General features: G+C 45.6%; 4 protein-coding genes and 1 long non-coding RNA gene across 18 annotated transcripts in view; 4 read left to right on the plus strand and 1 right to left on the minus strand.

Moving 5' to 3' along the window:
- Positions 1 to 12,113: 12,113 nt before the first annotated feature.
- ZNF185 (zinc finger protein 185 with LIM domain) lies at positions 12,114 to 76,628 on the plus strand. Of its 13 annotated transcripts, none has more exons than XM_047844158.1 (24): positions 12,114 to 12,295; positions 26,091 to 26,169; positions 26,333 to 26,456; positions 26,882 to 26,947; positions 29,129 to 29,167; positions 29,274 to 29,351; positions 29,854 to 29,943; positions 30,737 to 30,823; positions 31,936 to 32,019; positions 32,266 to 32,307; positions 33,728 to 33,811; positions 34,281 to 34,370; positions 39,904 to 39,990; positions 43,023 to 43,124; positions 44,185 to 44,283; positions 47,157 to 47,246; positions 52,662 to 52,877; positions 63,870 to 64,085; positions 66,926 to 67,036; positions 68,089 to 68,169; positions 70,600 to 70,671; positions 72,295 to 72,397; positions 73,286 to 73,384; positions 74,324 to 76,628. In XM_047844158.1, exons 2-23 carry the CDS (start codon positions 26,136 to 26,138, stop codon positions 73,382 to 73,384), a joined length of 2,094 nt encoding a protein of 697 aa, XP_047700114.1. In that variant the 5' UTR covers positions 12,114 to 12,295; positions 26,091 to 26,135; the 3' UTR covers positions 74,324 to 76,628. The 13 variants fall into 13 exon arrangements, with proteins under 13 accessions (XP_047700114.1, XP_047700116.1, XP_047700117.1 ...); XM_047844160.1 differs by having other exon boundaries at positions 63,888 to 64,085; XM_047844161.1 differs by having other exon boundaries at positions 52,680 to 52,877.
- A 14,096-nt stretch (positions 76,629 to 90,724) lies between these two features.
- On the plus strand, positions 90,725 to 92,394 carry LOC125157091 (paraneoplastic antigen Ma6E-like). The gene is made up of 4 exons (XM_047843308.1): positions 90,725 to 90,802; positions 90,942 to 91,544; positions 91,639 to 91,887; positions 91,999 to 92,394. Exons 1-4 carry the CDS (start codon positions 90,725 to 90,727, stop codon positions 92,392 to 92,394), a joined length of 1,326 nt encoding a protein of 441 aa, XP_047699264.1.
- A 243-nt stretch (positions 92,395 to 92,637) lies between these two features.
- On the plus strand, positions 92,638 to 95,160 carry LOC125157658 (paraneoplastic antigen Ma6F-like). Its single transcript, XM_047844596.1, has 2 exons — positions 92,638 to 93,625; positions 94,624 to 95,160. Exons 1-2 carry the CDS (start codon positions 92,789 to 92,791, stop codon positions 94,813 to 94,815), a joined length of 1,029 nt encoding a protein of 342 aa, XP_047700552.1. The 5' UTR covers positions 92,638 to 92,788; the 3' UTR covers positions 94,816 to 95,160.
- A 30,687-nt stretch (positions 95,161 to 125,847) lies between these two features.
- LOC125156880 (uncharacterized) lies at positions 125,848 to 129,492 on the minus strand. Its single transcript, XR_007148827.1, has 3 exons — positions 129,355 to 129,492; positions 127,882 to 128,015; positions 125,848 to 126,613 (listed from the first exon to the last, which is right to left on the minus strand). It is a non-coding gene; the product is annotated as an uncharacterized LOC125156880 (long non-coding RNA).
- A 12,033-nt stretch (positions 129,493 to 141,525) lies between these two features.
- Positions 141,526 to 142,990, plus strand: part of PNMA3 (PNMA family member 3) — a 2,899-nt gene continuing 1,434 nt past the window's right edge. For both annotated transcript variants that reach the window (XM_047844317.1, XM_047844316.1), the window contains exons 1-2: positions 141,526 to 141,726; positions 142,010 to 142,990. The exon at positions 142,010 to 142,990 is cut by the window's right edge. In XM_047844317.1, coding sequence (XP_047700273.1) covers positions 142,117 to 142,990 — 874 coding nt within the window. In that variant the 5' untranslated portion in view covers positions 141,526 to 141,726; positions 142,010 to 142,116. The remainder of the gene's footprint in view (positions 141,727 to 142,009) is intronic.

The raw sequence follows: 142,990 nt of genomic DNA on the forward strand, positions 1-142,990 counted from the left end.
TTCCATTGTCCCAACACTTGCTGAGTACTTAGTGTGTGCTAAGCCTCATGCCTGTTAGGAAGAGGCAGGAGAGGAATGGGGGCCAGTTTCTGTCTTCTGGAACTTGTGAGCTGTGGGGGAGACAAAGGAAAATGAATGATGACCACATGATACACTCCACGAAGAGACTGAGCTAGCTACATGTGTTGATGTGGTAGTCACTCAGAGCTCAGAGGGGCTGCTGTGAAGAGGAAGCATCTCTCCTTCTGGTGCCTTTCGAGAAACTACAACTGTACGCAGTCCCATTGTACATCCAGTTCATGCTGTGTGAAGTCTTTGTTTTAGATCAAATTAATTCTTTCTCAGTTGGGGGAGATTTCTGATTCTAGCATCCAAGTGTGTCATAGATGACTTCACATTCATCATCTCTACAACCTTCTGATTTTGTAGAATTTATTTCTTCCTACCTCTGATCTTTATAGACTTAAAAGTGCTTTGTTAGAGACACTGACTTTCATTATTGGAGCTTGCCCGCCTCTGACAGTCAGCTCCTTGGCTGTGTTAATGGTTTCTCTCTGTGCCCTCTGGGGGGCTGGCCTCTCCTTCCACCACAGAGGGTGCGGGAGCCCACAGGCACAGGCTTTATGGGGGTGACACATTGCTTTTGGCTCAAGGCACCACCCAGAAGCAGGAGGAACTCTTTCTTGGGCAACCCAATGACTGGCCTTGGCTCCAAAGCTTGAAAGCTCCCTGGCCAGAGGAGGTCTGGCACAACTTAAGTGGGTTCCTTGTGAAGTCTCTGGAGCCTCAGCACAGCTAGGTGGGCCGGGCTGGCCTGGCAACAGCAGGGGCTGGCAGGGCTGGCTTGGGTGTTAAGAATAACTCTCTTTTCTTTTTTGTTTTTATTAGTGTGTTTTTTTTTATTATGAAAGTAATACACTGTCATAAAAATCAAAGAGTACGGAATGGAATAAAGAGAAAACTCAAAGTACCTTCCCACTCAGCCCACACAAACCCATTGCCTAGAAGCAGCCATTCTGACCAGTTTCATGTGAAACCTTCCAGATACTTTCTATTATATACAAACATAAATATCATGTATTTTTTCAAAATCACTCTTTTAAAGAAAAAGGAGATATGCACACTTAAAAAGAATTGACATTACAGAAAATTTTAAAAAAGAAAGTACAGGTAACCCTGAATACATCTCCTAAAGATAACAAGTATTAACATTATCCAAGGTGTTTCTCAATTCCTTTGAACAATTTTACAGAAATGAAATCACACTGTACATGCTGTCATGTATCTTAGGTAAACTTCTTTTCCCCTCTTGTTTAACAATATATTATAGGCATTTTCCATATCCATAACTAGAGACCTATAATCATCATCCTCATCACTCACATAGTATCCTGTTGTAAATTTTGAAAGTACCTATTGATGGAAACCTAGATTGTTACCAGTTTTTAAATGTCATAAACAACGTTACAATGAGTATACTTGTACTTATGTCCCCCACCCCATATCCCATGTATTTGCCACCTGAAGATAAATACAACTCAAAACCACAATGAGCTAACATTTTGTATGTACTATGTTGTTAATACAACAGGTCTGACAACATCAAGGGTTGGCAGGGATGTGGATCACTGGGAACTCTCAAGCAGTACTGAAAGGAATAGGAATCAGTGTTCTGTTGTCAGACAGAACACTCATGAATCCTATGACCCAGCATTTCCACTCCTGGGTATAATATACCCTAGAGCTATGGATCTCCGAGTGTAATTTCTGCACTAGTAACATCAGCATCACCTGGCATCTTCTTAGAAATTCGGATGGATTCCAAACCAAATCAAGAACTCTGGGGATGAGGTCCAGCACTCTGGGTTTTAATAACCCCTCCAGAGGATTCTGATATTCACCAAAGTTTGAGAACTGCTCATCTGCGGAATCTCTTGCCTGTGTGATTAGATGTATAAGGGAATTTTCAGAGCCATGTTGTTCCTAACAACAAAACAACTATAAACTCACCAAATGGTAGAGATGGGGAGAAGTGGCCAGATTTCTGCATCTATTGGGAAGGTGGGGCTGAAGGATTTCCTAATGGATTAGATGTAAGGAGTGAGAGAAAGTGAGGAGTCAAAGATCACACCAAGGTTTTCAGCCCAAGCCACTGGAAGGATAGTGTGACCACCAACTTTGTAGGGACAGCTATGGGAAGAATGAGTCTGGAAGAAAAGGCTGATAAGGAGTTTGGTTTGGACACCAAATACAATGCCTAATAGATATACAAGTGGAGATATTGAATAGGTCTTGTGATACAGGAATCTGGAATTCAGGGGAAAGGCCTGAGTTGGAGATGAAAATATGGGATTCATCAGCCTTCATATGGTATTTAAAGACATGAGAGTTCTGGGTTATTCCAAAGTTAAGTTAGACAGGGTAGGAGTGAAGAGAAGAGGTCAAAGGAAACTTAAAAGGAGCTGGTAAGGTCTAAGGGAAGCCAGGAGAGTAAGGTGTCCTGGAAGCCAGGAGAAAACTGTTTCCAGAAGGAATGTTTCCTATGTCAAAAGCTGCTGACATATCTGGTAAAATGAGAACTAGAAACTGACCGTTCAATTTAGCAACATGGAAAGCAGTGGTAGTTTTGATAAGAACCATCTCTGTGGAATGAGATAGAACAGGGAGTGTGGAGGGTTCTCTCCAGGATTGTTACTGAGAAGGGGAGAAGGGCAATAAATGGAGAACAGCTAAAGAGAAAGATGTGATCAAGAAAAAACTTTTTGGGGCGCCTGGGTGGCTCAGTTGCTTAAGCGTCCAACTTTGATTTAGGTCATGATTTTGTGGTTTCCAAGTTCAAGGCCCACATTGGGCTCTTTGCTGTCGGTGCCAAGGCCTGAGGCCCACTTTGGATCCTCTGTCTCCCTCTCTGTCTGCCCTTTCCCCGCTAGCACTCTCTGTCTCTGTCTCAAAAATAAACATTTAACAAAAGAAAAAACTTTTTTATGGTGGGAAAAATTATAACACACTTGCATGTTGATCAGAATGATCGAACCAAGAGGAAATAATTGATGACCCAAGAGAAAGGGCAAAATGTTAGTGGGATGTTCCTGAGTAAGTGGCAGGAGATGGGATCAAGAGCACAAGTAGAGACATTGGTCGTTCATCCCAAGCCAGGACAGGTCATCCTGAGTACCAGGACTCAGGACAAAAGGCTTAGACAATGATGCTGGCTAGTGGGTACATGTTTACCTGCATCACATTTTATATAATTTACATATATACCATTATGTGTGTGTGTATGTGTGTGTATGTGTGTGTGTGTATATATATATATATATATATATATATATATATATATTAAAGGGAATTTTTAAATGTTGGTATTGCTGGGTCAAAGGGAGTTTTCCTCTTTCATTTTGTTATATATTTCTAGATGACCCTTCCAGAAATGTTACAACAATTAATACTCTCACCCCTAGGATACCCATTTTCACTTTTCCATATCTGAGAGAGGGATAGGAATTTCTGACTACATTTACATTTCCTTCATATGTTAATGAACTTCTTTTGTGAATTGTTTGTTCCCTTCTTTGCTGCCTATTTTCCTATTTGCTTGCTTTGAAAGGAGCCCTTTTTTATTTTAGGATGATTAAGACTTTCCCTGTCATATGTGGTGCAAATAGCAAATAACTCTTCCTCGTTTGTCATTTGTCTAATGACAGTTACAGTGGGTTTTGCCATGCAGAAGTTTTCAATTTCTCTGTCTTTTATTTTATGATTTCTGGTTTTCATGACATACTTAGAAAGACAGTCCACACCCCAAGATTCCTTCTAGTACTTTTATGGTTTCAATTTTTTTACATTAAATTTCTGAGCCATCTGGAGTTTATTTCAGTGTGGAGTGTGAGGTAGGAAATCCAGCTTGTTTTTCCAAATGGCCAGTTGTTCCAATATCATCTATTGAATGATACACCTTTAATCCGCTGATATGAAATGCCACCTTGATCATACACACTGCATTTGAAATGAGCCTTTATCCTTTCCTTCATTTATTTGGCAAATATTTTTTGTGTACCCACTCAGGCACTGTACCAAGTGCTTGGGTGAGTGGGTAAGCATGAGATGTGTTTCTTACTGTATCCAGGAGGAAGGAAGGAGTGAGACAGGAGACAGTGACTTTGCAGAGTAGTGAGTGCTGGGGCAGAAGGGCAGCCCAGGAAGAGATACTTAACTGGGTCTTGGAGTGGGAGAGGGAAAGAGTAGTATCAAATGGCACCCCAGTTTCCAGTTTGGACACCTGGGTGAATGGAGTTACCTTATCACTCAGACCGAGAGCATAGAGGATCATGGCTCTGGCTGACTTGTGGTCAGTACATGCAGCAGGGCAAGACTGGAAGCTAGGAGACGTTGGTGAGGTGAATGAAGACACTGGCTAGGACTAGCCTGGTCGTGGCAGTAGAAGTGGTTAGAAGTGCTCAGGATCTGGGTATATTTAGAAAGTAGAGCAGCAATCAGGACTTATTGATTGGTTACATGTGGAGATGAGGGAAGAAAGAAAAATCAATTTAGCCTTTGACTTGCACATCTGGGAGGTGCCACTGATGGAGATTAGGGAGACCTAGAGAAGAGAGATTTGGATGGGATGGAGTTTTGTTTGGACATGTTTAGCTTGAGTGGACCTTTATACATTGAAAGGGAGGAAAAAGATTTCCTGAACCCTCTTAGGGTCTTTGGTTGGGTCTTAAAACTAGACTGACAGAGACAGATTAACAAGAGAGAAGCATACACATTTATTTAATATAAGTTTTATGTGATATGGGAGCCCTCTAAGGAAATGAAGACCTGAAAAAATGGTTAAACCTGAGTGTTTTCATGCTAGGTTTGGTGAAAAGTGGAGAGTTGTGAAAAGATATGACAGGGTAAAGAGTTTGAGCTAAGTGTAATAAACTAGGGGGAACTTAAAGCCTGTTTGTTCAGATACTTCTTGGCATTTCCCTCCCCCTTGGATGTTCTTTTCCTAAGAGTATAGGGAGAGCACTTCTTACATGAGGGTCTTATGATCTGCTGTGGGGGGAGGGGCGGAGCAGAGGGAAGGTCGGAAACCTTCCTGCTTATGCTGTTTTGTCAAACTCCTTCATCTTAAAATATTCAATATACCATGGTACCATGTTTTGGTGTAGCATGTCCTAAAGCCCATCAATAGCCATATGGTGATTTCATTGAGCATCTCTCTATATAACAAGCTCTATTCTTAGTACTGTCCATATAACCTTTACAATGAGGCAGATGCTGGTATTCTTACCTCTGTTGTACAGGTGAGAAGTGGAAACCCAGAGAGGACAAGTAACTTGCCCAAGGTCACACTGCTATTTATTGGCACAGCCAGGATTTTCACCCAGACAGTCCATTTCCAGAGGCTGTGCTCCTAACCTTCAACACCTCCAGATAAGTAGGGTGTCATAGAGACCAAGAGAAGCATGTTTTTCTATAATTAAGGAGTGATCAACTATGGTTAAGAGGTTAATAAGTAAGGGCAGAGATGTGACCACTGGGCTTGGCAACATGGAGATCATTTGTAACCTTGACAACACTTTAGTGAGTGTTAGGGTTGAAATCCTAACGGAAATGGGTTTATGAAGAATGGGGGAAGAAGTAGAGATAGTGAGTCTAGATACCTCTTTCATAGAGTTTTGCTCAGTAGAGCAGCAGAGAAATGGGACACTAACTGGAGGTGGGAGTGGGTTAAGTGAAATTCTTCTTTTATTTTGTTAATGTTGATGGGAATGCTCCAAATGATGCAAAATAGAAAGGGATAATTACTAAGAAGGGAGTTCTTGTGAATGTGAGAAGGGGTAGGATCCAGAAATTTATATTGATACTATTTTGCATAGTTCTGTGACCTGTGCCAGTACTATCATTGCCTTGGGGCAGGCATGAAGAAAACAGATGTTTGGATTTGTCCAGATTTGATGCCATGTCAGGTGGAGGTGACAGACAGTGCAATAAAGGAGATTCAGATGTTGACAAGAGAGTTGTTGAAGTGATGGGCCATTGTCTCTAAGCTGCATAGGGCGAGAAGTGAACAGAGAAAAGGGTTAACGGATGGGAGGAAAGTAGAGGAGCAAATGCGTGGGAAGTCCCCATGACCTGGAAAAATAGTTGTTGCTATCTTTCATAGAAGGTCAATGAACAAGCCTGCTAGAAAAGAGGAGGTAGGGGTCAAAACGTGTAAGGGCTGCAGTGAGATTCCAGAGGTGACAGGATGCAGACTGCCTGTTGGAAGAGGAGGTTGCAGTGGAATTGACAGGATCTTCAGAGATGTCAGGGTCAAAGACCTGGGAGGCCTGAAGGGTGGTGGCAAATGGTCTACAGGCATGGATGCTGAAGTCACACACTTATTATTCCACCTCCCAGTCACTTTCTCACATCCATATGATCTGGGTGGAAAAGCAGGATGAGCCAGATACAAAGACTTGCCTGAATGTTGGATGGTGTATTAAGCAGTTGGCCTGAGCTGCCGAAGAGGAAAGGTTTTCAACCAAGGGCAAACTAGTCTATCCAGAGATAGATGGGATATGGTAGAAGGAAGAGGCTTACAGAGAGGAGCTGCAGGAGGACTTGTCAGTTAAGGATGAAATGGAGAGTTTCCCTCTAAGGAGAATTGGAGAAGATAGAGTGACACTGTCCAGTAGAACTTTCTGCCATGATGGAAACATTATCTATACAGGATCTGCTAACCACATGGGGCTATTGAGCACTTGAAATCTGGCTATTGTGACTGAGGAGCTGAATTTTCAATTTTATCTAATTGCAATTAATTAAATTTAAATAGCCACATGCAGCCAGTGGCAACTGTACTGGCTAGTAGAGCTCTACAGAAATGTGCTGGTTAGGGAGCTGCAGTCCTCAACATCACAGCTGGGCAGCCTGGGGAGGAAGGGAAGGGTGCAGGACACATTGCCAGTGAGCCTAAAAGCAATTGGTCAAGGTACAGGTATAGGTTACTGGAGCCAAGTGGAATGGACAGGGAACAGGTGTGCCCCACATCCTGGCTTTTCTGATCCCTTGTGATGAGAGCTAGACCCTTCCCTCCATGCTCACAAGATGTGAGTTTCCGCCAAAGGGGACTTTGGCCGACAGCTCCCTGGTCCCGCTCAGATGGATGAAGAGGCAGCCTCTGAACTGTTCCTTCCAATCTCTCAAAGGCTGTTTCCCTTGAGGAGCTTAAGGCAGCTAAGCACCAAGGAAAGTTTCCAGAGACTAATAGAGAAGCATACATCCTACAAAAAGTGAGTCACAGTAACCTGGTTCTCCAGTGTAAAAGAGTCTCAGGGATCCACTGCATTTCCCCTTCCCAGGTGGGCATTTCCCAAGTGCAAGGGCAATGCTTAGCTAAAAAGAACAAATCAGAAACTCTTGGAGCTGGACAGACCCTCAGGTTGCTATAGCCTCATCTCTACTGGCTAGTGGTTTAGCCAGGCCAGGCTTAGCAGGGTCCCTGAGTGAGAGGTCCCACCCTTGCCAGACAGATCTAACTATTACAAAGTCAGTTTTCCCTTGCAGCCTGTATCCCCCTGCCAGGTCTTCCACCTCAGGGTGCTAGTCAGGTCAGAGGCAGTTACACACACCCCAACACTCTGGCCTTCCTGTTTTTTGAGCAGGTGGTAGCTTCCACACCTTGTCTCTTCTGGGCCAGTCCTCACAGTGCACAGTGGGAATCAATCTTTCAAGAGGGTTCTGGGAGTCTGAGCTGCTTCTCTCACCACCCCACCACCCCCACCACCCCACCCTCACCCCCCCACCCCCCGCCACACAGGGCATCCAGGGGGCAGGGCTTGGGACTAACTTGGGGGAGGGACTCCCAGCACGGCCAGACAGCTTCCAGATTCCCCTGTCACTGAGACCCTCAGCGTGGCCCTTTGCCCGGAGTGGCTGAGCTCAGGGATGAGGGGGCGCTGGGCAGGGAGCCCACTGTCTCCTCCTCATGACTTCCCTTCCTCCTCCTCCCAGGAGCCTCCTTGCCGGCCAACTGTACTAAAACTCCGGAAAACCATGGCGGGGAGGTTTTCCAATTAGAACATTCTTTTTCCGATCTGTGGATGATTCTTAAAGCAGCAAAAATCCATTCTTCAGGGCATGTGGGGATTTATCTGCCAGCGAGGCCTTGGCTTAGCTTGTGCACTCGTGCTCTGGAGGCCTGACCTGGGGCTGCTTCAGAGCCAGAGACAAGAGACAGTCTGCATTTTGGGGCATCAGGTCACACAGGCCAGAACCAATGGCAGAGTGTTTCGTGAAGTTATTCAAAATGGTAGATTCAAAAAGCAGTGGAGAGTCCAGGCTGCAGGGATGGGAGATGTCAACATGACCTGGGGAGGCCCGCCTGCGTGACCTGACCTCCCTGATCCCAGGGAGGCCACTGTCCACAGAGCAAGAAATCCCAAGGCGTGGATTTCGCTCCTTGGAGCTGCACTGGTCTGCCATTCCCATCAGACTGGGAACTGCTCCAAGCCAGGACTGGGTCTGACTGGTCTCTAAGTGGGTGGAGGGTGTGGCAGTGTGGTGGGGAACAGGAGGCCCAAAGGGGGCACTTGGTGAGTGAGAGTATATATTTGTGCCAGGTAAATGGACCAGTCCCTTAGCTTGGAGTACAGGCTCAGGGCAGGGTGGGGGCCCCCCAAAGGCAAGACTGGGCAGGTAGGGTCTCATCCCATGTGCTGACAGATTGGACCAGCTCCCAGCAACCTGGAGAGCAGGTTACAGACTCAGAGGTCTGGCCCTGCAAGTTCAGAGCTCCATAGGGGCCACTGGGGGTGCAACCATGCCTGGGGACCCCTGCCCTGAGTGGACCCACCCTGCTTGGAGCCAGCAGAGTCACCCAGCAAGTGAAAACTGGTTGAAGAGCTTAGGAGGATGAGGCAGCAGGGTGAGCCCTGGAAGGAGGGAGGGAAGAAGCGGATTAGGGTGCAGACAGGAGCCCAGCCCTCCAGACATGTGAACCTGAGCACCCTAGCTGGGCAGGGGCTCCATCCAGAGTAACTGGAGACCTGGTTTTCATCCTAGCTCTCCCTCAGACTGGTTGTGTGGCCTCAGCTAGATGCCATACCTGTCTGGGCCCATTTCCCCATTTGTACAATGGCAGAGTTTGGGTCAGTGCTTTGTCTCCAGTGGTCTTCAATATGAGGACACTCTTACCTGGGTTGGCTTTGAGGCCTGACAGCTTTCAGAACCCCACCCATTATCTCCCTCCCTAACCTGGGAACTCTTCAGAGCACTGCTGGCCAGTTCTTTCCAAACAGCCACTTATCCCCCTACTCATCTGCTTACTTCAACCTGGTCTCCCAGAGAATCTGTCTTCTTGCCTACTCATGAGCTGTGGACTCCCTTCCCCTTCGGGGGGGGGGGGTTGTCACCTGCCCACTCCTGCCTCTACCTTCCAGGCCTTTTGTCTACCCAAACAGCCCAGCCTGGCCCCACCATGAGGCTCACCTTAGTTAGAGACTTGAGCAGAGAATAGAGAGGGACAGGGCCAAGCTCAGGCCAGGCAGGGGTAGAGCCAAGTCTGGGGGCAGCCAACAGTCACTAAAATCTTGACCTCCAAGTTCTAGGCCAAGGCAAAGTTTGTGAATGAGCCAATGTTGTGGTTGAGAATGGGCAGAAGGTCACCACCAAGGGGACATCTTGTGCAGGGGTCAGTGGTATGAAAGCACTTGGTGTGTCTGGGCCCAGGTGCCTGAGAACAAGGAGTCAAAGAAGAGGCTGATGAAGTTGGCAGGGACCTTGAAGTCTGGCTGAGGTGGCTGGGGGTGGCCCTGGTAGGAGTGGGGGTTTCTGTTGGGACAGTGAACAGGTGGGCAAGGCAGGGCAGGGTAGGGCAAAGCAGTTACCATTCGAGTCAAACCCGTTTTAGGTGAGATCAGCTGCAGGGCCTGGCAGCCTGGGAGGGAGGGAGGAGTTGAAGAAAGGCTGGTCTCTTAGGCTGACACTGTCATGGCATATCTGGCCTGGGCAAGGGCTGAATCACCTGGGACATGGGAAGAGCTTGAGGCTCCAGGGAAGCCCAACCCAGGGCAGCCTTCACTGACTGGTCATTGGTGGCTTTGGACCCCAGTCTTGTGTTCTGTAGCTGACCCACCCACACTTAAGGCTCTGGAGCAAGCTTTCCCCTTCCCACTGGAGGCTTTGGGAGGCAAGTACCACCTTCTTCTTCACCCTTATATCTAACCCATCACTGTGCCCTCTACATCTGAAGTTTCTTGAAAGGAAAGGGGATGTGATACACCCTAGGTCATATAGTGAGTATATTTAGGAGCTAGGAGGCCAAGCCAAATCCATGGCCACCAGCAACCCAAGCAGAGGATGGGAAGGCATTAGATACTGGCCACCAGAGTGGAAGCAGAAAAATGCTGGTTGGCAAGAGACAGATGAACTGAAGTGACTTTATATACAATCCCCCCATCCCCACTCCCTATACACATAGTCACATAGACACAGGGTCACTTCCTCCCTACTTGATAAAGCCCAGGAAGAGAATAATGAGAATTATTTCTAGAGTCTCAATCACCCCTCAATTCCCTCCTTCTGCAAATCCCCTCCAACCCCTTGTGCTTGTCTTTGTGTCCCAGCGATGACTCAGATGTGGCCCTGCCCTCTTGGAGCTCACCATGTAGAATAATAGAGGTGATGGCCACTATGCTAGAACTATGTCATCAGAGGGAACTGGGGGAGCACACAGAAGGAGGCAATCTACTTGCCTGGGTGGCACATGCAGTCAGAGAAGGATCTACAGCCACTTGAGTGAAGGTTTGGAGAACGACTAAGACAAGGGGACAAAGGACATTGTAGGGAGTCTGAGTGCCAGGAGCAAATACCCCAAGGAGATAGGACTTGTGATATTCAGAAGGCAGAAGCAGGGGAGTGTGGCTGGATGTGCAGAGAGAGGTTGGTGCCACAAATTCTTGGGGCCCCTTAAAGTTTGGCTTTTATCCTGAGAGCAACGGGAAGCCATCAAAGAGTTGCACGCATATAAACTATTAAACTGACTTGTGTGTGGAGACAGGGTGGGAAGAAAGGCAAAACCAGAGGCAGGGAAACCAGCAAGGAGGCTGGTCCTATAGCCCAGGCCTGCACTAGGGTGGTGGCAGTGGGCGTGGACAGAAGTCTATGGATTGGAAGGCCATTTGGGACATAGACTTGACAGAGCTTGATGAAGGAGGAACTGTTGGTCCATCCTTTTGATCCCATCATCTGATAGGCCAACTTTTAGCCAACCCTATGCCGTCTGTTCGACGGCAGTTAAGTTCCTCACATAAGAGGCATTCCCTGGACCCACAGGCAGGGTTGGGGCTTCTTTTGAAGCTCCCTCCTTCCTAGTCCCCAACCCAGTGCCTTGCACATAGCAAGTACTCAGTAAGCATGATTCAATGACACAAGTACTCAAAAAGCACAAATGAATGACACTTATCAAACTGCACTGGTCCTAGGGGTCTGGATGTGTCACCTGTGAGGTGGCCCGGCTTGCTGACAAGGTGCTCCCAGCATGGCCTTCCAGGGTGAGAACTTCTCTAGTGTTGCCGGTGAGCCAGGCTCCCTCACTTTCTTCTTCTTCCCAGCCTCTGGGATTTCCTGTATGATCTCAGCCTCTGGCCCCCTTCCCCCCCTCCCCGCCCCTGTCTGGGATCTTCATCTGTAAAATGGATCTAGGAACAGTAGTTCTCGACAGAATTAACCCAAAGCATCTGTGGAAGTCATTGGCCTTGAACCGGGGCCAGATCGCGTCGGGTGTGGGCAGGGGCGCAAGTAGGCAGCCGGGGCGTTCATGTGGCGGAGACCTCCCGGTCCGGAGCTGGGAGCCCAAAGGAATTTGCCTGGAAGTTTTCCACCGTGGCAGAGCCTTCTGGAGCTTGCTCTGTGCTCGCCTCGGGGTGCCCCGGCCTTGATTTCTCCAGTAGCCCCGAGGGGCGGGGCTGGGAAGGAGCGGGAGGGCCGAGGACACTGGCGGGAGAATGTGCGGAATGTGCCAGGCGCATCTACCTACCCCAAGAGAGGGCAGAGGAAGGGGGCCGGCCGAGGGGAGGGGCGAGGGGCGAGGCACTGGGCGCCGGTGAAAACCTGTTTGTTCTCCTGCGGGTGGAGCCCAGTCCGCGCCTCCTCGCTGCCCTGCACGCTCTTCGCTGCACCAGGCTCCCGCCGTCCCACAACCGCCGCCCCGGGCCCGGCCTGGCCTGGCCCGGTTGGGCGCTGTCCACCGGAGGGAGCCCGCGCCCCGTGTCCGCCCGCTCCTCGGCCCACCCCGCGAGCCGGGCACCTGTGCCAGGTAGGGCTGTCGAGTCGCCGTTGGCGCGGCCCGGTGGAGAGGCAACGGGGTGGGGGTGGGGGACGCCCCGCCCATACCCAGTCAGGTGGCGGGGACAGCTCAGGGCCTCAGTTCCCCCTTCCATGATCCTCACCCGCTCCAAGCATTCCTCCTGGGCTTCCACCAAGGAGGCAATGAACTTGGTTTTCTGGTTTTCCCTGTAAGCAAAGAGAGTAAACTAGAGAGGCAGAGAAGGCTGGCCTGGTCCCTCTATTCTCACCCTTTCTGGAAAAATGATTTGATTGTTAGTGAATGGCCTGGGGCCAAGGTGCTGTAAGAGTTGACTGCAAGCAAAGGAATCAGGGCATCTCAGATCAGCTAGTTCACCCTGTGTCCATTTTATAGATAAGAACACTGAGACCCAGAGGCTGGCTCACCCTGGAGCCCAGAGCAGGGGGCTCGAGGATTGCTTGTGATGAGCATGTGCTGGGCACAGGGCAGTCTCCTGCAGGGCTACCAGAAAGGTAGCTGCCCAGACAGAAGGCGCCGAATCAAGTGTCACTGAGTGTTATCAACAGGATCTGCAGCAAATGGGCTCTGTGGCTGAATTGTTTGGATGGGGGTAGGGGAGCCAAGAGCCTTGTCCTCTTTGGAAAGGTAGAGTGATACCTGGCCTCAGGAAGACTGAATGCTCAGCATCTCTGTCTGCTCTGCTACTTCCGAGCTTGGGGGCATTTGGGCAGCTCCATCAGTCCAAGGGGTAACACACCAGGCCTCCTCCCACCCAAGGCTGTTGGGGGTTCAGATGAGGTCAGTGTGAGCGGGCCTGGGCTCTGGAACATCTGAGATGTGGTAGGAATTGTGTTCTCACTGAGCTGTTTGCACTTAGATTTGACACTGTAGATGGCAAAGCATCTCAGGATCACACTCTGTGAACCCTGAGAGAGACATGCCCTCACACCCCATCAAGCAGTAGAGCCAGTCTTGCTTTGGTCTCATGGCCCTTTAGATTTCTGGTCATGGTACCTGGCTGGGGACTGGAAGCAGGGTCCCATGAGCTGGGTCCCACCCAGCATGCCTGGTGCTCTTTGTGTTTCTGCCTAGGCAGTGGGGAAAGGCTCTGCATTCCTGCTCCTTCCTCACCAGCTCACATAATACTGGGCAAGTCTGGGAGAAAGGGGAAGCAGGAGATGTACCTACCTTCCCAGGGTCTCCACTGCCTCATCTGAAAAATCAGGGGCAGCCCAGAGGCCAGCTCAAAGGCCCTGGTTGCCGCTTAGAAGCAACTAGCTAGGACATAGATGTACAGACCAGGGGCCAGCTTGCTGGCTGGTCTTGGTGCCTGTGCTATTTGTTTCATTACCCCTGGGCCATAGGATGGGAAGGAGAAGACCCACCTCACTTTCCCTACCCACTTCCATCAATTATCAGCCCCAGCCCTTGTGCCTTCCTGGCCTGGACTTCAGATGCCCTGGCCTGCCTGGAGTCCCTATACTCAACTATTGTAAGCTGATGGAAGGTACACAGAGCAGCACACAGCAGGTGCTTCACATCTGTTCATTTCCACTCTTTGGACATCACAAGTCAGTGACAGAGGTACCCCATTTCCATACTGGGTGCTGCAGCTTTGAGTAGCATAAACACAAGGGGCCATGGGAGCCTGGAGCAGGGGAGCAGCCCTCACTGGGAGTATCAGGGAAGGCTTCCTGGAAGAGGAGGGCTTGGAAGTAAGGGAAGGAGCTTGGCAGCTGCCAGGGCAAGGCCTATATATCCACTGGGGCTGCATGAGTCTAGCCTCCCCCGTGTTCCTGAAAGACCAAAGCCAGTTCTTCCTAAGCCCCTATATGTTCTACCCAGAGCTGGACAGTGGGGGCCTGGAGGGAAATCACAGGCAGGCTTTGCCCCAAGGAGTGACAGGCTAGCTGGGGAGATGGACAGCCACTCAGTAGGGAGCAACGACCAGCATCGAATTTGTCCACCTCACTTCCTTCTCAACTAGAGTCCAGATTTCAGCCACTGAAGACAGTGACCCCAGGGGTGGCTAGTGTTTCACCTCAGCTTCCCTCAGCATGCCTGGTGCTCTTTGTGTTTCTGCCTAGTGCCCATGTAGCCTCCTGAGATCTAGCAGGGCAGATAGGCATCAGCAGCTAGTCCCTGAACTGTCCTCAGTTACATGGCAAGAAAAATCCCAAATCTGACTCAATGTACTCTGGAAGCTGGAAGCCTGCCTTCTTCCTTTCCCACTCAGCCTCCACGGGTGACTGATCCCTTTGGTCTGGATCTTGCTTCAAGCCACAGCCCATAAGGTGCCAGCTTATGCATAACACCAGCTTTCTTTCTGCTTGCTGAGTCCTGAGGCTGCCCCACTGCCAGGCCCTCCTGGCATGGGACAGAATCATGGCTGGAGAAGGGAGAGCCATTTTCCATGGCTTCAGAGCTGTGAGCAGCAACCCACATGGTGCCCCAGGCCTTTGGCTCCTGTGATTAGGATCCATCAGGGACTCTGTATTCATTTCCACTGTGTCTGCAGAGAGCTGGCTGATGCCAGGACAGGGGCAGTGCACCTAGGGGACCCACATGCCTGAGAGTGATGTTCAGGAGAGGTCGGCATCATTGCTTCTGAGGGTCAGCAAGCTGGCAGGAGACTGATGAAGTGGAGCAGAGAGATGAACAGTAGTAGAGTGTGTGATGTACCAGGGAGGTGTCTTTACAGCCTAGTGGTAAGAGAGAAGCTGAGAGGTCAGATTGGGTTCAAACCCCAGCTCAGCCACCATCTAGTTGTGCAAACCTGAGCAGACCACACAACCTCCAGAGGCCTCGGTTTTGTCACCTGTACAGAAGGGAGGCTGAAGCCAGGAACACCTGCTTCACAGTGTCCTCCTCCAGCGACTGTGATGGCCAGGGCTGAGGGTGGGCCCAGCTTGGGAGGAATGTGGGTTCCGCATCTAAAGAAAAATGATTTAAAAATCACTACCAGTCTGTACCAGTGAGGCATATGGTGTCTACCCACAGTTAAATATTTGCCACAAAACATTTAATTCTTTTTTTTTAAATTTTTTTTTCAACGTTTATTTATTTTTGGGACAGAGAGAGACAGAGCATGAACGGGGGAGGGGCAGAGAGAGAGGGAGACACAGAATCGGAAACAGGCTCCAGGCTCTGAGCCATCAGCCCAGAGCCTGACGCAGGGCTCGAACTCACGAACCGCGAGATCGTGACCTGGCTGAAGTCGGACGCTTAACTGACTGCTCCACCCAGGCGCCCCGTCACAAAACATTTAATTCTTAAATTCACTTCTGGATGCCTACTAAAATCTGATTTGCTTCCTTTTTTCTAATAATGTCTACTGTTTTCATTTTTAACTGTTTATCTTGGATTGATTTAAAACGCACAGAAAAGTTGTGAGAATGATACAAAGAACTCCCTCAAAGTCTCATCTGGATTCCCTGCTGTTAACTTTTCTGATAATTTTCGTTAGGAAGGGGGAAGTTGACATGGGAGCACTTGTGTGACAGTAATGTTCATTGAGGAGCGGCCATGGAGGGGTCAGGGAGTGGACAGGGCTCGCATCAGTTCTTTTTTCCAAAAGGGAAACTGAGGCACAGAGAGGTACCCACTCAAGACTCACTTGAGGATTAAGAATGGAGCCAGGTTACTTTGTCTCACAGATAATGTATGTGTTTGGTGAGTGTTTTCTGATTACTTGCCTGTGTTGGGCACTGGGGCACAGCAGTGAATGAGAACTGAGAAGGGTAGGGGAAGGAAAGCAGAAGGGACAGGTATGGGTGGAGAAGGGGCTGAAAAATGAAAGTCAAGAGGCCCTATGGATGTCATTGTCAAACTCTAATGTGGGGAGTCAGGAACTTACAGCTTAAGCGCATGTCCCAGGGGTTTTGTATTCTAGAGGGACCTAGAGGCCACTTTCAGAACCACTGTCTAGGTTTTTCCTGTGGGGAGTGTGCTCATTTCCAACTGCAAGAGGAAACCAAGAACTGGAGCCACTGGTGGTAGCGGTGGAGGTAGCTGTGGAGCTCTGTGGCCATGCCCTGGGTCAGGGAGGAGACCTGGCCTCTGGGACCAGTGGTGGGCAGGCCTCATGCTGCTGCAGGCTGTTGCTGGTGGTCCTGACCTTTACCCTGTAGTCTGGTTCCTGTGATAATTGGCTCAGCACACCATTTTCTGATGACTAGGTCAGTTTTCCAGAGAGCTTGATGTGGCAAGGGTTCCAATCATAAGAATGAGTGAAAATGCTTACACCAGGCAGTGCCTGGTTTAGACTAAAAACAAAACAAAACAAAACAAAACAAAACCCCAGGATTTGTCTCACCACTTCTGCCCGGTGAGCTCCCACTTATTCTTTCATTCTTTTGGGACGGCCTGAGCCAAGGGCACTTCCTTGGGAAATGCAGCACTCTGGCAGTGCCCTAGAAGGGCTGCTATAGGCTCCTGTCCGTCTGTCTGTCTGCCCAGTACCCAGCCTGGCTGTCAGGTCTCCATAAATGCTTGTTGAATAAATGAAAGTGTGGCCTTAGGCAAATTCTTTCTCCTGAGTCTCCATATTCTTATAAAAAAAATGGGGACAGTGATAATAGGTAAGGGTGGAGCTCAGGACACTCTGGGTCCGGGGTGGACAGGAAGGGGAGAAAGTAGCTGGGAGGAGGCCTGTCCAAGCTCGGCTGGGGTGGGAGGTATTGTTGGGTGGGGAGAGGGGGCTCATTTCTCTTTTCCTCTTGAGCTTTACTCACAATCACCTGTAACTAGGACAAAAGGAATTCTTTGGCCAGTGTTAGTCAGGGGCAAGTGGGGGAGCGGGGACTTGTGTGTCACCAGGCCTGCTTTGGCAAAGGCTGAATAGGTGGCAACATTGAGGATACAGGGGTATTCTTGAGGAGGGAGTTGGTTAAGGTGGGGGGTGGGATCTATGACCCCTGAATCCCTTTCAACCCCTTTGGCTGTCTGTGTGCTGATGGGGATAGCATCTCTGCCCTACTGGGATGAGCTTAAGACCACCTTGGTTCTTAGGTCCAGGGGGTGAGGAACCAAGCCAGCCCAGGCCTTGAAGGAGAGCTCCCAGGGTTCCTCTGGGCCTCTTCTCATGCTACAGCATGAGAGGTAGAGGCCCTGGAAACAGTGGGAATAATTCATATAGATGGCTCTGGCAAGGGGCTCTGTTTGGGGTAAGGGTTCATGGGCCCTGCTATCCCCATCGTTTTAACCCTGCCCAGACCCCTGGCCTCCACAAAGTATCTCAGAGGACCCTGCCAAGAAGCCCTTGCTGGTCCCTGAGGCCAAGCTACCTCTGAAATGGACCAGTCACCCCAAGCAGTCACTTGTATCCAGCCTGTGGAAAACTAGAAAGTGGGCACAGGACAGCCAGAAGGAATCCTGGCTCCTCAAGAGTGACAGGCAGCCATGGCTCCCTTTACCCCCTTGGGGCTTGAACTCTACACTGCCTCTGAAGAGAGTTGGCCTGTGTCAGACCCTCAGATAGCTGCCTTCCAGGGCCCTCCAGCACTGACGCCAAGAAGTCTAGATTCTGGGATGTTGGGGGTGGGCTGAGGGAAGGTGAAATTCCAGACTTTCATGTAGAACTCATTTACCTGTAAAGCACATTTACAAATACTACCCCCCCCCCAGGCATTCTTTTTCCATATTACATTTTTCCCTCTGTAATCCAAATCTCCTCCAGCTCTTTTTTCCACGTGGTGCACCTCCTTCCTTCTGCCTCATTAGCCTCCACATGGGAGTCCCTAGGACTGGAGCATCACATGCAGGTCAAGGTGCTCTGCTCCACTGGGGCTCCTGGGAGCTGTGTGCTGAGTAGCAGACTGGGGGTCTCTGACATGACCCAGCTGCTCTGCCATCACTCTGGCAGGCCTCTGAAGGGCCCCTTCCAGGAGGAAAGCAACCTGTCTGCTGATCGTCCTCTTGCCAGATGCTGAGACTGGGAATCAGGATGTCCTCAGTCATGAGACCTGGCCACAGGAGACCGCTTCATAACACATTTGATCATTCTAGCACTTGGCTGCCTGAGTATTGGCCTGGGTCCAAACCTAGACATTAGGCCAAATGCCTTCAGAAAAGACTGGGTGAGGGCACCCAAGCTGGGGGTGGAGGTCACACTCTCTGACTTTTGGCATCCCCAGCTCTTTCACACTCCATGCTATATCCTGCCTGTGGCCTCACTCCATTCATCTCTTTGTCCAGGCCTTTCTCAGCCTGGCATGTGGAGTGCATGCCAGCCCATTCTTGCACTTCCTGCTGCAGCCTCCTGGGAGAGCCTGTCCCATGGCCTGCCCAGTGTCTTAGGCATTTGTCCTCCAGGGGATGTTGCAGAGGGAGGACAGGACAGGGAGGGAAGCTCTCTGAAAACAGCACTGCATGGGGTCCCATGGACTTGCTGATGAGCAGACGGGCTGCACTGAGACGCATGCCTTCCTCCTATGACTAGGGACTTCATCTTCACCCAGAGAGAGTAAGTGACATGTCCAGTGACGTGTTTTGACAGAACTAGGACTTGGACCCCTTGTCTAGTGCTCTTTTATTTGTACCCGAGTTTGAACAGACATCACAGATGTGTGGCTTCTTGGCCTTGGCCAAGTCCTCCACATCTCTAGCAGCATGAGTGTGCCTCTCCCATGAAATGACAGATAATGAGCCCAGCTGGCTTGGCTCTACAGCTATCTGAACAAGCATGGTCTCCTACCCCCTTCTTGCTTCTGTTTCTGGTGCTTAGAGGGAAAAGGTAAGAGGCAGAGTCCTCTAGCAGGCAGGCTTGACTACCTTGGTGTTACCCTTCCCCTGGTAACCCAGACCACCCCAATCCTAGTATAGTTCATTACCCTGAAGGGGCTTAATAGGGGCCTCTCATGGGTATTTATGCACAAGGGAGGACTCTAATCTTGAAGCTCAAAGGCACTTGCTTGGAACACACCCAAAGAGGACCTAGATGTGCATTCCAGAAGGTGGATCTAAGGCACAGGGTCTTTTCTTTGAGACTTTCTCTCCATCCTGGGACCACTGATGGCTCTGTGTTCAAAGGGAGTGTTTACAGTGAGAATGAACAAGAGCCTCATCCCCATGGTCAGAATCCCCCATTACCAGTTGGGCCAGAAGGGAGGTATGGAGGGATTCTGGCCAGTAGAACTAGAGCCTTGGTGTTGTAGAGCCCAACTTAGGCTGTTATAGTAAGGCAAGAAGGAACAGGTATGACAGCTGGAGTCATCCTTGCAGGCTGTGTCTTTCCACTGTTTAGTCATTGATACCCTCACCCAATGATGGGGAGCCAAGGTCCCATGCAAAAAAGGAGTGTCCTTCCTGTCAGTCCAGCTGTCTTCTCTGAGACCGCTTGACAGTGCCCAGTGGAAGGATCAGAAGTGGTTGGATTTACTCATCTTAGAAACAAGTTGTTGAGAGACAAGGGACTTTTCATTACTTCACCTCTTCCCTCATGACCCAGATAGGAGCACTTATGTTTTTGCTGAAGTGATTCTGGGGCTCTGCCTCGATTAGGGCTCCCTGCTTTGGAGTCCCATGAAAATGCTCACAGACAGGGGCGCCTGGGTGGCTCAGTCAGTTAAGTGGCTGACTTCAGCTTAGATCATGATTTCATGGTTCATGAGTTCGAGCCCCACATCGGGCTCTGTGCTGACAGCTCAGAACCTGGAGCCTGCTTCGGATTCTGTGTCTCCCTCTCTCTCTCTGTCCCTCCCCACTCATACTCTGTCTCTCTCTCAAAAATAAACATTTTTTAAAAATTGTTTTTAAAAAATGCTCACAGACAAACCTTTACTCAAACGTGGCCTGAGGTTGGCCCAGCAACTGGCCCATGCACCGGGCAGCCCAAGGCCTTGTAGCCTTCATGTATATGTCACTTACCACATCCATAGTTTGTCACTGGGCTTGGCCACATGGGCCATGCTTGGGGTTGTGTCTTCTTGTCCTGTCCCACTGGCTTCCTCAGCCAACTCCTGACTCACACCTAAGGGGTCAATCCAGAGTTGAGCTGCAGGCTCAGGTTCCAAAAGACACAACTGCATGTGATCCCTGCTGGACGGGGATGGGGTCCACAGAAAGTTGGTACACATAGGGAAACACAGCCAGGCTCCCTCTCAGCCTTCTGGGTGCACATTGTCAAAACTCACCTCTGGGTAGAAGTCCCACCTCTTACTCTTCTGTCTGTGGTGTGCCCACTCATGATTGCTCACTGTGGCCAGCGCCCAGCACACACACATTCAGACAAGTCCCAACACCTGTGTCCTTTGGCTGCAGCTCCTTGGTGTGCAAAGCTAAGAGTGTTTTGTTCCTTTTCCCTCCCAGTTTGCCTTGGAGATCCTTGCCTGGCATTCAGCATTCCCTCATTCCCCAGGTACCCACTAGTTCAACTTGTCTCTTTTCACACAAGCCCTTGGTACAAAGATCCCAGGCCAGGGTCACTGGGGCTGGGGTGGGCCCATGGGATAGATGTCCAGGCTGTTTGTGTTCACAGGCCTAGCCACTTCACCTGCTCATTGGTGTTCACCCAGTTGTCTGTAAGAAGCCAGCTTGTCCCAACTGTGATGGGGGAGGTGAGGAAGGGCATTTCAGTCCTGAGGCAGGTTAGCATGAGGGCAGCAGCAGCACCAGACTGAGAACTCCAGGATGGGTGGCACTCAGGGGCTGGAGACAGCCACAAGGGCAGATGCCTGTCCAGGTCCAGCCTGCTGTGGTGTCTGCCTGAGGTGGACTCTGCCCCTATTCCTTCTTCCTCTCCTATGGTTTCCTTTTCCTTCCAGGTTATTGGGAAATGCAGACATTTTTAGTGCAGTGTGACCGAGAATGGGATTAGCCAAGGGGCTGTGGGACTTGATGGCTCCTCTGGGACATGCTTCCTGGGCTGAGGCTCTAGGCCATTTGGCAAAGAGGTAGCTGCAAGGGCAAAGAAACAGAAGCCTGCTTGAGAAAAAGGGTGTGCACAACATGGAGAGTCAACCTGGGTGGCAATTCTAGAAAATTTTCTCTGAATTAGTCTTCTCATCTTGGAGGCAGAGCACGTCCTTGTGGGGCAGAGGCTCTTCTCCTGCTGCTTCTCTCTCCATCTCTGTCTCCTCATGCATCAGCCAAGCATTTGCGTCACTGTCTTCCAACTCCCTGGCTCCCTCCCTCCTGCTAATCTGCCTGCATCAGCTCCAACTCCACCCCCTGACCACACCAGGCTTGCTATGGCCTGGGGAAAACAGGCTCCTTGCACTCCCTCATTGGCTCTTTCCTTCTCTCTATCCAATCAGGGCCAGAGGCCCCTTCCCTGGGAGGTTGCTGGAAAGCCTTGAGAGGCTTCAGCAGTTGGGAGGAACGTGCATTCAGAGACCATCTGCATCAGGAGTGCCTGTCCCCATCTCCCCCCAGTCATCCTTGCTAAGGATGCTCCCCCCTGCCTACCCCAAGAGGCATCTGCAGGCTAATGGAAGAAGGAGGAATAAGGGTATGAAGGGCAAGGAGGGTGGGCTGGGCACCCATTTAGTGTCTGAGGTGGCCTGGCCTGCTCAGGAGGACTTAGACTTGGTCCTGAGCTGCCATGGGACAGGCTGGTGTAGTCTGGGTATATACCCTTGTTTGGACTTGGCACAAGGAGTTACCCTATGAAGGATAGCTAGGGTGGAAAGTGGCTGATAAGCCACCTGTTCCTTTGGTGGTCTAGGCCAGGCCCCTAAGCAGGGCAATATGACCATTCCTAAGGTACCAAAAGATTTCCTATCAAGGTAGAAACAGGAGCTGTACTACTGAAAGTGTACACAGAGAGGCTATCCAAACTAGAAATGCACTCACACGGGCCATTTGGAAGATGAAGACACCCACCAACATCATGACACCTAAACTATGGGATGGAAAAGAACTGGTACCAAATTCTAGTCAGTGACACATGCTGTGGCTTGGGAATATCCTGTCAGGAGGAGACCCAGCGAGCAAGTCCATGGGCTTGGTGGCTTGGCGCCACTTTACAGATGAGATTGAGGTCCAGGCAGTGGGACAGTGTCACAGCCATGTGAAGCCACTTAGGGATGAGGAGCAAAGATATCAGCTGTCAATCCAGGTGGCCCTTCCTGATGTGCCAGGGAGGCCTAGGAGGCTGTGCAAGAAACCCAAGTGCCCCAAGGAAGAGTAAGACTAGAAGTAAGGTGGGAGATACCCCCCAAAATGCATACCTGTTCTCCCTCCCACCCAAGCTGTGTGCAGAGAAGACCCAGGATCCTGGAGGAGGCTGTGTGTGTGCCTACGGGCAGCAAGGCTCTGCTCAGAGCAGCCCAGAGGGACCCTAGAGGCACAGGGCACCTTCCCCAGGATGTCTACCCCAGAGGAAGGAGAGAATTCCCCATGCATCCATTGGCTCTCCTCACTTCCCAGTCCTTCCTTGGCACTTTTCACCTTGCGTCAACTTTGGAGATCCATCATTACCTATCCAAGCAGCCTCAGCTCCCATTTCATTTGGTTAAATGACTGCTTGTTTAGTCTTTTAAGTAAATAGCACCATCCTACACATCTTTTTGTTTAAAAGCTTTCTTTCACTTAATGATATATGGAAACCATACACATGAAACTTGTCAAATTACATCATATATCCATATCATTTGTAATAAGTGCATAGTATTTGCTGGAATCATGTATCATAGTATGTTTAAATATCACTGTTGGGAATTTACATTATTGCCTAATTTTCGCCATTATACTCAACACTGGGACACCACCCCTCTTGTATACTTTGTTCTGCTTACTCATTTGTCTCCATAGGAGAGATTGCTGTGAGGGGAGCTTCTGGACCAATGGTCTTACCCTCTCAAGGCTTTCAAAACATATAGAGATTTGTCTTCTGAAAAGATGAGTCCATTGATCTGCCCACCAACAGTATGTGAGTGCTGCCTGGGAAACATACTCCTGAGTGGTCTGCATCCCATTCTTCAGAGCTGTTCCTGTCTCTAGTGAGGGTTTTCCCAGCTGTCCATTGATTGGGGATGAAGGGGATGGTGGGTCTGAGAAGAGACTTGGGTCCAAGGAGAGGTGGCAATGTATGGTTAGTCAAAAGCATGGCTCCTGCCAGCCTTCAGTGCAGAAAATTAGTGCAGGGTATGTGTTGGGTGTGTAAGGGGATGCTTCAGTTTTGTTCTTGCTGAGGCTGGTAGAGGGAGCAGGTCTTGTCTGGGAAGACTTTGATCAACAGTACCAAGGCATGCAGGTCAGATGAGGGGAGAGTCCCCAGGAGCAGGAGCAGGCAAGACAGGTGGGCCCCTGAGGTAGAGGCAGGGCTTAGCTCAGCAGGAGGAGTTGAATGGCATCCCAGTTGGGAGGAACCAGCATAAGCAAAGGCATGAGAATTACTGTGGTAGGGCCACCTTCTACGGATGTTGAAGTACATGGTCTTCTTGGAGCACAGTGTCAACATTGAAGGTCATTTGTGAGAAAAGTAACTGGGTCTGGACACTGGAGAGTTTGCCCCAGGCTTAGAGACAATGGACAGCCAGCAGAAGCTGAGTGAAAAGTGAGGGCTGATGTGGGCCAAGCTGCTGGAATGAGGCACAGATGAAGCAGGTGCAGGGAGAGGAGGGACCAGTGAAGTGGAGGGAAAAGCCAACTCTGTAGCTGGGACATTGATTCATACCTCATGTGTCCATTTGTCTGGCTGGGGCACATCACTTTAAAGGCTCCTTGTTCCAAAGAGCTGCCTTCTTCAAGCCCATGGGAAGACTCTACTTCTTGACTATTTCAGATTTACTGTCCCATCAAAAGGGGACATTTGACTTCTGAGATGTAGCATCAGCCCTGCTCTTTGCCTGGTGAGGTGGGGCATAAGCCTTGAGTCTTCTGACTGGGGTCTTAGTTGTGTGGATGGGACCAAAGGCAACTCCACCCTCCCTTGCTGTGGGCTCTTACATGTATCCTTGCCCCTTTGGCCAGGGAGTTCCCAGTGGTCCCTCTGCCTCTGTCATTCTGCATGTGTGTGAGTCTATCCTGATTTTGGAGGTGGCTTATTTGGTTCTGATTTGGCAGGAAACTTCTAGGCAATGTGGTCAACAGGTTTGTCAAGAGGAAACTGATGAATTCCTGAAGGAACTTAAACACTCAGCAGTAGGAGGCCCTGAGCTGAGGCCCAGAGGTGAGGTACTGGCCCAAGGTCTCACAGTCAGTCAGCAGCACCAGGAGACTGAGGGGCCAAGATCCTAGGTAGCAAGTGTGTCTGTGTGTCCTGCCCGGTGGGGCTACTCCATGGGCTGCTGGGATGGGACAGTTGGATGTATGTGGTCTAAAGATTGCTTATGGAATGAGTTCTGCTCAATATAACTCTGATGTGGCAGCCTTGGTGGAGGGGCTGAACAGCGGGGCTGCCATTTGCTGTGATGAAGTGCCATTCCTGGCACGCATCAGGCTTGAGCCTCCTGGGCTGCTCATTCAGTGCAATTTATGGGAAAGCCAGCTCTTGCTAACATGGCAAATTTGGTTTGATCTTGGCCCCTGCCTTAGCCATTTTAGTGTGCCCTTGACCTCTAAAGAAACATGTCCGGGCCTTGCCAGCTGGCAGCGGGGGGGTGGGGGGGTGGGCAGCGGGTAATAGGCTCCTAAGGGAGAGGCTGCTCTGCCTCAGGACTATGCCAGCATGGCCAGGGCCCCTCATTCCCATCATGTCCACTTGCCGGAACCTCTAGTAATTCTATTGAGGCCCACAGGGCTAGTTGTGGCAGGCCAGAGCTGGGATTAGACCCACGATATGGGCCTTCCATCTGCCTTTAGCATTGGGCCATTCCCAGCCTGGACAGTTGGCTTCCTCACCCCAGCCTCTTCTGAGACAAACATCTTCACAGTGCTGTGAGGCTCTGGAGGTCACTGTGGTCCACCTTTCACTGGCTACAGGAGGGAAACACATGGCTAAAGGGCAGAGAAAAGACAAGGAAGGAGAGCAGGGCAAGAATAGAGAGAGGAAGAGAAAGCAGAGCACAACAGCAATTCCTTACCAGATCCCAACCCTCACCTGGTCCCTGAGCACTACTAGAAGTTGGCAGGGGGGCCCTGGGCTTTCCCCACTGGAGATGAAGCAAACCCGTGAGCAACACAGGGCTGCACACTCTCAGGCTTGGTGGTTTTGATTGAGGACAGCTGACAGTCCCCTGTCCCAGTGAAGACAGGTTGAAACTCAATTGCTCCTTGGCTCCTGTCCAACTGCCCTGCGATCTTTGCTGTGCCCAGGTGGTGCCAGGCATTTTCAAGAACATTGGTGCATTCTGCCTTCATGGCAGTCCTGAAGGGTAGAGTTTTTAAAATTCCATGTTACAAATGAGGACAGTGAGGCAGACTGGACACATTAGCTGACCTGCCAAAGGTCTGTCAGACAGCTACTAAAGAGTGAGAAAGATAATCCAACCCCAAAGGAACTGGTCTCCCAGCCCCCACCCTTCCTTTAGTCCTTCTTTCTGAGCCCACTAGTGCCAGCCCTCAGGAAGCCTACCCTGTGGAGGTTCCACTGCTTCCCCTCTCTCCCCTACACTCATCTGGGCCTGGAATCTGGCCATCAGAACTCTCTAGGGGGGTTGTGGTTTGCCCTTATAAGCCATCTGTTGAATATACAGCTCCATAGCAGCCCATTCCCCATGTGAGCAGCTCTGGGCAGACAGGTGGTTTTACTATCAGACAATGACAGGTCCAGTGTGTGCTCACTCCCTGGCCTCTGCCCACCACCCAAACTCCAACAACTCTTGCCTCCTTATACCCAAAGGGCAGTCAGGGACCACATGATGACCTGCAAGCCATTATAAATGCATGAAGTGACAAGCCATGTGCTTGCCTTTGTCCTCAGGAGCCCTGTTGAATCAACTGAGAAGGGATCTGCAGAGCAAGCGCCATGAGTATCTCAGCTCTTGGAGGCAGCACCAAAGGTGAGGACTGCACTCCCTCTTCTCCCAGGCTTGGTGTGTGGCCTGCCCTGCAAGGGCCACAAGCACGGCAGCAGAGAGCAGCATATTGGGAAGACTGGCAGGGAGGCATCAGTGTCCTGGGGCTGGGTTCCCCTTCTGAGGCTGCCTGGCCTTGCCCCTCCAGGGAAACCACTACTACCAGGTGAGGAGGAACGCAATAATGTCCTCAAGCAGATGAAGGTTCGGACCACGCTGAAGGGGGACAAGAGCTGGATCACCAAGCAGGATGAATCAGAGGGCCACACCCTGTAAGTCCAGGAGGCTAGGAGGCCAGCAACAATGAGGTGGGGTAGGGCTGTAATCCACAAAGGCCCGTCGATGCCTGGGGATCCTGAGGGACTTCCACCATTCAGACTTCAGTGGGGACATGTGGCCACAGGCAAGCTGGGGAGGGCAGAGCACGGGAAAGCAATCCAGTTGAAGGCAAGACTCAACCAAAGTTACAAGGTGGGAAAGCCCTTGATGCCGAGTGGGCATGTACATACTTGCCTGTGGAATGTGGAGAAAGGCCAGGGAAGGAGAAGGTGAGATGGGAATGGTGAGCCAAGTTCTTGTGGTGCATGCACTTCACCCCACCTCACCTGCTTTGGGGCTCAGCAGACAGCCTCTAAGATGGAGGCTGCAAGGTGGCTGATGGCAGAGAGCCACTCTTTCAGGATCCCTTTTTCTCCAGAGAGCTGCCTCCTGGTCGGAGTCGAGCCACATCCTTTTCATCAGCTGGGGAAGTCCCGAAGACCAGGTAAGAGGTGATGCCTGGTGGCCAGTGAGTGGGCCTCATGCCGCAGTCTTCAGGGGATAAGGAGGAGCCCAAACTCAAAATAGATGTTAGGGTCTGCAGTGAATCATTTCAAATCCACAGGAGAGACAGGCTTTTCTACTCTGCTTCCTCTTGGGAAAGGGAGTGCAGGTGTCACTGGGTTCAGATCCCTGGCCTTGCTGTGTGACCTTGAGGCTGGCTACCTAATGGGCCTCCATGGTTCCAGCTGCCTAGTGGACATTGGGAAGTCTCTGTAAAGGGTGAGACAACATATCTGAGGTGATTTACACAGTGTTGAGAGTCACACATGACTCTCTTGTAGGTAGCCCTGATTGCTGAGTGCACTGCGGAACCAAAGAACTGCCCACAGTTTGATTTACAGCCTTTGCATAGCTCTCTGGGGTGCACAGGTGAATTTTAGGAAGGAATCAGGGTGTCAAGGAGATGGACACATTTGTTCCAATGGTCTCCCAAATTCATGATGACATATTCTGACATGTGGCCAAAGGGAACAGCCCATCCCGTCTGCATTTTGAAGACTTTTGCCTATCGGTGTCTAGGGGTGCTCCAAAGCACTGCCAAGTCAGTGAGTGGTGGGAATGCAAACCTCAGGCTTTAGTCTTGCTACAGTTCACTGGCAGTTGGCAGTGAAGGCAGTGCCAGGATCTTTCTCAGGTGGTGATAGAGGCAGTGGCAGCAGCTTGAAGGGAGGGATCCAAGTTCACTGCTAAGTCTCTGGGGCTGCCTCTAACAACTATGGACTTGCCCATCACCACCCCTCCCTGACTCGGCATCCAGTACCAGCCAGGTCCTGTGCTCTCTCCTTGGGGAACTAACATCTTAGCAGGGAACACAGGCATGGACCAAATAGAGAGGTGAACATAAAAGAGAGAATTATGGATTGTGATTATTGCAGTTGGCAAAGTTGGTGAAGGCCTGAGGATGGTTTAAAGACAGTCTACTCACTAGGGGGCTAGTTTACTTTGGGTGGTATGGTTCTCACCCTGGGCTTCTGTTTGGGGCTATGTTTAGAAAGCACATCCCAGGGCACTGTGACTCAGGGCCTAGAGCAGGGATACCTGGAAGTCTACATAAACTTCGGCTCTCCTTTTCTCTTGGGGAAAGAAGTGGATCCAAGGGACAGCCAGTGATCATGGCCTAGCCTCCCCAAGCCAAAAATGTTTGTGTGGCTAGATGGGGGGAAATGGCCTTTCTTTCTCAGGCCCCACCCCAAGTGTGCTTGCAAATTTGTCACCTGCAGGCTGCTGTCTCTATTAAGGACAGGGTCTGCCATGATGGAGAACACTGTGGCTCTGTGCTGCCCTTCTCACCTGCTTGTGTGGGGTTCCCTTAGACCCACTTTCCCTGTTCTCCAGCCCTTAAGCTACTGTCTTCCTAGAAAGAAAGGCCATCTGCTGAATCCTTGTCTCCTGCCCCTGCACCCCAAACTCACAGCTCTTTGCTGCCTACCACTACTGGCCCTCTGAACCCGCTCAGTTGCTCCCAAGCAGGAGACACCCAGCATGTGCAGTCTGTTTTCCAGCCATGCCCTCCAGTCCCAAACTTTCATCAAGTCTGTGATGTGGGCATCTCAGGAGCTGGAGGAGAGAGGCCCCAAAGGAACAGGAAGGGTGGGGAAGCTGCCTTTGGTTCTACCCCTTGGTCCCTCATGAGCCTTCCCAAAGGAGGCTGTGTGGTTAGGTCCGGGACCCTGGGCTCTCCCTGCCATGCCTCAACCCCAGGCCTCTGACCATGCAGCCTCCAGTTGTGAGAGTAGAGAGTGGGAGCACTGTCATCAATCCCAGAAGACTTCTTGTTCAGGGGAGTGCTGGGTCCTGGAAGGTGAGAGAAAAACTTGAGTTTGGAGGAGACCCCTCTGCGGCAAATGTTTAGCCATGGAACACATCTTCCTGGGCACTTACTGTGATCCAGGGCCATCCTGGGCTGGTCCCAGTACTTTTCCTGGGGAGCATGAGGGAGCAGAATAGGAAGCCTGGCTTTGGGTGAAGGGGTAGCTGGCTCTCTTGAGAAATGGCCAGCCACTCTTGTTCCCCTCATTCTGACCACACTGGGGCATCCACCAGCCAATCCACTTTGCTGGCATTGGGTGCAGGGGAAATAGGGCGTCTTTGCTTCACCTCATACCTTCTTTTCCCTCGGCAGGCCTCCTAGCACAAGGGCTCCCACTGGCTATATCATCCGGTAGGTAACCATAGGACCCTGCCTGCCTCCACATGCCTGCACACCACTGCTCCCTGGATTCTCACAGGGGAGCTCACAGGGCTACTTCTTCTGGGCTTTCTTATAGGGGAGTGTTCACCAAGCCCATAGACAGCTCGTGTCAGCCACAGCGGCAGTTCCCCAAGGCCAATGGAGATCCAAAAAGGTGTGTGTCCTTGGGGTGAGGGCCTAGGCCAAGCACCAGGCATGAGGGCCTAGGTCAGGCTTATGGCAGAGAGATTACTCTATCTGTCACGGGTGGGGAGGGGTGGTGGATGGTAGCTCTCCTGTGTAGGGCAGGGCCCTGGAGAGTAGTGCTGGGACACAAAGCCCCAGGTGGATGTATGACCCAGATTGGGCAGTCCTGTTTCCCAGCAGCTGTGTGCTTTACTTTACCTTCTTCCCAGAAGGCTGAAGTGGCATGTCATCAAAGCGCCTTGGTGTCAGGTTGAACCTGCGCTCCATCATAAAGGCAGGGTCAAGGGGCCTGGGTCAACCTATGGCAGGAGGGCTGCCCTGCTCAGGGTGGCACAGATGGGATGGGTGTGTGGCAGGGCTGAAAGAAAAGAAGAAAGGCCACCAGCCACATTCCTGCTGGGGCATGTAGACAAAATTAGAAGCAAGAGGGGGCTTGGGAGTGGGCACATGGAAACTCCTTTCCTCTCCAGTGCTGCTGGTCTGCTGAGAGCAGCTCCCAGTGGGCTTCCTCGGCCCTCCTCCTCCGGCTATAAGATGACCACTGAGGATTACAAGAAGCTGTAAGTATGCAATGGCAGACCCAGTTCAGTTCACTCCTTCAAGGACAAGCCCAAACAGCAGGCCTGACATTCCTACCAGTTGCCACTATGACCTGGAGCACATTGCTCTTCTGATCTGTGGTGAAGCAGGGGCTCTAAGAAGCTTATAGAAGGGGCCAGTGAGTCTGGAGGAAGGGTCATGGGTCATATCTCTGGGGCTGATGTTGGCTGACTCTGTTTCCTGGACATGCCTCTGCACCCCTCTGGGGTGTAGGCTGGGCCGCGCTGGGGCCTGATGATCCTGAGCATGATGATAGCCCTGGCAGCCAAGTAACTGGCATTTTGTGCTGAAATCTGAACTGCTTCTTGGATATAAATCTTTGGGGCTCCCCTTCTGGCCCCTATCAAATATGCCCCCCACTATGTGGCCAAGGAGGGGGTTTCTGGACAGAAGTGTGGGTTGAATCTGCAGTTCCCAAGGGCCCCACATCTTTATATTGCTTTATATCCCTTGTCACAACCATCCAGTGACATGGACCAGGTAGGAAATCTTTCTGGAGAAGGGGAGAGGCTTGAACTGGGTCTTGGAGGACAGTTAAGGTTGGAATAAGGAGAGAGGAGAGGGCTGGCTCTTGAGGAGGAAGAAGTGACATGAGCAAAGACTCAGAGGCAGCAATGCCAACATGTGCTATTATTGTTGTAAGTCAGGAAGCCAAACTGCTGAGGGTGGCAGCCTGTGACAGGGAACAGAGGCAGAGATGGGGGAGGAGGGGCCACAACCAACAGCATCCTCACACCCTCTCCCCTCCCCCAGGGCACCCTACAATGTCAGACGCAGCTCAGCATCAGGGGATGCTGAAGAGGAGGAGGTTCTCTTCTCATCTGATGAGCAGAAACGGAGGTAATGGTGCCCGCTGCGCATCCCACAGTCAGGGCAGGGGCCCAAGTTTCTGTGGACCAGTAATATAGGAATGGTGCCAGTTGCAGTGACAAAATGCACAACATGTACAATATCAGTGCTGGCTTGTTTGCTGGAGGAGTGGCTTCCAGCAACAGGTGTCATTCATTGAATCCCAGAACCACCCACTCAGTGTTGGGCCAGCTCAGGGGACCCTTTATGAAACTTTCATGGAACAGAACCTAGGTAATGAGGGCTGGGGGAAGCCTCCCCTGGGTGCACAGAGTGTACAGAGGGAGGTGCTTCAGGACTTTATATCAATTTGCTAAAAAGGGTCCTGAGCAAATTGAACCAAAATCGGCCATCCTCCTAGGAGGAGCCCTCTGTGTGTATGCCGTGTGTGCTGTGTGGATGCTGTGTATGCTTTATGCTGGGCAGGGCCCGCATGGCTGGGTGGCAGAGCTACACTCTGGAAGTGCCAGTGCCCCTCACCTCAAAATGAGGCTCAGGTACTTGGGCAGCAGCTAGGCTCTGAGGAAGTAACTGCCCCCCCCCACCCCAGGCTGAGCCTGCCCCCACTGCCAGTGTCTGTTGGGCCCTCTGCGCCTTAAGAAACACAGCAAAGCTCCTGTGCTGAAGGTCTGGCAGATGGACAATCCTACGGCCAGAGTCTGCAGTGACAGTGGTCCCTGGGCCTGGGAGGTACAAGGGAAGAGCCAGAAGTTCAGGAGCCAGGCTGCTGAGCATTGACTGCCCACTTTGCCATCAGCTAAGTGTTTGGTCTCACACAAGTCACTAAAGTTTCCCATGCCTCAGTTTCTTCATCTGTAAATTGTGGGTGATACTAGCACCTACTTTCCTAAGTTGTAAGGACTCAATGAGCCAGTATGGATTTGCAGCATGCAGCACAGGGCCAGGCCCACAATCTATGCTTGATAAATGTGGGCTGCATGGTCTCTGTTTCCTTTGAATAGTTCTGGGAGCAGGCGCTAATTTGGCTTTGTGCACTTGCTTCCCTGGGGTGGCCCTGAGCCATCCTGGGTAGCTGCTGGGCTATGCTGGCAGAGTGAGTCCTGCCTTATGCCATTAGATACTTTCTCTCTGTGTCACCGCAGGTCAGAGGCTGCAAGCAGTGTGGTGAGGAAGACAGCCTCCCGGGAGCACTCCTACGTTCTGTCAGCAGCCAAGAAGAGCACCAGGTGAGTTACATGACAGGAGACACAGCAGGGCCTGGCTTCTGGGCCAGCTCAGCTACCAACTGGCTCCCCTCCTTTCCTCCTGGCTAGACCTTCCAGGATTATCAGATGCTCTTCTGGCTCCAGCCATCAGGGCTAATAAGGTACTGGGAGTGAGAGAGAGGCCCAGGACCCTATAAAGCAAAGTGGTCATGATGTCACTTGTCCATGAGTTCTGTCCAACACATTGCCTTTCTGCTTCCTTTGCAGCAGCCCTGCCCAGGAGATGCAGGCTCCGTTCATTGCAAAGAGGTAAATGTCAGCAAGGGAATCTTTGCAAGCCTCTTGCTGGCTGCAGAGAAGGCCTCCTGCCAGCAGAGGTGGAGTATGATCACCATGGAAAGCAGGTGCAGAGTGGGAAGGGGCCTCTGTCCCTGAGCAAGGGAAGTTGTGAGGGCCTAGTGGCTTTGGTCTGGAGGCCAGATGAGCAAGTAGGTGGGTATGGTGGCACTTGTGGCCTCAGCAGGCAGTTCTGTGTAGGCAAGATCTGGCTGACAGAACGTAGCTTGTGGCTATTTGCTAACAGGGCTAGGCCCCTAATCCCCAATAGAGCCTTAGTGTTTCCAAGGGCTTCTGGGGTTTGAAGCAAAAGTAGCTACCAGGCTAAAAAGGAGTTGTTCCCCTGCCCTCCCTCCCACTCTACCAGGGACAGGCTGGACAATGCCTCAGCAGGAAGGATTACTGGGCTGGGGTCCAGAGGCTTATCATTGGGAGCCTCTGCCTGGCCAGGCCCTTGGAAGTGACCATAACATTGGAGATGGGCCCTAAAGGGTGAACAGAATTCAATACGAAATTATCAGGACATTAGGACACTCCAGTTGAGTGAGAGAGGAGTGTCCCCATCAGTTGAGACAGAATATCTTCTGGGAGAGAATATTTGGGGAGTATAGGGAAGAGACTTCCAGAAAGTTAAATTTTAGGGACATTCCATGAGGTAAACAAGGAAAGCATCCATGACAAGGTTGCATAGTGAGCTGAAGACTGGAATACAGTCAGGAAAGGGTGATGGCAGCATAAAGGAAGTGACAGATAATGATGTGCTTTTACTGGCTGTATTAGGTTGCCAGGGCTGGTATAAGAAAGTACCACAAACTGGGTGGCAAAGACCCGAGAAATGTACTGTCTCCTGTTCTGGAGGCTTTAAGTCCAAGATCCAGGTGTCAGCAGGATTGGTTCCTTTTGGAGGCTGTGAAAGAGAAACTGTCTCTGGCTTCTCTCCCAGCTTCTGGTGGCAGCAGGCAACCCTTGACAATCCTTGGCTTGTAGACACATCACTCCAGTCTCTGCCTCTATTGTCCTATGACCTTTTGTCTGTGTGTCTGTGTCCAAATTTCCCTCTTCTTATAAGGACACTGGTCATTGGATTTAGAGCTCACCCTGTTCCAGTGTGACCCGATCTTATGTTGACTATATCTGCGAAGACCTTATTTCCAAATAAGGTCACACTCACAAGTTCCAGGCAGACATGGATTTTGAAGGGATACTATTCAACCTGATATGCTGTCCTTTATCTCAAACTGGAGTTGCTGAGCCTCCAGGCTGGGCCACCTCATGGCCATAGACAGCACAGAAGGAAATCATGTCCTTTAGGAACAGCAAGCTGTAGGGCGGCTGAGCAGGCCACAGGTGCCCTGGGGACAAGTGGTGCATCTGTTTCTCATCTTGCCTAAAGGGTTGAGGTGGTGGATGAGGACAGGCCTTCTGAGAAGAGCCAGGACCCACCTGCTCTAGGAAGATCCTCTCCTGGCTCGAGCAGGTAATCAATTACTCATCTCTGTCTGGGGCTGGTGGCTTCCAGGCTTGCCTGCCACTGTTACTGCAGAACCTCTGCTAGGTCATCTCCTTGCAAAGCCTCAGGGTCAGTGTCCCCATGTGCTCAGTGTCAAGACAGGGCACAGAAATCAATAAGAGCTTTTTGGCTGGATGTCCTAGGGCTAAAAGGAGCAAAACAGCCTGACCTCCAGGGAGAGAGTACATCACTCTTGTCTTTTTAATGTTATCTGTGTCATCTTATCCCACTTGTGGCCATAGCATCCTAGGAAAAAGTACTAGCCATAGGGTTTGAGAGGGCCTACCATCAGAGTGCTAGCCCTGCCATTCTTGGGCTTGTTAATAGCTCTATTGTAAATTGTCCAAGTTCAGCCTGCCAGCTATGTCCTCTGTCCTCTGCTGGGGAAGGAGGCTCTACAGCCCCCAGCCCCACTCACAGCTGCCTTCTTTGCCAGTGTGGATGGAGACAGAGCCAAAGTGTCTCAGGGGATTTGGATTGAGCACATGCTGACTCTGCCCAGCCCTGCCAGGAGCTGGGAGCCCAGGTGGGTGCCATGAGCTGGCTTTGGCCTGTAAGCTGGTCAGATGGGACAGCCTGGGACTGGGGTGAGAGGGCAGGGGGGCAGACTGAGTGCTGGTAATCTCACTACAGACGGGGTCCGGATTTGGTCTGATTTCTGAGCCCTGAGTGTCTGGGCAAATAATGGTGCTCTCTTGTCTGCAGATGAAGAGAAATCAATACCTCCTTGTACTTTTCAGTGAATCAAGATAAGTCCTGTTCAGAGCACCACTTCCCTGTTGTTGCTGCTGTTTAAAGCTCCTGCCAGGACTGGGAGCTTTGTCCAAATCCAAGTCTGCTAAGTGGTATGCCTCCATGGCACCCTTGGAAGACTCTGAAACCAGAGGGGCAGAGCACCTTTGTCTACAGGTCACTTTTAGGGACCCCAGGGTATTTTCCAGCTCTTGTAATGCCACTGCAAGCCCCTACTTTCCTCCCCAGTTCAAGTCCCACAAAAATTTGTATGTGACCATGGTCCCTCAGGACTCCCTCCTCTGTTCCAGGAGGGAGATAGGGCCACCTGCCATAGCATAGACTGGTGGAGAGCAAGGCTGCAGACCTTCTTTCCTAGAGGGAGCCAGGAGTGTGAGGCCATCCTGAGGCCATGGCTCCAGCAGCACCACTGCCCCTCTTCTTCACTGCCTCCATGTCGTGATTCTCCCTGTTTGTCTAAACTTTTGTCCATTAGAATTTTTATTTATTTTTTTCAAGTTGATTTATTTTGAGAGAGACAGAGACATTGTAAGTGGGGGAGGGGCAGAGAAAGAGAGGGAGAGAGAGAATCCCAAGCAGGCTCTGAGCCATCAGCACAGAGCCTGAAGCAGGGCTGGAACTCACAAAACCCTGAGATCATGACCTAAGCTGAAATCAAGAGTCGGACACTTAACCGACTGAGCCATCCAGGTGCCCCTGTCGGTGAGAACTTTTAAACAAGTGGAAATATTTCAGAGCTCTTCACAAGGCAGCACTGATGGGACTTGGGGATTGATGGGACATAGAGGCTGTCTTAGTTTGCTAGGGCAACTGTAACCACAGATGGGGTGACTCAAACAACTGAAATGTATTGTCTCACAGTTCTAGAGGCTGGAAGTCTGAGATTTAAGTGTCAGCAGGGTTGGTTCTTTCTGAGGGCTGGGAGGGAGGCCTCTCCTCGATTTGTAGATGGCCACCTTTCCCAGTGTGTCCTCACATGCTCTTCCATGTGTGTGTGTCTGTGTTCTAATCTCCTCTTCTTATAAGGACATCAGTCATGTTAGATTAGGGGCCCACCCTACCTGAGTATAACCTCATCTTAACTAATTCCATCTGTAGCGACCCTATTTCCAAATAAATGTACCATGAGGTACCAGGGTTAGGACTGCAACATATGAATTTGGAGGGGACATAATTCAGCCCCAAACAGTGCACATCTCTGATTTCTCCTTGTCTTTTGTGCAGAAAAAGAAGAGCAGTGAATGGTTTCAGATGCTTTTTAAAAGAGAACTTAGGAGAATTAGGTTGTGCTGTATTATGTATTTGAGAGGCATTTTGACATATCTTTTGGGTGTTTAATACCCTTCATCTGCTGTCATAGCAGGGTGGCTATAGTGGTTTGTTAGGGCAGCAGTAAGAAAGTACCCCAAACTGGTGATTCAAACAACAGAAATATACTGCCTCACAGTTGTGAAGGCCAAAAGTCCGAGATCAATCTTGCCTGTGAGGCCCCAGGAAACAGAATTGGGACCAGATTACAGAAAGTTCTAGATACCAGAGATGTTTCATAATGGGGAAGCCTCCAATAGGAAGGAAAGAGTTCTCATCAGAAGTGTGCAACAGGGGCTGGTCAGGGAGGCTTACTTTGATACTTCTCATAGTGCTTCTTCCCTCAGATTGTGCAGTCACAAAATATCTGGAACCCTGCCAGGCAGCTTCCAGGTGAGCCACTGCCTGGTCCTGGGTGGCCTTCTTTTCTGACTCCACTGTACCAGACAGGTCTTGCACTGGTCAGGTCAGGCAACCACCATCAGTTCCCCATACCCAGCCTCTCTCTGCCTGGTTATCTGAGAACTCCAGGCTAGATTGTGCCCTTGAAGAAGTGCAGCTCCATGGGGAGCAGTGACTCAACCAAACTCTGGGTGCTGTACTAACTCAGAAAAAGCTGGTTTATGGCAGAGTGGGGCAGGAAAATATCACAGCCTTGTTTCCAGGTATGGCTCTGAAGAGGCTGCCTCTTCCCCAAATCTGTCCTTGCAATATCCTCCTTGGCTCAAGTCTGATGTAACTTCCTCATCTCACCCAGCAGGCCAACCAGGAGTAAAACCCTTGTCTTAGGTGCCAAACCCTTCAGGGACTTCAGGGAGGGCTGAAAGTTTGGAATAGGAATGCACCACAAGAACACCTACAGGCTGTGTCCTCCGGGCTGTCCAGCTGTCATTTCCCTTCCATCAGATGCCGGACCTGCCTGGCATCTCAAAGGTCCCTCAGCTCCAAGTGCTTATATCTGAATTACTTGTCTCTACCATCACTCCCACCCCCTGCTCAACAGTGGAGGGGGCCTTCCCTCCATGCACCCCAAAACTTGTTTTCTTGGGTTCATCTTGTTTTTAACCCTCTCATTGTGGGACAACTCCTATATACCTTCTGGACTGAACTTATTCAGATACCCTCTTCCAGAGAAACTGGTATGCGCAAAGGCCCCCAGGCCTGGTTGCTGTCCCTGTCACAGCACTGGTCAAGCTTCCTTGGCTTTCTGCCTCATTCGACCATGGTGAGGCCTGCAGGCTGTGCCCCAGCATGCTGTCTGACAGAGTAAGCTGGAGAGCACTGAGTAAAAGCACAGGTTTTGGCACAAGGCAAACCCTGGCATTGCCTTATACTGGCCTTGTGCAAGCCACTTTACCTCTCTATGCCTCAGTTTCCTCATGTATACAATAGTGAGTAGTGATACCTACCTCCTGAGGCCTTCTCAAATACTAAAAGGGGTAATACATATGAAATCCTTGGCACAGTGCCTGGGTGCTCCCAGTTATAGGCTTGCTGATTTGCAGGGCAAATGAAGAGACCAATATCGCCATCTTGTGGGCCTCTGAGGGAAATGCGGTTGTGGGTGCGGAGAAGGAGGTACTCCCACAGGCAGCTGGGTCCACACTGGAAGAGTGCTCCCGGTCTCCATCGGCTCTCAGCCTAGCTGACAATTTAAGATTGGACTAGAGCCATCTGTGGTTGAAGGTCTGGTGAGAGGGGCTGGTGGGCTGCTGCAGAAGAGACACCGGAAGGCCCCTGTATGAGTTTGCTGGAGCTGCTGTCACAAGTTAACACAAACTCGGTGGAAAAAACATCAGAAATGTGTCTTCTCACACCTGGAGGCCAGAAGTCCTAAATCAAGGTGTCAGCAGGGCTATATGTTCCTTTCAAATGGTCTGGGGGAGGATTTGTTCCAGGTCTTTCTCTTAGCTTCTGGTATTGCTGGCAATCCTTGGCAGCTCTCAGTTTGTAGATGTATCACTCCAGTCTCTGCCCCTGTCTTCACATGGCCATACTCCTTCTGTGTGTCTGTGTACAAATGCCCCCTTTGTATAAGGACACCAGTCACACTGGATTAGGACACTCTCCTCCAGTATGAGTTTATCTTAAGTTTATTGTATCTGCAATGGCCCTATTTCCAAATAAGGGCACATTCATAGATACCAGGGGTTAGGACTCCAGTATATCTTTTAAGGGGACACAGTGCAACTCATAACAGCCCCTCTGGAAGAGGTGCCACTTGAGCTGGGTCTTCAAGAAGGGATTGCTAAACGGGGTGACAAAAAAGGAAGAAGGCATTGAGGGAGAGGTGCCAGCTTGGGCAGGTTGGGGTGACACTTTGTTCCTATTTCCTCTGCCACATAACCAGAAACACCAGTGAGGAAGTATGTTTTACTTGCTTGTGATGTCCCCAAGTGGGGTGTGTCCTGGCCAGGTGCTTTATGCTGTCATCATTGCTATCATGGGAGGAGACATGCACAGATCAGAGCTGCCCCTGTGCACCAGACCCCCTGTCCCTGGAAGCCCTTCCATTTCCCCCTGTCATCTCTAATGTGCGACCTCTCAGCCAAATCCCAGGAAGGACATACACAGGCAGACCACTGACCCGATCCTCTATGGCCTCCTAGTTTAGCTTGGAGCCGGACATCAGGATCAACTCCAAGGTGACTTTCCAAGGAGAGCAGCCAAGTCACACCAGCTCACCCAAGGTGAAGACTACCTGTTTCTCTGCCTTCACCCTGGCCCCTCCTTCCCTGTCATGGACCCAAAGGGGCCTTTCTAAAGTGCCAGTCTGATCATGTGAAGCTCTTCACCCCCCACTTTAAGCCCATTCCATGGCATCCCTTTGCCACACCAGATCTGGTTTCATCATTTAAGGCCCCTGCCAGCCTCCATCTCTTCCTCTCCCACCTGCCTCCAGCTGGCCCCCAGCGAGGCCACATCTCCATGAAACTTCTCAGGTGCCCTTGGGGCTGAATTTGTGCACAGTCTTACACTTTAGTAGAGTCAGGACCCATGCTACTCTGTCCCTGTTTTGCCCCCCCCATACACACTAGGCTGGGGGCTTCACCTGGCCTGGGACTCACCCCCATCTATAACCCAGGACCCAACCCAGTGTCCACAGGCAACTGAAGAAAGGAGGGAGTGGCTGTAAGTGGTTTGGGTCTTAAAGGATGGCTTAGGCCTTACTTTGTGGACCTAGAAAGGTATGGTCTTGAGTGAAGAGTACTCCCACAAAGCCAGAGAGCTCTAGATTGCCTCTGGCTCTGGCCATCACCATGGCCCAAGCCTGCTGGGGGTCAGGTCCTGCAGTGGAATCAGACTTGGCAGGATGTATGTGGTCAGCTGTGGGCCAGGCTCTGAGCACGGGAATCCTCAAAGGGAATCCTCAAAGGGAATCCTCAGCATCCTCTGAGTGCTGAGAATGTCTGATTCTCTGTGGACTCCAGTTCACAGGCAACTGGTCACTTTCCTTCATCCCCCAAGTCTCTGATATCCTACTCCCACTGGGTCTCCAACTTTGGCCTGTAGGTTTCCTGATTATCTTGTTTGTCATCAGTCCCCATCAGCCTATATACCCAGAATTCTCACTGGCTTCACAAATAGCCACTTTGGGCATTCCAGTGGAACCATAGCCAGGGCTCATCTCTGCAAGTGGGTGACAGAATCATGACAGCAGCTACAGACAGGGCATTGGGGCTGGGCAGTCCCATTTCCATCCAGAATCCACTTGCTATGCTTAAAGGGGGCTGGGCTCAAGAGTGGGAGACTGGTAAAGGGGTGTTTCACTCTCCTTCCTCTGCGACCTGGAGGTCAGTGGGTCAAGCTCAGCTGTAGCACCAAGAAAGCTAAAGGCCAAAGAGGAGACAAGAGAAAAAAAAGACAATGGTTCTGGGTGTTCCACTGCATTACCCAGGAGGCCTCTGAAGGAGAATGCCCTTGGACCCCTGGCACAGATGGGAAAATGGGGAGGCTTTCCTTACCAGCAACTCCATGGCTATCTTTCTTGGCTGCAGTACAAGAGGTGAGGAAGTTGTCCACCTGCAGATCACGACACCTGGGGCAAGACTCCGCCTGATGACCCCAGACCTGGAAGGAATGAGGTATGGGGGCCCTGCTGGGCTCCTTCCACACCATTTTAGAGATGGGATAAGCAAGGAAGGGATGCAAATGATTAGGCCCAGGGGCTGGTTGGTAAGAGACATGGTCAACCTAGGTTCTCTGCCTCCATTCATGCTTTCACCCCACACCTCTTTAGGGGCAAGTACTTGGTTCATGTGAGGCAAACCTGGCCCTGGCAAGCCAGAGGTGACTGTCCCCTGGCCAGAGATGCTGACCATCTGCCTGGTAGGGGAGGCAGATGCAGACACCAGCAAGCTGTGAGGGCTCAGCCCTGCCAAGCACTGAGAACAAGACAGGACAGCTGTGCTGGGTTGAGACATGGGCTCTGCAAAGCCCCCTGAAGCCGCTGGGGCAGTTGCTCTGCTTGTGTGACAGGACTATTGGGAACAGGGTAGGGTCACCAGGTCAGCCTTGACAGCTCATGATGCCACCACACCTGGTTCTGGGGAGGGTGAGGGACAGGAGGACTACAAGGAGCACAGAGGGCCCAGCCCCTGCCTCAAGATAGGAGGCAGAGAGCCATGCAATAGGCAGACAGGATGGGGGATGGATTGCTAGGAGCTGGGGCGGGGACAAGGGGAGATCTGAGCATGGAAGGGCCAATTCTCTTTGGAGGGACAAGTAGTGGGAGGGATCCTGCAGCACTCTCTCTCCTACTCATTTAGCTATTCACTCAACTAACATTTACTGAGCCCCTGATGCACACCTGACCCCTGTGCCAGGGCCTAGAAGGCAGCTGTGAAGCAGCCAGACTGAGACTCTTCCTCATGAATCCCAGAGTCTGGGGAGGGAGGCCAGAGTGTATGCCCACTGGAGCAGTAGGAGCTCCAAAGGGGCCTCTCACTAGCATAAGGGTGGGTTGGTTAGGGAAGGCTTCCTGGAGGAAGTGTCATCCAAGATGAGTCCTGATGGATCTCTAGGTACCTTTACTCTCCTCTTTGGCGCCTTCTTCTTCACACTCCCACCCCAGTCTGGCACTGAGTCCTACCCATTCTATTTTAGAGATATTTCCTATTCTTATTCTCCTATTGCCCCATCCCTAGACCCTCCACATCTCTACCTGGGTGAGATTTCTAAAAGGCAGAAGTAGTCATTCCAGCCCCCTGGGAAAACCCTGCAATGCCCCCCACCCTGATTGGGCTCTGCAGCCTGAACTCAGTACTCCTCGTATACCCCTCCCTCCTTGGGCCCTTGTCTCCAGCCTCCCAGGTCTCCATGTGGTGCCTATGCACAGTTGTCCACTCCTGGATCAATATTCCCTAAGAACTCTGAGAGCCTGGAGGGCAGGGGCTGCAGCTAAATGTTCATTACATTCCCTCTGGCCCAGAACAGAAATGTGAGAGTGTTTATTGCTGGAATGATTGAGGATCATCCAGTGTGACAACATCTTTAATAAGGTAACATTGGAAGCTGCTTCACTGATTTTCCTAAGGTGACAAGTCTTTGAGAAACAGGGTCCAAGTAACCCCAAGAGATGCAGGAGGAAGCCAGGCTGCCTCCAGTGAAGATCCCTGCTGTGCCTCCTGTCTCCAGAACCCACAAGGCTTCTGGTACTTTGTCTGGGAGTGGCAAAGCTACAACCATTGAAATCCCATGGGGGTGCTCCTCTCCCACTTTCCAGAGAATCAATTTGGGGAAAGAAGAAAGAGAGAAAGCTAGAATTCACCAAGCCCTGCCCTGCCTCAACAGCCTAGCAGGTATCCTCATGCATGATGCAGATGCAGTCACTATGTCTATTTTACAGATGAGGAAACTGAGACCCTGAATGGTCAAGTAACTTGCTCAAGGTTACATGGCCAAGAGCAGGCAGATCCAGGACTCCACTCAGGCTGCCTGACTCCCACTCTGCACCTTTTGCTCCATAACTCACCACACTACTGAGGACCAGGGGCAAGGGACAAGGAGGGGTGATATAAATACTTAGTATTTTTAAATGAATATATAATGAGTTTACTTGTGGGCAACCAAATACAAATTGCTGGGAGGCATTTGAGGGTTTGTAGTTGAGGTTTGGGAGAGAGGTCAGGGTTCAAGAAATTTACATGTTATATGCAGACAGATGAAAGCTGAAATAATGGGATTCAAAGTCAGTGTTTACATGAATTACAATATCAAGGGAATTGAGAGAGGGGCTAGCAGGCTGGGCACAGAGCCCAGTGTGGAGGTGGCAGCTGCCTGGTCATCCCCCCAACGGCAGCTGGGAATGGCAGTCAATTCTAGCCATGTCGAGGGTGAGCTGACCGAGGGACAGTCTGAAAGGCATTGGAGGTATGGGTCAGGAGCACAGAGATGTGCAAACATGTGAAAGTCATTGGTTTGAGGGTAGCAGTTGATGTCAAGGAGGAGGAGGTGGGCAAAGAGGTGGAGCATGCAGATGGAAAGGAATGCTGATAACACCAACATTAAGGGGCAGAAGAGGAGGGAATGGTGAAGGAGACTGGGAAGGTATGGCAAGAGAGGTAGGAGATGGTGTCACAGTCATGACAGATGAATTGGGGAAAGAAGACAGGAGTGGCCCACTGGGTCAGTGGTCCTGAATGGTGATAATGAAAGGAGTGTATCCATTGCGTTGGACACCATGAGGCTCCCCGATGACCTCAGAGAGAACATAGGGAGGTTGAATTAGCAGCTTAGGAGAAGTATCAACACCATGGAGGATTATAGTACAGAACTCTGAAATCAGACTGGGTTCAAATCCTAGCTCTTCCCCTTGGGAACCTTGGGGCAAGTTGCTTGGGCTGTCTGTGCTCCCATTCACTCATCTAGAAAGTAGGCAGGGATAAATATAGTGCCCATATCCTGGGGTTTATGTGGAGGGTTAATGCATGCAAAATCATGAGAATGGAGTCTGACCCTAAATCAATAGTAGCTATTAATAATGATATTTTGAGAATTGGCTAGTCCTGCAATATCAGCTTTTAAGTTCCTTGGAGACAGTTGGCATCTGAGTATGAGATAAATGCCTTCATCTGAGTGTGGCTGGATGGTTAACTTATGTTTCTTTCCTCCATAGGTCTTCCCTGGGCTCCAAATACAAGGAGGACCCCAGCACTAGAGAGGCCAAGGAAGACTTGGCTGGTGAGGAGGCCTGCAAGGGCCCCAATCTAGACCTAAGGTAACTGAGTGCAGGGACATAGAGCCCATGTGGCCTATGGTGTAAGGTCCATGGATAGAGCTGGGACCAGGACTGTCCAGTTCCCCCACTGTGTCCCCAGTGCCTGGGGCAGTGCAAGTCCTCAGTGAATATCTTTTGAAAGAATAAATGAAGGAATGTATGAGGTTTGGAGAGGGGCAGGCCCCTGCCAAGATCCCTCAGAAAGCCAGTTGCAGAGGAGGACAAAACTCCAGGCCAGACCACCCCCACCCAGCCCTTGGCCCAAGTTCACTGTGCCTTTGCCCCCACTGAAAGCAGTCCTGCTGATGGCCAGGGCAAGCAAGCCTGCCAAATCAGAAGTTTAGGGAAGTCAATGACCAAAGGATGCATTGACCTCAACAGAGCATCTAGCATAGACTTCCAGGATGAACTGTGGATAAAGGGAGACATGGCAGGTGCTGGCAAGGATGGGAGGCAGAGCCAGTGGTGGATGATGAGTCCAGAAGGGATGGTTGTGCCCAGCCATCCTATGACTATCTCATTGAGCTGTCCTTCATGCTAGACCAAGGAAGCCTGGGTGTGGTGAGCAACGGCTGAGAGTTGAGTGTTTCTTCAATGGGAAGTTGGTAACCAGTAATGGATAAGAGCCCACAGCCTTGCCTGTCTGCCTCCATTTTATCAGTGTGGGGTTCTGGACCCCCAATGGGGACTCAGTCATGAAATGAGGGAAGGGGACCTGGGATGTCTGGGGGAGCTTGTTTCTGCCTTGGGCTCTATTATTATCAGTGGCCCCAAGTGCTTTGCCCTTTGTTTTTTTGACCATTGGCTTCCCCACGTTGTGCCAGCTTCCTCCCAAGTTGGCATTTTGCTCTGTTTTTTGGCTCCACTCTTGCTCCCATTCCATCAGGTTTGGAAGAAAAGCAGAAATACTTGCTGATGTCCAGTTGGCTCTAGTTGGAGCAGCGCAGGGTGGCAACTGGGAGCCTGGCCTTCTAGTCCTTGAGGCCGGCTCTCAGGACATCTTAGTTATATTAGATCAAAACCTAATCAGAGTCAGCAAATGTTTCTCTTCCCATAACAGGTCAAGTGCACAGTCAAGTGATGGCAATGTGGGATCCAGAGCCATGGGCTTCCCACCTGAAGGCTTGATTGAAGCAGACATTGACTCTGGGAGAGGAGGGTAAGCTGCCTGGAGGAGGCAGATGGCCCCAGGTTACTGATTCTCTCATGTCCCTGGTGACAGGCCAGGGTCAAGCTGCCAAAACTGCCTGGGTTGCGGGGGACTGAACACTGGTCATTTCCCATAGTCCTGTCTACAGCTTGCTTCTCCAGTTGCTCCCACCACATCTTTTGTCCCTGTGCTTTCCACTTATCAGAATTGCCTATGCTTGAATCTTGCTCCTTCTCCTGCCCTCTGCCACTTGTTCTCAAGATCCTCCAGAGCAGGCACAAGGGTCCACTTGCAGCTGGAGGTTCAGCCCTGCCTGGGCAGGCACCAGGAAGTAGAATGAATATGTACGGAATGAGTGAAGGGATAAATGAATGACCAAATGATGGGTTAACCAGTGCCTTCTCTCTTCTTGGCTGAGCTCCGAGGACAAGCTAGAAGGAGGTCCTTCATCTCTGCTTTCCTCTTTTCCTTCCACAAATCCTTAAGCTCCTTTTCCTGTCCTGCCCACCTCCTCTGGACAGCTATGCTCTGTGGTTCCGTGAGAGGAAAAGCAGTGGCCCCACTGAGAAGATAAACATGTCTGGCTGGGCTCTAAGTTCCTGGATCTGGGTGGAGTCAGGGTCCACTTTCTCAGGTGATTCAGGGAGTGGTTCCCAAGGTCTCACCTGTCCCTAAGTGGCTGCAAACCAAGCATGAGTCATCCTTGGGGACAAAGTATAGGTATGCTGATGTTGGCACAGATAGTTCAGCTCCAAGTTGTGCTAGTGCCCTTATGGTTCAGAGCAGACGGACAAAGCCAGTGTCTGCAGAGAGCCACAAGGGCATGCTGCCAGCTGGCACACCTGCCCTACCACTCTGCTTCAGCAGGTGCAAAGAAAGGCCACTGGGTTGGGGCCTTGGCTCTTTGAGCTGCCACTAGTGGAAACCACTGTCTGAAAGGCCAGCACTTGCAGCCTGCCTCACTGTGTCCTGGCCAGCACGGTTGTGCAGATTAACTGTTGCTGTTGTAGACCTCTGGTCCAGTGTGATTGGGTAAAGTTCTTGACTGCTTTATCTTTGAATATTCATCCAGATCATTCTTGCTAACATACCCTCCTAAAACAAAGTCTTTGCTTTCTGCTTTCAGTTTCTTTAAAATTAAGCCAAACATCAAACTAACTTGCAAAACAGTCTAAAGACTTAACCTAGTTTTTTACATCGTCTTAACTGTACATATTTTGGCAATGATTTTTAAGAAACTTACCTTTATTGTATTTCCAAGGAAAATGTTTCTTTTTTTAAGATTTTATTTTTAACTAATCTCTCCACCCAACGTGGGGCTTGACTTTATAACCTCGGGATCAACAGTTGCACGTTCTACCGACTGAGCCAGCCAGGTGCCCCATAAAATGTTTCTTATGCAAAAAGCAACCACTCCTTTTCCATTCACTTTTATGAGTTTAATAATTGAATTTAGTAATTATGGTTGCAAGTACAACTGGGATAAATGGATGTGGGAACAAACATGAGGAATCTTAGTGAGTGTGTTACTCAAGTGCAGGCTTGCATGGGCAATGAGGTGCTCTGTGAGCTGTGACTTCTCAGCTTGCTGTGAACATCAACCTGCCTGATTTACAGAGACAAAGAATGCAACCTACCCCTGGAAATACTGGGTAAGACAGCACCCAGTCACTCAATCTGTATCAAGTTGATGGATACAGATAGACTACAAAGGGATGCTGCTTCTATAAATGTCCACAGGCCCCAGTAATAAAAACAGGAACAATTTAGCACATGTTAGGGCCCAGGCATTATTCTAAGTACTTAGCATCTATTATCCCATTTACTCTCCTCAGAAAACTTATGAGGCAGACACAATTATCATCCCCATTTCAGGTGATGTGCCCAAGGTCACACACCTGAGAGTTAGCAAAGTACTGATTTGAATCCAGGCAATGTGCCTGCAGGGAGCCTACACTTAACCACAAGGACACGGTGGCCCAGTGTCAGGCAGCTGTGTGATTTAAGTGAGTACTGTGCCCTGAGCATCTGTTCGAGCAGTCCTTCAGTTTTCATCATCTGTTGGGGATAGAATCCATCCCTTTGGGAGGAAGTACACATATAGACACAAAGTCCTGAACCCAGACCAGGCTTGGACTCCTTCCACAGAGTGTGCCCAGCTGTTGGCTTCCCTCTTCTCCTGGATGATCAAGATGTGTGTGGTGAAAACTCTCAGCCTTGAAAGCCCAGCATGTATTCACAAGGACCCAAGCTGAGGTGGCAGAAGGGATGGCATTAGGAAGCACAGCCTCGGAATAGACCCTCCTGTAGGGACTGCAGCCCAATCCAGCAAGCAGGAGTCAGAGGAAGGAATCCCAGGGACAGCCAACTGGCACTAGAATGCTCAGTACCAGGGAGCACATGGAGGTGGCTGAGGAGGGCACATGGCTCTAGAGTGCTAAGGTGCAATGGGAAGGGGTTGTGCGTTCCCAAGCTGCAGGCTTCTGCCCTATTCCATCTACCAGTCCACCAGTAGGAGTGGCCAGTTTGCTGTGGGTGTGCAGAGCATTTAGTAAAGAACAATCTTCCTGGACTCCCACACAGCCCTAAGAGGTGTATAGGTCAGGTAAGGACACTGGAGCCCCAAACCAGGAGACTTCCCCAGGGACCCCTGAGCTGATCAGGGGCAGTGCTTGATCTTGAACTCAGGTGCCCAGTTCACAGCTGGGACTCACAAGACGTTATCACACACAGTGGCATCTGTGCCACACTAACAGCAGGACTGAGATGCCATCCTTTACTGGCAGATGTAGGTTCCCCTTTCTGGTGAGAAGGCAGCTGGCAAGGGCCCCGAGTCTCCTTTGCTCTAAGGCCTCAGCAGGCCTGTGTGCTTCCTCCCTCAGCTCCAGCTCCACTTTGGCCTCTGCTGGACCAGCTGACCAGAAGAGTGACAGTCCAGCAGACCTGGAGGACAAGGATGCACACTCGAAGGGGTAAGGCATCAGGGAATAGTGCTGAGCTTCTGAAGTGGAGAGATGCAGGTCAGGTATGCACTGGCCTTTGGGCTTGGAAGGTGAGGCCAGCAAGGCCTGTGAGCTGGTCTGAAGCATGTGGCAAGAGGTGAAACTGCAGCTAGAACCCTCTGGCTTCTGGCTCTGAGGCCAGAAAGTCTTCCACTACACTTTGCTTCCTCCAGCCAGGAATTCTTCCAAAATCAGGAAATCACCCAGTCTTTTTTTTTTTAGTGTTTATTTATTTTTGAGAGGGAGAGAGTGCAAGCAGGGAAGGGGCAGAGAGAGAGGGAGTGACATAATCCCAAGCAGGCTCTGCACTGTCAGCACAGAGCCCAGATGTGGGGCTTGATCCCACAAACCATGAGATCATGACCTGAGCCGAAATCAATGCTTAGCCAACTGAGCAACCCAGGTGCCCCAGGTACCCACACTTTCCATCAGCAATCACTTGAATGGCACCTGCCCTGTGCTGGAGGCTGGAGCACACAGATATGGCTGATGGGAGGTAAAGCCCAGCCCAGATTGGAACAATACATTATGCTGGAGCAGGGGAATGGGGCACTCAGGACAAATTCATGGGGGAGGTGGCTTTTGAGCCTAATCTTGAAAGGTGAATAGGAGCCCTTCAAGCAAAGGGAAAAGGATATGCAAAAGACTCCAAACAACCTGGTATTTCCTGAGCACTGTATGCAGTTGAGTGTGGCTAGTACTGAGGGTCCTTGTGGAGGAGTGGTGGAATAGAAGGCCTATTGAGGTATGAAAGGGCTGATTCTTTAATACTGGATATTGTTAATGACCACAATAGCTACTTAACTTTGGGTCACCTACTGTGTGCACTCCACTCTACTCACTGTGTCTTATACAGTGCTCCCCACAATCCTATGAGGTTTGCACCCAGTAGGAATGAAGAACAAAGGTGTGAAACCTAAGTCTCTGTGCCTTCTGGGAAGAACAGTGCTCTGAAAGAAATACCCAGAGGGCTAAGATAGAGTGGTGGCAGTGAGGAGGGCTAATACATGGGGCAACTCAGGCAAGCTCCCATAAGGAGAAGGAGCCAATTTTAGAAAAGAGAAAAGAGCTGCAGACCTAAAAACACTGCTGTGGGAACACACCAGCATGTTCCAAAGCACAGAGTGGCTAGAGCCTAACCAGTGACAGGGATGATAGATGGAGTAGGGCTTTGGTAAGCTATGAGGTATGAGGCCCTATTTTGTGACTTTTTGGTTTCAGACTGCACTGACAGTTAACAGAGTGAAAACAGTAACTGACACCTATAGTGTGCTCTGCTGGATGCTTTACAATCTTTCAAGCAACTCTGTGAAATGAATAAGATGGGGAAACTGGGGCACAGAAAGGTTAAGTGACTTGCTCAAGGGCTTACAAGTGGTAAAACTGAGTCCCAACACAAGAGCCTCTAAAAAAAAAAAAAAACCTTCAGGAAAAACTTTAAAAAGCTAGTTTATGAAGTCTGTTGTTTGGAACCTATCCTTAAGATCCAGAACCAGTAACTCTCAGCTGGTTAAGGTGTAAAGCACTCTGCTTGCATGATCTCATCTAATATTCCCTGAACTGGGACAGGATCTAGCTTCTTATGCAATAGGGCAGTGGAGAAAACTCAGGCCGCACTTGAGAATCAACAGGAAAATATTTTAAAAACAAAAAAGCTTCCTGAGCCCTATGCAGAGACTTAGATTTAATTGTTGTGAGGTGGCTTACACCATCATTGTCTTTTTTAAAACTCCCAGTTTATTTTCATGTGCAATCTACCTTGAAAATCTTTGTTCTAGGGTAGTGGTTCTGAACCAGGGGCAGCTTCCCCACCTCCTGAACCCCTAGGGATCACTTGGCAATGGCTGGAGACACTATTGTCACAATGGGGAGGAGGTTGCTATTGGCAAATAATGGGTGGAGACCAAGGATGCTACTCAATGACCTACAATACACAGACCAGCATCCACCATAGAGTAATCCAGTTAAAATGTCAATAATGACGAGGTTGACAAGCCTTGCTCTAGAGCCTTCACGATGTCTGTGGAAAGCCACCAGATGCTGGATTGGAAAGAAAAATGGTTGAGATCCCAGCACTCCTCCAGGAGTCTGAGCAGCCGGGACACAAGTCCGGTTTCGCGCGTGCGCTCCTGATTGGCGCGTCCCTGTGTCCGTGCTCCTAGTGGGGCGCGACACCGTCTTCTGTGTGCCTGCGCGCTGGAGCGAGAGCGCTGAAGCTAGTGTGCGCCTGCGCGCACCGCCATTTCCTTGCAACCGGAAGCTTGAGTCGCAGCGCCCATCGGGAAATGGGACAGTTCACCGAGCGAAATGGCTGCCCTGGGGGAGAACGGCCTCAGTGTAGCTTTTCTTGCTGCCATGCTGGTTCCGGCCGCTAGATGGTGCGCGAGGATCACAAATGGGCTAGGCCTACCGTCTGGGAGGTTCCCTGGGCTCTCGCTGCCCTTGCCCTGCTGGCCCAGTGGGCTCTGGTGGTGCCACCGACCTTGGGGTTGAAGCAGCCCCTCTGACCACGTGTGGACGGACCATCGCCACAGTCCAGGCGGAGGCGAGAAAGAGAGAGCGAGCTGGGTGCCCGTAAGGAGCTGAACGGGGCTCCTGTGGTCCCCGCCTGTTTGGCAGGGTGCCCCGGCCTCTCGGTCGTTTCTGGCCACTGGCCACTGATCTTCATAGCTGCCCAGGGGCAGGGGCTGTGGACATACGGGGAGGGCAGCGGATCCTCCACCCATGAGGGAACTTCCTGGGCAGATCTGCCTGGGCAGGGCTCTGGGGTTCTGTGGAAAGGCAGCTTAATTCCCAAGAGTTGGGCGAGGAAGGGTGATGGGGGCAGGGGGCAAGGCTATCCTGCGGAGTAGTCAAACTGTTCCAAAGTTGATGAACTCTTCCCTAGTCTAACTTGGTCTTGCTTCATCACATGTACAGGAAGAATTGGTATAGTATGGTAATCAGGAGCATGTATTCCTGTGCATGGTCTTATGCTTAAGCTCTGTCACTCGCTATTTGACCTTGGGTATCATTTTAATCTCTTCTAACCGAGTCCAAGCTCATTTTGCTCACTGCAAGACAAGCCAGTAAGTGGAAAGGCAAGACACTGGGGTAAGGAAAGCGACTTTATCCAGACAGCCAGCAAACCAAGGAGATGGTGGACTGTTGTCCTAAGGAGCTATCTCCCCTTGGCATGAAATTTGAGCTTTATAAAAGAAGCAAAAGAAACTTAGCAAAAGGAGGAGTCAGGAGGGAGTGGAGTTAAAAGATGACTGACATCTGTAGACATCCCAGGAAGGTTGTGTAATTTCTCTGTCCTTGGTCAGTTTATCTTTGTTTACAGGAATTTGGTCATGTTGTTCCTGTAAATCTTAAGCATAGCATAGTCATTTCTGTGCATACTTCCTTATCCCCTTGGGTGAAGTAAGTTTTGGGTAAAGAGTGGTTTTTGCAAATCTTAGCTGTAGCCTGCCTACATGCAGGGCTAAACAGAAGTTTCTAAGCTATAGGTCACAGTAGCAAGGGAAATAGAAGCAATATGGAGTCAGACATGCTAAGTTTCTTCCTCTTACACTCTGTGTTTGTATTTCCTTACTGTTGAATAGTGGTAATAATAGTTCCTATCACACAGTGTTGTTCTGAGGGTCAAGTGAGTTTGTCAAAAGCATGTAGAACATTTCCTGGCACAAAGTACTATGTCAAACTCTCTTTTTATAAAAGACTTCAAGCTAAATAAAGCAGCCCCAGAGGAATGCCTCCTTCCACCTCAAAAAGACACTGGGAAAACTGGCCTCTGCTTCCTTTTACCAGCTTATTGGCCTGATTTCATTTAATAAGACAGAGTAGTTCATTTCTTCCCCAGCAAACTTTTGTTATTAGACTTTACATCTAAAACATAGGCTGTTTTCCTCTTTGTTATGTTGCAAGTCTCAGATTTTCAGGTTTATGTTCTTTCTGCATGAGAAGCATGTGAACTTTAAGCACATGTATTCACTGTGAAGAACCATTGACAACCAGCAGAGGAGTCTTTTGGGGGTAGTTTAAGAATGGAAGGTATTGTTATCTTCCATGTGGAGAGTCTGATTGTGTCAGGAATTGGCAGTAGCCGTGTTAGGCTACCGGATCTTTGATCTAGTTACAGGTGTATCTCTAAGCACGTGACTTCCAGGCAATTCATTAGGGGCATGGGAGACCTCTGGGATATTACATTGCTCAGCAAGACTGCCTGTGACTGTTTTAGTAAGATTTACTTTTTATAGGTCAGGTGGATTACAACTCCTATAATCATAGTGGCTTTGCTCTGAGGCCTAGGGCAAAGGAACCTTATTCACCCACTTGCCACTGTGTTGCAGTAGACCCCCAAATTACTCTTTGCAGAAATCTTGACTTGATTCACAAACTTCATAAGGACAATCTCTGTTACTGTAATTCTATAACAGATAGGAGATGGGACAGCACTCTGATTAAGTCCATGGCAAAGCTAGCTCCAGGCTTACAGAGGCAGGAAACAAGCTCTTTGGGCTTCTACGTTTGTTTTTGGCTCAAGCATGTATGTCACAGATAAGGGTGGAGTGGGTGTGTCAGGGTATCTTGCTGATTAAGGGACTGGCATTATCTGAGCAGACCACTTTTGGTATCTGGCTGGGCTGCAGCAGACCATTAGGGTAGAAGCAGCACAGGGAGACACAACACCCACTTGCCTGCAGATCTGCCTGGGCAGCTGGAAGTGGTAATAAGTTTATTGTCTCTGCTGGGATATTTTTGTTCCTCTCACCTGAGGCTGAAGAGTCGCATTGCTTTCAGGGCATGCTTTGCAAAAAGTATGGTCACTGCTCCACTTGAAGCATGAAGGCAGGGAGCATGCCTACTATGGGATTAACTTCTATGAATAAAAGATCCTAGGGCTGGAGGTAGCTGGTAGTGTGATCTTCTTGTTCCAGGGGAGCGTCATCAGTGATTGGAGGCAGGCTGCTGATGTTGGGAGAGTTGAGTTTAGCCTGACTCTGTGTCCCTGGCCTAGTGGTCATATAACATCTTTGAGGCCTCCAGGAAGCAGCACCATCACACTAGAGGTTAAGGAGGAAGCACCAGGAGAAAGAATGAGACCATTGGAAGCACCTCAGATGGGGATGGAAGGGTGTGCAAGGGTAGGCATGATGTGATTCCAGGGAGGAAGAAAGATCTCCCTTGATGCCTAGACAGCTGAGAATCCGCTTCCTCATTGCTAGATTGAGGGTATGGCAAAATCATCAGAGGCTCATGCTTTCTCTGGTACAAGTGGGGATTGCCTTTGGGCTCCTCTCTTCCCTACCCTCTGGGAGAGGAGCCTGTTATGGCCACAGGAGGTGACATCAGCATGCAATGGGTGAAGAAGAACTGGTCCCAAAGTCTCATTCCATAAAGGTGTTCACTCTTCCTCAGCACCTTGGCTGATTCTGAAGACAAGAATGTGGCTGCCAAGGTGGGAGAGACCTGGCAGGAAAGGCCTGCAGTCCTGAGAGGTGGCCATGGGGACCCAGCTGCACCCTCCCAGCAGTCTGCAGCCCCCAGGACCCCAGAGCAGCAGAGCATCCCCAGAAGACCAGAGCAGCTTGTGGAACTGGACAGCCAGGCCAGCAGGTAAGTATTAAACTGTGCTGGGTCCCTGCCTACCTGAGCTGGAGAGTTGTCAGGGGCCATGACCCAAGTGGGACCCACTCTTACCCCATGTTCATGCCAGTGCCTGGCACATCACACACCAAGGTGTTCAAACTCCTGCTCCATGAGTGGGATTGGGATAGTGACTCCCTGGGTGCAAAGCAGTGTTTAGGGGCTTCCTACAGCACAAGTAGTTGGGATAGGGCTGGGATAGGAGCTGGTGTATGTATGCAGAGGTAAGAAGCCCTGGCTAATTTCTGACATGTGGACCAGGAAGGAGGTCTCCCAAGATGGGGGTCATAAGTAGGAAGAGGACTATTTGTGTGTGTAAAATGGCACTGTGTGTGTGTGTGTGTGTGTGTGAGAGAGAGAGAGAGAGAGAGAACATTCTTCAGACAACCTCATCCACTCTGCAGCCCCTAGTATAATCTTTACTCAACTCCAGACCTACTGGACATTATTGTCCAGATTCCCTGTAGGCACTTTACATTCAGCATAACTCAAATGACCTTATCATATCGCTGCACAGCACCTCTCCCCAACTTCCTTGCTATATCTCAGCTCATTCTTTCCACAGCTTGCGACCATCACCATCCACTCAGTTGACCAATTCTGAAATCTTGGAAAAGCCTTGGCTACCACTTTCCTTCAACTTTACATTTTATAAGTCAATAAGACTTGTGGCCTTATCATTTCTCTGTTGACTGAGCAAATAGTTTCCTAACTGGTCTCCTGCATCATCTTACTTTATAATGCCTGGCCTGATTCTCCACATGGCAGCTGGAGCGAATCTTCCTACAAGTCATGTCTGATCTGTTCATGATTAATATAGCATTAATGTTATTAATGCCAGTTTTGTTGTTGTTTGATGGATGTGGAGTTTCCCTGGTCTCTTGTTTATACTGCTGGCCTCCCTTCCTCCTCTTTTTCTCTTGGGCAGGAATGGCTAATTGGTTGCCACATTGGGAACAGAAACTGCATGGATCCAACTTGGCCACCAATCCTCCTTGTCTTTGGAAGAAAATGGCTTCATATGTACAGCCAAGAAGGTTCCCCCTGGATTCTTTGCTTTTGTCTACAAGCCCCTGGGGTCAGTTGTCCAGCCAGGCTCTTGGCTGGGTGAGTAAGGCCCTGTGGTTCAAGGATGTAAGGGGTGCCCTCCTTTTTGGCTCTATGTGTAAAGCCATCAGCTTCATCAGTGGACCTTTATCTCCATTTTCTGTTCTTTTGTCTAAAAAGAGGTGTTAATTATTGGCCCCCTAAAACTCTGAGTCCATACAATGAAAAAAGATAAAAATAAGAGCTTACAAAGGCAGATTGGGTCAGAATTCTGGCAAATAATATTGAAAGGTCTTGTAGCAGAAGAGGATCTGAAAGGGGATACTGAGAAAGAAAGTTTTGGATAAATGGAAGAACTTGGAAAGAGTACTGTCATGGAAACCAAGCTAGGCTGAGCTAACTTTCCAGTATGCTGTGGACCTTTAAATAAGACCACAGGATTTGGTAGAATGGAGTTTATGGCTGCCTTAAATGGAGGGCAGGTCAGGGAGGCAGAAAGGTTTGGTTGACTTATAGCAGATTGAGGAAGAATTTGGAGGTGAGGTGGTGCAGTTGGTGGAGGTATACAACTCTTTCTAAAATGTTGGCCAGCAAGTGATGGAAATTTGATGGGTGATTAGATAAATACAGCTACAGGATGATAGGAAGTGCTTTCTAGAGTGCATGCCTATGTTCCCAGGGAAGGAAGTACACTGTTGGTAAAGACAGTTTGATATTTGAATAAAGAATGAGCAAATCCAAAGGTTAATGGTCACTGAATTTATGGTGGGCTTAGGGTGGGGTTCTAGAGTCTTGGGAAGGAAGTAGAGGGCTCTGTTTTTGAAACAGGAGGGAAGGATGAGTGCAAATGTAGGTTGGAGGGCAGGGGAAGGAATACACAGAGTAATGTGGGCTCCTTGATTTTTTCTGTGAGTTAATGAGCCACACATTGTAAAATTAAACAATATTTTACTTAATGACTAGCCCATGCCAAGCCATGTCCTAAGCACTGGAGATACTGACCTCAAGGAGGCGTGGATAGGTTATAATGGCAGCATAGTAGGAGTATGTGACTTGGCTGGCTGCATGGAATCAGAGAAGGCTTCACAGAGGTGACAGTTGATGTTCCTCTTGAAGCACTTTGTAAGGAGGTGAAGGAGGGGCCCAGGAGTAAGGGTAATCTCCTGTGCTTAAGGGTAGATGGCAGTGTTGCATGCTTCGCAGCACCCTGTGGTTTGATATGACTGTGGTTTATGAGAAAGCCATTGAAAAGTTGACGTTGGGCAGACAAGAGTTAACCTAGCAGGCCTGAGGCTACTCTCTTTAGAAAGGGCTGCTTGTGGGGTGCCTGGGTGGCTCAGTCAGTTGAGCATCCGACATCGGCTCAGGTCATGATCTCGCAGTCTGTGAGTTCAAGCCCCGTGTCAGGCTCTGTGCTGACAGCTCAGAGCCTGGAGCCTGCTTTGGATTCTGTGTCTCCCTCTCTCTCTGCCCCTCCCCCGCCCATGCTCGGTCTCTCTCTGTCAAAAATAAATACACATTAAAAAAATTAAAAAAAAAAAAAAAGAAAGGGCTGCTTGCAAGATGTGCCCTTGGCTGGCCTCCAGGAACTTGAAGAGGTAAACAGTTCTCTACACTGATATGAAAATTTCCCTAAATGATGAGAGTTAAGGGTGACCACCTGGATCACTTGTACAAACAACGTGCTTTATGCTGAGTGTCTTCTTGCCTCCTGGGAGTTGGGAGTTTTGGTTCGTGCCAGGCAGAAAGTTCCTATGTGACCAGTCTCCAGTAATAATCTTGGGTCGTGAATGAAAATATCACCTTTTTCTTTCACTGATTTTGCTTGGTATCCTTCTATGGTCATAAATCTTAGCCTTGAGGATGACTATATGCTGAGTCTTGGGAGTGCTCCTAGTGAATCATGGACCCTGGTGGTGGTCTTAGGGTCACCAACACACCATATCAATCTAATAAAGGACAAAAGCCGCATGATCACAGACACAAATGCGCAGAGTCTGACCTTTATGCCTTAACAAGGGCTTGGACTTTCTCAAGAGGACAAAGAAGAGTTAGGAAAGTTTTTTTTTAATTGTTGTAAAATTCACAAAACATAAAAATTACCATCTTAACCATTTTAAAGTATAAAGGCAGTGGCATTAAGTACATTCATGTTGTTATGCAACCAATTTCCAGAACTCTTTCTGTCTTGCAAAACTAAAACTCTTTCTCTATGAAACAACTCCCATCCCCTTCTCCCCAGCCCCTGGCACCCATCATTCTACTTTCTGTTTTTATAAACTTGACTACTCTAGGTTTCTCATAGAAGTGGAATCATGCAGTATTTGTCCTTTTGTAACTAGCATCTTTCATTTAGCATAATGTCTTCAAGGTTCATCCATGTTGTAGCATATGTCAGTATTTCCTTCCTTTTTAAGGGTGAATAATATTCCATAATATAGACATACTGCATTTTGTTTATGCATTCAAGTGTCAAGAGATACTTGAGCTGCTTCCTCCTTTTGGCAAATTTGAATAATACTGTAATAAACATGGGTGTAGAAGTATTTCTTTGAGATCCTGCTTTCAGTACTTTTGGGTATATACCCAGAAGTGGAATTGCTGGATCATATAGTAATTTTATGTTTAAATTTTTTGAGGAACTGCCATACTATTTTCCACGGTGGCTGTTTTCTACCATTTTACATTCCCACATACAGAGCCAGAAAAGTTTTTTTTTTAATTTCTTTAAAGTTTCTTTATTTCTGAGAGAGAGAGAGTGAGAGAGAAAGAGAGAGAGAGAACGAGTGGGGGAGGAGCAGAGAGAGGGAGACACAGAATCCAAAGCAGGCTCCAGGCTCCGAGCTGTCAGCACACAGCCTGATGCGGGGCTTGAACTCCCAAACCGCGAGATCATGACCTGAGCCGAAGTCAGACGCTTAACTGACTGAGTCACCCAGGCACCCCCAGAGCCAGAAAAGTTTTAAGCAGGGAAGTGAAATGGTCAGAGTTGTGCTTTAGACTTATTTCTATGGTGGCAGTGTGAAGAATGAACTGGACGTGGGAAGAGTGGAGGCAGGGAGAAGAGCTACAAAGAGGTTCCAGTCCACTAAGTAAGAGATGATGGGGCCCCAGCTAGGGTGGTAGCTGTGGATATGGAAATAGAACTCTTAAGTAAGTAAAATGGACCCAGAATTGGGCAGCTGATAAGACTTGGGGGAGCAGTAAGGGAAAGAGAAGTGTTAAGTCAGAAAGTCATCTTTGTGGCTCAAGTGGAAGAGTGGAGTGTGTGACCCCTTCTGGCCCAGGTTGTGGGAAGAGTATCTCCAAGCTATTTTCTAACTGCTTGGAGCCAATTGAGCAAATGCCCAGTCCATGGAGACACCAAGACAAAGCGGCACACTCAAACAGATTGGCAGACAAGGGCACCTGAGGCAAGGCTCTGACTTTCAGACAGAGGGTCTGCCTGGGCCAGCCTGGATGAATTGCCCTGGCAATACTGTTCTGTTTCTAAGGTGGGCAGCAACACCTTGCAACTGTCCTTCCTTTCTTCCTCCTAGTAGTCCAAATCCCCAAGCATGCTGGGTGTGGTTGTGGAAAAGTCTTCTTTCTAGAACCGTCTAGGTCTTCCATTTCTAGTCTTTGGGTCAGGTCACTGGCATGGCATCTCGGTAGACTAGGCTCATCAGCAAAGGTGACATTTGGAGTCTTTGGGCCAGAGGATTAAAGACCACTACTGCTAATAGTCCAAAGTAGCAGGGAGACCCTTAGTCCCATTCTGGGTATGCACCAGGAGGAAAGCCAGTCAGTGCAAACCTCCTAATGGACAAGGCTTGACTAGTCTAGGATTCCAGGAAGTACAGAGGGAAGTAGAGTGAGACCTGCAGGGATGTAGCCAATGATAACAGCAGAATTGTGAGGGAGAGTGGACAGAGGATTGGAAAAATCCCTGTGGGTATTTTAGAATGTATGAATTGACCAGGTTAAACTCTTCCAGAGCCCAGACAGAATAGGGATTTCTCATGGGTGGTCCAGATATTATTTCACATGGGGACAGTTGGTGTGACCCATCAGGAGAGGATCAGAGGATGATCGGTGCCAAGGATAAAACCTTAGGCTATGGGAGATTGAGTTCTTCCATCAGTTTAGCAAACTTTAATTTTTATAGTTCATTAGATCTGTTATCTCAGATGACCGACAATGATAAGAACAATGTAATTGGGGGAAGGAGAAGAACCTGTTGGATTTCTTAGATGACTTAACTGGTGAAATGGATTCCTCAGTCACTTGAAGGAGCCAGAATTCCCCACGTGGGTGTACTTGTTCTCACAAAGGTTTAGCAACAGTAGTGGCAATGACCCTTTTAAAAGGGAACGTTTCAAGCTAGTGAAAGACAGACATATGGTAGTAAGAACATATTTAAGTTACATTTTAAAAATAATTAAAATTATGACTGATAACATTGTGCTGTTGTTTTAATATTTGGCAAGGCAGCACCAAGACAGTGAGGGCACTGACAGATCGCTAGGAATTTTATATAATTTCTGAAATATTTGTATAATTAAAATTTTACCCCTTAAAATTTAACTTAGGAAAGGATCAGCATTATTATTTTTGGATTTGACACTGCTTCCCATAAAATGTATACAATATTAAATAAATATGAATAGTTTTAGTACTGCTCTTGTTGCAAGGTGAAAGAACAAATAAATCCTTTGGGCCCTCTGGGAAATCTCAGTGTCAGTTTTAGGTGTAAAAGATATTTCAGATTTGATTTGGGGAAGTCAAAATGTCAAATGTTATCAGAAGGTTTGAGGATTTGATAACGATTATGGGATAGTGAGAAATACTACTTGGTTATCTATTAAATCAAAGTATGAGAAAAAATTAAAGTAAACATAGGAGATAAAATGATTGTAAACACTGTTAGAGCCTTTAAAATGTCTTTTTAAAATGTTTATTTTTTAAGGAGAGAGAGAGAGACAGAGCGTGAGCTGGGGAGGGGCAGAGAGCAAGAGAGACACAGAATCCCAAAGCGGGCTCCAGGCTCTGAGCTGTCAGCACAGAGCCCGACATGGGGTTCGAACTCACGAACTGTGGGATCATGACCTGAGTAAAAGTCGGACACTTAACCAACTGAGCCACCCAGGTGCCCAAAGACTATTAGCTCCTTTAAAATTAAGGCCTTTTAAAAATAATTGACATGATAAAGTCAACATAAAGAATAGGATATTAGTTTGATAAGACATAAAAACTTTTCTTTTTAGATAGTGTTCACCTTAAAAATAAAAAGGCAGTTATTTTATCAGCAAAATGGGTTTATTCAGGAATAGCAGAGAATTGCAATTCAGGACACACAAGCTACAGCAAAAGCAAGTCCAAGAGCAAAGAAGAGGAACACTCTATTACAGAAAAAGGAGAAACATTGGGAGGGCTTGTTATAAACAAAAAGTCCATTGGAGTGAACTGGGACTTTGAAGTGTAGCGGCTTTTCCTTGGCTGAGTTGTTACAGTCTCTCATGAGCTGGGCTATTGCTGGGCAAGGAGAAAATCTTCCTCCTGCTGCAATAGTAAAATTTAGGCTTCTTCCTGTTAGTTTTGCAAAGGACACCAAGGAGTGGTAGGGCATGAGAGCTCCCACTTCTGGCCTCCTGACTCCATTTTAGTGAGGTTTTCCTTTATTCATTTTCACAATAGATTACTGGGGAAAAAAAGAACTATCATTAACCTTTTATTAAGAGCACACCAGTGAGCCAAGAAAACTCTTAACTATTTTAACAGAGAGAAAGCCCAATTTTAGTTTTTTATCGGTACAATACTTGATACCAGAGCTCTTTTTTGAAAAGACTATAAATAATCTCGGGGCGCCTGGGTGGCTCAGTCGGTTAACCGTCCAACTTCGGCTCAGGTCATGATCTCGCGGTCCATGAGTTCAAGCCCCGCATCGGGCTCTGTGCTGACAGCTCGGAGCCTGGAGCCTCTTTCAGATTCTGTGACTCCCTCTCTCTCTGACCCTCCCCCGTTCATGCTCTGTCTCTCTCTGTCTCAAAAACAAATAAACGTTAAGAAAAAATTAAAAAAAAAAGAAAATACTATAAATAATCGCACTTAATTTTAGTAAATTTTGAACACGGCAAATAAAATTTCTGTAAACATTTTATAATTTTAAATCTACTTACATTTCATCTTACAAAATTTTTGGAACCACTATTTTAATTTAGGACAAACTTATTCTTTTTCCTTAACAAAAACATATTTTCATACCTTGCATACAAAGTTGTTCTCCTTTGCCTTATTACTTTTAGTAGTCTCATTTATACATATTGATTATAATTTTAAACTGTTAGTAACTTTTATTTTACAGAGAAAAATAGATGTAGATCATTTTGAATTCTCTGTCATATACCAGCATTTTGCAGTAGACTAGTAAAGCTTATGAATATATATCTTATAAAACTTTATAGTTATATACTTTTTTATAGTATAATTTTTCAGTGTGCACAAATGAACACATTTATTATCAAATGTATGTACAACCTCTCTGTACTATAAAAAATAAGAAGCAAAAAGTATATAAACTTAAACTTAGGCTTAGTAACTAATATTTCAGTATTTTATCTTACTTAGAAATGATCTAGGTACTTAGTAAATATCTGTTAATTTAATTTAGCATCAATCTAAGGTTTTAAATTTCCAAAAAGATCTTGGAAACTGTCTTTAAGCTGACATGTTATAAAACATAATTACTGCTGAAATAGAGTTTGTCAGAATAATGCCTCAGTTTGATTAAAAGCAAATTTATATTTTTATAATCTATACATAGATTATATATATAAAATGTAAAATAATATATTTTATAATATAATACTATATTACATCTAGTAGATGTAATACTAGCTTACGTGGCTAGTTAAACCATTTAAGTTTATGAAGATTATACTCAAGTATAATAAAAATACGTGTGGGGCGCTTGGGTGGCTCAGTCGGTTAAACATCTGACTCCCACTCAGGTCACCATCTCGCAGTTCATGGTTTTGAGCCCCGCATCGGGCTGTGCTGACAGTTCAGACCCTGGAGCCTGCTTCTGATTCTGTGTCTCCCTTTCTCTCTGCCCCATCTCCCATTCATGCACCTGCACTCTCTGAAAAAAATAAATATTAAAAAATTAAAATACGTGCTTCTATTATATGTAAGGTTGATAACTCACAAGACAGCTGTTTTCATTAAATTAGGAATATTAAACTAGTCTTGTTTGCCAAAGATTTAGCTAAGTTTTTGAACTAGAAATTTTAAAATATTTGGGTTTTTGTTTTCTTTTTTAAGTTTTTATTTAAAACCTAGTGAGTTAACATATAGGGCAAAATTGGTCTCAAGTGTAGAATTTAGTGATTCATCACTTACATATAACACACAATGATCATCACAAGTGCCCTCCTTGATACTTGTCACCCTTTTAGCCCATCACCCACCCACAGTTCTCTATCAACCCACAGTTTGTTCTCTAAAATTAAGAATCTCTTATGGTTTTCTCCTCTCTCTTTTTATCTTCACCTATCTTCATCTCTTTTGTTTCTTAAATTCCACATATGAGTGAAATCATATGAAATTTGTCTTTCTCTGACAGACTTTTTTCGTTTAGCATAATACAGTCTACCTTCATCAACGTTGTTGCTAATGGAAAAAATTCATTCTTTTCAATGGTTGAGTAATATAAATGCACACACACACAACATTTTCTTTATCCATTCATCAGTCAATGCACATATGGGTTCTTTCCATAGTTTGGCTATAGTTGATAATGCTGCTATAAACATCAGTGTTCATATGCCCCTTTGAATCAATATTTTTATATCATTTGGATAAATACCAAATAGTGAAATTGCTGAATGGTAGGATAGTTCTATTTTTAACTTTTTGAGGGAATTCCATACTATTTTCATAGTGGCTGCACCAGTTTGCATTCCCAACAACTTTCTCCACATCCCCACCAATATCTGTTGTTTCCAGTGTTAATTTTAGCCATTTGTGTTAGTTTTTATAAGAATACTGTTTTTTTTACAAAGTATTAGAAATTGTTTCTTTAATTTATGAAAGTTTTAGGAATGTTTAATTTGTGTAAGTGCTTATTTATCTCTAAGTTATTTGGAATAGAAGATAAGGGATTTTATAAATTAATTTGGTATATTCTCCAGAGATAAGAAAATATTATACATATATAACATACATATATACACAAACATATATACATAAACATATAGACAAACACAAGCAGAGATCTCATGGCTTTAATTCTAAATTTTCAGCCATGAGCAGGTATAAACACACACACAAATTCACTGGTTTTATGAGTTAGCTCTTGTCTTTGCCCCACTTTATTTTTTATGAGAATTGTGTTTCTGGTGGATGGGTAAATTGAGGTTACCTGCTCCACATGAAGGCTAAAGGTTCCTACTACTATTTGTAGAGGAGGGTTTTAAGAATTTTTTTTGCCTTGATAGTAATCTTATGGAGACTGTATCTAAGCGAGGAGTGAGGGAGCAAGAGAAACAGCCCTTGGGTTGTTTCCAAGGCTCATCTACCTGGATAAAATATCCAGAGCATTTCAAATTAAGTTTTTCAGCTTCAGATGATTGCTTTTGGGGTCCCTGAGATTCTGGAGAGTCCCCAGTGGGGGCAGGGGCTAAAAGACCAGATATTGGTACTAGGCACAGATAATTTGGGATATTGGGAAGCAATAGTAGCTTCAGTGGAGAGTTGACAAGGAAAAATGAGTCAAGAAGTCACAAGAGTAAGTGTAGACAGCTCTTTCATAATGTTTGGCTGTTGTGGGGGAAGAAACTGAGGTTTTTCAAACTTTTGTTTGTATACTTATCTCTTATTTCGGACATTTAAGTGATGAGCTCTTGCTTCTGCTTCCATTCCACTTTCATCTCCCAGGGAGGGAGGCTGAAGTTCCATTCTGACTGCCATTTATGACCTGCAAAGGGACCCTCACCCCAGATTGTTCATCGTAAAAAGAGGATGAAAATATTATTACCTCGTAATAATAGCTAGGACTACTTAGCAATAAAGAAGACATATACTCCTAGCTGTGAAAATAAGACTGCCACAACAATACGTATGCACCTGCCTGTGTGTGCGCCAGGCTCCTACGCATTTCAGTGTGTGCGTACCGGGAGCACCACCATTTCCTGCAGCCAAGCGTTCTGACCGCGGTGCCTGCTGGGAAATGTGACCATCTATAAGGAAAATGGATGTACTGGGCAGGGCTTATGCTGCAGTCTTGCCCATACCAGCCACCAGATGGCGCTTGAGGATCACAAATGGGCCAAGGCACATATTTCTGGCCTGGCCCAGAGTCTTTGGGTATTGGCGACCAATTTTGGGGTCATTAGCCCCTTTGAAAACCCAGTGAGCATTATGGTCTGTTTCCCTTTTTTCACCTTCACCCAGCCTGCCAGGGGAGCCTAGGGGAGATGCTCCTTCCCAGACAGCTGGGCACTGGCAGGACTGGCTGTGTTCATAAGTCGTCTGAACACTACTGCTTGGGGAAGAGACCAGATGGCTTGAGGCTTTTTAGACAGGACAGATGGACTGGGACAGGGAAGCCTTGCAAAAAAAAAAAAAAAAAAAAAAAAAAAAAAGATGCCAATGGAAGAAGGGGACAGGAATGCCACTGTTTCCAACTAGAAGAAGACTGTCTTTTAAAACCTCATTGAAGTCATCATGTGTTCTTGGAGACTGTCTTTGTCAGTAGGAAGGGAGCAGTAGTGCTGGGATACCCCCAAAAGGGAGATAGACTCTCCCTGGGGTGGGGGCCATACTGGGCTCCTCTCTTCCCCACCCTCTGGGAGAGGAGCCCATTATGGCCACAATAGGTGACATCAGCATGCAGTGGGTGAAGAAGGACTGGTCCCAAAGACTCATTCCGTAAAGGTGTTCACTGTTCCTCAGCACCTTGGCTGATTCTGAAGACAAGAATGTGCCTGCCAAAGTGGGAGAGACCTGGCAGGAGAGGCCTGCAGTCCTGAGAGGTGGCCACGGGGACCCAGCTGCACCCTTCCAGCAGCCTGCAGCCCCCAGAACCCCAGAGCAGCAGAGCAGCCCCAGAAGACCAGAGGAGCTTGTGGAACTGGGAAGCCACACCAGCAGGTAAGCGTTACACTGTGCTGGGCTCCTGATATAGCCCAAGTTTCTTTTCATGAGCCACCATCCAGAACAAACCCTAACATGTTAGGCAATCCTCTCTGCAGATATAAGTGGCCAGTAAGCAGTGGAAAGGTGACCAGCAATGAGTGCCAAGGGGTAGGTCCTCATGGGCTTCAGTTTGAAGCCATAGCATCAAATCTTTTAGACCAATCCTGGAACAGAGAAGGTGAACAGAGTACCATGTTTTCTGGCATCCATCTGGAGCATGAAGATCTGGGTCAGGAGAGGGATGTGGAATGCCTTTGCCATTAATGGAGATGGAAGATCTCTGAGGAACGTGTACCCTGGTGTGAACAGGAGCTCCTATCAGAGATAAAGGATGTTGGATGAACTCTTGCACTGCCACCCCTACAAGGGTGGCCTTGCATGGCAACATTTTGGTGTTCTCTTTGCTCTCTGGAGATCTTTCCCCAAAGCAACCATGAGTTTGGAAGTAAGCAAGAGCCATGGGCCTAGAGACAATATATAAGTACCTTCTATGAACCAGTTGTAGGTATCACCCACATTGAGCAAGAAGGCCAGGCCCCTGAGCACTCACCCTCAGGGACTGCATGGTGTACCAATGAATAAACACTATAGCAACAATACCATAATGATAACCATTAGTGTCTGCTGTGTACTGAAAATGTGCAGGCACTGTTCTTGTGCCTTATGTGTACTTGTCTCATTCTCACACCAACCCTATAGGGGAGGTGCTATTATCTCAGATCTACAGAGCAGAGACTAAAGCAGAGGGAGGTTAAATAGCTTGACAACAGTCATTTGGCCAGGCAGTGGTCTAACAGGGATCAGTACCCAGACAGTCAGAGTCCAGAGCCTGTGCTGCTAATGACTGTGCTCTATTTGTGCTTCTCCATTTGTGATAAGCCCAGAAAAGAAGGAAACTGGGTCCTCTGATGGAGACAGGCTGGGACAAGGAGTGTTGTAGCTCAGATTGTTGGGGAAAGCTTTTCTGCTAAGAAGGATACAATTAAGTTGAGGCCTGAAGCACAAGGAGGAGCCAGACTGGAAAACAACCTGGAAAGACACAACATGGGCAGCATGTACAGAGACCACGATGGGAGAGGGAGCTGAGAAGAAGAGAATAAATGAAGGGTTCTGTGGATGGAGGGTAAGAAGTGAAGTGAGGAGGGGGAAAGGAGACCAGGTGGGCAGGGCCAGGGCTGGATCTTAGATTAGGAGGAGGAGACTATGGGAGGGAGGTGGGATGTTACCTGACCAGGAATAAGAGCCTTCCTGGTGGGGGTCTTCTATTGCTCACATTGCAGTCCTAGAAGGATCCCCACGGGATTTTTTTTTACCTTGCCCCTTCAGCTCTGTTGTCCCTTCAATTATTGTGCTAAGTGTGGACCACAGAATGCCAGACACTTGCTAGTTGTTCCTTCCTCATGCATTCAGTTTCTCCTCATACTCTGGCTCTGTATTTTATCCCCCATCTGTCTTTCCCATGGGGCCTCCCTTCCCAGTCAGTCCACCTCCTCTAGTTTCCATGGTTCATTCCTATATCATAGGGTGACATAAGAATAGGCATAGGATCACTGGGCACATAAAAGCAGGGTACTTTGCCCAAAGCAAGGTACTTCTCTGAGGTGATAGAACAAGTACTCCAGAAGGGTTTCTGAAAGGAGAAGGTGGTGTTATGTGCAAAGGTATTAGGACAGTTAGTGTGGCTAGAGATTCAGGTGTGTGTGTGTGTGTGTGTGTGTGTGTGTGTATGAAATAGTTTGAGAAGATGAAGCTGGGGAGCTAGGCAGTACAAGATCATGATTGTTCTCGCTCCTGCCCACTGTTAAACTAGTTGAGGTCTTGAACACTGGATTCTGTAACAAGGGAGTGATACCCCAGAACCCGGGTCAGGTTGAGACGGCCACATCCAGAACTTGATCTGAGCAGCAACATATTGGAGAGAAGCCAAATTCATCCCAAGAAAATGTATGCCTATAGAGCTGTCCCAAGGCCACTGGAGAGTGGGTAGATGTGAAGGGGATGGCACAAGTTGTGGGGGGGGGCAGTGGTGGTGCCCAACAGAATGCCTTCGATGGCAGCAAGCAGCTATGGCAGCTTTGGGTATGGGACTGGTGACCCAGGAGCAGGCAGAGTGAAAGCAAGTAAGGGCCTGGCCAGAGAAAAACCTTGCAAGCCAGCTAGGAGGTCAGATTCTAGGCCAAGGACTGTGTGTACAGTCAAATGGTGGAGATTCAGAAAAACCATCATATGTGTCAGTTTCTTGCCTCTGCTTGTGGCAAATGCCTTCCAGAATAAGGTACATCCAAGTCTCTTCTTTGGTGATGCCTAAATTCATTTGTCCCTCTCTCCCTTGGCCTTCTATTCTCCAGAGAGTTCTCTGGAGGATGGGGGATAGAGCTGATCCTAGGAAGGGGCTGTCCCATCCAGTGAGGAGGTGAGTTGAGTTGTTCTGTCAAGTCCCTGTCAGCCCAATGGCTCTGCTCAAATCAAGTGAGTCACAGGCCAAGGCCTTTGGCTGTACTGGGGAGTTCTGGGAGGATCTGTAAGATTAAGGTCTTGCCACTGACTCAGTGTTACCTGGGTCACTTAACCTGGATTTTCTTATCTATAAAGTAAGTGGTTCTACCCACTGATCTCAGGAGACTTGTATAACTTGTATAAGCTCCGTGATTTGTGTGGGTTGTTTTAAAAACATTGGCATATTTTTAAACTCCTTCAAGTGGCAGTCTCAGGAGTAGGCCCCCAAACCCTATTTGACCTTGACAGATGTCAGCTCTCAGTGTTGACACACTCCCCCCTCCATTTACTTCCTTCAGGGTGAAAAACCCCTCGAGCTGTATGGTCACTGTTACCGTTACTCCTTCTACTGAGCAGCCTCATGTTTACATCCCAGCCTCCCCAAATGAATTGGACTCCATTTCAACCAGGTAATAAGAGACAACCTGGGAGGTGTTCTCTGGGCTATATCCCCCCAAGAGCTAAACGACTTGGTTTTTGTCCCATGTCACTTCCCTAATATTAGCTCTAGTGCCACCCCCAATTCCCAGAATCCCATTGGTTAAGGGACCACATAGTGTAGTCCAGATCTCCCCAATTTAAAGTCCTGTTTGTAAGCCTGGACAGAGTCTCATTGTATCCCCTTCCCCCTATCCCAATGTCAATTCCTGGTGCTCTGCCATCTGTAGGACCTTGCTAATAATATCTCTTGAGAAACATGTGGTAAGGCCAGAGAAAGCCCACTGAGGCCAGGGCCTATGTCTGTCTCTCTCACATTATTTACTGCTTCACCTACACTCCTGGCCTCAACTGCAGTATTAGCTATTGCAGGAAGGCTGAGTGTTGTGTGTGTATGGGGAGGGCAAGGAGATCAGAGCACTCTCTGGTAACATCAAGCCAGCTTGATAAAGGTCAAATTCAGGGCCATGGTAAGCCAAACATGGTGCTGACTTCCAGTTTTGCCACAGGCCTATCTAGGATTGAGAAGGGAGAGATTTTATTGTTGCTAGAGATTCACACAGAGTGGCGAGGACCAACAGTCTACGGCTGCAGTTTGGAAACTATCTGGAGCCGGGGCAAAAGGGAAAGAAAATGCAGTCAGAGAGGAAGATAGGAAGTTCACTTTACTTCAGTCTGGGGAGGTGGGGGACAAGCCTCCCATAGTATAGAGATCTTCATGAAGGAAAGCATGTTGACATTGATTGCAGGGAGCCTTTTTCCAGGGCTCTCACATTTGTACACAGCAAGCTGAACCCACAGCCTCCAATTTCAGCCCAGTCAATAGTACACTCAACAGTGCAGCAGCTCCTGTTTGCCATTTTCCTTGCCTGGTGGCAGTTAGAGCCCATCAGTGCCTCTACCTCCAGGGCTTACCATAAGCTCCTTCACTTCCTCCCAGCCTTGGGACCCTCCTTTGGGCAAGACCCAGTGCCCTGGAATCTTTCAGTATACCTCTTTCTGTTTCACTGTGCTTCTTTTACAGCAAAGGGATTCTCTTCATGAAGGAATACATGAATGCTAGTGAGGTATCCTCTGGGAAGCAAGTGTCTTCATGCTATGACAGGTAAGAGCAAGTCTCAGATCCTTCCATGATCCTGAATCCCCCATACCTCATCCAGGACTTGGCCCAGAATTGTTTCTGTGTAATCATTTATTGAATGGATGAATGATATAATTGCCCACAGACATGATTTCAAGCTGTTCTACCTAAGTTGGTACCTTTGTGTTCCCCTTTATTGTTAATTCATCCTACATCCTACTTCCAGTGCCATGCCCTTCTGCCTAACTTTTTTTCTTGGTAGACCACAAGCTTTCTTTAGTGAAATTCTAAGAGCATTCCTCTTTACAGAGCTGGCAAAGCCCTTAAGGACTTTTTATCTAGTTAATTCCATCCTGTTCCAATCTCTTTTATCTAGTTAATTCCATCCCTACCATCTCTTAAGCTCCCATGCCCTTTCCAGCATGCCAGGGTTCCTCACATTTAATTGCTGTATGGCCACTCTATGGCCATGAATTGCACACATTTGAGCACACATTTGACTACAGTTTCTCATATATACTTAACTTTTCACTCATCATCTCTATATCTGCTTGTTTCCTGATGCCACATGGAAGGATACCTTCATGCCACCTCAGTTAAAAAGTAATCTGCACTGACATACCATTCTCCCAGGAATCTTTTTTTATGGCACATCATCTCATGCCTAGAATGAGGATTTTAGTTACAGAGAGGAACTCCCTGGCCTTATTTCATGATTGGGCCTCTGGGGATTCTGGACCAGCTTTCATGGGTGTTGTGGGATAATGGACATGGATGTCAAGTTCAAGCCCTAGCTTGGCCCCCATTGGTTGGGTCATTTTTCACAAGATTCTCAACCTTTCTGAGCCTCAGTTTCTTCACCTGTAACTCCTAAGGGTGGTTTTTGTCAGTAACTTTATTGAGATATAGTTCACATGTCATAAACTTCCCTCTTTAAAGTGTGCAATTCAGGAGCGTTTAGTACATTCATCATGTGTGCAGCCATCACCACAATATAATCCAATTTTCATCACCCCAAAAGGAAACCCCATAACCATTAGCAGTCTCCCACACCACCGGCCACAGCCCCTGGCCACCACTGATCTGTTTTCTGACTCTATAGCTTTTTTTTAGGGAGGTTTTGAGATTAGAAATAATATATGCAAAAACCCCAGCACCCCCGAGGGAGCTGTCCCTGCCATCCAGCATTTGCCTCTAGGAGTGTTACTTGACTGAACTCTGTCTCCTGGGTTTTCTTCTGTCATTCCCACTCCTCTGTAAACTTTAATTCTTACCATATGGCAACTACATTTATTTGAAAAAATTTTAATGTTTATTTTTGAGACAGAGAGAGAGAGAGAGAGAGAGAATGAGCAGGGGAGGGGCAAAGAGAAAGAAGGAGACACAGAATCTGAAGCAGGCTCCAGGCTCAGAGCAGTCAGCAGAGAGCCCAACACGAGGCTCAAACTCACGAGTTGTGAGATCATGACCTGAGCCGAAGTCAGACGCTTAACTGACTGAGCCACCTAGGCATCTTATCTAAATTTATTTTAAAATTGAAGTTTACATTCAGTTAAAATGTTATGTCTTATGAAAAAAGCAGAGTTTCTCTATTGGAGGATTGTGTAGTGTATTGTGTTTCCCCCTTTTTCTTTACCTTCCAAGAAGCTTAGAGATAAGCTTAATGCTGAGAAAAACACACACACACACACACACACACACAAAACCAGAACCTGGACTGAAATTCTAGCTCACTCCTTACTCCAAGCATGACCTTAGGCAAATCACTTAACCTCGGAGCAGCAGTTTTTCTGGCTACCTCTCATGGCCACCACATGGCTCCTGTGAGAATGGCAGCTTCACTAAAGTGTATCCCATGGCTTGTAGCTGGTCACACTTTCCTGACAATAGGTTTTTTTTTTTTTAATCATTTGTGTTTATTATCAAAAGTCATATTGAAAATGAAGATGCGAAACAGAAAAAAAAAACTTCAACCCAATTCCCCCTGTAACTCAAACACAGGTAATATGTCAGAATCTTTCCTTCTTTTGTTTGCTCCCATTCCTAACGTCTGATTTCTGCTGTGAGTGGGCTCTTAGTGACTCACATTATAACCCAGACGCATATGTGGGGAGAAGAGCCATGATCCTTTCCTACTGGTCAGTGAATCTGGGAGGGTGCCTCCTGGAATACACAGCCTTAAGAATCGTGGCCACCGCCCTTGTCATCTTCCTCAGCATGGCAGGTATTCTTTGCCCCCATGCAAGAGCCCTTCTCCAAGAGAATTATGCCTCCCTGGCACCAATTTCAAAGCTTCCACTTCCCTTCAGCATAACAGATGATGGCTGGCCATGCAGAACCATGTCTCAGCTTGTGGCCACAGGATTAAAAATATAAAAGCATTTCCGCTCATGAGTGTGGTAGTCATCTGGTTCCCATCTTCTGCCCTTTTCTTCCCCATCACACTCTCTGCAGCATTAGAAGCATTGAAGACTCATGTGATGTGGAGAAGAAACCTGCATGTGACAGCTCTCTGTACTCTGAGAGGTAAGTCTACTATCTTTCCAGGGAGCTCTCAGGTCTACAGAGAAGAAACAGCTGAGAGACATTTCCACACTAAGTCTATTTGCTTTTGTCTTCCATTTGGCTGCTTCTGATCCACTTGCAGATCTGTCCTTGGGATGTCACACTTGTGGCAACTAAAGCCTTTGGACGCAGCTAAGACAAAGAGGGCAAACTCAAAAGGCTACTGAGAAGGGAAATTATGATGCCTGAAGGCCCAGGGAGCTCATGTTAGCAGGAGAGGCCCTTGGAATTAGAACCTAAATGATCACTTAATTAACCTGTAAATATGACCAGAAAGAAAAAAAAAACTAAACTACAAAAGACAGCAATAGGTGGAAAGTGAGGAAAAATGGGTTGCTATCATCAAGAAGCCAGAGAGAGCCATTCATGTGAATTCAATGAAGGTGCAGACATTGCTTCATTCAGCAGTTTTTAAAGCTGTCACTAGATGACAGTGGCCACAGGATGGTCTTAATGATAAAGAAGTCATATTTTTAAATTCTTGAAATAAAAGAAAAAGGAGTCTTAGAGATGCAGTTCACTCAGGTCACAGTGAAGGGAACAAGCCTGAAAAGAATAAATAATGTACCTTATGTTACACAGGGAGTTAGTGGCAGAGCCAGGACTAAATCCCAGGTCCATGACTACTCCCAGGTCAGGGGTATTTCTACTGTGTTATCTGACTAACTGTGAGCTGAAACTGGTAATGGTAAAATACATGGGGGGGTGGGGAACAGGATTTTGATTAAGGCAGGAGTCTTTAGCAACACTGTTAAGAGACTGAGCCCTACATGATGGAGGGACCAAACCTGAGATGATCATGGTAATTCTGGGCCCTTGAAAGGAGGATCCTGTGTGGCTCCAGGTTGGTAGCACCACCTCTGGCTTCTGTCAGAAGCATATCCAAATCTCTGAAAGAAAGCACTCCCAATTTATGCCTGAAGAATCATGGCGGGCAGGCACTTTGAGCAGGTTCCCTCTGAGGAGGAAAAGCAGTGGTGACTCTCAGAAACAAAAGCAGGGACCCTCAAAGTGGGAAGATACTCAACCTAGAAGTCGGTATCTAGAACTCCAACATGATGTCCCATCATATTCTACAGCCAGACTGTCTTTGGGATGGTCATTGGAGTATCACAGGGCAGGGTGGGTCCAAGAGTGTAGGATCTGAGAGGCAGGGCTTAGTGGCCCCAGGCATGAAGGGAAGCATCATGAAGACAGGGGGCCAGGTAGGGAAGACAAGGGCACATGTCCTATAGAAGAAGGCATGGGTCTTCCTGTTCTAGAGGAGAGTAGTGCCCCCAGCATGCCAGGCAAGGGGTCAGGGAGAGGTAAGCTGCCTGGAATAAAAATCAGACCAAGGGGTCCACACATATGATTGTGAGTACGGTGAAGATACATGACCAATTTCTGGAAATATCATGAAGGTCTATAGTAAACTGAGGCCCAGCCAAGGGGTATGTAACCAATTTCACAGTGCAGAAAAAGATGGCAGACTGAGAATACAGGAACATAGGGCTGTTTGTGTCAAATCAGAGGGTCTGGCTGCATCACATCAGTAGCCTGCATGCCAGCCTGATTGCCAGGTTCTTGTTTTTCATCTCACAGAACAACTGGAGGGATCTGTACTTACTGCAACCAGGAGATCAGAGACTGTCCAAAGATTACCCTAGAGCATCTTGGCATCTGCTGCCATGATTATTGCTTTAAGGTAAGGAAGAAGGGTGGTGCTGCTAACATCGTCCAGACTTAGGGAGCCTCGTGGATCAAAGACTAGAAAGAAGGCTTGATCTCTGTGTGATTGTGCTCCATGCCAGAGGCTTGGGAGAAGTGGGAACTGAATGAGTGGATGGAGTTGAGGATGCCAGCAGTCATTTCCACGGTGCTCAGCATCTTTTGCAAACTGGAAGCCAGAATGCCTGATCAGCCCAGGGCAGCCATGGAGATGGTTGGAGACCTAGACACCTAGGAACTCATGACCCCTCTTATTCAAGACTGTCTGCAGGAAGGTCCACTGTAGATGACTGGCCACTTTTGTCCTTCAGATATCCACTAGAGTGGCAGGTGTGAGAGTCCTGAGGACAGCAGAGCTACACTGTTGTAATAGCCTTCCCTTTCATTAGGTTTTCATATCACCTTCCTTTGGACCTTAAATATCACAATTAAAGTCCCTCAGCCCTCCTACAACAGCAATGGCTTACTTTACATATGACCCCAGGTTCAGTGTCCTTTATGGGCTACCTCACCATACCCTTATGATAACCTGCCAGTGTGCCCACTTTATATATCAGGAAATAGAGTCTCAGAGAACCTCAGTAACTTGCCCAAGATCACCCCGCTAATAAACAGTGGATTTAGGGCTAAAATCCAGGCACAGTTCTGAAACCTGGGCTCCTAACTACTATGTGATCATCATGCCTGCTAATTTGTGTGGGTTTGTTTGTTTGAGTTTTGTCTCTGTTTTCTACCAACTTTTGTTCTCTGCTTCAAAGTCCAGGATGTGCCATCAAGTCAGTGTCTGCTCAGGTGCACCCTCCACACTCCACTAATTTATGTTGCTTCACTTGCATGTTGACCTCTAGCTTGCTTTCTCTTTCAGTGTGGGATTTGCAGTAAACCAATGGGTGAGCTCCTGGATCAGATCTTCATTCACCATGACACCATCCACTGTGGGAAATGCTATGAGAAGCTCTTCTAGGTGGGTACCAAGCAGCCAGGAAACTTATTTGGGAGAAGAAATGTGCCCGGGTCTCTTCCTGAGTCTCAAACCAGAATGCTACTATCTCTCTTATCCTTGAGGCTTTGAAGTTTTAGGTGGTACAGATAAAGACCCTCCCCAAAGACCCTTCTAAGTTGCAGGAGTTATAGCATCTTCGTCTCAATAAGTACCTTTCATGCAGCATCTTATCTGAGCTCTCTAGCTTCCCTGGGATGCTGGCCAGGCCTGTGTTGTTAGCCTCATTTGAGAACAAGCAAATGAAGACCTAAAAAGGAAACAACTAGCTAGTGGATGGCAGAATCAGGATCTCAACCCAGAACTTCTAATTCAAATCCAAGGCTCTCTTCTAAATTCCACCATTGGATCACTTCCACCATTGCTTATATAGCATAAAATCAGGACTCAAAAAGCAAGGTGCTCAGTGAAACTAGAATCAGGTGGGGGGCCAGCAGTAGGTAAAGGCCAGGATAAATGGTCATGTGTGGGAGGGGATGGTGCCATCCTGGGGCTGGCCCAACCAGGAAGGGCTGCTTGGGTAGCCTCTGGACCACATCCCCAACACTGCCTGAAGACAGGTTTGCATGCTAAAAGCCAGTAGAACTGACCCAGACTCAGTGTCTGAGCTGCATGGGACCTGGTGCCTATAGGACACTGCCTTTCCAAATTCTGGGAGCCCCTTCTCCTTAGCACCTCCTCAACTAGAAACACAGAGCAGAGTATCCACCTTGAAGACAATGGAAATGGGTAGCAACCAGGCTCTGCACCAGCTATAAGCCTGTCCTGCCTTCTCTCTAGAAGACACTTGACCTGGACTATTTTACCTAATGCCTGGAGGCATCAGCCACCCCAAGAACCTCTGACTGGTTATTGGATTGGATGTGCATTTCTAATCTAATGGCTACTACTATTTTCTTTTAGCTCTTCCAGGCTGAGAAGAAGTTGATGACTCCTGGACAAGTTTGGCTGTCCCCAGTTGCCCCAAGTTGCTAGCTCCTCTTCCCTCACTTTCCTCCTCCCCATTTGATTTCTTCAGACTTTTGCCCTTCTCAAGTTGAACTGATTGCATCTAGTAGAGTATCTTAATGATGACAATAATGTGTGTGTATAGCTTTTAATAGCTTAGCAAGCACTTTACATCTATGATCTTATTTCAGGCTCAAGAAAAAAAAAAGATTGAACAAGAATTCCATCTTGGCTTTCTTAAGATAGGTTGGCTTCCTGATGAGTTTAGATGGTCTGGTACGATAGGCAGGAGCATGAGTTTCAGCGTGTCCTGACTTTTGGGACAGAGAGCAACCCCACATTCTAGGTTACAGCTCTAAGTGTATCTTTGGGGCTTGAAAACAAGAGGTCCCCTGAAGCTTCTGAGGGGCCAGGTAGGTAAATCTCTGGTGGGTAAATTGCAGACATTGAATGCTAGGGATTGGCTTAGGCTAATATTTAGCTTGTCTGTTATAGTTGCCATATATATGTGTGTATGTATGTATACATATATATATACATACATTTATATATTTAACTTTCCATACACATTTAAAAATAGTTAATTGCTTTTTATTGAGTTATATAGCAGATTTTAATTATCTTCTTCCCACTTTTCACTATAATTGAGGTTTTTTTTTTCCTGCAAGCTTGTGGGCATGCATTTGAAAGTCTACACAGATAAGATTACATTCCATGGGGTGTGATTCTTAAGAGGCCACTGACCAAAGGAACATCTGTCTCTGAATCTTGATAGCTGATTAATACCTTTTCCCTCAATTCCAATAGTTACACAGAAATCTTCAAAAGTAGGTTTCAGGTTGTATAGACTCCAGCAGGATTAAGAAGGGAGAAAAACAGTTAACATTTCTCAAGGCCTTACTACCTATCAGGCATTATCACAAAGTGATGGCATCAATCCTCATACTAATCCTATGCAGAGGTTATTTTTGTCCCCAGTTTATAGATGGGAATATCAAGGCTCAGAAGGTGGTCACTACATCGTGTGGAACCATTGCTGTCTCTCTCCAGAACCCATGTTCTCAGTAACAGTAACCACATTACCAAGCATTTAGTGTCATGTGCCAAGGTCTGTGCTGAGGTTACCTCATTTTACCAAGTAACATTGCCCTCCATAGGTCTCCCCTGAGGCATACTCTTACAAAGAGAGGAAAGTATAAAATCATGTTCCTCCTCTGGGCATCCTAGGTCTCCCTATGAAGTACCACAAAAGTCAAAGTGCCCTCCTTCCCTCTCCTCCCCTTTCTATGAAAATAATTTTGAACTGAGATACTCTTCCAAACTTAGATTTCTCTGCTGGGTAGAGACTTGACTCACAGACCTTCCCAAAGAAGAGCTTGTCGACCCAGGGAAAGCCACAGTGAGCTACCCGATCTGAGCTAGCCAGGATATCAGCAACTACTGGAGTCCCAAGTTCTTGGAACAGAGAAACCTGTTGACTGTCTAAACAAATTGCAGGCCCATCCATGTGGTCAGCTGATACTCTACTCAGGTTCAACTAAGCTCATCTGCCTTTGGGACCAGGATCACTGTGTAAGGTCCTTGAGAGGAAGGACAACCTGAAAGTTTTCTGATGAAAACTGAGGGTCTGTTCCCTTAATTTAATTAGAAAATGTCTCCATCTCTCTCCAGTGTCTGACTCCTACGCACATTGGCTGGTGAACTTGTCTTCCTGTCAAATGATCAGAGAGGAACATTCCATTTATTTGCATAGATGTGCATCAGATTTGCTCTGGAGGGGAAAAGTGATACAATAGGTCATGTACCACTAAATATGAGCTGGTATTCCCCAGGTATAGCCCACAGCGAGGGATTTGGCACATGATAGACACTGACACATAGGTGCTAAATGAATGAATAAAAGGGAAAGAAAGGCTGCTCCTTTGTGTTGGAGGTACCAACCCTGAGTCAGTATAGCCTAGTTGATCGAGTACAGGATAAAGAGATCCAAGATAGGGTGACTTCTCCACCTTTAAGATACACTGTGCCTTTAAGGGAGTTTTAGAACCAATATGCAAGAAATTGATGGAAAGCTTGTAAGATCAATATTGATTTCTGTTCAAAACAGACACTTTCATGTCTAAAAAGGCACAAAATTCTGCAGACTTAAGAGAGGTGGTTGCATTATACTTTTGCTTCTTTTTAATTGTCTACTGTTTTTAATCACATTTGCTTAACCCAAATTAATGTACTCAATTATAATAAATATTGAGATATTAAATATGTCAATGTAGTCAATGTTAAGGTTTCCTTTTTTTTTAAGTGTAATAACTTGGTGTATTGGCTGTGTAATTTATTTTCTAATATTACCTGAAGCCATTCTCTATAAAAGCAAATAAATACTTCAAGAAGTATCAAATCTAAAGAGGCAAAAAATAGCAAAATCTAGAAATCATGCATGCACAGGAAGCATAGCATTTTAGACTAGTCAGATATTTTTGTTTTTTTTAAGTTTATTTATTTATTTTGAGAGAGAGAGCAAGTGCACAAGTGGGAGATGGGCAGAGAGAGAGGGAGACCGAGGATCCGATGTGGGCTCTGTGGTGAGAGCACAGAGCCTGATGCGGGGCTCAAACTTGTGAACCATGACACCATGACCTGAGCCGAAGTCAGATGCTTAACAGACTGAGCCATCCAGGTGTCCCTAGACTGATGAGATCTTAACAAAGAATATTTTATTCTTTTGGGTCCATCCTCCCCTTTATTGCATACAGATGGCCATCTAGTCCTTATTGTACACTTGCAGTGATCAGCTCAGTCCCATACAATCCCACTCTGTGGACAGGTCCAGTTTCAGAAAATGCGTTGTTCAGTTGAGTTAGAATCTTTTCCTTTTAACTGTCACCCACTGGTAATATATCCTCCCTTGTGCCAGCCCCTAAAGTAATAAAGATGCTTATTGGGTTCTCCCTCATCAACTCTTCTCCCATCTAAACAACCCTGGTCCCATAAACTCTTCGTTGACAATAATTCTAAATATGTATCTCTCAAATATCCTTCTCAAAGGTGCCCACACACCATCTGAACCCATTCCTCCAGAAGTGTACCAGTAGTCAAGACTTTCATCTTTCTCATTAAAGTCAGTGCTACAGAATCCTGTTGAATCATCGTGCTGCCTATCAAGTGACCCACACTTCTGAGTTTTATATCCCAAAATACAATTTTCTTACTGTATATGTCTTAATCTAGCCCAGGGATAAAAAAAGGTGATCAAAAGTCCAAAGATAAAAGACATGACAGAGGAATCCTTCCACTAGTGAGCAGGGACCTTGGAACCCAATGTTCAATAGCTATTGAGCTAGTGTCCCTGGAGCTACTTTCTCACCCCAACCTCAGTCACCATCTTGGCTACATGAGTACAATTGGGAATGGAAGAAGAGGTTTTGTTACTTCAGAAGATAAGGACTACAGCAGTAGCTCCTAACCAGATATTTCTAGGACTCTGTTGATGACAGTATATGACACAAATACCTAAAAGGAAAATACGGTAGTGTTATTTTGAAAAATCACTTAGCATACCATGTTTCCACCAAGAAGGTTGATCCCAGAACATACCCTCTATTCCTCCCCCACCTCCCCCATAGATCTAACCCATGAAGTCCCCCAACCCATGAACCCTCATGTGGTGTACTCTAAGGACTCTGCTTATGAATGTCTTCAACCTGTAGGTCTCCAAAGAACACATTCCTCTTGTGATGCTTCTTTGTACAATATCTTCTCCCTGCGGAGGCCCCAAGGGAGGAAAGCTTTCACCAGGGGAACCAACAATGGTTCCATTGAACTGAAAGTTGAGACTGCCACATGGCCATGTGGGGGTCCCTCATGCCACTGAAACAACAAAGAAGAGGGTTAGTGGCTGGTTGATTGCTTCTGATTATCAAGGGGAGACACGGTTGCTGTTACATAGTGGGGGCAGGAAGGACTATGTTTGAAACCTAGGAGATTGATCCTCTGAGAGTGTTTCTTAGTCTTCCCATGGCCAATAATACAAGTTAATGGAAAACTATAGTGACCCATGCAGGCAGGACCACTAAGGGCTCATACTGGTCAGAAATGAAGATTTGTATCTTCCCACCAGGTAAACAACCTAGCCACCTGAATGAGGTCATAGAGAACTTGAAATACTGGTGGAAGAAGGAAATTATAAATACTATGACCTCATGACCAGCTTCAGAAATAAGAGCTATAGAAACTATGCATATTTTGTCTTGCTTTGTTATATATTTGAATCTATTAGCCCAATTTTCCTTCTCTCATTTATTAACCTCAATTTAAATTGTGTGGGTGGTGCTTAATCTTATAGTCTGTGGATTACAGCATATCAAAGTGTAATTGTGACAGAACTAGAAAAGGAACAGACATCCCGCAGAGAATGAGGATGTGTCTAATGGGATTTTTGACACTGCTTCTTGAAGAAGATGAAGGCACATTCCCCTATATGAAGAATGTTTGCATTATGCTAAGCAGAAACATAGTATTGCTATTGAATATTTGGGAGAAAAATATGGATAGAAGAGTATTATGGGTGATGAGTGGTCAAAGAGGTGGCCCATGCTGGATTGGCTGTTAGCAACTAGGCAGCATGCTTGCCTCTTTGTGCATTCTCTCCCCTATATAAGGGAGAATACTCGAAACTACAGGTCCCGGAATCCATCATCAAAGTGTTTCTGGGATCAGTTCTTCAGGTACTTGAGTATTCTAAGAGGTAATTATACAGGATTTGGAAGGCAGAAAAGAAGCCCTTATTCTCTGGCAGCAACACTGAACACTATGGGTTGTCAAAAATAGGGTACACGTGTTTTTTCAGTGGCCTCTGGAGAACCTGAGGATCATGACAGTCCTTTTGGAAGCTGGAATCATTGGGGTTTTTTCCTTATGTTCTAGTGGCAGCCTCCCTGATCTTTGTTGCTCTAGCCTTCTGTTGGTGTAAACCATGGAGTCCCTGTTCTCAACTCTTCCTGCTTGAGAAAGACTGGCACTGCTTTCCTGATGGGCTTCCTTGTTAACGCTGTTTCCACCCAGCCTTCTATGAATGGCCTCTGCAACATGCACTGTGCCTGTGAATGTTTTCTATCACACCATCTGCTCTGCGAAAGACCCATGCTTCAGACCCTCTTCACCGTACACTGTTATTGAACACTTTCTGCACAGTGCTGTCTCCTAGGGAGCAATTTGTATGCCAGGCCTGTTATCTAACTTTATCGGAAGGATTCCTTTCTCTCTGAATGTCATATGAACACTGAGCCCTGCCTATGAATGCTGCCTGTGACCCCAGTCCCCCCCTCCCTCCCACTGCTCAGGAACTACTTTTGTCTGCTGCATTCTACATAATGTGATCAGCACAATTTCTTCCTCTGGGTGCCTTCTGCACCTACTTTCTGGTTGGAAATATGTGTGTCTCTCCGTGAAGTTTTCTCTGGCTGTGAGAGATAACTACAGGGCATTTTAATTTGTAAATGTTTTTGTACATTCATATTTTTAACAGCTTTACTTTTAAAAAAATTTTAAATGTTCACTTTTGATAGAGATAGAGCATGAGGAGGGGAGGGACAGAGAGAGGGAGACACAGAATCTGAAACAGGCTCCAGGCTCTGAGCTGTCAGCACAGAGTCCGACGCAGAGCTCGAACTCACAAACCGGAAGATCATGACTTGAGCTGAAGTCAGACACTTAACCAACTGAGCCACCAGGTGCCCCTTTAACAGCTTTGTTAATATATATTTAACAATAAGAAATGGCACATATTTAAACCGTACGTGTTTAGTTTCACACATATATACATCTGTGGACCCATCACCCATTAAAATAGTGAACATATGCATCTACTTTCCTTGTGCCTTTTTGTAATCCTTCCACCCTGAAGTCAGCAATCTATTTTCTGTCACTATGGATTAGTTTGCATTCTTAAGAGTCTTATATAAGTGGAATCATACAGTATGCACTCTTTGATGGAGTGATGGAAACATTCTGAATTTTTATTGCAATGGTGATTATATAAATGCATACATTTATCAAAACTCATGGGCCTGTACAACTAAAACAGGTGTGTTTTATTGTATGTTAAGTATTTTCAAATAAAACAAACAAATACAGATTTAGTAAGAAGAGACTTTTATTCAGAAGAATTATTACAAGAGGGAAAAGGGGCTATTGCAATAGGGAGAATGCTGTGCTGTGACCATAAACTCTTCAAACATCTGAAGAGTTATGCAAAAAGTGTTTTTCTGTATAAGAAGAGTAAGCAAGGCTAGAAAGAATCAAATGTGGAAAAGTGGGCTGGAAAGGTGGTATGATCACATAGTATACCAGAGAATATTTTCCCCTGAGGCCAGTCTATTCTCAGTAGGCGCTTAGGCTGGGGGAAGGCCAAAGTTCAGGGAACTGGAGAAAGGAGAGAAGCTGAACCAAAATTTTATTCATGAGATGGAAGCAAAAAGAAAGCTGGGGTAGCAATATCTATGTTGGACAAAATAGAGTTTAAAATAAAGACTGTAACAAGAGACAGAGAAGGGCACTACTTAATGATCAAGGGAACAATCCAACAAGAAGATATAACAATTGTAAATATGTATGCACCCAACATGAAAGCACCCAAATACACACAGCAACTATTAACAGGCATAAAGGAAGAAAGTGATAGTAATACAACAGAAGTAGGGGACTTTAACACCCCACTTACATCAAAGGATAAATCATCCAGGCAGAAAACCAACAAAGAAACAGTGGTTTTGAATGACACATTGGACCAGATGGATCTAACAGATATATTCAGAACATTCCATCCAAAAACAGTGGAATACATGTTATTTTTATGTGCACATGAAACATTCTACAGAATAGATCATGTTAGGCCACAAAACAAGTCTCAACAAATTCAAAAAGATTGAAGTCATTTCATGTATCTTTTCCAACCACAACAGTATTAAACTAAAATCAATCATAAGAAAAATTCTAGAAAGACCACAAATAAATGGAAGCTAAATATCATTCTACTTAACAGTAAATGGTTCAACCAAGAAATCAAACAGGACATTAAAAAATACATGGTGAAAAATGAAAATAAAAACAATAGTCCAAAATCTTTGGGATACACAAAAAGCTTTTCTAAGAGGGAAGATTACCACAATACAGGCCTACTTCAAGAAGCAAGAAAAATCTCAAATAAACCACTAACCTTACACCTAAAGGGGCTAGAAAAAGAACAAATAAAGCACAAAGCTAGTAGAAGGAAGGAAATCATAAAGATCAGAACATATATAAATGAAATAGAGACTAAAAAAAACAGAACAGATCAATGAAGGCAGGATCTGGTTATTTGAAAAGATGAATAAAATTGATAAACCTTTAGCTAAACTAATCTTTTTTTTTTTTACAAAGAGGGAGGATTCAAATAAATAAAATCCAAAATGAAGGAGGTGAAATAACAACCAACATTGCAGAAATATAAAGGATTATAAGAGAATATTGTGAAAAAGTATATACCAACAAATTGGACAACCTAGGAAAAAATAGATAAATTGCTAGAAACATTCAACCTTCCAAAGCTGAATCAAGAAGAAGTAGAAAATTTTAACAGACTAGTTGCTAGTAGTTAAATTGACTCAGTAATCAAAAAACTCCCAACAAACAAAGGTCCAGAACCAGATGGATTCACAGGTGAATTATACCAAACATTTCAAGAAAACGTAATGCCTATTTTCCTCAAACTATTTCAAAAAATGGAAGAGGAAGAAAATATTTCAAATTCATTCTACAAGGCCAGCATTACCCTGATACCAAAACTAGATAAAGGCACTACAAAAAAGAAAACTACAGGCCAATATCTCTGATGGACATAGACACAAAAATTCTTAACAAAATATGAGCAAACCAAATTCAACAATACACTTTAAAAGTCACAACAAATGAGATTTATTCCAATAATGCAAGGTGGTTCTATATTTGCAAAGCAATCAACATGATACATTACATTAGCAAGAGAAGGGATAAAGCTCATATAATCACTTCAAGATGCAGAAAAAGCATTTGACAAAGCACAACATCCATTCATGATTTAAAAAATCTCTCAACAAAGTAGGTTTAGGGGGAACATACCTGAACATAATAATGGTCATATATGAAAAACCCGTAACTAACTGAGGGTGAAAAACAGAACTTTTCTTCTAAGATCAGGAATAGGATGAGGATGTCCACTCTTGCCACTTTCATTGAACATAGCACAGGAAGTTCCAGACACAGCAATCAGATGAGAAAAAAATAAAATGAATCCAAATTGGTAAGGAAGAAGTAAAACTTTCACTATTTACAGATATGATACGATATATAGAAAACTTTAAAGACATCACCAAAAAACTACTAGAACTGAAAAATGAATTCACTAAAGTCACAGGATAAAAAATTAACATACAGAAATCTGTTTCATCTTTATACACTGATAATGAAGTAGCAGAAAGAGAAATTAAGAAAACAATCCCATTTACAATTGCACTCAAAATAATAAGATACCCAGGAATAAAACTAACCAAAGAGGTGAAAGACCTGTACTCTGAAAACTATAAAACACTGATCAAAGAAATTGAAGACAACACAAAGAAATGGAAAGACATTTCATGCCAACAGATTGGAAGAACAAATACTGTTAAAATGTCTACACTACCCAAAGCAATCTATACATGCAATGCAATCCCCATCAAAATAGCAACAGTATTTTCCATAGAACTTCAACAAATAATACTAAAATTTGTATGGAACCATAAAAGACCCTGAATAGCAAAAGCAATCTTTAAAAAGAAGAACAAAACTGGAGATATTACAATCTCAGTACTCAAGATATACTACAAAGCCATAGTAATCAAGGCAGTATGGTATTAGCACAAAAATAGACACATAGATCGATGGAACAGAACAGAGAGTCCAGAAATAAATCCACACTTTTATGGTCAATTAATCTGTGACAAAGAAGGCAAAAATATACAATGGAGAAAAAGATAATCTCTTCAACAAATGGTGTTGGGAAAACTGGATAGCTACATGCAAAAGAAAGAAACTGAACCATATTCTTACACAATATACAAAAATAAACCCAAAATGGACTAAAGACCTAAATGTGAGACCTTAAACCATAAAATCCTATAAGAAAATATAGGCAGTCATTTCTTTGACATAAGCCCTAGCAACATTTTTTCGAGCTATGTCTCCTAAGACAAGGCAAACAAAAGCAAAATTAAATTATTGGGACTACACCAAAACAAAAAGCTTTTGCACAGTGAAGGAAACGATCAACAAAACAAAAGGGCAACCTAATGAATGAGAGAAGATATTTGCATGTTATATATCTGATAAGTTGGTTAATATCCAAAATATATAAAGAACTTATAGAATTCAACACCCCCTCAAAATAATCTGATTAAAATAGGCAGAAGACATGAATAGACATTTCTCCAAAGAAGATATACAGATGGGCAACAGACACATGAAAAGGTGTTCAGCATCACTAATCATCAGGCAAATATAAATCAAAACAACGAGATACCACCTCACACCTGTCAGAATGGCTAAAATCACAAACACAAGAAATAACAAATGTTGGTGAGGATGTGAAGAAAAAGGAACCCTCATGTACTGTTGGTAGAATGCAAACTGGTGCAGCCATTGTGGAAAATAGTATATAGACTCCGAAAGAAAGAAAGAAAGAAAGAAAGAAAGAAAGAAAACAGAATTACTGTATTATGCAGTAATTCCACTATTGGGTATTTATCCAAATTAAATTAAAACACTAATTTGAAAAGATGTATGTACCCCTATGTTTACTATAGCATTATTTACAACAGCCATGATATGAAAGCAACCCAAGTGTCCATCCATAGATGAATGGGTAAAGAAGATATAATACACACACATACAATGAAATATTAGTCATAGAAATAATTAAACCTTTCCATTTGCAACAACATGTATGGATATAGAGAGTATAATGCTACATGAAATAAGTCAGTCAGAGAAAGACAAATACCTTATGATTTCACTCATATGTGGAATTTAAGAAACAAAACAAAAAAAAAAAAGGAAAAAAGAGAAAGAGAGAAACCAAGAATCAGACTCTTAACTATAGAGAACAAACTGATTGTAACCAGAGGGGAGGTGGGAGGGATGGGTGAAATAGGTGAAGGAGATTGAGTATATTTATCATGTTGAGCACTGAGTAATGTATAGAATTGTGGAATCATTCTTTGTACACCTGAAACTAATATAACCCTGTATGTTAATTATACTTGAAAAAATGATGTAATCACACCAAGTATGCTCTTCAACCACAATGGCATGAAATTAGAAATTGATAGCAGAAGTACAAGTGGAAAATTCACAAATATGTGGAAATTAAACAACACATTCCTACATCACAACTCAAAGAAGAAATCACAGAGAAATTACAAAATACAGCAAAGTAAATAAAAATGAAAGTACAATATATTGAAATCTATGTGATGCAGCAAACAAGTGATCAGAGGGAAATTATAGCTGTAAACACATATATTAAAAAAGAAAAGGATTTCAAATAATAACCTAAACTTCCACCTTAAGAAACTATAAAAGGAAGAGCAAACTAAACCCAAATATACCGGAAAGAAGGAAATAAAAAAAAATAGAAATAAATAAGGAATAGGAAAACAACAAAGAAAATGAGCAAAACCAAAAGCTGTTTCTTTGAAAAGATCAACAATATTGACAACCTTTAGTGAGACTGGCCAAGAAAAAAATAGAGAAGTCTCAAAATACTAGTATCAGGAATGGAAGAAACATTACTAGCAACCCTGCAAAAATAAAAAGGATCATAGGGAATACTGGTGAAAAATTATATGCCAACAAATTAGATAAGCTAGACGAAATTGAAAAATTCCTAGAAAGACACAAACTGCCAAAACTGATTCAATAAGGTATTAAAAATATGAACAGAATTATAACTGGAGATTGAGTTAGTAATCAAAAAACTTCCCACAAAAATAAAGCCCAGAACCAGATGGCCTGACTGATGAATTCTAACAATTAAAGAATAATTAAAATGACAACCTTTTCAAATCCTTCCACAAAAATAGGAAAGAACACTTCCTAACTCATTTTATGAAGTCACCATTATCCTGATACCAAAACCAGACACAGACATCGGAAGAAAAAGAAAGAAGAAAGAAAGAAAGAAAGAAAGAAAGAAAGAAAGAAAGAAAAGCTACAGGCCAATTTCCCTAATGAATATATATATGAAAATATCCCCAACAAAATACTAGCAAACTGAATCTAGCAGAATACAAAAAGATAATACATGACCAACTGGGATTTATTTCAAGAATGCAAGGTTGGTTCAACATACAAAAATCAATTAATGTAATGCACCATATTAATAGAATAAAAGGAAAAGCCTATATAATCACCTTAATAGATACATGAAAATCATTTGAAAAAGTCCAAAACCATGTCATGATAAAAACAGTAAAACACACATACACACACAAACTAGAAATTGAAGAGAACTTCCTCAATCCAATATGGAACATCTAGGAAAAAACCCACAGCTTACTTCATACTCAATGGTGAAAAACTGAAGGCTTTTTCTCCAATATCCTGGAACAAGGCAAGGATATTTGCTCTCATAACTTCCAGTCAACATTGCTCTGAAGGTTCTAACCAGTGAAATTAGACACAAAATGAAATAAAATATATCCAGGTTGGAAATGAAGAAATAAAACTATCTCTACATGTTTATGACATAATCTTATATAAGGAATACAAAAAAAACTAATAGAGCTCATAAATAAATTCAGCAAAGTTGTAGGCTACATCAATATATAAAAATCAGTTATATTTCTATACACTAGCAATAAACAATATGAAACGAGCTGAAGGAAACACTTTTATTTACAGTAGCATCAAAAAGAATAAAATACTCAGCAATAAATTTAATCAAAGAAGTGAAAGACCTGAACCCTGAAAACTATAAAACATTGTTGAAAGGAGTTAAAGATCTACATAAATAGAAATACATCCTGTGCTCATAGATTAGAAGACTTAATATTGTTGATAATATTATCCAAATTGATCCAAAGATTAAATGTATTCCCTATAAAAATCCCACTGGCTTTTTTTTTCAGAAACGGAGACACTAATCTTCGAGTTTGTATAGAACTTCAAGGGACCTCTAATAGCTCAAATAACCTTTAAAAATATGAACAAAGAAGACTCAACACTTCCTGACTTCTAAACTTAATACAAATTTAGAGTCATCAAGACTGTGTAGTACTGGCATAAGGGTAGACATATAAATGGAATAGAATTTAGAGTCAATAAATAAACTTATATGTCTGTGGTCAATTGATTCTGACAAGGGTGCCAAGACCTTCCATTAGAAAATAATAGTCTTTTCCACAAATCGTACTGAGATGACTGGATAGCCTCATGTAAAATAATGAATTTGGACTCCTATCTCACCTCTTATACAAAAATTAACTCAAAATGCACCAAACACCTAAATGTAAGAGCTAAAATTATTAAACAGAAAAAAAATAGGTATAAACCTTGTGGCCTTTGATTAGGCAATGTTTCCTTAGAAATGACACCAAAAACACAAGCAACCAACGGAAAAATAGATAAACTGGACTTAATCAAAGTTTAAAACTTTTGTGCATCAAAGAACACATATCCTCTAAGGATACTGTATGTGCTGATGGCAGTAGCCAGTGAAGGACAAAGGCAGATATTCTTCGGGCAGTCTGGAGTCTGGAGGAACATCTTTGCCTTAGCCCAGGAAGAGCTGCACTTTTGCCACTAGTCTCAACAGGGGCAACATTAGCAGCCAAATGATCTGCCTTTTTGTACAACCCCCAAGAGACAGCCATGGGGCATTTCCTTTTCAGGACTGCTGTGGTGAATTCCTAGCTCTAGGAAGCTTATATTTACTATTTGCCATGGGTAAACTGTGAGAATCCATGTCACTATACTGAGTTACTACATCTACTTATTTTTGTTATTATATCGCTATCCACTGTGTTTCCTATTTCTATCAATTGTTTTTATTACTTTTTCCCACATGCCATCTCAAAACATCTCAAAAGCTATGATGGCACTACAGAACATTCCCCCAAATGATCCTAGGATAAAACACAAAATGTTTTTGTGAACATAAATATCTCACAGTGATGCTGGTCTATCATCATGTGATACATCCAGGAGAGACTGATAGAAATGTTGTGAACAATTCGTATAATAAATATGGATACAAAATTCCTTTTTGCCTTAGAAGAGAACAGTCATTTGTTAAATACTCAATTTCACCTTGTCTAGTGAACCAGCATTAGGTTCTCAAGTCTGGCTTTACAATGTCCCATTGTTCTAGTATTCTACATAAAAATTTGAGAAAACTGTTGGGGCACCTGGGTGGCTCAGTTGGTTTAGAGTCTAACCTCAGCTCAGGTCATGATCTCTTGGTCCATGAGTTCGAGCCCCACATCAGGCTGTGCTGACAGCTCAGAGCCTGGAGCCTGCTTCAGATTCTGTGTCTTACTCTCTCCCTGCCCCTCCCCCACTCGTGCTCAGTCTCTCTCTCTCTCAAAAATAATAAACATTTAAAAATGTAAAAATTGAGAAGACTGTGAATAAGAAGTGTGGGGTGGAAAAATGAACACTTTGACACTTATCTAGGTGATAGGCTAATAAGAGTCTCAGAAAAATAGCCAGTGGATATCTTTTCCATTGATAAATCTGGTGCAGAATTATGTATACTTGCGACTAGCATAGCCAGGGAGCAAAAGGAAGCCCCTACTACTAATATCCATAACTCAACAGAAATGGACCTTTGGGAAATTATAAATCCATCAGGGTCCCCTTCCGTCTCGTGTCAAAAAGTCACACACACTGGATACCCCAACTACCTTAAGCAGTTCTAGTATTAAAAGAGAAATTATTTAAAATGTCTCCAGAGAAAGAAATACCTTCTTCATGGATCTGGAATAAGCTCGTTCTGTCTTCTGGTTAGACTGTACATCATGACAGAGCATTGATCCCACTGTAACAACTACAAGAAATCAGATGGTCAAACAAAGTCGCATATTTTTAAAGGACATTTGAGAGTTCTGGGTGTAATGAAGTCTAAAGTAACTAAATTCCAAAGAGAGACAAGCACATACCAGTGGCCATTGTCCTCTCTGGCAAGAATTGGCTTGGAAGTGAGAGAATTGGGTCAGTCATGGGCTTAAAAAACTGCTAGGATGAGGATCTGGTAATGACTGTGTGGCCTGGATAGACAGATTGAAATCTGAACAAGCCCCAAATGCATAGCTAGTTCTCCCAATCTATGGATTCTCCCAGTAGGTTTTTTAAATATATAGTAATATAAGTAATATGGCAAATTAATGTCTCTGCCAGAATTAGGGGTGGGGGAGAAAGTTGGAGTTAAGTCTATAAAAGCAGAGAGCTACACTCTGTCATCTCAGTCGATCCTTGTGTTTCTCAGGAAAACAGTTCCAATGTTTCCCTTCACATCCCCTTTTTCCTCAGGGCTCAGACTTGGGACCACTGAGGTGGCTGTAACAACCAGCCTTCAATACCCACACCACTGCTTGCCTCACCACATCCTTCTATTCCTACATCATTGTGTCCACTACTGGAAGATTACCATGTGTCCAGTCTGAGGTAAAGCTCCATGAATATGCTGGAAGAAGAGTGTTCTTTAGTTTTTAAAGTTTGTTTATTGGGGCGCCTGGGTGGCGCAGTCGGTTAAGCATCCGACTTCAGCCAGGTCACGATCTCGCGGTCCGTGAGTTTGAGCCCCGCGTCAGGCTCTGGGCCGATGGCTCGGAGCCTGGAGCCTGTTTCCGATTCTGTGTCTCCCTCTCTCTCTGCCCCTCCCCTGTTCATGCTCTGTCTCTCTCTGTCCCAAAAATAAATAAAAACGTTGAAAAAAAATTTAAAGTTTGTTTATTTAAGACAGACAGTCCAGTCTGAGGTAAAGCTCCATGAATATGCTGGAAGAAGTGTGTTCTTTGGTTTTTAAAGTTTATTTATTTAAGACAGACAGAGTCAGTGTGAGTTGGGGAGGGGAAGAGAAAGAGGGAGAGAGACAATCCCAAGCAGGCTCTGTGCTGTGGCATGATGCAGGGATTGAATTCATGAAACCGTGAGATCATGACCTCAGCTGAAACCAAGAGTCAGACGCTTAACTGACTGAGCCACCGAGGTGCCCCTGAAGAGTGTTCTTATTGTCCAATTTACAGATGATGGAAAGAAATTCTCAGTAATTTGTGCAAGGCCACCCAGCCACTAGGTGAATCCAGCTTTGCCTGATTCCAAACCCCACAATCTCCAATTCAGGGCCTGCCTAAGAGGTGAGAGCTGGTTTTGCAGCATAAGAAGCTGTAATTAGGCCTTTGAGTTAGGAACAGCCAGCCTGTGTCTGTTATTGATGTTTCTGGCATGATGAGGTTAACCTGTGAATGCAAAGTGGCACGAGGGACATTGGCACCCAGCTAACCACCCACTCCCATTTTCCAGGCCCCATTCACAACCATTGAATTTTCTCTCTACTAGCTTCACCCAACCTTACCTTCCCACACCCCTATTAAACCATTTTGTAGCTGGAGGGCCAAAGGGTGTGCCTGTTGCTTCTGGAGGCTCCAAGGCTTGTCACATCAAGCCCTAACCAAGCAGGTCCCGTTGTCACGGCAACACGGATGCCTCTTCTCCTGCTCTCCTGATCCTGGCATTTGCCCTGCACTGAGATACCGAGATCTTGTTCCCTCATCCACCTGGGGATTCTGGGAACACCGGGAAGCCCACGTGGCCTTAGTACCGAGGACTTGGGAGACCTGCTGGACTGTGCAGTCCTGGGCAGTGCAGCTGAGGTGCATTCTTCTGATCCTGTCGCTCCAGGGCTTTGAGGTGGCCTCCAGAGTCGCCCCACAGCTCGCAGGTGGCGTGTCCCTGCCCAGCAGCGCCTGCAGAGTCAGAGAAAGTGAGCCGGAGACCAGGGGCTTTGCTCCAACGGGACCCTGGAAGTACCGAGCGCCTTGGGTAAGGGCTGGATCTCTGCCAAGGCAGGCAGTGGGGGCAGGAGGCGGAACCCAGTCGGCGCTGGAGGGGAGGGGTGGGAAGAGCGGAGGGCGGCTCCAGTTGCAGAGGGGCAGGTGCTGGTGGGAGAGGGCGGGACCCGGTGTCTAGGTTGCCCAGGCAGAGCAGGGGTGCCCTGGGTCCAGCCCTAAGAAAGAGAGGATGGGAGGGCTCCTGGCTGTGGGGATCAGGAAGAGAGGGCTCCCGGCTGCTGCGGGGTTGCAGACGATGGTGGGAGGGGCTCCGGCTGCAGTGGCCCCAGCAGGGGTGTCGGACAAGGCGAAAGGGGACCTTCTCCTTGCAGAGGTGAAGGGCTGCATGGTGGGGGTTCTGAGTCGTGGCCTGGAAGACGTGAACTGGCCAGGGAGGAGATCCAGGTCGGTGTGGGGGGCGGTGCGGTGGGCTGTCTGGCACCAGTGTCCCTCTCTCCCCTTTGCACCCACAGGCCTCCACTGCAGAGCCTGCGACAGTCGGCGCGCCCCTGTGCGATCGTGCCCCTCCCCCGCAGGTATCCGCGATGGCACTGGCTATGCTTCGTGGCTGGTGCAGGTGGATGGGCATGGATGCTCAGCGCTCGCTGCTCATCCTGGGCACTCCCCACGACTGTGAGGACCAGGAATTCCAGGAGGCCGCGCAGGCTGCCCTCCAGCCCCTGGGAAGATACCGAGTACTGGGCAAGGTGTTCAGAAAGGAGTTCAGATCCAAGGTCGCCTTGGTGGAGATGGCTCAGTATTTAAACCGAAGTGTGATCCCCCGACAAATACCAGGCATGGGAGGACCCTGGACTGTGGTCTTCCTGCCCCAGGCCCCAGAATCAGAGTCACAGGATACACCCAATTTCCTTGCACAGACCCAGAGGCAAGCAGGGGTTGCCTTGGCAGGCGAGGCAGGAGCTGGGGATGGGGCAGGAGCTGGAGGCAAGGCAGCTTCTGGAGGCAAGGAAGGGGCTGGAGGCGGGGCAGGAGCTGGAGGCCAGGAGGGAGCTGGAGGCGGGGCAGCGTCTGGAGGCGGGGCAGCGTCTGGAGGCGGGGCAGCGTCTGGAGGCGGGGCAGCGTCTGGAGGCGGGGCAGCGTCTGGAGGCGGGGCAGCGTCTGGAGGCGGGGCAGCGTCTGGAGGCGGGGCAGCGTCTGGAGGCGGGGCAGCGTCTGGAGGCGGGGCAGCAGCTGGAGGCGGGGCAGCAGCTGGAGGCGGGGCAGGAGCTAGAGGCCAGGAGGGAGCTGGAGGCGGGGCAGCGTCTGGAGACGGGGCAGCAGCTGGAGGCGGGGCAGGAACTAGAGGCGAGGAGGGAGATGGAGGCGGGGCAGCAGCTGCAGGCGGGGCAGGAGCTGGAGGTGAGGAAGGAAGCGAGGCAGAAGCTGGAGGCGAGGCAGGAAGTGAGGCAGGAGCTGGAGGTGAGGAAGGAACTGGAGGCGAGGAAGGAGCTGGAGGTGAGGAAGGAGGTGAGGCAGGAGCTGGAGGTGAGGAAGGAACTGGAGGCGAGGCAGCGGCTGGAGGCGGGGCAGGAGCTAGAGGCGAGGCAGGAGCTGGAGGCGGGGCAGCGGCTGGAGGCAGGGCAGCAGGTGGAGGCGCAGAAGGAGCTGGAGGTGAGGAAGGAACTGGAGGCAAGGCAGGAACTGGAGGCAAGGCAGCGGCTGGAGGCGGGGCAGCGTCTGGAGGCGGGGCATGAGCTGGAGGCGAGGCAGCAGCTGGAGACGTGGCAGCGGCTGGAGGCGGGTCAGCGGCTGGAGGCCAGGAAGGGGCTGGAGGTGAGGAAGGAACTGGAGGCTAGGCAGCAGCTGGAGGCGGGGCAGGAGCTGGAGGCAAGGCAGAAGATGGAGGCGGGGCAGCGGCTGGAGGCAAGGAAGGAGCTGGAGGCGGGGCAGCAGCTGGAGGCGGGGCAGCAGCTGGAAGCCTGGTAGTGTCTGGAGGCTGGGCAGCAGCTGGAGGTGAGGAAGGAGAGGAGGCAGAAGCTGGAGGTGAGGAAGGAACTGGAGGCGAGGCAGTGGCTGGAGGTGAGGAAGGAACTGGAGGCGAGGCAGTGGCTGGAGGCGAGGAAGGAGCTGGAGGCAGGGCAGCCACTTGGGCCAGGCAGGGCCTGAAGAGGAAGCAGGAGAGTCAGATGAGGAGGGAGCCGCTGGGGACGCAGGAATTGCAGGTTTGTTAGGATCTGTGAGTGTGGCAGGAGCTGCAGGTGAGGCGGGACCTGCAGGTGAGGAAGGAGCTGTGGGTGTGGCAGGAGCCATAGGTGCGGGAAGATCCTGGACCCAGCCTTGGAGCCCGGCCTGGCAGCCTGTGCTGGAAAACAGGGCCTCTATGAAACTGAGAACCTTTCCTGGAATGGAAGAGCCACACCGAGAAGAAGAGTCCTTTGAGAGCTGGCTGGATCACACCAGCGACATGCTGTACCTGTGGTGCCACATCACAGAAAGGGAGAGGAGGAGGAGGCTGATGGAGAGCTTGGGTGGCCCCGCACTGGATCTCGTGTGCGGCCTCCTGGCAGAAAACCCTGACGTCCCTGCACAGGATTGCCTGGCCGCGCTGGTCCAGGTGTTTGGGAGGAAGGACACCCCCACGACCGCACGGCTGAAGTTCCTGACCTGTGGCCAGCGGCCCCAGGAGACTCTCTTTGTCTATGTGATTCGCCTGGAAGGCCTGCTGCAGTCGGCCGTGGAGAAGGGGGCCATCCATCCCAACGTTGCGGACCAGTTGCGCGCCCGGCAGGTGCTGATGCGGGCCCGCCCCAACGAGATGCTCGAGAACAAGCTGAGGAGGATGCGGCTGGACAGGAGACCACCTGGCTTCCTGGGCATGCTGCGGCTCATTCAGGAGACCGAGGCATGGGAGGCCACCGCAGCTAGGAGTGAGCACTTGCAAGTGGAAGAGGGGGCCCGTGTGGGCACCGGAGGCCTGGCCGCTGCCCGGGCCAGTGGAGAGGTTGCCGAAGCCTCCCCAGCCAGGGAAGATGCTTCCCAGGCTGCCCCGGCCAACCTAGGGGCCAGTGAGGCCGTTCCTGGCAGTGCCGAAGCTGATACGGCTGCTCCTGAAGCCCATGATGCCGCCAGGGCAGCCCTCGTCCCTGAGGAGGCCCCCAAGATCTTCCCTGCCACGCAGGAAGATGAAAATGCTCCCGCCTCTGCGGGCCTAGCTCAGGCAAGGGCTGATGGGCAGCGCTTCCAGGGAGGGCCCGGGAGGTCCTGGCTGTGAGCCGGAGGGCCTCGCCCAGGCAGGAGACCAGGAGGCTGGGGAGCCCCTGGAGGAGGGGCCCAAGCCCATCCCAGAGGAGTCGGGAAACGAGGACGGGGCTGGGGAGGTGAGGCCCCCCAAGTCCTCCTCGGGCAAATAGGCTCAGAAGGCCCAGGGGCCCCCTCTCCTCTCAGGCAGCAGCGCTCTGGAGGCAGGGGGAGGCCACGCCAGGGCAGCAGCCTCTCCCCACATGGAGGCAACAACCCACCCAGCCCAAATTCCCAGGACCCCATCTTCCCAAGGCACCCTGGCCACCACCATCAGCCCTTCCAACGGACCAGGATGACCATACTTGATGCAGAGTGGGGCAGGGAGAGGTGCCCCCTCCCATGGCAGCTCCACCCCAGCCCCAGCCCCAGCCCCAGCCCCAGCCCCAGCCCCAGCGCGAAACCCTGCCAGTCCAGGCAGCCAGCCTGGGAAGCACCCCTGAGTGGCTGGCCCTAGCCTAGGTGAGGGGCACCTGAAAATGTGTGCCACCCACACTGGCCTGGGAGATGGTAGGGGCCGTCTCAAGGGTGCCGGCCCCTCGGGCCGCCCAAGAGGGGGACCCTCATTCACTGACCCGTGGAGCACGTCACTCCACGCTCTGAGAAGCCCACTTGTGCCTCTGTAGGCCACTTAGTGACCCCCCCCCCGTGTCAAGTGGCACCCCAGCTCCCCCTACACGCACCCTAGTTACCATTCCCGTGCAGAGCCCTGAGGTGTGCAGGAGCCCGCGGCGGGTGTCCTGGCCTGACGCAGCAGCCACCTCTCAGCCCCGGGTGTGTGGCACGAGCTTCAGTGCGAGCCCAGGCTCTGCTCGCTGTCGTGCGGTGTCGTGAGCTCAGCCCATGCTTCCTCGGTGTAGGTTTAGGCCAACTGCTGCTTGTTCTTGTGGAGATGTGTGTGTGTTCTTATCTGAGCAGCCGCCCCCACCCCGCCCCGGAGACCTGTCGAAGCCCAGTCCCAGGAGATGGCGGGAAGGACAGAAGAAGGCACGGCTGGTGCTGACCCCGCGACCTCAGGAAGGAGGCACTGGACCAAGGACAGAGGTGGCCTGCGGGAGTCTCCGTGGAAACCGTGCTGTGATGTGCCACTCTCTTGTTACTTGTGACTGAGTTTCTTTGGCTTGTCCGAGTGCCCCATGCTGCGTTTTGCAGCGTCCTGTGACTGTCCTGTGCAGGCCATAGGGCAGGGCCAGGCCCCAGCATGTCAGCAAGAGGGGAGGGTGCCCTGGCTAGCATCCATCATCCTGGCCAGAGACTGTGGGGCCCTCAGGAGGGGAGACTATGGGTGGATGCCATCATGTTGGGGCAAGCAGAGGCACCTTGTTTGGGACCTGAAGAGGAGGGGAGCCACGACCTGTGGGCTGTAGTACCTGTTAGACATTCTTCTCTATGTTGTCATTACCTCTCTTCAGTGGTTTCAGTAAATGTCTTCAATAAAGTGCATTGAATGTTTCAGCTGAGTCTGGCCTCTGCTGTGGGCAATTGAAGGAAGGGCCTACTGGTATAGGAGTGGGGTCAACAGTGGCCTGGTATCCCGAGTTGGTAGTGAGGTATGGTGGAAGCATGGTCCAAGATAGGGTATGGGGTGCCTCATGTGTAAAATTTGTCACCACACAGGGAACAGTGGCTTATGGATCCTGTAAGGGAACTGAGTAAGCTAAATTTTGTCCATCAATAGGAGTCTGGTGTGTGCCGGCAGCAGCTCATTTAATGTCCTGAGCATACACTGAACGCTATGGAGATAACTAGGCAAGACACTGAAAGAAGGAAAATAAATAATATATTTATTATGAATAAATATATATATGTATATATATATATGTATATATGTATATATATATATATTTCGAGAAAGAGAGAGAGAGACAGAGTGTGTGAGTGGGGTAGGGGCAGAGATGGAGGCACAGAATCCAAAGCAGGCTCCAAGCTCTGAGCTGTCAGCACAGAGCCCAAGGCAGAGCTCAGCTCAGGAACTTTAGGATCATGACCTGAGCAGATGCCTAACCGACTGAGACATCCAGGAGACCCAACAGAGATATATATTGAATAGATCCTGGTTTTATTCTCATCAACTCAATCTCTGCAATTAATGTTCTAGAGCCTTCACAATATGTTTGGAAAACAAGGAGATTCTGGATTGGGAAGAAAAATGGTAGAGATTCCAGCACTCCTCCAGGAGTCTGGGCAGCCTGGACACAAGCCTGGCTTCCCGCGTGCGCTCCTGACTGGCGCGCGTCTGTTCGCGTGCGCTTATTGGAGCGAGACAGCATCTTCTGTGCGCCTGCGCACTGGGCCGAGCGCGGTGAAGCTGGTGTGCGCCTGCGCGCACCGCCATTTCCTGCAACTGGAAGCTTGGGTAACTTTGCCCATCGGAAAATGCGACAGCCCACAGGGCGAAATGGCTGCCCTGGGGGAGAACGGCCTCAGTGTAGCTTTTCTTGCTGCCGTGCTGATTCCGGCCGCTAGATGGTGCGCGAGGATCACAAATGGGCTAGGCCTACCGTCTGGGAGGCTCCCTGGGCTCTCGCTGCCCTTGCCCTGCTGGCCCAGTGGGCTCTGGTGGTGCCACCGACCTTGGGGTTGAAGCAGCCCCTCTGACCACGTGTGGACGGACCATCGCCACAGTCCAGGCGGAGGCGAGAAAGAGAGAGCGAGCTGGGTGCCCGTAAGGAGCTGAACGGGGCTCCTGTGGTCCCCGCCTGTTTGGCAGGGTGCCCCGGCCTCTCGGTCGTTTCTGGCCACTGGCCACTGATCTTCATAGCTGCCCAGGGGCAGGGGCTGTGGACATACGGGGAGGGCAGCGGATCCTCCACCCATGAGGGAACTTCCTGGGCAGATCTGCCTGGGCAGGGCTCTGGGGTTCTGTGGAAAGGCAGCTTAATTCCCAAGAGTTGGGCGAGGAAGGGTGATGGGGGTGGGCAAGGTGATCCTGCAGAGCCGTGGAGCCTTACGTTTCCTAGGTCCTGAGATCATGTGGGCCTTTCTTTTTTAATCAGTAGAAACTGAGTTACAAGAAAAATTAAGGGATTGTTGTGGTCATAGAATTACAGAGCTAGGCTTCTTATGTTTGGGAGTTGTGCTCCTTTCATTCACTGTACAGTTTCCATTTCATAGATAGTTCTTAACTGCCATGGCCTTGATGAGCCTAGTGGGATAGTTGCTGTGGCAGTCAGACTGGATGTGAGGGAGGGGTCAGCTAAGGCTGAATGATTCTCCAAGTGTCTCCTAAACAATCCTGTCTTATTTTACTTCCTGCCTCCCTGATATTTGTAATGGTGCTCCAACACTTCTATTCTATTTAGAAATCTACTATTCTTGCTCCAATGGACCGTCTGTATCATGTAATTAAAGCTCAGTTGTTATACTTGAGGGGACTTCATGAGTGACTCTCCTGTTGTCTTTATTTTCATGGAATCTTCTTGATGCATTCACACTAAAGCAAGTAGTTTCTGTTAACATTGGTACCAAGCAGCTGAGAGGTCTTAATGTCATCTCCATTTCCATAAGTGCTGCCTTTCAGCCTTATTGCATTTTTATGTTTTCTAGAAAAATCTCTCCCTGACTTAAGACAGACACAGTACAGGCCATTTTGAGGCTTATCTTTCAAGTTCTAAGAGCCTCCATTTCCCAAAGCAGAAGCAGTGCAGGAAGGGGCACTGCTCCCAGCCTTTATTCCCCCTAGAAACTACCTTTCCTTTTCAGATGTTTCCCTCTTCACCCTGTGCTTCATATCTGGGCAACCTTGTAAGAAAGCCTGGGTGCTCCCTCCTTTGGCACCAGAGAGAGATTGGAAACAATCATGCCTCTGCCTACATATGGGAATGCTCACCCTGGCCCCAGTCACTTCCTTGCTTTCACAAGCCATTTTGCAACTGCTTGAGAGATCTTTCCCTCTTCAGAATCCTCAATTATGTAAGTAATGAACCTTTTTTTTTTTTTGGCCTCTTGGTATGTGTGTTTTGTCATTAGTCTCAACATCCAAAGGATATTTTAGGTGGGGGTCTATCTGTCTCTTGGAAACCATAACATTGTTAAAATCCATGTCAAAGTCTAGGCAACTGCACCCCCCACACACACACACAGCCAAGAAAGTGAATTACAAACAATGTTACAGGAGGCATGGTGGAGATTAGACCCTTTGTATCTTAAAGATCTGAAGGATACTGAGGTGGTTGTACCCATCGTACCTCCATTTGCTTTGCCAGTCTGAATACTCTATACTTACTGCCCAAAACTTCACCAAGTAGTAGTCCCAGTTATAGATGCTGTGTGCTGGATGTGGTAACATTGCCCAAGCAGTACCTAAGGCCTTAGGTACTAAAACAACGAAGTATAGAAGCAGATATTGAGGTCACTCTTGCTCTCATTAAAGTAGGGTGTGTCTCCACCTCTGGTAGGAATATGTTAGTGGGTCTTGTGGTGGCGGTGATAGTGGTTGAGATTTTTGTTCTTGTTGTTTGTCTTAATGTTACAGCTGTTTCTACAAAATAGTGGTGGAGTAGTAGCTTTATTTTAATTCTGGAAAGCAAAAGGACATAACTAAAACCTTTTACCAATGAATATTTTAAGACCCATATGTCAACATTTATGGAGTGACTTATACACTTTAAATTAAAAGTTTTTAATTTAAATAAAATAAATTTATTTACACTTTTGTTAAAAAAAATAAGGCCATAAGGTATATGGCCATTGACCTAACAAATGCATTCCTTTCTATCCCAAACAATCAAGCAAAGAGGTAAGAAGCAGTTCTTAATTATGTGTACATGCAAAGATCTTTAATTTATAATTTGTTCTATGACTATGTTACCTCTACTACCCTATGTCATACCTATCCTCTCATAATATAGTCAGAGATGTGGATCAACTGAACAGCCTATAGAACATCACTACATCACCCATATCCATTACACTGACACCATTATACTGATTGGAGAGGATGAATAAAAGGCTTCTGTAAGATATAATGTGTTCCAGAGGGTGGGAGATAAACCCTGCAAAGATTCTGAAAGTCACCAATTCAATGAAGTTTTTAGGAGTCCAGTAGTCAGGGGCATGCCAGGATGCCTCCTCCAAAGTAAAAGACAAATCATGTCTTGAATCCTCCACCAAAAAGAAAGAAGTAATGTACCTGGTAGGCCTCTTTGGGTTCTAGGGACAAAACATTCCACCTCCAGGGGCATCTGGGTGGCTCATTCAGTAAATCATCTGACTTCGGCTCAGGTTATGAGCTCACAGTTCATGAGTTCCAGCCCTGTGTCAGGCTCTGTGCTGACAGCATGGAGCCAGGAGCCCGCTTTGAGTTCTGTGTTTCCCTCTCTCTTCTCTCTGCCCTACCCCACTCATTCTCTCTCTCTCTCTCTCTCTCTCTCTCTCTCTCTCTCTCTCAAAAATAAATAAACATTAAAAATTAAAAAAAACCTCCACCCCAGGATTATTGCTCTTGTCCATATATCAGGTGACACAGAAGTCTGAGATCTTTGAGAAAGGCAGGGTGCAGGAGATTAATCTACAGCAGGTCCTGGCTGCAGTGCAAGCAGTCACTTGAACCATCTCATTTGGCCAACCCCATGGTGTCAGAGGTATCAGCAGGGGACAAGGATGCAGTATAGAGTTCAAGGCCTGCCTGTGTAGGAGAATCACCACCCTGACACCTGGGGTTCTAGAACAGGGTTATGCCATACACCTTTCTAGAAATAGCATCTGATGTGTTTCTGGGCATTGGTAGAGACCGAATGCTTGACTATGGGGCTCCAAATGACTGTGCATCTGGAACTTCCTATTATGAACTGGGACCTATCAGACTCATAAAGTCAAGATCAGATGGCCCATCAGCAATTAACTGTACGATTAAATGGTATGTCTGGAATACAACCTGGGTAGGAAAAGAGGTGTAGTAAGTTCTGTGAGCAGTAGCTCAGATACTCATATTATCCATCACAGTTACAAGATAGCCTTTATCTCAGCTCACACCTATGGCCATATGATCCTGTATTGGCTTGGTATTTGGGTACCAGTTGAAAGCGAATGGTTTCTACATTCTAGATATAGCCAGGGATGCCCCTGAAAGAAAATGGAGAAGGAAGATCTTCCCAATGAGTGGAGGTAAAACAGAAGTACATCATCCTTTTTGTAGAAATAGCCCAGGATGAGACTATATACAGGCTCCTGAGCAGTGGCCAATGGCCTAGCTCAGGTCCTGGAAGGAAAAGAATTGGAAGATTGGAGACAAGGAGGTCTGGCATAGAGGCCTATGGCTATATATATGAGAGTGGGCATGGAGAGAGAATTTTATATTACATACTAATGCTCACCAGAAGACAACACTTAAAGAGGAACTTAGCAGCCATTTGGAAAAAAAAAGACTTTTCAAGTTGATGTTAGCCACCCTTCATCATCATCCAGCCTGGAATGGACACAATGGACACATAAATGGAGTGGCTGCAGTAGGACAGATGGAGACTGCTCATGAGTCCAACATCATGTAATCCTACTTATCAAGGCCTATATTGCCACTGCTGGCTATGAATGTCCAATCTTCCAGCAACAGAGACCAATGTTGAGTCCCCAATATGGCACCATTCCTCCATGTTTACTACATGTTTGTCCCTTATATCTTGGAAGGAACATTGGTTCTTTCTTACAAGAATTTTAACCTATTCTGATAATGGGTTTGCCTTTCCTGCTGGCAGAACTTCAGCCAGCATCACTATCCAGGTGCTTTCAGAGTGCATGATCTTCAGGCCCATAATACCACACAAGATAGTATACTACCAAGGGATATACTTCAGAAAGAAAAATGTGTGTGAGTGGGCCCACGGGTATGGGATCCTCTGGTATCACCCACTACATCACCTGGAAGCTGCTAGCTTGGTAGACTATCAGAATGTCCTGCTGAATGTGCAGCTGAAGCACAAGCTTAGAGGTAATACTCTCTAAGGATGGACTACCATCCTCCAAGATGCAGTATATGCACTGAATCTAAGACTTCCATGTAGTACTGTGTTCCCAGTGGGAAGAATACATGGGTCTGGAAACCAAGGGATGGAAACTATAGTGGCCTCACTTTCCATCTTTCCCAGTGACCTACTCAGGGGTGGACCTTCACATATTCCAAGCTCTGGACTGTGCAGAGGTAGAGGTTATGGCCCCTAAAGAAAGTGCACTCATACTAGGTGACACAACCAGAGTCCTGTTGTGTTTATAGATATGGCTGCTGCCTGGGTATTTTTTTATTTTCTGTGTCTAGAGACTAGTAAACAGGAAAAGTCACTATTTTTGGAAGTGGTAATTGACACCTATCAAGGAAGGGGTAGAACTGCTGTTACAATGGGGGCATAGCGGAATATGTGGGGAACCCAGGTGATCTCCTTGGTTGACTCTTTGTATTCCCTTGCCCAATTATGACCATGAATGGCCAAATGTAGCAATTCTGGTGTGAGAAGAGTATGGATACCAGGTACTCAAACACCACAGAGATGAAGGAACATCACCAAGACTGAAGAAATGATAGGTGAGAGTGAGAAAAACCTAGAACGAAGAGTGGAGGAGGGAAATAATGAGTACCTATTGCAGTTACAAGACCAAATGTATCAATGGGGTTGTACTTTGTCACACCAACTTCTGTCTTCTAAGTTTACCTTCAGGAAGAGAGGCCCATGGGAATAATGTAGAAACTTCTCCCTAAACAAATGGAGTAGTGGGTCTGTGTGGCACAAGGGGTGGACTGTGGTAGCTGTGGAAGTTCACTACTTAGATATCACTTTAAGAGAGGAGTACATTAAGATGACTGCATCAAGGTGCAACATTTTCAAGATTCACTGCAGCATTTGAGCAGAGGCCATGCTATTCCCAGGCAGCTCCCAGTCAATGACTTACCACAGCAGGACTACTGGAGTAATTTCTGCTCAATGTGGAACTCTCTATGGGCCAACTTTGTACCAGATTGCCCAGTTGGGCTGGCCAAGGATTTTTCAAAGTAGCACCACAGTATGAGGCTCTTTCTTCCAATCCTTTTTCCATCTCCCTTTTCTTCCACACGTGAGACCTTAACTGTAATCTGAAGGTCTTCCTGACCTCTCCTGTGCCCTCTCCCCTTTATCTTTATCAATAAATCTTTTGCACTTATAATTCCATCTTGGCTTTCTGGAGGGTCAAAACTGACACATATGATTGGGAAGGGGTAGAGAGAACCCCTCCCTCTCCTTCATGGAAGAAGTAGGGGGAAAAAACAGCACACACTTTCCTCCTACAAATTCCATTTAAAATAACTTGGAAATATCTGATCTTTTCTTAATTAGCCTTGATATGATGGTGCTTACTGAAGTGGTTTTGCCATCTTTTAGTAAATTCAACACTGTAGGGTGTTTGAGGGATTTGGGGGCTGATCAGGAAAAATATATGACCAAGAAAGGCAGTCACACAACAAACTTTACTGGGCTGCACTTGGACAAGTTGCACACCCTTCATAGCATGAGACCATCCAGAGGCTTATGGGTAGACTAGGGGGGCACCATCCAGAAAAGGAGGAGAACAAGGTAACTTCCAAGAGAGAGAGGATCAGGCAGGGTGCATAAGTGTCTTAGTGATGGGGAAACATCTTTGGAATCAGACAATTCTGAAGAACAGCAGTAGTTTGGGGTCTTTATAACCACCAGCCTTCATTTTATCAATGGATAGCAGATGTAGGGTAAGGTGTCCTGGAATATACAAAGAAGACAGACCCTAACTGGCAAAAATCTGCTTGTTTGGACCATTTTTAAAACAATTAATTGTGTAAAAATTAGACTTTTGCACCAATGGGCTTTTGAACTGACAGGTCTCAGCCTGCAGTGAAGAAATAAAAAACCTATAAGCCAATGCACATAGGCCATGTTAGGCTAATTTACATAACAAGCATTGTGTTATGTTTCCACTGAGACTAGAGACTGTGCAGGGATTTAGCACCTCGTATCCTCAGATTTGGGTGAAACTCCTGTGGAAATAGGCAACAGTCCCTCTAACATTCTGTTACATATTCAATAAATACTGAATAGCTATGGTCTGCCCTACCTTGCTCCTGGTGCTAGGGATACAATGGTTAACAAAACCACTCACGGTCCCTGATGTCACAGAACATTTAATTGCTTAAGGAATTGCACAAATACATATATAATTATTGTGTTAAGTGCTTAGGAAGGGTAAGTACTACAAAATTGTGTTAGAGAGGGACCTAAGTTAGATGGGGGCAGGGTGTCAGGTGAGGTGCCCTTGGTGAAAGGACATAAATGGCGAAACCTGAAGAAAGAGTAGGAGTTGGCCAGACAAAAGGTGAGGGAGGTCATGCTCTGGAAAAAAGAACACAACATGCAATGGGCACAAAAATGACCTTGATCTCAGCCACTGTTTCCCACTGACACATCCCAGGCTTTGTCATCTCCTGTAAGTATCTCCTTGAGAATCAATCGTTCAAGCATCCCACTCTCTGAGCACAGATCTCCTACTGTGATCATTTTCTAACCTCTTCAGGGCCTTCAGACATTGAATCCTCTGATTTTTCAATGTGTCAAACTTATCTTTTTTTCACCTAATCTTTTAATTTAAATTGCTTTATTCAGGTGTTTTTGACATGCACATATTTAAAGTGCACAATTTGATTAATGTTGACATATGTATACACCAATGAAGCCATCATCACAATCAAGATAATAAACATTTCTATCCCCACAAAGCTTCCTCATTCCCCTTTGCAGTCCCTCCCTTCTTGTGATTAAATTCACTTATTACTTCTAAGAGCTTTCTTGGTAAATTCCGAGATTTTGTACATAGAAATGTCTGTAGATAAAGACAGTTTTACTTCTGTTCCAATAATGAATGCCTTCTTTTTTGTACCATGAGACACAGTAAAGAAAAGTACTGTCTTAGAATGGCTTTCTGCTTAGCTACTTAGCTTATTACTGCACATAACTTGAAAATTCAGCATAGGTCTTGAGGGGAAATCCTGCGGTGTGACATACTCAGTCACCTGCCTCTACCTTCTCTTTGCAATCTTGGCTTTTTTTTTTCTTAACCGTATGATGCAGCAATTGCACTACTAGGTATTAAACAAAGAATACAAAAATACTAATTTGAAGGGACACATGCACCCTAATGTTTATAGCAACATTATCTGCAATAACCAAATTATGGAAAGAGCCCAAATGCCCATCAACTGATGAATGGATAAAGAAGATGTGGTATATATACACAATGGAATACTACTCAGCCATCAAAAAAGAATGAAATCTTGCCATTTCCAATTACATGGATGGAGCTAGGGTGTATTATGCTAAGTGAAATAAGTCAGTCTTATGAAGACAAATACCATATAATTTCATTCATATGTAAAACTTAAGAAACAAAACAAAAAAGCAAAGGGAAAAAAAGAGAGAGGGAGGCAAACCAAGAAACAGACTCTTTCTTTAAAAAATTTTTTTAATGTTTACTTATTTTTGAGAGAAAAAACATGAACAGGGGAAGAGCAGAAAGTGAGGGAGATGCAGAATCTGAGGAAGGCTCCAGGCTCCAGGTTCTCAGCATTCAGCACAAAGCCTGGCACGGGGCTTGAATTCACAAACCATGAGATCATGACCTGAGTCGAAGTTGGACACTCAATTGAATGAGCCACCCAGACGCCCCAGAAAAAGACTCCACCAGAGAGGAAGTGGGTGAGGGATGGGTGAAGTAAGTGATAAGGATAAAAGAGTGCACTTGTGATATCACTGGGTGATGTATGAAAGTGTTGAATCACTATATTCTACACCTGAAACTAATATCACACTGTATATTAACTGGAATTTAAATAAAAACTTAAAAAACAATCTTGGCATTTTAAGTCTCCAATTTTGTCTCTCTAGCCATGTGAGACTGCTGAAATGTCTCTTGGTTTTATGGTTCTCTACTGTTGTCATCTACCTGGGTGACACCTGTATTCTCAGCCTCTTGCACTGTACACAGAATTGGCAAATGCCCCCAGTGGGAAGAAAAGCAGCAAAATGTCAGTTCACCTTTCCATGGTTCTCCTCTCCTACATTTTGGCCCTTTGAATCTCGATCAGTTCAATAGTGCTCCAATGGCTTTAAACTGAACTTTTTTTTTCATGTGTTTTTGTTTTTACTATTAAAAAAAAAGTTTTGGGGCACCTTGGTGGCTCAGTCAGTTAAGTGTCCAGCTCTTGATCTAGGCTCAGGTCATGATCTCACAGTTCATGGGTTCAAGCCCCACATTGGGCTCCACACTGACAGCACAGAGCCTGTTTGTGATCCTTTCTCTCCTCCGTGCCCCTTCCCCACTCATGCACACACTTTCTCCCTCAAAATAAACATTTAAAAATAATTAAATATATATATATGTGTATATATATATATATATATAATGTTTTGATTTGCATTTCCCTGATGATTGGTAATGTTGAGCATCTTTTCCTTTGTCTTTTGGCAACTTGTATGTATTCTTTGGAGAAAATGTTTGTTCAGGTCCCCTGATCATTTTGAAATCAGATTTTTTGTTTTGCTCTTGAGTGGTATGAGTTCTTTACATATTTTTAGATGTTAACCCCTTATTGTATATATGATTTGCAAGTATCTTCTCCTATTCAGTAGGTTGTTTTTTTGTTTTGTTGGTGGTTTCCTTCACTGTGCAAAAACATATTATTTCGTGTAGTCCCAATTGTTTATTTTTGCTTTTGATTCCCTCGCCTGAAGAGGCAGATCCAGAAAAATATTGCTGATGCCAATGTCCAAGAGTTTATTGCTTCCATTTTCTTTTAGAGTTTTATAGTTTCAGGTTTTACATTTAGGCCTTTAATCTATTTTTTAACTCTTTAAAAAATGTTTATTTATTTTTGAGAGAGAGAGAGAGCACAAGTGGGGAAGGGGCAGAGAGAGAGGGAGACACAAAATCCGAAGCAGGCCCCAGGGTCTGAGCTATCAGCACAAAGCCCGATGCAGGGCTCGAACTCACCATGAGATCATGACCTGAGATGAATCCGGAAGCTTAACGGACTGAGCCACCCAGGTGCCCCATGCCTTTAATCCATTTTGAGTTTATTTTTGTGTATGGTGTAAAAAAGTGGTCCAGTTTCATTCTACTGCATGTAGCTGTCCAGTTTTTCCAGCACCATTTGCTGAAGAGACTGTCTTTTCCTCATTGTATATTCTTGCCTCCTTTGTCATAAATTAATTTATAATATAAGCATGGTTTTATTTCTGGACTCTCTATTCTGTTCCATTGATCTATGTGTCTAATTTTGTGTCAGTACCATGCTGTTATGATTACTATAGCTTTATAGTATAGTTTGAAATTTGGAATGATAAGACCTCCAGCTTTGTTCTTCTTTCTCAAGATTGCTTCGAAAGGGACTAAAAGGTACAAACTTCTACTTATAAAATGAATAAATCACAGCGATGAAAGGTACAGCATAGGAAATATTGTCAATAATATTGTAATAACCTCGTATGGTGGTAGATGGTAACTACCCTCATCATGGTAAGCATCGTGTAATGCATAAAATTGTTGAATCAAATGTTGTATATCTAAAACTAATATAATATTGTATGACAATTATAATTCAATTAAAAATAAACAATTTTTATTAAATATAACACATATGCATAAAAATATCATGTATGATGTATATCAACACTTTAAAGACCAATAGAAAACTGAACAACCCATGAATCCACCATGCATGTAAGCTTCAGGTACAGACCCCTCCTTGACCCTCTTCATTTATATTCAGTTCTAGTCCACCCTCATGCCACTACCCTACATTACTGTAAATTTTAAAGTTTCATTTTAATTGAGATATAACTGACATATAACATTCTGTAAGTTTAAGATATAAAGTGTTGATTTGATATACTTATATATTACAATATGTTACCGCCTTAACCTTAGCTAACACCTCTATCATGTCACATAATTATAATTTCTTTTTTGTGGTGGAAACATGTGTCACGTTTTAATGGGATTTTCTTGTTCTCTATAGGAGCATTTGTTGGCCAAATGCTACCTTACCATTTATCCTCATTTCCTCTACCACCATCCTCATCCAAATTATGACCATAACTCCCATGTTAGTGCAGTAGCCTCCTAAATTGATGTTGCATCCACTTTGCCCCCTTCTTATGCGTTCCTCATATAGCAGCCAGATTGTTTTTTCTTAAAATTTATTTTGAGAGAGAGTGAAGGCACAAGCAGGGAAGGGGAAGAAAGAGGGAAAGACAGAATCCCAAGCAGGCTCTACGCCATTAGTGCAGAGCCTGATGCAGGACTTGAACTCACAAACCATAAGATCATGACCTGAGCTGAAATCGAGTTGGACGATTAAACGACTGAGCCACCCAGGCACCCCAGAACTATTTTTAAAAGACAGATCAGATTATGTTAATTCCCTGCTCAAAACCCTTCAAGTTCTTCTCACTGTTTTCTTAGCATAAAATGAAAAATGTTGTTAATAAATGGCATTTGCTGAGTTGTGATAATGTCCAATGTACCAGACACTACATCATCTGACTTTTACAGTAATGCAAAGATTATTTAATTTCCATTATTTACCTCATTTATACTTATGGGGAAGCAAAAATTTGTAAGTTTAATTTAATTGCTGAACGTTACAGTTAGAAGTGGTGGAGCTGGAATTCCAAGCTAAACCTTTTCAACTATAAAGTATGTTTTTGTTTTGTTTGTATTTTATTTTATTTTATATTTTCTTTTATTTTACTTAAGAGAGAGGGCACAAGTGAGGGAGAGTGGCAGAAAGACAGAGAGAGAGAGAGACAGAGAGACAGAGAGAGGGAATGTTAAGCAGACTAAGTTTGGAGCCTGTCGTGGGTCTTGATCCCACGACCTGGGATCATGATCTGAGCCAAAATCAAGAGTCAGACACTCAACAGGTTGAGCCACCCAGGTGCAACCAGGTGCCCCCAGAGCATGTCTTGAAGCAGAGAGAGTCCTGAATGAAGTGGCTTATTTTGTACATTTTCATCTCTCTGTATGACAGAAACAGAACCAATAGGGAATATATAGATTACATAGATAGATAGATAGATAGATAGATAGATGATAGGTAGGTAGATTAGATTAGATAGATAGATGAATGATAGATGATAGAGAAAAGAAGGAATTGGCTCATATAATTGTGGGGTGGGAGCTGGTGAGTCTGAAATGTTCAAAGCAGGAAGGCAGGCTAGAGACCCAGGGAAGAGTGAATATTGCAGCTCAAGTCTGAAGGCAGTTTGGAGAAAATTGTCTTTGAGGGACCTCAAGTCTTTTCTATTAAGGCCTTCAAGTATTTGGACGTGGTCCACTCAGATTTTTGACAGTAATATACTTTATTCAAAGTCCACTAATTTAAATGTTAATCACATCTAAAAATATATTCCCAGAAACATTTACACAGATATTTGACCAAGCAACTGGGCAGTATAGCTTAGTCAAGTTGACACATAAAATTGACCACTGTACTCCCTGACTATATTTTCATGGTAAAAATTTAAAACAACAAGAGGTATGCTGAAGAAATACTAAAAGTCACACTTCCAATTCTGTTCCCTTCCCTCCAGAAGAGGTGAGCACTGTCAATCTCTCAGTGAGCATTCTTCCAGAACTCTGTCCCCTCAACACTAATACATATAAACATACATGTATATATAATTTGGTTTTATTTTATTTAAATAGGATCATTATTTTTTTAATTTTTAACTTTTTTTATTTTTTGAGACAGAGAGAGAGCAAGGTAGGGCAGAGAGAGACAGAGACACAGAATCTGAAGCAGGCTCCAGGCTCCGAGCAGTTAGCACAAAGCCTGACATGGGATTCGAACTCACAAACTGTGAGATCATAACCTGAGCTAAAGTTGGATGCTTATCTGACTGAGCCATCCAGGTGCCCCTAAATGGGATAATTCTATAAGTATTGTTTGATGTCTTGTTTTCCCTCTTGAATGGTAATTCATATATATTTATCTTTTTTTAGCTTGGACAAACAAAACATTTATCCAATGTTTATACCATTGAATGATAAAATTGAATAAAAAACAAAAAGAATCTCTTTGACTCCTTCATGAACCTCACTCATCTCCTCAAAGGTAAATGCTGCTATCATTTGGTGTGTACCTATGAAAACCGTAGACAGAATACTATATACACAGGTGAAGATGGCAAGGTTTGACTCTGTCCCTTTCATGTGCTTTCTTCTTGTCCATTCTCACTCCTGCATAAATTATATCATTAATGGCATGATATGACATTGAGATTATGTCATGTGACATAATCTATATACAAGAGAGAAGCTTGTTTGACTTGCAAGTGTGCCTCTATAAACCATGTGAAAAACCTAAATCTATTCTTATGTAGGACTGTCAGTGACTGGCAGCTGTAGAAATCACCCTTTCTCTACAAAGCCGGAGTCAAGTAGTATAAGCACCCAGATTGGCTAGGTATATAACTGTCAAGAATAATTTTTCAACTATAAAGCCAAGACTTTCATTGTGTGGATTTATTAGGCACATAATTATTATTTATTATCTGCAGGAGCTTTCCAAGACAAAATATCAGGGGAATGGAGAGGTGAGCCCAGTGGGTTGGACCAGAGCAGGGGCATGAATTGGGACCTGTGGCAGGCTGTATAAAGACCTCAAAAGATAGTAGGTTCTAATTCCTGGAGCTAGAAAATATTACCTTATTTGGGAAAAAGGATTTTGAGATATGATTAAGTTAATGATTTTGACATGGGAAGATTATCCTTGGTTATCCAGATGGGCCTAAAATCCAATCACAACTGCCCTTAGAGAGATAGTAGAGATCTACCCCCCTCTCTTACACACACACACACACACACAGGAGGAGGAGGAGAAAGTTATGTGAAGGAGTAGAGACAGATTAGAAAATACTGACCTTGAAGATTGGAGTGATGTGGCCACAAGCCAAGGAATGCTGGCAGCCAAGAGAAGCTGAAAGAGGCAAGAAAGGATCCTCCTCTAGAGCATCTAGAGAGAGCTTACAGTTGCCAACTTTGATTCATCCCAGGGACACTAATTTTGGACTTCTGTCCAACAGAACATTGATAGAATAGATTTCTGTTGCTTTACACCACCCAGTTTGTGGTGATTTGTTAAAACAGCCACAATAAATTAATACAGGACCAAATCCAACTTTTCAAGTGTCAGCCACAACTTCCATACAGCCAATGTTAAAGATTAGGTGGTCATAGAGGACTTAGGAGCTTTGGAGAGGGAACCACCAACATGCTTAGATCCATAGGCTCCAGGGCAAGAGGGCTAGGGAACTATGCATAAACATTTTTATTTTGGGGATCTCCCTGTGACTGAGGAATGGAAAGGGAAATTGAATGGGAAACTGAGGTGTTAAATCAATGTGTACTCCTTTGTGAGTAGCTCGTGAAGTACACAAAAGAGGGAAACAGTGAATAGAGTTACAGGATCCTTTTAGGAAGCACTCCAGGGGAAAGGCTTAGTCAGAGGTCAATGATTATAGGGACTATGTTAATGAAGTCTTAAGTATTAGCACTCTAGCTAAATCAAGGAGCTGGATGTATCTACATTCACAGTGATGAACAACAATTCCAGAGGACATAAAATGGTCATGCATGGCAGGATTCTGTATAAATGGACACAGAGACTGCCTGGAGGTCAGGGTGACTTAGATCACCTTAGACAGCCCATGGCTATGTGTAAGTCTCAGGAGAAGGAGAACAGGCATACAGAGTAATATTTATTGCTATTTGTACTTTGTTTAATGCTCTTTTTATCAATTTTATGATCTTGAAAGCAACCAGTTAATAGTTATAATAATTTTTAAACATTTTTTGAGTATAATTGTTACACATGTTACATTAGTTTCAGGTGTACAACTTAGTGATTTGACAAGTTTATACATTTGCTATGTTCATCACAAGTGTAGCTATAATCTGTCCTATTACATCACTATTACAATATTGACTATATTCCTTACACTGTGACTTTTATTTCCATTCTGTTTTCTTTGGTTTGGGGGTTATTATTTTATTTTTAAATTTTTCTTAAGTTTTAATTTAAATTCCAGTTCGTTAACATAGAGTGTTATATTAGTTTCAGGTGTACAATATAGTATTCAACAATTCCATGGATCACCCAGTGCTCATCACAAGTGTACTCCTTAATACCCATCACTTATTTCACTCATATCCCGCCACCTCCCCTCTGATAACCATTAGTCTGTTCTGTATAGTTGAATATGTTTCTTAGTTTCTCTCTCTCTCTTTTTCCTTTGCTCATTTGTTTTGTTTCTTAAATTCCATGTGTGAGTGAAACAATAGGGTATTTGTCTTTCTCTGATTGACTTATTTTGCTTGGCATTATACTCTCTAGTTCCATCCATGTCATTGCAAGTGGCAACATTTCATTCTTTTTTTATGGCTGAATTATATATAATAATATAATATAATATAATATAATATAATATAATATAATATAATAAATATATATCACATCTTCTTTATCGATGCATCAATTGATGGACACTGGGCTGTTTCCATAATTTGGTCATAGTAAATAATGCTGCTATAAACATAGGGTTGCATGTATCCCTTTGAGTTAGTGTTTTTGTATTCTTTGGGTAAATACCCAGCAGTGGGATTACTAGATTGTAGGGTAGTTCTATTTTTAATTATTCAAGGAACTCCTATACTGTTTTCCACAGTGGCTGCACCAATTTACATTTCCATCAGCAGTGCATGAGGGTTCCTTTTTCTCCACATTCTTCCAACATTTTTTACTTCCTGTCTTTTTGGTCCTAGCTGATCTGACAGGTATAAGGTGATATCTAATTATGGTTTTGATTTGCATTTACCTGATGATTAGTAATATTGAGCATCTTTTCATGTGTCTGTTGGTCATCTCTATGTCTTTTTTGGGAAAATGTCTACTCAGGATGCCCATTTTTTAATTTAATTATTTTTGGGGGGTTTTGAGTTGTATAAGTTCGTTATACATTTTATGTATTTTGGATATTAACCCCATTTAGTAGAACATCTATTTGTTTTGTTGATGATTTCCTTTGCTATGCAAAAGCTTTTTATTTTGATGGAGTCCCAATAGTTTAATTTTGCTTTTGTTTCCATCGCCTTAGGAGACATATCTAGAAAATGTTGCCATGTTCAATGTCAGAGAAATTGCTGCCTATGTTCTCTTCTAGGAATTGTATACTTGCAGGTCTCACATTTAGGCCTTTAATCCATTTTGAATTTATTTTTGTGTATGGTGTTAGAAAGTCATCCAATTTCATTCTTTAAGTGTAGCTGTCCAGTTTTCTCAGTACCATGTATTGAAGAGACTCTCTTTCTCATTTCATATTGCCTACTTTGTCATAGATTGACCATATTAGTGTTGGTTTATTTCTGCTCTCTCTATCCTGTTTCAGTGATTTATGTGTCTATTTTTGTGCCAGTACCATGCTGTTTGGATTACTACACCTTTGTAGTATATCTTGAAATCTGGGATTGTGATACCTCCAGCTTTGTTCTTTCCTAGGATTGCTTTGGCTATTCAGAGTCCTCTGAGGTTCCATACAAACTTTAGTATATTTGTTATAGTTGTGTGGAAAATGCTTTTGGTATTTTTATAGGTATTTAATTGAATCTATAGATTGCTTTGGGTAATATGAACGTTTTAACAATATTAATTCTTCCAATCCATGAGCATGGAATATCTTTCCATTTGTTATGTCATCTTCAATTTCTTTAATCAATATTTTATAGTTTTCAGGGGACAGGTCTTTCACTTCTTTGGTTAAGTATATTCCTAGATATTTCATTCCTTTGGGTGCAGTTGTAAATGGGATTGTTTTCTTAATTTCTCTTGCTGCTACCTTGTTATTAGTCTATAGAAATGCTACCAATTTCTGGGTATTAATCCTACAACTTTACTGAATTCATTTATCAGTTCTAGTAGTTTTTTGGTGGAATCTTTAGGATTTTCTACATATAGTATCATGTAGTCTGCAAATAGTGACAATCTAGCTTTCTCTTTACCAATGTGGATGACTCTCACTTATTTTTCTTGTCTGATTGGTGTGCTAGGTCTTCTAGTACTATGTTGAATAAAAGTGGATATCCTTGTCTTATTCCCGATCTTATAGGGAAAGCTTACTGTTTTTCACTGTTGAGTATGACGTTAAGCTGTGGGTATTTCATATATGGCCTTTATTATGTTGAGGTTTGTTCCTTCTAATCTCACTTTGTTGAGTTTTTATCATGAACAGATGCTGTATTTTGTCAAATGTTTTTTCTGCATCTATTGAGATGATCATGTGATTTTTATCCTTGGTTTTGTTGATGTGGTGTACTACCTTGATTGATTTTCAAATACTGAGCCATCCTTACATTCCTGGAATGCATCTATGTTCATTAGGGGTACAGGCCTGTAGTTTTCTTTTTTTTGTGGTGTCTTTTTATGGTTTTAGTATCAGAGTAATGCTGGCCTCTTACAATGTATTTGGAAGCCTTCTTTCCTCTTTTATTGTTTGGTGTAGTTTGAGAAGAATAGGTATTAGCTCTTCTTTAAATATTTACTAGAATTCACCTGTGAATCTATCTCATCCTGGACTTTTATTTTTGGCAGTTTTTAAAAATATTATTGATTTAATTATGTTACTTACGATCAGTCTGTTCAGATTTTCTATTTCTTCCTGGTTCAGTTTTGGGAAATTGTATGCTACTTTTTTAAAGTTTGTTTTGAGAGTGGGGGTGGAAGGGCAGAAAGAGAGAATCCAAAGCAGACCCTGCACTGCACAGAGCCTGACACAGTACTCAATCCCACACCATAAGATTACGACCTGAGCTGAGATCAAGAGTCAGTCACTTAACCGACAGAGCCACCCAGGTGCCCTGAGATTTTGTGTCTAAGAAATTATCCGTTTCCTCCGGTTGTCCAATTTATAATTCATCTTCTTTAAATATTAATGATAACCTTGCTGAGTAGAGTATTCTTGGCTGTAGGCTTTTTCTTTTCAGCACTTTGAATTTATCATGCCACTTCCTTCTGGCCTGCAAAGTTTCTGCTGAAACATTAGCTGATAGCCTTATAGATTTTCTCTTTTAGGTACTTATTTGTTTCTCTTTTACTGATTTTATCTTTATCTTTAACCTTTGACATTTTTATTATGTGTGGTGACGTGGACTTCCTTGGGTTAACCTTGTTTGGAACTCTCTGTGCTTCTTGGACTTGGATGTCTATTTCTTTCTCTAGGCAATTTTTCAGTTTAATAATAATAATTTAAAGAAGACAAATGGCCAGGGTTCCTGGATGGTTTAGTCAGTTAAGCATCTGACTTAAGCTCAGGTCATGATCTCTCCGTTTGTGAGTTTGAGTCCCACGTTGGGCTCTGTGCTGACAGCTCAGAGCCTAGAGCCTGCTTTGGATCCGTGTCACCCTCTTTTTATTCCTCCCTCCTCTTGAAAATAAATAAAATATAAGACAACAAAAAAAGAAGGCAAATGGCCAAAATACCTCTGAATGAACATTCCTTTGCTGTTTATGATTTTAAGAAAATGACTTTCTTCAAACCTTTAAGCATTGGCTAAAAACCTAAGAGAACACTTAAGAAATTTATATAAATTACCTGCCTAGTATTTCAGGCTCTCTTTCGTGTTCCATACACCTTTAAAAGCAGGCAGAAGTGGAAGACATGTTTGAACTGTCAGGGTCTCAGTGACCCCAGGCTAGACTCCAGGACTGTGCTGGTACTAACACCCCCCACCAGTACGGGGTGGTAATCCAGACAACATGGCCTCTGGACTTGGAAAGGGAGGAGGGGTCTGAGAACTGCTTTTTGCAGGTCTCCCCTGATCCCTCTCCCCCTACACAGAATCCAGAATATCTGGGGAGGTGCTCTTCCCACAGGATGATGGGGAACAGAAGAACCTCTTCCCTTCATGCAAGGAGTATGTGTGTATAGATCATATATACCATCCACTGACAGGATCATATGGTTCTTATCTTTTCTTTTATTAATGTGATATATCACGTTGATTGATTTGTGAATGTTGAACCAGCCCTGCATCCCAGGAATGAATCCCACTTGATCATAGTGAATAATTCTTTTTATATGCTGTTGAATTAGATTTGCTAGTATCTTATTGAGAATTTTTGCATCCATATTCATCAGGGATACTGGCCTGTAGTTCTCTTTTTTTACTGGGTCTCTGTCTGGCTTAGGAATCAAAGTAATACTGGCTTCCTAGAATGAGTCTGGAAGTTTTCTTTCCTTTTCTATTTCTTGGAATAGCTTGAGAAGGATAGGTATTATCTCTGCTTTAAACGTCTGGTAGAACTCCCCTGGGAAGCCATCTGGTCCTGGACTCTTATTTGTTGGGAGATTTTTGATAACCGATTCAATTTCTTTGCTGGTTATGCGTCTGTTCAAGCTTTCTATATCCTTCTGATTGAGTTTTGGAAGAGTATGGGTGTTTAGGAATTTGTCCATTTCTTTCAGGTTGTCCAATTTGTTGGTATATAATTTTTCATAGTATTCCCTGATAATTGTTTGTATCTCTGAGGGATTGGTTGTAATAATTCCATTTTCATTCATGATTTTATCTATTTGGGCCATCTCCCTTTTCTTTTTGAGAAGCCTGGCTAGAGGTTTGTCAATTTTGTTTATTTTTTCAAGAAACCAACTCTTGGTTTTGTTGATCTGCTCTACCGTTTTTTCAGATTCTATATTGTTTATTTCTGCTCTGATCTTTATTATTTCTCTTCTTCTGCTGGGTTAGGCTGCCTTTGCTGTTATGCTTCTATTTCCTTTAGGTGTGCTGTTCGATTTTGTATTTGGGATTTTTCTTGTTTCTTGAGATAGGCCTGGATTGCAATGTATTTTCCTCTCAGGACTGCCTTCACTGCATCCCAAAGCGTTTGGATTGTTGTATTTTCATTTTCATTTGTTTCCATATATTTTTTGATTTCTTCTCTAATTGCCTGATTGACCCACTCATTCTTTACTAGGGTGTTCTTTAACCTCCATGCTTTTGGAGGTTTTCCAGACTTTTTCCTGTGGTTGATTTCAAGCTTCATAGCATTGTGGTCTGAAAGTAAGCATGGTATAATTTCAATTCTTGTATAGTTATGAAGGGCTGTCTTGTGACCCAGTATAGGATCTATCTTGGAGAATGTTCCATGTGCACTCGAGAAGAAAGTATATTCTGTTGCTTTGGGATGCAGAGTTCTAAATATATCTGTCAAGTCCATCTGATCCAATGTATCATTCAGGGCCCTTGTTTCTTTATTGACCGTGTGTCTAGATGATCTATCCATTTCTGTAAGTGGAGTGTTAAAGTCCCCTGCAATTACCACATTCTTATCAATAAGGTTGCTTATGTTTATGAGTAATTGTTTTATATATTTGGGGGCTCCGGTATTCGGTGCATAGACATTTATAATTGTTAGCTCTTCCTGATGGATAGACCCTGTAACTATTATATAATGCCCTTCTTCATCTCTTGTTACAGACTTTAATTTAAAGTCTAATTTGTCTGATATAAGTATGGCTACTCCAGCTTTCTTTTACTTCCGGTAGCATGATAAATAGTTCTCCATCCCCTCACTCTCAATCTAAAGGTGTCCTCAGATCTAAAATGAGTCTCTTGTAGACAGCAAATAGATGGGTCTTGTTTTTTTATCCATTCTGATACCCTATGTCTTTTGGTTGGCGCATTTAATCCATTTACATTCAGTGTTATTATAGAAAGATACGGGTTTAGAGTCGTTGTGATGTCTGTATGTTTTATGCTTGTAGCGATGTCTCTGGTACTTTGTCTCACAGGATCCCCCTTAGGATCTCTTGTAGGGTTGGTTTAGTGGTGACGAATTCCTTCAGTTTTTGTTTGGGAAGACCTTTATCTCTCCTTCTATTCTAAATGGCAGACTTGCTGGATAAAGGATTCTCGGCTGCATATTTTTTCTGTTCAACACATTGAAGATCTCGTGCCAATCCTTTCTGGCCTGCCAAGTTTCAAAAGAGAGATCAGTCACGAGTCTTATAGGTCTCCCTTTATATGTGAGGGCACGTTTGTCCCTTGCTGCTTTCATAATTTTCTCTTTATCCTTGTATTTTGCCAGTTTCACTATGATATGTCGTGCAGAAGATCGATTCGCGTTACGTCTGAAGGGAGTTCTCTGTGCCTCTTGGATTTCAATGCCTTTTTCCTTCCCCAGTTCAGGGAAGTTCTCAGCTACGATTTCTTCAAGTATACCTTCAGCACTTTTCCCTCTCTCTTCCTCCTCTGGGATACCAATTATGCGTATATTATTTCTTTTTAGTGTGTCACTTAGTTCTCTAATTTTCCCCTCATACTCCTGGATTTTTTTATCTCTCTTTTTCTCAGCTTCCTCTTTTTCCATAATTTTATCTTCTAGTTCACCTATTCTCTCCTCTGTCTCTTCAATCTGAGCCGTGGTCGTTTCCATTTTATTTTGCATCTCGTTTAAAGCGTTTTTCAGCTCCTCCGGACTGTTCCTTAGTCCCTTGATCTCTGTAGCAAGAGATTCTCTGCTGTCCTCTATACTGTTTTCAAGCCCAGCGATTAATTTTATGACTATTATTCTAAATTCACTTTCTGTTATATTATTTAAATCCTTTTTGATCAGTTCATTAGCTGTTGTTATTTCCTGGAGAGTCTTTTGAGGGGAATTCTTCCGTTTGGTCATTTTGGATAGTCCCTGGAGTGGTGCGGACCTGCAGGGCACTTCCCCTGTGCTGTGGTGTATAACTGGAGTTGGTGGGTGGGGCTGCAGTCAGACCTGATGTCTGCCCCCAGCCCACCGCTGGGGCCACAGTCAGACTGGTGTGTGCCTTCTCTTCCCCTCTCCTAGGGGCGGGATTCGCTGTGGGGTGGGGTGGCATGGCCCATCTGGGCTACTTGCACACTGCCAGGTTTGTGGTGCTGGGGATCTGGCATATTAGCTGGGGTGGGTAGGCAAGGTGCACGGGGGCATGAGGGGCAGGCTTAGCTCGCTTCTCCTTCGGTGATCCACTTCAGGAGGGGCCCTGTGGCAGCGGGAGGGAGTCAGACTCGCTGCTGGAGGGGTGGCTCCACAGAAGCACAGCGTTGGGTGTTTGTGCGGAGCAAGCAAGTTCCCTGGCAGGAACTGGTTCCCTTTGGGATTTTGGCTGGGGGATAGGCCAGGGAGATGGCGCTGGCTAGCGCCTTTGTTCCCTGCCAAACTGAGCTCTGTCGTCCCAGGGCTCAGCAACTCTCCCTCCCTTTGTCCTCCAGCCTTCCCGCTTTCTGAGCAGAGCTGTTAACTTATGACCTCCCAGATGCTAAGTCCCGCTTGCTGTCGGAACACACTCCATCTGGCCCCTCCGCTTTTGCAAGCCAGACTCGGGGGCTCTGCTTGGCCGGCAGGCGCCCCTCCACCCCGGCTCCCTCCCTCCAGTCCGTGCAGCGTGCACCGCCTCTCAGCCCTTCCTACCCTCTTCCGTGGGCCTCTCGTCTGCGCTTGGCTCCAGAGACTCCGTTCTGCTAGTCTTCTGGCGGTTTTATGGGTTATTTAGGCAGGTGTAGGTGGAATCTAAGTGATCAGCAGGACGCGCGGTGAGCCCAGCGTCCTCCTACGCCGCCATCTTCCTATCCTCCATACTTTTTTCCAGCTCATATATACCATCCAAACATGGGTGTTCCAACCAGAGTTAAAGTGGACTTGCAGAGGCAGCTCTAGAGTGTTGTTTTAGGCTGCAGTGGATTCATCCAGGTTATAATGTTTGGAACAGCCTTTACCCACTGGAGAATACACAGGGAGAAAGACAACATCTAATACAGCAATACAGCAGTGTGGCTGGGGAAGTATGGAGGAGGGATGGGGACCCCCCCCCCCCAGGACAAGGATCTACCCACATAGGAAGAGAAAAAGTTGACTCCTTTTTCTTCTGTTTTGTTTTTGGGAAATCTTGTTGGTGCTCTTTTCTTCATGGTTTCCACTTCTTTTTTTTCTTAAGAGAGTTACTCAGTTTTAACTTTCAAGACTCTAATTTAGTCATCAGCAGTGTCATCAGCCCTTCTATTGGAATTTTTTGTTATTTGGGGAAACACAAAAATTTCAAGGATTCTCATTACTTCTCTTTCAAATTAGCCTTTAGTGTTATCCAGTCTAACTAGATATATTTCTAGCCTGTTGTTAGTGGCAACAAAGACACTACTCCTGAAAAGTTTCTAGATGTGAGCATTGGCCTTCCTGTCAGACCTAGAGGAGGCACCCTGATTTGACATTGGATCCTATGCAGGGATAGGGAACTGAAATTGCCACTTCAGAGGATTGGCAGCTAATGATGTTAATGAATTTAAGATTTTAGCTCTTCAACTAGTCTGTCCAGGGCCTAGAAGTTGTCTGGGTTAGCTGCCTACTAGCTTTAGGGACCCAAGTACATATGACCTTACAAGTTCAACACTTAATTTGCAAAACGAACAAACACATGCTCAAAGTGAAGCTTTTTGGAGACCAAACTACACCTGGCATCTCCAGACCCAGCTCAGTAAATACTGTTTTTGCCAAAGACCATCCACATTCTGGGGAATCCCTGAACCACTACTCAGTCACTCAGGAAAATTCCTCCTATGCTTCCAATAATCTCCTGGCCTCTCCTTTCTTCACCATGTCATTGAGGCTGAGGTTTAAGATGTAATATGAGGTTTTAGATGTAATAGTGAGGTTTTATATTTAATATGTTCCTTATTGGGAGAAGGACACTTACAACTCCGTTTATGAAATGCCAGTTATGAAAGCTGTTATTTTTTGAGATACTGATTTAAGTTTACTCTGTCACTGAAGTATGGAGTTTAGGTTTTGTGACTCATTTCTTTATGGGACTAAAAGGAACTTTCTGTATATTGAAATTTTTGTCATGGCAATTAAGAGCATGCATGCATGCTGGGATGACCAAATTCACTGAGTATGTTTCCACCTCCATCTGCTTTGGTTGCTAAGAACCACAGGTGATGTTAGAAGCGAAATACTAGTTTAGAATAGAAATTCTTTTAGTTTAGAATAGAAATTCTAAGCCCTTGAATGGAGTACTTGGATAGAAAACTATACTGGTGTATGAATTTGGAACCTTTCGGAACCTGACCCCTCAAAAATGAAAATTGAAGACCTTCCTCAAGGACTGACAGGAAAACCAACATTTCTAGAGTTTTCAGGGTTATTATACCAGAGAACTAGAAATGAAAAGTCTGGAACCAGCTACTAACGTGTCATCACTCTCACTCATACATAAGATCACTGCCCAAGGTTGGGACTCAGGCAGCACTAGGCAGGCATGGACAAAACCTCATGTATTCATGAGCTGGTGAAGGTTTACAGTATAGTGATTATCTACAAGAACTATTGGCCAAGATAAAGACACTCCAGCTTGTCCAAATCTAGCCCTACACACTACTGATTTCAAGTGGGTAACACCAATATGTTGCCTCCACGAGGCAATCCGCCTTCATCATCCCAAAGACAGGCTACACAACATTGTCTAGCCTACATCTCTGTGCCTCCTGTGTGTTCCTCAGAAGTGCCAAGTTCAACCTCAGTCATGGGGACCCTCTAGTCATCATATACTCTAGAGTGGCCATCAGGGTGACCTCAAGAAGCCAAGTCAAGTAAATGTGACAGCACAGACCAGCCTGAAATAATGGAAAAAAATCCCATATTCCCACTGGAAAAATACCAAGGGGCTCCAAATTCCAAAATCCAAAGTTCACCATAATAGTGATAATCCTAAAAATTGTATAAAACATAATGGCACATCAGTATACAAAATGGCACATCAGTATACAAAATCTCTATTTACATTTTTCATGAGGGCCCAGATGTCTGAAAAAACTCATAGTCTTTCTCATGAAAAATTACCCATATTCCTCCTACTTAGAAACAAGCAGTTCCATTGTTAATTCTTATTTTCCATTCAATTCTCCTTATAACATCATTATATTTGGTTCAATAGGATCTCCATTCAAAGCACCATTCCATGCCCAGTTCTCAGTACTATAATATTACAGGTTATGTGTTCCTTCCCATTAAGCAGGAAAATGATGCAAAACATACAAAAAAAATTAGGAAGACTCAATGTTGTCAAGATGTCAGTTCTTCCCAAGTTGATCTGTAAATTGAACACAATTTCAATGAAAATCCCAGCAAGCTATTGTGTGGATATTAACTGATTCTAAAGTTTATATGGAGAGGCAAAAGACCCAGAATAGCCAACTCAATATTGAAGGAGAACAAAGTTGGAGGCCTGACACTACCCAACTCTTAAATTTTTAAAAATGTTTGTTTATTTTTGAGAGTGAGAGAGAAAGAGACAGAGCATGAATGGGGGAGGGGCAGAGACAGAGGGAGACACAGAATCAGAAGCAGGCCCCAGGCTCTGAGCTGTCAGCACAGAGCCCAAAGTGGGGCTTGAACTCACAAACCATGAGATCATGACCTGAGCCAAAGTCAGATGCTCAACCGACTGAGCCACCCAGACTTACTATAAAACTAGAGTAATCAAGAGGGTGTGGTATTGGGAAAACAATAGACAAACAGAATAATGGAACAGAATAGAGAGCCCATAAATAAACCAACATAGTCAACTGATCTTTCACAAAGGAGCAAAGATAGTCTTTTAGACAAATGGTGCTGGAAGAACTGGACACCCACATGCAAAAAAAAAAAAGAATTTAGACATAAACTTTAAACTCTTGATAAAAATAAACTCAAAATGAACTATAGACCTAAATGTAAAACACAAAACAAAAAAACTCCTGGAAGATAACATAGGATAAAACTTAGATGCTCTTGGGTATGGCAATGGCTTTTAGATACAACACCAGAGACACAATGCATGAAAGAAATGATTGATAAGCTGTACTTCATTAAAATTTAAAAATCCTGTGAAAGATATCATGGGAGTTAGAAGACAAGCCACAGACTGGGAGAAAATATTTGCAAAATAAAAATCCTGTGAAAGACAATATCAAGGGAGTGAGAAGAGAAGCCACAGACTGGGAGAAAATATTTTCAAAATACACATCTGATAAAGGATTATTGTTCAAAAAATATAAAGAACATTTAAACTCAAAAATAAGAAAACCAACAATTTTATTGAAAAATGGGCAGAAGACCTGAAAATACACTTCACCAGAGAAGACATATAGATGGCAAGTAATCACATGAAACTATACTTCACATAATATGTCACCAGGGAAATGCAAATTAAAACAATGAGATACCACTACGCACCTTAGAATGGCCAAAATCTGGAACACTGACAACACAAAATGCTGGTGAGAATGTGTAACAACAGCAATTCTCATTCATTGCTGGTGGAAATGTAAAATGGTAAGGCCACTTTGGAAGATAGTTTGTAGGTATCTCACAAAACTAAGCTGACTCTCACCATATGATCTAGCTATTGTGCTCCTTGGTATTTACCCCAAAGAGCTGAAAATTTATGTCCACACAAAAACTTGCACATGAATGCTTATAGCAGCTTTATTAATAATTGCCAAAACTTGGAAACAACAATGATGTCTTTAAGTAGCTGAATGGAGATTTGAGGAAGATGGTGGCGTAGGAGGACGCTGGGCTCACCACGTCCTGCTGATCACTTAGATTCCACCTACACCTGCCTAAATAACCCAGAAAACTGCCGGAAGACTAGAAGAATGGATTCTCTGGACCAAGAATAGACGAGAGGCCCATGTAAGAGGGTAGGAAGGGCGGAGAGGTGGTGCACACTAGACGGACTGGCAGGAGGGAGCCGGGGCAGAGGGGAAGCCCACTGCAAAGCAGAGCCCCCGAGTCTGGCTTGCAAAAGCAGAGGGGCTGGATGGAGTGTGTTCTGACAGCAAGCGGGACTTAACATCTGGAATAAGTCATCAGCTCTGCTCGGAGAGCGGGAGGGCTGGAGGACAAGGGGAGGAAGAGCTGTTGAGCCCCGGACAACAGAGCTCAGCTTGGTGGGGAACAAAGGCATGCGCCAGTGCCATCTCCCTCTCCCATCCCCCAGCCAAAATCCCAAAGGGAACCAGTTCCTGTCAGGGAACTTGCTTGCACCACGCAAACACCCAATGCTGTGCTTCTGTGGATCCATCCTTCCAGTGGCAGGTCTGACTCCCTCCTGGTGCCGCAGGGCCCCTCCTGAAGCAGATCTCTGAAGGAAAAGAGAGCAGAGCCTGCCCCTCCCACCCCTGTGCACCTTGCCAATCCACCCCAGCTAATACGTCAGATCCCCAGAACCACAAGCCTGGCAGTGTGCAAGTAACCCAGACGGGCCACGCCACCCCACCCCACAGTGAATCCCGCCCCTAGGAGAGGGGAAGAGAAGGCACACACCAGTCAGACTGTGGCCCCAGCGGTGGGCTGGGGACAGACATCAGGTCTGACTATGGCCCCGCCCACCAACGCAAGTTATTCAAGACAACACAGGGGAAGTGCCCTGCAGTCTGCACCACTCCAGGGACTATCCAAAGTGATGAAATGTAAGAATTCTCCTCAAAAGAAACTCCAGGAAATAGCGACAGCTAACGAACTGATCAAACCGATTTAAACAATATAGCAGAAAGTGAATTTAGAATAATAATCATAAAATTAATCGCTGGGCTTGGAAACAGTATAGAGGACAGCAGACAGTCTCTTGCTACAGACATCAAGGGACTAAGGAATAGCCAGGAGGAGCTACAAAATGCTATTAATGAGCTGCAAAATAAAATGGAGGCGATCACAGCTCGGATTGAAGAGGCAGAGGAGACAATAGGTGAACTAGAAGATAAAATTATGGAAAAAGAAGTAGCTGAGAAAAAGAGAGATAAAAAAAATCCAGGAGTATGAGGGGAAAATTAGAGAACTAAGTGATTCACTAAAGAGAAATAATCTATGCATAATTGGTGTCCCAGAGGAGGAAGAGAGAGGGAAAGGTGCTGAAGGTGTACTTGAAGAAATCATAGCCGAGAACTTCCCTGATCTGGGGAAGGAAAAAGGCATTGAAATCCAAGAGGCACAGAGAACTCCTTTCAGACGTAACTTGAACCGATCTTCTGCACGACATATCATAGTGAAACTGGCAAAATACAAGGATAAAGAGAACATTCTGAAAGTAGCTAGGGATAAACGTGCTCTAACATATAAAGGGAGACCTATAAGACTTGTGACAGATCTCTCTTTTGAAACTTGGCAGGCCAGAAAGGAATGGCAGGAAATCTTCAATTTGTTGAACAGAAAAAATATGCAGCTGAGAATTCTTTATCCAGCAAGTCTGTCATTTAGAATAGAAAGAGAGATAAAGGTCTTCCCAAACAAAAACTGAAGGAATTCGTCACCACTAAACCAGCCCTACAAGAGATCCTAAGGGGGATCCTGTGAGTCAAAGTACCAGAGACATCGCTACAAGCATGAAACATACAGACATCACAATGACTCTAAACCCATATTGTCGCGGCCGGCATGACAAACACCGAGGTCAGGGTCCTGAGGGTAGGGGAATGCAAGAAAAAAAGAGAGAAGAGAAAGTTTGGGAACAGGAGGGTCCCCTGGGCTGATGGCCCAAGTGACGGCTTTATTGTTGCTGTACACAATCTTTTATAACCAGACTCTTATGGGTTAGGTCATTCTAAGAATAAACAGGTTTCACATAATTGCTGCCCACCAAAACATTTAGTTCTGTGTTTCTTGTGCATTTTCTAGACGGGTCACAAGACCTTGTTGATAAGATTGCTAGCAAAACACAGTTCCCATGTTTGTTTCTATCTGACTCGGGGTAGAAAAAGGGAGGTAGCATTACTGCCAACACCTGCAGACCACAGTCTTCAGGAATTAACTCTCTCAGCCTTGACAAGGCTTTCGTATGCCCTTGAAAATGGGGGAATGGGAGGGGGAACCACCGGATTGGCTTGAGTCAACGGGGAACATTGCTCGACCCGGTCTCAGCCTGGCACCAGGGCCCGGCCCCCCACATGTCCCCCTATTGTTTGTAATTGCAACATATACATCCTGGCCTGGTATGTGGTAAAGGCAGTAAGACCCCATCTCCAGAAATAACACAGCAAGACAAGTATAACAGATATTACAGAAACAATTCCAATAAAGATCCAAAAGGAATGCTGAAGAATATTAAATGGATTAAACCCATTAAGTTGGTGCAGTATGGTTTCAGCGAGATCTCCAGGGTCAGGGAAACTGAGCTACTTGCAACAGCATTTATCTCTTCTTGTAGCTGTAAGAGGTCTAAGCTAGTATTAGCATCATGCCAAACCCCTTGTAAATGACAATGCACTTGTCCCCATGTCACATTGGTATACTCTAAAGGGGTAACACAGATATGCTTATATGCATCATGACAAATTAAAGAAAGTCTGGTACGCAAAACAGCAAACTGATCACCAAGATACATTAATGCTTCTTGTAGTGCCTCTAATTGGGCTTCCAATTTATGATCTATTTGTTCTTGAGTGGCAAACACTTTGGATACATTATAAGCCAATTCATTTACATGGGATGCCGTTTGGGCACTTTCATGTAAGGATATTACAGATACAGTTGCAGAGGCAATTACAGTCACTGCTGCTATGAGTCCAGCAATTAAGAGTCCAAGAAACCATTTGGTCCTGCGCAGCCATTTACTGATTTCTAAAGCCAATTGCATACCATAATTAGGATACCAAGGTCCTGTAACATTTACTGGCAACATCCAATAGGGAGGTTGTAAGACCAGATAAACCTTCATTCCACTTCTAGAGGGTCCATCTACTGGTAGACAATTGGTCAAAACACAAGCAGGACACGTCAGCCGGTATAACTGATGACCATCTTCTTTCACCGGAGTAATGGTCCCGTCTCCAACAATCAGATAGTAGGGTGGAGGAACACAGGCACGCAATTGCAGAACTGGAGAAACATAATATTCTGGAAAACTAAAGCTGTCATTAGTATATATTTTATCAAAGGTAGCATATAATTTCCAAAGATCAGAATGAATTCTTCCTTCAGGGGATTGCAAAATGGTTTGTGGGAATAATCTTGTGGTGTACCTGTACCTCGCTAAGAGGTGGACCCACAACCCTGGGATTAGGAGTCCCATGCTCTACCAACTGAGCTAGCCGGGCCTTTCGGGAATAATCTGTAATGGTATAGTTTATGTCTTTAGGAGTCATCCTCAAAGAAGAGGATTGGGCACATATACCCCAAGGTGAGTCCCCAGTAAGGCCTTGACCAGCTGAGGGACATATAGGAAGACTCTGAGGGGGATCATGTGGTCCAAAAAACATCCATTCTCCTAATAATTCTCTCTTTTGCCAATAAACGGCAACGGAGCGGGGTACCCATTCAGAAGGACACTTGCCATTTTGCCACAATGTATAAGTAATAGACCGCCCTACTGGTTTCATACCCAAACACCCATAAGCAAGTTTGTACGGCGTAGACTCCCTTTGCAGGCAGATGGGTACTCCTGCAGAGAGTGCCGTCCAATTTATAGAGGCCGACACAGTGGGCAAAAACCCTGCATCTTCCCCTCCCATAAAGGTGAGGTTGGTGTATACTTTGGGTGTGGGGTCTCTCCATGTTACAGGTTGTACTGTAGGAGGACCTACCATGTATGCCCAATAGAGAGCAGACTCCCCGGTTGTAGTTAGAATGCACAGGCATGCCAAGAAGACATGTGTGGCTGTTACCTCTCTACCTGAGGCCATCACTACATCAGTGGCCTGGGTCAACAGGTTCTTTATCTGTCCCCATGTGGGTGTACCCGCCTTATGACTCCACCGTTGTCGCTTCTGGGAGGGCTCCGTCGCTGTCAATTTGGCCATTTTTCGGTGCAACTGTAATGTCTCTGAGGAGCCGAAGCGGGACCCAGCGTGGCGCTTCCTCATCCTGTGGAAAAACACAAGCATACCCTCTCCCTTTTTGAAGGACTGGGTCTGGGCCTCGCCAAATGCCTTCCGGCATATCTTTCCATCTAGCCATCAAGAGAGGTTCTTGACTCTTTCCCCAGCGACGCCCTGCGGCAGTCATCCCTGCTTCGTTGACATTTAAAAAATTTAAAACATACAACACAAGAGTGAGATGTACATGTGGGGAATACTTTATCTTTCCCTTTAATATCTCCCCTTCTTTAAGTTTTTGCAGATATTGTTTTAGAGTCAGGTGAGCTCGCTCAACAATAGCCTGTCCTGTGGAATTATAAGCAATGCCAGTTGTATGCTCAATTCGGAATCGGCGGCAAAATTCTGCAAAAGATTTAGAAGTATAAGCACTACCATTGTCAGTTTTTATTTTATGAGGTTTGCCCATTGCAGCAAAGGCAGAAAATAGGTGATTTTGAACATCAACAAATGCTTCCCATGAGTGGGCTGAAGCATGTATATAGCCTGAGCAAGTATCTACAGACACATGTATATATTGCAATTTCCCAAAAGGTAAATATTGGGTGACATCCATTTGCCACAAGTCATTGGGCCGAAGACCTCGGGGGTTAATGGCATAAACCGGCTGTGGGAAGAATTGCGGACAGATGCCGCATTGTTTAACAATTTGTCTGGCCGCTTCACGAGATATTTTGCATTCTCGTCGAAGGGCTGCCGCATTTTAATGAAAATTATCATGACTCCTTTTGACTGTTTCCAAAGGAGTGGTAATGGGCAGAACTTGCAATAAATGGGTTGCTGCATCGGCTATCCGATTCCCAGCAACTAGGGGACCAGGCAGGTCGGTGTGAGCTCGAATGTGGGAAATATAAATTGGACTGTGCCGTGAATTAAGAAGTTTTTGTATAGCATGAAATAGATGATAAAGTTCCTCATCTGCTGTCAGTATAAAGGCAGTGGGAAGCTGCAACACGGCTTTGACAACGTATTTACTGTCAGAATAGACATTTATAGATTCCGGGTAAGTTTTTAGGGCTACCTGTACAGCATAAAGCTCGGCCCTTTGGACAGATTTAGTCGTATAATTTAAAGTGATCAAATTTTTATGTTGAGAAGTGACATAATACACTGCAATTTTACCCTCTTTACTAGCATCCACAAAAATGGAAGCAGCATCTTTAATTGGCTGACAAACAATAGGATTATAGGGTAAAATATCTATAAGATTGAAACCTTGTATTAAAGAATCAGAAGGTAAATGAAATTTAATTTGACCTGTAAAATTAGCCAAGGCAAGTTGCCATTCGATGGACTGAGCAAAAGCAGCGTCCACCAGCTTCTGTGTCAGAAAGGCACATGCAGTAAATTCTGGATCATGTCCAAAGAGCTGAACAGCTCGGGATCTTCCTCTAATGATGAGAAGACAAACCATAGATAGCAAAGGATTAATGACATGCATAGAGTGTAAGGCTAAATGTAGCCATTCAAGTGGACCATGAGATTGCCACAGAATTGCAAAGGGGATGACCTGAGGTTTTAATATTATTAGATACAAAGGCTGAGAAGGGTCAATTCTAGTGACTTGGGCCTGCTGAAAGGCCTGTTCTATATGTCTCATAGCTTCTTTAGCTTCCTGAGTGAGACTTCGCGGGGACGCTGGAGAACTATCTCCTTTTAGAATATTAAACAAAGGCAGTAATTGTTCTGTGGTGACACCTAGTGTATTTCTAATCCAATTTATATCTCCTAATAATTTCTGAAAATCATTTAGAGTAGTCAAATGTCCGGTTCTAATTGATACTTTCTGAGGTCGGACAGTTGATTTGGAGATGAGATACCCTAGGTATTCAAAAGGTGCTTCCCTTTGAACTTTCTCAGGGGCAACAATCAAATTATATGCTTTAAGGCATCTTTGAAGAGAAATAAAAGCCTCCTGTAATAATTCCTCAGTTTCAGCAGCCAAAAGTAAGTCATCCATATAATGGATACAATATACATGGGGAAAACTCTGTCTAAAAGGGGCAATTGCTCTGGCCACAAACTCTTGACATAAAGTCGGACTGTTAGCCATGCCTTGCGGTAAGACCTTCCATTGATACCGCTTAGCAGGTTCCTGTAAGTTAGTGGAAGGCAGAGAGAATGCAAAATGTTCTCCGTCACCAGGGGCCAACGGAATGGTAAAAAAAAAAAAATCTTTTAAGTCCAAAACTAACAATTGATATTGTAAAGGAATGGCCGATGGGGAAGGGAGGCCAAGTTGCAAAGCCCCCATGGGCTTCATGACAGTATTAATTGCTCTCAAATCTTGCAGCAACCTCCATTTATTTGACTTTTTTCTAATCACAAAGATTGGGGTGTTCCAGGGACTGGTGGAGGGAACTAAATGACCTAATTGCAGTTGTTCCTCTATGAGATGAGCAGCAGCCTCCCGGATCAAGGACCTTTTTAATACAGGTCCAAGTAGACCACAAAGTCCCTGGAACTGCAGCTCCACGAATCTTCATTTGATTTTTAAGTTCCTGACCAACTCGCTGCCAATCCTTTAAATCAACTGTACCCCTGTCTGGAAACCATGGGCAATAATCATGCACTATGTCAAAAAATTCCCTAAGGGCTGACTGGGAAACCTTAATTCCCTTCTCCTTCATAAGAGCCTGCAAGGCAGTTATAAAATATCCCTGTTCCATAGACTGTTTCTGTCCCATAGTTTTACTCCCTTCGTCTGTGCTGCTGGCACAGTTCCCCTACCTGAATTAGACGCCGCGCGGTCCGCTTTCACTTTCCTCCTTGTTGTCTCAGGTCCCTGTTCGGGAGCCACTTGTCGCGGCCGGCACGACAAACACCGAGGTCAGGGTCCTGAGGGTAGGGGAATGCAAGAAAAAAAGAGAGAAGAGAAAGTTTGGGAACAGGAGGGTCCCCTGGGCTGATGGCCCAAGTGACGGCTTTATTGTTGCTGTACACAATCTTTTATAACCAGACTCTTATGGGTTAGGTCATTCTAAGAATAAACAGGTTTCACATAATTGCTGCCCACCAAAACATTTAGTTCTGTGTTTCTTGTGCATTTTCTAGACGGGTCACAAGACCTTGTTGATAAGATTGCTAGCAAAATACAGTTCCCATGTTTGTTTCTATCTGACTCGGGGTAGAAAAAGGGAGGTAGCATTACTGCCAACACCTGCAGACCACAGGCTTCAGGAATTAACTCTCTCAGCCTTGACAAGGCTTTCGTATGCTCTTGAAAATGGGGGAATGGGAGGGGGAACCACCGGGTTGGCTTGAGTCAACGGGGAACATTGCTCGACCCGGTCTCAGCCTGGCACCGGGGCCCGGCCCCCCACACCATATCTTTCTATAATAAAACTGAATGTAAATGGAATAAATGTGCCAACCAAAAGACATAGGGTGTCAGAATGGTTAAAAAAAAACAAGACCCATCTATTTGCTGTCTACAAGAGACTCATTTTAGACCTGAGGACACCTTCAGATTCACAGTGAGGGGATGGAGAACTATTTATCATGCTACTGGAAGTAAAAGAAAGCTGGAGTAGCCATACTTATATCAGACAAATTAGACTTTTTTTTTAATTTTTTTTTATGAAATTTATTGACAAATTGGTTTCCATACAACACCCAGTGCTCATCCCAAAAGGTGCCCTCCTCAATACTCATCACCCACCCTCTCCTCCCTCCCACCTCCATCAACCCTCAGTTTGTTCTCAGTTTTTAAGAGTCTCTTATGCTTTGGCTCTCTTCCACTCTAACCTTTTTTTTTTTTCCTTCCCCTCCCCCATGGGTTCCTGTTAAGTTTCTCAGGATCCACATAAGAGTGAAACCATATGGTATCTGTCTTTCTCGGTATGGCTTATTTCACTTAGAATCACACTCTCCAGTTCCATCCACGTTGCTACAAAGGGCCATATTTCATTTTTTCTCATTGCCACGTAATATTCCATTGTGTATATAAACCACAATTTCTTTATCCATTCATCAGTTGATGGACATTTAGGCTCTTTCCATAATTTGGCTATTGTTGAGAGTGCTGCTATGAACATTGGGGTACAAGTGGCCCTATGCATCAGTACTCCTGTATCCCTTGGATAAATTCCTAGCAGTGCTATTGCTGGGTCATAGGGTAGGTCTATTTTTAATTTTCTGAGGAACCTCCACACTGCTTTCCAGAGCGGCTGCACCAATTTGCATTCCCACCAACAGTGCAAGAGGGTTCCCATTTCTCCACATCCTCTCCAGCATCTATAGTCTCCTGATTTGTTCATTTTGGCCACTCTGACTGGCGTGAGGTGATACCTGAGTGTGGTTTTGATTTGTATTTCCCTGATAAGGAGCGACGCTGAACATCTTTTCATGTGCCTGTTGGCCATCCGGATGTCTTCTTTAGAGAAGTGTCTATTCATGTTTTCTGCCCATTTCTTCACTGGGTTATTTGTTTTTCGGGTGTGGAGTTTGGTGAGCTCTTGATTGATTTTGGATACTAGCCCTTTGTCCGATATGTCATTTGCAAATATCTTTTCCCATTCCGTTGGTTGCCTTTTAGTTTTGTTGGTTGTTTCCTTTGCTGTGCAGAAGCTTTTTATCTTCATAAGGTCCCAGTAATTCACTTTTGCTTTTAATTCCCTTGCCTTTGGGGATGTGTCGAGTAAGAGATTGCTACGGCTGAGGTCAGAGAGGTCTTTTCCTGCTTTCTCCTCTAAGGTTTTGATGGTTTCCTGTCTCACATTCAGGTCCTTTATCCATTTTGAGTTTATTTTTGTGAATGGTGTGAGAAAGTGGTCTGGTTTCAACCTTCTGCATGTTGCTGTCCAGTTCTCCCAGCACCATTTGTTAAAGAGGCTGTCTTTTTTCCATTGGATGTTCTTTCCTGCTTTGTCAAAGATGAGTTGGCCATACGTTTGTGGGTCTAGTTCTGGGGTTTCTATTCTATTCCATTGGTCTGTGTGTCTGTTTTTGTGCCAATACCATGCTGTCTTGATGATGACAGCTTTGTAGTAGAGGCTAAAGTCTGGGATTGTGATGCCTCCTGCTTTGGTCTTCTTCTTCAAAATTCCTTTGGCTATTCGGGGCCTTTTGTGGTTCCATATGAATTTTAGGATTGCTTGTTCTAGTTTCGAGAAGAATGCTGGTGCAATTTTGATTGGGATTGCATTGAATGTGTAGATAGCTTTGGGTAGTATGGACATTTTGACAATATTTATTTTTCCAATCCATGAGCAGGGAATGTCTTTCCATTTCTTTAAATCTTCTTCAATTTCCTTCATAAGCTTTCTATAGTTTTCAGCATACAGATCCTTTACATCTTTGGTTAGATTTATTCCTAGGTATTTTATGCTTCTTGGTGCAATTGTGAATGGGATCAGTTTCTTTATTTGTCTTTCTGTTGCTTCATTGTTAGTGTATAAGGATGCAACTGATTTCTGTACATTGATTTTGTATCCTGCAACTTTGCTGAATTCGTGTATCAGTTCTAGCAGACTTTTGGTGGAGTCTATCGGATTTTCCATGTATAATATCATGTCATCTGCAAAAAGCGAAAGCTTGACTTCATCTTTGCCAATTTTGATGCCTTTGATTTCCTTATGTTGTCTGATTGCTGATGCTAGAGCTTCCAGCACTATGTTAAACAGCAGCGGTGAGAGTGGGCATCCTTGTCGTGTTCCTGATCTCAGGGAAAAAGCTCTCAGTTTTTCCCCGTTGAGGATGATGTTAGCTGTGGGCTTTTCATAAATGGCTTTTATGATCTTTAAGTATGTTCCTTCTATCCCGACTTTCTCAAGGGTTTTTATTAAGAAAGGGTGCTGGATTTAGACAAATTAGACTTTAAATTAAAGTCTGTAACAAGAGATGAAGAAGGGCATTATATAATAATTACAGGGTCTATCCATCAGGAAGAGCTAACAATTATAAATGTCTATGCGCCGAATACCGGAGCCCCCAAATATATAAAACAATTACTCACAAACATAAGCAACCTTATTGATAAGAATGTGGTAATTGCAGGGGACTTTAACACTCCACTTACAGAAATGGATAGATCATCTAGACACACGGTCAATAAAGAAACAAGGGCCCTGAATGATACATTGGATCAGATGGACTTGACAGATATATTTAGAACTCTGCATCCCAAAGCAACAGAATATACTTTCTTCTCAAGTGCACATGGAACATTCTCCAAGATAGATCATATAATGGGTTACAAAACAGCCCTTCATACGTATATAAGAATTGAGATCATACCATGCATACTTTCAGACCACAATGCTATGAAGCTTGAAATCAACCACAGGAAAAAGTCTGGAAAACCTCCAAAAGCATGGAGGTTAAAGAACACCCTAGTAAAGAATGAGTGGGTCAACCAGGCAATTAGAGAAGAAATTTTAAAAAATATATGGAAACAAACGAAAATGAAAATACAACAATCCAAGCGCTTTGGGATGCAGCGAAGGCAGTCCTGAGAGGAAAATACATTGCAATCCAGGCCTATCTCAAGAAACAAGAAAAATCCCAAATACAAAATCTAACAGCACACTTAAAGGGAATAGAAACAGAACATCAAAGGCAGCCTAAACCCAGCAGAAGAAGAGAAATAATAAAGATCAGAGCAGAAATAAACAATATAGAATCTAAAAATCTGTAGAGCAGATCCATGAAACCAAGAATTGGTTTTTTGAAAAAATAAATAAAATCGATAAACCTCTAGCCAGGCTTCTCAAAAAGAAAAGGGAGATGACCCAAATAGATAAAATCATGAATGAAAATGGAATTATTACAACCAATCCCTCAGAAATACAAGCAATTATCAGGGAATACTATGAAAAATCATATGCCAACAAACTGGACAACCTGAAAGAAATGGACCAATTCCTAAACACCCACACACTTCCAAAACTCAATCAGGAGGAAATAGAAAGCTTGAACAGACCCATAACCAACAAAGAAATTGAATAAATCATCAAAAATCTCCCAACAAATAAGAGTCCAGGACCAGATGGCTTCTCAGGGGAGTTCCACCAGACGTTTAAAGCAGAGTTAATACCTATCCTTCTCAAGGTATTCCAAAAAATAGAAAGGGAAGGAAAACTTCCAGATTCACTCTATGAAGCCAGTATTACTTTGATTCCTAAACCAGACAGAGACCCAGTAAAAAAAGAGAACTACAGGCCAGTATCCCTGATGAATATGGATGCAAAAATTCTCAATAAGATACTAGCAAATCGAATTCAACAGCATATAAAAAGAATTATTCACTATGATCAAGTGGGATTCATTCCTGGGATGCAGGCCTGGTTCAACATTCGCAAATCAATGAATGTGATACATCACATTAATAAAAGAAAAGATAAGAACCAAAGATCCTGTCAATCGATGCAGAAAAAGCATTTGACAAAATTCAGCATCCTTTTTAATAAAAACCCTCAAGAAAGTCGGGATAGAAGGACCATACTTAAACATCATAAAAGCCGTTTATGAAAAGCCCACAGCTAACATCATCCTCAATGGGGAAAAACTGAGAGCTTTTTCCCCCGAGATCAGGAACACGACAGGGATGTCCACTCTCACTGCTGTTGTTTAATATAGTGTTGGAAGTTCTAGCATCAGCAATCAGACAACAAAAGGAAATCAAAGGCATCAAAATTGGCAAAGATGAAGTCAAGCTTTCACTTTTTGCAGATGACATGATATTATACATGGAAAGTCCAATAGACTCCACCAAAAGTCTGATAGAAGTGGTGATACATGAATTCAGCAAAGTTGAAGGATGCAAAATCAATGTACAGAAATCAGTTGCATTCTTATACACTAATAATGAAACAACAGAAAGACAAATAAAGAAACTGATCCCATTCACAATTGCACCAAGAAGCATAAAATACCTAGGAATAAATCTAACCAAAGATGTAAAGGATCTGTATGCTGAAAACTATAGAAAGCTTATGAAGGTAATTGAAGAAGATATAAAGAAATTGAAAAACATTCCATGCTCATGGATTGGAAGAATAACTATTGTCAAAATGTCAATACTACCCAAAGCTATCTACACATTCAATGCAATCCCAATCAAAATTGCACCAGCATTCTTCTCGAAGCTAGAACAAGCAATCCTAAAATTCATATGAAACCACACAAGGCCCCAAATGGGCAAAGTAATTTTGAAGAAGAAGACCAAAGCAGGAAGCATCATAATCCCAGACTTTAGCCTCTACTACAAAGCTGTAATCATCAAGACAGTATGGTATTGGCACGAAAACAGACACATAGACCAATGGAGTAGAATAGAAACCCCAGAACTGGACCCACAAACGTATGGCCAACTAATCTTTGACAAAGCAGGAAAGAATATCCAATGGAACAAAGACAGTGTCTTTAACAAATAGTGCTGGGACAACTGGACAGTAACACGCAGAAGGTTGAAACTAGACCACTTTCTCACACCATTCACAAAAATAAACTCAAAATGGATAAAGGACCTGAATGTGAGACAGGAAACCACCAAAACACTAGAGGAGAAAGCAGGAAAAGACCTCTCTGACCTAGCCATAGCAATTTCTTACTTGACACATCCCCAAAGGCAAGGGCATTAAAAGCAAAAATGAACTAATGGGACCTCATGAAGATAAAATGCTTCTGCACAGCAAAGGAAACAATCAACAAAACTAAAAGGGAACTAATGGAATGGGAAAAGATATTTGCAAATGACATATCAGACAAAGGGCTCGTATCCAAAATCTATAAAGTGCTCACCAAACTCCACACCCAAAAAACAAATAATCCAGTGAAGAAATGGGCAGAAAACATGAATAGACACTTCTCTAAAGAAGACATCCAGATGGTCAACAGGCACATTAAAAGATGCTCAACATCGCTCCTTATCAGGGAAATACAAATCAAAACCACACTCAGGTATCACCTCACGCCAGTCAGAGTGGCCAAAATGAACAAATCAGGAGACTATAGATGCTGGCGAGGATGTGGAGAAATGGGAACCCTCTTGCACTGTTGGTGGGAATGCAAATTGGTGCAGCCGCTCTGGAAAGCAGTGTGGAGGTTCCTCAGAAAATTGAAAATAGACCTACCCTATGACCCAGCAATAGCACTGCTAGGAATTTATCCAAGGGATACAGGAGTACTGATGCATAGGGCCACTTGTACCCCAATGTTCATAGCAGCACTCTCAACAATAGCCAAATTATGGAAAGAGCCTAAATGTCCATCAACTGATGAATGGATAAAGAAATTGTGGTTTTCATACACAATGGAATACTATGTGGCAATGAGAAAAAATGAAATATGGCCTTTTGTAGCAACGTGGATGGAACTGGAGAGTGTGATGCTAAGTGAAATAAGCCATACAGGGAAAGACAGATACCATATGTTTTCACTGTTATGTGGATCCTGAGAACCTTAACAGAAACCCATGAGGGAAGGGAAGGAGAAAAAAAAAGAGGTTAGAGTGGGAGAGAGCCAAAGCATAAGAGACTCTTAAAAACTGAGAACAAACTGAGGGTTGATGGGGGTGGGAGGGAGGAGATGTTGGGTGATGGGTATTGAGGAGGGCACCTTTTGGGATGAGCACTGGGTGTTGTATGGAAACCAATTTGACAATAAATTTCATATATAAAATAAAAAAAAGAAATTGTGGTTTATATACACAATGGAGTACTAAGTGGCAATGAGAAAGCATGAAATATGGCCCTTTGTAGCAACGTGGATGGAACTGGAGAGTGTGATTCTAAGTGAAATAAGCCATACAGAGAAAGACAGATACCATATGTTTTCACTCTTATGTGGATCCTGAGAACCTTAACAGAAACCCATGAGGGAAGGGAAGGAGAAAAAAAAAGAGGTTAGAGTGGGAGAGAGCCAAAGCATAAGAGACTCTTAAAAACTGAGAACAAACTGAGGGTTGATGGGGGGGTGGGAGGGAGGGGAGGGTGTCTGATGGGTATTTAAGAGGGCATCTTTTGGGATGAGCACTGGGTGTTGTATGGAAACCAATTTGACAATAAATTTCATATATTCAAAAATATTTTAAAAAATAAGTCATGTGTAAAAGAAAGAAAAATATGTAGCTGAATGGATAAACTATGGTGCATCCAGACAATGGAAAATTATTAAGCATTAAAAAGAAATGAGTTATCAAGTCATGAAAAGACATGGAAAAATGTTAAATGTATATTACTAAATAAAAGAAGTCAATCTGAAAAGGATATATACTATATAATTCCAGCTACATGACATTCTGAAAAAATCAAAACTGTGGAGACAGTAAAAAGATCAGTGGTTGCTAGGATTTAGTGGGGAGGAAAGGATGAATGGGCAGAACACAGAGGATTTTTAAGGCAATGAAACTACTTTTTATAATATTATAATGGTGGATATATGTCATTATATTTGTCAAAACCCAGAGGATGTACAACACCAAGAATAAACTTAATGTAAACCAGTTTGAGTAATTGTAATAAATGTATCACTATATTGTGAGATGTCAATAGTGTAGGGGGTTGTGCGTGTTGGGGAATAATGAGTATACAGGAAATTTCTATATTTCCCACTCAATTTTGCTGTGAACCAAAACTTGCTCTAAAAATAAAGTTTATTAATTCAAAATAATGCAAAATTATGGCTGCATAACTTTTTTTATAATTACATCTGCAATGAATGACTTTAATTGCAAATAAGGCCACATTCTGATATACTGGAGGTTAGGATTTCACCATATGAATTTTGGGAGGATATAATCCAACATATAGCAATCTTAAATAATTAAGGGGAGTAATTTCTGTCTATACATGCATTCTCCCACAGAAATTTATTATAGTCCACAGCAAAAACTTCATTGACCCACGAATGGTAATTCAGAGGAGGTATTGTAATCTGACTGTGTGTAAACATTTAGAATGTTATTGGCTGAGTACCCAAAATACGATTCAATGTCAGCCATGTGAGTGAGCCATCTTAGGTTTCCAGCCCAGTTATGCCTGCATATCATTAAATTCCCAGCTCACATCTTCAACCACATGAGAAACCCTAAGTGAGAACCGCCCAGCTAAACTTTCCCCTAGTTCCTAACTCACAAAATTGTGAGCAAAATAAAATGGTTGTTGTAAGCCAGTATGCTTTGGGTAATTGGTTACCAATTGGTTACCAACAAAAGTAACTTAAATAGAAAAAGTTTCCAGATTACACAAAGAACTCCTATGAAGCATAAAAATGAGAAACTTCCAATAAAGAAATGGGAAAGATTAGTAAGAATTTCAAACAAAAGGAATCAGAAATGGACCCGTAACTAAGGTATTAAACCTCATTTATAATCAGAGAAATTCAAAGTAAAACATAAGAAATAACAATTGGCATCCCTCTAAATTGGCATTTAAGTCACGTAATATGTTGGTGATGATGTGGAGATTGATGGAGGTATAAATTGGTATATCAAACTGAAGAACAGTTTGACAATGTATCTTAACACTAAAAATAGTCTTTGACCCAGCAATGCCACTGCTAGGTACATACCATAGTGAAACTCTCCAACAATATTTTAGAGAAGCATTATTTGTGATACTAAAAATGAGAAACAACTTAAATATCCATCAATGTGAAAACTTATAAGTACATTTTTGTATACACACACACACATACACATACATACACCCCTACAATGGAATATTATATAGAAGTGAAAATTGATGTACCGAACTTGCATGTATCAAAATGGTGATTCTCACAATGATTAGTTAACTAGATGGGTGAATACCAACAATATGATACCATTTATACAAAGTTTAAAACATGAGAACACAGGGGCGCCTGGGTGGCGCAGTCGGTTAAGCGTCCGACTTCAGCCAGGTCACGATCTCGCGGTCCGTGAGTTCGAGCCCCGCGTCGGGCTCTGGGCTGATGGCTTAGAGCCTGGAGCCTGTTTCCGATTCTGTGTCTCCCTCTCTCTCTGCCCCTCCCCCGTTCATGCTCTGTCTCTCTCTGTCCCAAAAATAAATAAACGTTGAAAAAAAAATTTTTAAATAAAAAAACCATGAGAACACAATACTTCCACTTGTTTAAGATAAATTTATTTGCAGTGGAAATAGAAAAGAAATGCAAATGCATAACATTGCTTCCCTCTATGGGGTAGAGAGCAAGAGGCTATTGGGAAGGAGTATGCAAAGAGGTTAACTTCACTGGCAGTGTTTTACGTCTTAGGTAGTAGGTATCAAAGTATTGGTTGTACTTTTTATGACCTTTTGTATGTTTAATGTTGTAGAATGTATTTTTTATAGTATTTACTTACCAGAAACTCTGGTAAAAAAAAAAGAAATCCCAGGTCTATCTCAGACCCAGCAGATCAGACTCCCCAGAGGTAGGGCTCAGGAATTTGTTCTCTAAATAACCCTGACACTACTGGTCTAAGCTAGGAGAAGGCCACTCCAGTGGAGGTGGCCTCCTTCATGCTCTATTATACTTTCCACTTTAAAAGTGGAATTTATCTACCAGTTCCTCAATTTTAGTGCCTTTGTGCTAGAACCATGCAAGGCAATGGAGACATAAAAGCAAATAAGATATTTTTACTGGCTTGAAAATCCTTCTATTTAAATAGAAGAAACATTATTCTTTACCATCCTTTGAGCACAGAGTCAAGGAGGCCCTAAAACCAGAGGAAAGGTTATCTCCAATTACAAAAGGGTTCAAAAAGTTTCACACCAAGCATATTGAAATATATCACTTCAACCCTGGTGTCTCCAAATCACTCTTTCCTGACATCCAGGATATCCACAGATATGCTGCATTGCACCTGGCTAGGACCTCTACATGCCTTTTCCCAGAGAAATTCTGAATGTCCCCTTTTTCCTTGGAGATGCCTTTGCATCTCCTCTTGATGTCTCATAACTTTGCCATTTACTCATTGTGTCATTTTGGGCTGGTTGTATTCCTTCACTGAGACTCATTTCTGCTTCTGTAAGTTGAGTAGATGGTTAAGTCCTCTGAGTGACAAAACTGGGAACTGTATGTAGTCTTCCAGATAACTATGCTATTTCATTGCCATCCCAGGATCACAAAAAGCTGATTTGGAAATTGGCAACCAAGTGTTTTATAAGAGACATGGATTTTGAGTAACTTAGACGTTTTTAAGAAAAAAAGATACACATGGTAGACTTTCAAAGCACCCTTGAGTAGTCCCATTCCATATGCCATAGAAAGTGAATCACCACTTTTGAGAAAAACAATTTTTAACAATTTTCCCATTTTCCTACATGATTGAATAGAAGGAAACCTACAAATCTAAAGTTGAGCCAATTTACTCTCTAGTAAATATGAGGAGGATTTTTCCTCCTCACATGGACTGTGAGTGGACAGAAATAAGGGAAGTAATTCTAATGTGGATGACATAACCAGAATAGAAATAGTCCTAAGTCTACTCAAAGGGTTATGGGGACCAATTTAGAATCTAATTTCAATTCCACCTGCATTAAGGTGCATGCTTTTGTATATGTCCCTTCACCTCTCTGAGCCTCATGAGTCAAATAAGGATGCTAATACCTACCTCTCAGGGTTCTGGTGAGAGGTAAAAGAAATAAGTTTTATGAAGTCTTGGTAGGAACGTTTATCCAGTTTGAGCAGAGAAAAGCACTTAGAGGTCATTATTACATGGTCCTTGTCAGGCAAACAGAATGCATCATCACAATGTGGAGTGGGAATGCAAGTGAACAGTTCTTTTTTTATATATTAAATATAATTTATTGTCAAATTAGTTTCCATACAACACCCAGTGCTCATCTCAACAGGTGCCCTCCTCAATGCCCATCACCCACTTTCCCCTCTCCCCCACCCCCATCAACCCTCAGTTTGTTCTCAGTATTTAAGGGGCACTTGTACCCCAATGTTTATAGCAGCAAGTGAAGAGTTCTTTGCCACACCCAGTACAAGGTGTCTCTCCAGACTTGGCTGGATGGGTGAGCCTAACCTGGGCATCCACCACAGGTCCCTCCTTCTGTAGCTTGGGAGAGCTCTGCACACAGGAGGTGAGGATGTAGTTGGCAGAGCAGGCAGGAGCACAGACCACTGGACCTTTTGCCTGAAGGGCAATCATTCCTTTCCTCTTTCTGATACCACTGGGACCCTACAGATGCAGTACAACCCACAGCCCACTGCCATCACGAAAAGGCAGGTCCAAGGGATTGGGCTCCAAATGGAGTGCTTTCTTTTCCAGACAGTGGACTTGCAGCACTCAAAATGGAAAAGGACCAAGCAAACCAGTACGCTGGGTCACCCTCTTTGGGGCAGGGCCCTGGCACTGGGGCAGCGACGCATCTTGGCCCGTCGTGTGCCCACAGCGGCCACGGCCCCCGCGCGAGTATGGGGACTGCTGACCCCCGGTTGCGGTGGTGTGTGCGAGCGCTCATGTGCGCAGGTGGCATCTATTCCACGTAGTAGCACCCGGACGAAGTGCTTCTCGCCTAGCTGGGACAGGACCCGTTCTGGGTGGAGTGGAGGAGGGGCGGAAACAGGTGAAGGAGCCCCAGAACGCGCCCCCATCCCGCGCTCCACCCATGCCAGAATGCAGCGCTGGCGGGCGCATCTCGGGCCTGCCCAGCGGCTCTCTGGTGGGCACCCGGGGATATGGACCCCTCGCCAGGCTGACGCCCCGAGAGCATGTTCCGGGAGGGGCGGGAGGTGGGCAGGGTTGGGTCTAGGATGGGGGCACTGGCTCTCGGGTCCCCAGGATCCCCACCTGTGCCAGCGCCCCCTCGGGGGCGGGGGAAGGAGCAGGTGACGTCACGCGCGGTCCCGGGGTGCCCGCGGCGGTGGCCACAGCCTGGCCGCGTGACCCGCGCGCGCCAATGGCCCGGCGGTCTCCGGGGCGACGCGGAGGGTCCGCGCTCCGCCGCCACTGCGCCCCCGCCCCGAGTCCGCACTGCAGAGAGTGGTGGCGAGCAGGCGCCGGCGCGCTAGCCCACGTGCCGCGCTGAGAGAGGGACAGGGAGAGGAAGAAGGAGAGGGAGTGAGAGGCAGCCAGGAAAAGAGGGGCGCACGACCCCGCTGCCGCTCGGCGCAGCCCCTGCGCCCCACCTGCTGGGACCTCGACGAGGAAGGACCCCGACCCAGAGGAGGGTAGGTACCAGAACCGGGGAGGGTGCGCTCAGCCCTCCGGGAGACCCGCCCGCCCGCCGCCTGCCCTCCGCCCGCCCCAGTAGGACTGCGGCAGCCCGCGGGGGCGAGAGGGACGCGGTGGGGAGGGGGCCGTGGCCCCGGCGGGCAGGTGGAAGGCGGGGCAGGGGTCTAGCCTGGGCTGCAAAGGCACCGCCCCGGGGGAGGAGGGTCACCTGGGGGGTGGGCGCGGCGGGGCGGAGGGGGGGGGCGCTTAACTTCGCTCTCGCCTCGTTTGTATTCACAGGCTGTGGAGATCTGGGCTGTCTGCTGTCGCCCTGGGAGTTGGCCTGATACATGTGCACCACGCAGTGATCATTATCCCCTAAATTAGGCTCCACAGAGATTGGGGACATGCCATTGACCCTGTTGCAGGATTGGTGTCGGGGGGAACATCTGAACACGCAGAGGTCCATGCTTATCCTGGGGATTCCTGAGGACTGTGGTGAGGATGAATTTCAGGAGACTCTTCAGGATGCTTTCAGGCACCTGGGCAGGTATAGGGTCATTGGCAGGATGTTCAGGAGGGAAGAGAATGCCCAAGCATTTCTCTTGGAGCTTGCCCAAGATATTGACTATGCTTTGATCCCCAGGGAAATACCCGGAAAGGGAGGGCCCTGGGAAGTGGTTGTAAAACCTCGGAACTCAGATGGGGAATTTCTCAATAGACTGAACCGCTTCTTAGAGGAGGAGAGGCGGACAGTGTCAGATATGAACAGAGTGCTTGGATCAGACACCAACTGCCCTGCTCCAAGAGTGGCCATATCACCTGACTTCTGGACCTGGGCCCAGACCCTGGGGGCAGCAGTGCAGCCTCTGCTAGAACAAATGTTGTACAGAGAACTAAGAGTCTTTTCTGGGAACACTGTGTCCATCCCAGGGGCGTTGGCCTTTGAAGCCTGGCTTGAGCACACCACTGAGGTGCTACAGATGTGGCAGGTGCCTGAGGGTGAAAAGAGGCGGCGGCTGATGGAATGCTTGCGGGGCCCTGCTCTGCAGGTGGTCAGTGGGCTCCGGGCCAACAATGCTGCCATAACTGTGGAGGAGTGCCTGGCAGCCCTGCAACAGGTATTTGGACCTGTGGAAAGTCGTAAAATCGCCCATGTGAAATTTTATAAGGCCTATCAGGAGGTGGGAGAGAAAGTCTCCAGCTTTGTGTTGCGTTTGGAACCCCTGCTCCAAAGAGCTGTAGAAAAAAATGCAGTATTGCGAAGGAATGTGAATCAGG

Source organism: Prionailurus viverrinus, chromosome X (genome assembly GCF_022837055.1).
Source record: "Prionailurus viverrinus isolate Anna chromosome X, UM_Priviv_1.0, whole genome shotgun sequence".
NCBI lineage: Eukaryota > Metazoa > Chordata > Mammalia > Carnivora > Felidae > Prionailurus > Prionailurus viverrinus.

Excerpts from the sequence above, each read along its gene's own strand:
- LOC125157658 (XM_047844596.1), top strand. The coding sequence starts at position 92,789 with ATGAAACTGAGAACCTTTCCTGGAATGGAAGAGCCACACCGAGAAGAA. Across the intron at positions 93,626-94,623 it reads CCTCTGCGGGCCTAGCTCAG|CCGCCCCCACCCCGCCCCGG; the intron begins GCAAGGGCTGAT and ends TTATCTGAGCAG.
- ZNF185 (XM_047844158.1), top strand. The coding sequence starts at position 26,136 with ATGAGTATCTCAGCTCTTGGAGGCAGCACCAAAG. Across the intron at positions 32,020-32,265 it reads GCAGCCAAGAAGAGCACCAG|CAGCCCTGCCCAGGAGATGC; the intron begins GTGAGTTACATG and ends CTTCCTTTGCAG. Across the intron at positions 67,037-68,088 it reads TTGGACTCCATTTCAACCAG|CAAAGGGATTCTCTTCATGA; the intron begins GTAATAAGAGAC and ends CTTCTTTTACAG.
- LOC125157091 (XM_047843308.1), top strand. The coding sequence starts at position 90,725 with ATGGTGGGAGGGGCTCCGGCTGCAGTGGCCCCAGCAGGGGTGTCGGAC. Across the intron at positions 91,545-91,638 it reads GGGCAGCGTCTGGAGGCGGG|CGTCTGGAGGCGGGGCAGCA; the intron begins GCAGCGTCTGGA and ends GAGGCGGGGCAG. Across the intron at positions 91,888-91,998 it reads AAGTGAGGCAGGAGCTGGAG|GAGCTAGAGGCGAGGCAGGA; the intron begins GTGAGGAAGGAA and ends GAGGCGGGGCAG.